Genomic DNA, 121,896 nt, shown 5'->3' on the forward strand with positions numbered 1-121,896 from the left:
AGCGAGCTAAAATATTTTTCGGAGTTTTGTGATTTGTCAAGAGCGACGGAAGGAGGGGGGGGGGAGGCATGGGAAAACGGTGAAAAAGCGCGTTATGTAATGGCTGAGTACCCTTGCATAGTCACGGGTAGGCGAGAGCGATGTCGGAAGGTAGAGAGGTTAGGCGGTGTAGGCAGGAGGGAAGCAGTGGAGGCGTCGGTGGAGGGAGGAGGAGGAACGCTTGTCGGCAAGGGGGCGTGCCCTGACTTGAAGGTGGATGAGTCGGAGAGGGTTAAGAGGGGTCAGGGGCTTCTCGAATTCTGGCATGACTACGCATTCAGTGCATGCCTACGCGCTCCCTTCATCATTCTACGTGCGTGGAATAGAGAGCCACCCCTAAGGTTATGTGATGGTCGGAAAGCAGTTCAAATGGAGCAGTTGGTTGCCTGCTCGAGGCTAGACGTTTAAGAGAGACTGAGCTCCGAATCTGGTGCGTATAACATGACGATAAATCCTTAAACGATACGGGATCGAGCGATGCTGAACTGAACAGGGATCGGGGAGAGGTATCGTTGTTTGTAGATGCTTTTAAGATGTGCTTTTCACGGTTGTATTTATCGATCCGCACCAGAAAAATGGTTCAAAGGTTATTGACTGCATCTTAAAATTCCTGAAACGTGATTCAGATCGCCAATAATATATCTCGGTTATTTTAACAATTTTAGTTTTTATCACAAGATACATTTTAAATAGTTTTATTAGTTTAAATGGAAACTTTTATCGTGAACACGACGTACTTTTGTTTCCGAACAGTGCCGTCTTCACGTCGAAGATAACGGCGATTCCGAAACCGTCACCGAGTTCTTCTCTTCCTATGCGGGCCTTTTCGTCGGGGTACTGGATTGCCTCGGCGGAGGTTTCCGTGATTCAAGGGTCTAGTTCTCTTTTGTCACTAAGGGCCCGACTATTTGTTGAATCTTCTCCCCTTCCGGGTATTTTCTCACGTATTTCAATCATGCAGCGGTCTCTCACGAACCGGGAACATAAGCTCTCGGGAAAGAAAGAAATACTTGGTTGTTCCACATATATTTTATTAACACGACCTAGGTTTCGACTTACAAAGTCATCACCTGATGATGACTTTGTAAGTCGAAACCTAGGTCGTGTTAATAAAATATATGTGGAACAACCAAGTATTTCTTTCTTTTCCGATATGAATCGCTTCCACAAAGTGACGCCTCAGACAATTTTATTCATAAGCTCTCGGTTCGCAGTTTAGAGGTCGAACGAAAGGGGTTTACATTTGTACATACTATAACTCAATAGTTTCACTTTTCCTCTTTGTTCACATTCGAAAGGACATTCATGTGTTTATACGTATACCAATTGCGCGTTGAAAGTTTTTAATGTTTTGTAAACAAAAATTCGACCCAACGACGACTTCGCAATGGTAGTCCTTAAAATGGAGATGAAACAACGATGTGTCTAATTTTACTTTCTAAGAAGCCGGCCTGGATAATTCTGTAGCCCATGTGACATCTTTTATGGCATCCATAAACTTCAATTCATATTCTTCTCCGCTTCGAAATTTTATAAAGACGTATGATGACGTCAACGAACTTCCGAATTTATAGCGGCCGTAAACATCGCTATTTCGGCCAAAGCAAACGGTTCACCTCTGAATGTGGAGTTAACAAAGGAATTATCCGGCATGACAAAAGAAAAAGAAATTCCTTTCACATTTACGTTTGGACCGACAGCTAGCAGTGCGGTGAGCGTAATTCATACTGCTGTGGAGTCATCTAATTGTAATTTAAAATAGGTCTTTAAAAAAAAATGTGTAGCCTGAGATTGAAGAAAGTGGACGTGCGGGGAAAATTATGGAAAGGGGTGCGTGGGGTGGTCTTGTATGTAGGGAACAATGGGGAGAGGACCATAGGTGTATTAACGAAGGCGAGGCATGGAAAATCAAAGGCGTCGAACGAAAGGACGACGGAGGTACGGGTTCGTTTCTTAGCGATAAGGATAAGATGCACATGAGAAGCACGGGTTTAATGTGGATATAGTAAGAGAGTTAGAATCGTTTTTTAATACGATTTAAATTTTGAAAACTTGAACTTAAAACGTTTTATTAGTCACAGTGGTCACCCGCGCTTTTGGGTGCGATGCTCATCGCCGTTATAGACGCGCTCTTTGGAAAGGTGTTTCAAAACTATTTTGTCTTCAAGAGCTATTGTAACAATTTACGCTAATTTTTTTAACTTTAAACATTTTTTTCAATTTGTAATACCATCATAAGTTCATAGTGAGTGAATATACATGAATGTAGTATCACTCAAACATTGATAAATGCTTACTTTTATCTGTTTCTCAGATCGCGAAATTGTTGCACCTCTAATTCTTATCCGCGAATAAAAGTTGAACGTCAGTGCTTCCCTTCCCTGTTCGTTATCAATTGGATTTCATGCGAGTTGAGACGGCATAACCCTGATGGAAATAAGATGGCACTAATTTCGGATATCTTGTAAATCAATCTCCATGAGTTATCGGTTACGTATTTATTTAAATCCGTATTGCTACCAGTGATTCACCGGTTAGTAATTAGTTGACATAGCACGTTATTGCCCAAGGCCCTTCAATTACGTCATACATATTTCGAAAATGGATCTCTTTGAGGTAATAGAATTGTCCTTAAAATGACGCCTCCGTTCCTGTTAAAAATTTTGTGGGCCATTGGGATACAGTTGAAGAAACCATCTGATAAAGCCGGTTGCTCTGAACAGTGGCATGAATGCCTGGGAATCTGAATCAGACAGGCAATGGAGTACATTGTTTTGGGATACCCAATATTTGATGAAAAAAAAACTGTCACAGTTTTTGCCAGTGGGGGTAACGAAGATTAATATCAGCGGTTGCATAAGTAGCGAGGTGCTTGGAGACTCAATTCCGGAAGTCAGTCCCTCGTCCAGGATATCAAGTTAGGACTGTTAGAGTCCGAGACGAATAACGAGAGGTGGGTATGTTGGGAAAGACGAGTGTTGATATTATTTTTTTCTCGAAGAAACTCGCGGTAGGTATCGATTATTTTGAAACTCCCTTTCGCGATGAAAGGCGTGCTGGAGTTCTCAAGAAAGTGTTTAATGCACCTCTCCTTAACAAAAATCAACACCGGTACAGAAAAGTCCCAACTTTAGGAGTGTCACAAGTGGCCGTTTGAAAGGCCACATCGACTACTCCGAGTCAGATATTTCATAAATGAAGGCAGGAAGATGAGGAAATAACCTCATCCAGTAAAGTGAAAGTATTTTCCCAAAAATCCAAGAAATTTCGCACGGTTGTACTCGAGAGAGAAACCGCAAGATGGAGGGATCTGTGTCGCTTAAAACATCAATTTACGTTCCCATCACATCATGTTGCAAGCCATCACCACGTCTGTAAGTCGGAAGAGGTTTGAAGGGAATAAATGCAGAAGTGTAATTTATACGTTTTTTTATGTGCATTATTTTTATTCGACACCTTAAATTATTTATTTTAAAGAAGGACTGGTTGAGCAGGAAAACTTTCGGGCTTCGACGAAAAGTCCTGAAGAGGTCGATGAATTCAAAACGGAAGTGTCGAAGCGGAAGAAGAGATCCTATTCTTCCTCTTGTGCATACGCTTGTTGCTTCGTTTCTGGAATGCTGGAACGGGAATGACGGTCGGAAGTAGTCGCCTCCAGGGATTGAGCCGAGTCATTCCTTTAAGCCCATCCACCCACCCCACAGAAATCGTGAACGATTGTTACGCTGAGCACGTGATGGTTCCAGGTATCACAAAACAATGAACATCGCTACTTGCCTGATAACTGTCGGGGTGGGTCCTTGAGGGAAAATTTGTTCGCTTAAAACATGTTTTCCCCCTTCCAGTCAGATATGACCGTTCCACTCCCAGAAGAGGGCGCTTGCCCCCTCTCCTCCTCAGATTCGTGCCGAAAGAACTTGTGTTCACGTACCGAAGTGGGTGGACGCTGGAGACGGTTATCATTCCGACATGCCATCGAGTAGGGCCGTGAGATCTATCCTTTTTCGATCATCGATATAAATAGATGGTAAGGTGGTGATGTGTCAGCAATAAGGCAATAACTTTCGGGTTGCGTCGAATATCGACATATCACCTATACAGTCAGATCGACCATACTATCGACATGAAGACTTAATTACCTACTCTCGACATATAGTATGTTTCACTAAATTACTCGTATTGTATTCATCGATGTATCGCCAAGCTTCCTGGAAGGTCTAATGATCAAATGATACCTCAGGTACCTCCATCAAAAATCCAAGCGGTTTTATTTTTTCATATCCCTGAACTTCGTAGTAAACTGAATGCCGACACAGGGAAATAATCTGGCGACCACCTACACCGAGTGTTTGCTTGAATTTCACATACTCAAGGGCTTATTGAGAGTTACGGTTATTGAGGTTATGGCAGGGATGACAGCAACTGGGAAAAGTCAATCGATTGATTGCATTCTGTTCTTTGATTCAGAGCCCTTAGGGTGAAATAAAATCACATTCATTTGGGGTCACCTATTAATCTTGACGCTATCCAAGGTCAGAGAACCAATTCTTGACCGATTTCCGTGACCATTTTCTTACCTCAGCTTTTAGCCATATCTAACGAGCAAGAGAACCTTTGACTTTCAAATTTCATCGAGAAAGTGGTGAACTTTGGCCAAAGCATGGAATGATGTCGGTGGATGGAACAACACGAAAACGCCAAGCAATGATTCACCTAAATTGTCTGGATTGTATTGTGCAGCGCATATTTCGTAGAGCGAAGCTAGCAATTAATTCCGTGAACAATTAACTTTCGTCGGGAGAAATGGGGTCGGGGAGGGGGGAGAAAGGAGGTGAGTAGGGTTGGGGGTGGGGGGGAGAGATCGAAGAAATCGAATTTCGCCCGTGCATTCGGCGGGAGGGCGTCATTCGAGGCGTGGCTAGAACTAATAAACTAGATTAGACTGTTTGAATCCAAACTGCGGAAGGAACGAAGAAGGCGAAAGGTGTCGGGGAGGAGGAGAGGAGATCGGGGCTCCACTCCCAAATGGGGTAATCGGGAAAGCTGTCCTATGCCCACTTCCCGTCTCAAAGACCCCATACCCCGAAAGAAACCTGTCCCGTTTTGTCTGTGGAGAGGCGGTCATGGGTAGGGCACTAAGGGTCCTTCCATTCATTTAACTCTCCCCACGCTGCAACCCCTCCCGCCAGATGCTCAAGAGACCTCCTCTCCCGAAATCCACGCGCGCCCATCGACGCCATTTAAACCGCCTAATCAACTCGCTCCTTTCCGTCACTCATGCATCTGCCGCGGATTCCGTTCTACTCTTTCCCTATTCGCCTTCCTACGTCTTCCACGATAGCGACATCTTCAAAACGAGAAGAAAAGGTTTTTCAAGGTCGAGCAATACATTTCATGGGTGAAGGGTGATGTTTGAATCTCGAATGCTGCTGTATACCGTCGCGGCAATTTCAGAAGTGCCTCATCATTCGGTATTAGAAATTTTAGGCAAGGTACCTTTAATTTATTTTTTTAAGGTTGACGGCATTTTAATATACCACATTTTTATAAGGTCAGTACTCAACTCGGACATCAATCAAACGCCCCTAACTAGCTGGCTTTGTGGGTGAGCATCCTTCTCATCAAGATATCCGATACAAGCAGATTTTTACCCCCCCAACCAAACTGCGTATCTAATCAATTATCTCACCCTCTCGTGGTCTAACGTGAAATGAATATATTTCCCATGTTAATCCGGGTATGAACCGGGCAAACCCCATCGTCTAACTGATCGAACTACCAACGTACACAGACACCATTGGGAGGATTTTAATGTTTTCTGACGCAGCGTTTCTCGTGTAAATTTAAAAAATTCAAATTGTTAAAGTTTGTGGAAGAGTTATAAAAATAATAATCATGTTCCAGCAGGTAATATTAGTGACTTGACTTAAATTAAGAAGCGAGTGTAAAATTATAAAAACTAACTTTTAAATCTATTAAAATTAGATGAATAACATGGGAGAAATTAAATGTGATCATTAAAACACTTGAGAAGAGGTCACTGAAACTAAGGGAAACCAGATGGTATTTTAATGCCAATATTACTTAGTTTGTATCAACTCATATTTGGTTATGAGTGGCTGATGCCCCGTGGGGATAAGTGGGTAATCTAGTGCTAGGTAACAATTTTAGGGAGTGAAGGAAGGATGGAAAGAAACCTTATGTCGATACTTTATGGAGTATAAACCAAAGGCGATGTATTTACGTGCTCTTCGCATGATGCAGGGGACAGACCTAAAATCCGCCAGGGTAGGGATTCAAACCAGGACTATCACTGTGGGGGTCCAGGACACTCTCCACCGGAACAATCAGAATGGGAAAGTATAGGGGCAGTAATATGAGTAATTTGAGAATTTGAAATCTATTGAAAGGGAAAAAGTAAACCAAGTAAAATCAAAGACCGTCTCATTATTAAGAATCGTAGCCCACGGACGACTTGAGGTTGGATGATAGAGCTGCAAGGGAAAGTCGAGAATAAAATATGTGAAACAATTAGGCAAATACTTGAGCCAAACCAATTTCTAAAAAATTTATAACTGAACAGAGGGTGAAACGTGAAGGTTCTTGTGGAGGTTTTTCGGTCGACATGAAATAATGAGTTGACAGTACTTGAACGTATGGCTTCGTAGGCAAAATATGTTGGGACGATTCTATTATTTTTACTTATTTCCGTTATCTTCGTCACCGCACAAGTGCTTTCGATTCAAGGTCTCCATCGGTTCAGTCATATAATTTATTAGAAATCACCGATGGGCCAGCCTGAAGAAATTATACGTAAAAATATATGGCGCCTTTTAATACTCAAATATTTAGTATTTATGTTCATGTTTTTGGCTTCAAAATTATCAGTTCGTCTTTTGAGGGAGCGGAAATACTTCCAGGACTATGCTCGTATTCATACATAATTTCAAACTTGCTCGATTTTAGGTTTATATAATAAAATTTTAATTCAGCATCTCGAACAAATTTAATTAAGAGAAAAAATTTTGAAATACCATAAAAAAATTTCTCTACAGGTCTCTGAATGACCAACGGAGAAACATCTGCGGGATGGAATTATTCTGATGACGGTGAATAACTGTTGAAACGAGTTAACCTTGCAGAATACATTTTCCACCTATTTCTGTTACTTCGTGCCTCCGATAGTGGCACATATCGTAACTTCAATGTATATTCTTAAATTTCTTATTTGATTCACACTATTATTCTTAATGCTTGTTGTGACAGCGTGTGCTTCAGGATCTTCTCTGCACGCCTACATCCCGACCCGTTATCAGGAGCGGAGGAGGGATGAAAAAAAACCTTATGAAGTATAAACCGCTTTATGGAGTGTAAACCAAAGGCGAAGTATTTACGTACCCTTCGCATGATGCAGGGATCAGAATCTTTCAGTATATATATGACCTATGATAATATATATGGCCTATGACCGGGACAGGTCACCGGCGGAGTCGCTTCCTCATTAGACAGTGCCAGAGACTGTCCGCTTGGCGACAGAACGTCGTGTCTCTCAAGTAAGTCTGAGTGCAAGGGAAATTAATTAAGTATTAATTAATAATTAATTAATTAAGGTCGTGTTAATTGAGGATTCCAGTAAGTGGCCAACGATGAATATTCTTCATTTATAATGTGTTGAGTCAGTTTTACTTATTGTGAGGGAAGTGAAAACAGACCATTTTTACGTGTGACCCTAAAAGACCACGATGTGACAGAATTAGGACAATTGTCATTATTAAAGAGACGATCGAAGAAGGTGAAAGGAAATATTGCCAATGGCGTACTCCTAAACAAGATAAATTACATAATAATAGTATTATATTCTTATTTCATTATGAGCAGTTGTCTGACGGGTTAGATCAGGGTTTTTTGTACCCTGGTACTACTTTTATCCTAAACCCCAACTTATATGGCAAAAAATATTCTTAAACCAAAGAATTCATACTACAATCACTAATTCTTTAGATTTTATTATAATAATATGTAATGTTAACATTAGTATAAAATAATAATTATTTCCTGATGTAAAATTGATGGATCCAATTTGATCGATTATGTCGGATAATATATTTCAATCGCGAAAAGGACCAACACATCTTAGACCTATGTGGGATAAAACTCCACTACGCCGAATTTAGAACTCCACGCCTGCCGCTTCGAGCAGCGGTAGGCGTGGACGTTTCCCCGCAGCTACCGAAGCAGGGCTTAAAAGTATAGCCCTGTGTCTTCATGCACTGTACGCATTCCTCCTTAAAGTGTCTGCAAAAGGTGGAACCTGTTTAGTTTCACCGCCGAGAATAATCCGGAGGGAAAAAACCATTCTCCGCGGTCGTTTGCACGAAAATTCCTTCGTTTTCAGACACGGTCTCTGACCTGCATTTAACATAAATAAAAAAACCAAATAAAGGACGACGCGCGGGCATTTTCCTCGTTTGATTGAATCCTCTCATCAATTACTACCCTTCTGAGAATTCTTTTCCACGGTCTTCCCATCGGAACCTCGTCTTTTCTGGAAAGAAAATTTCCATAAATTTCAGGTACTTACGAAAAACTTGAACAAATTTCGGGAGATTATTCCCCTCATTAAATCAAGCGAAAAATTCAAATGAATGTGTTCGAGATAACTTGTCAAATTTCAGTCCCATGAGAAATTGCCAAAAACATTAATCCGAAGAGAACAAAGAATGAAATCGACTTGCTTTCTTAAATTTAATGACATTCGAGTTCTTGTTGATTTAAAAAAAGTCAAAATAAAGGATTAAGCCAATTGAAATTCACAGGACATATCTCAATTTAATAAATGTAAAGTTCCTGTTGATCACAAAAAAATGCATCGATGCCCTCCGTTTGAATCTACACGAATGGGTACGTCTGATCAGGAACTACCGAAACACTTTCAAATGGCGCTTTCAAATGATTTCACTGCGTCAAAAAATATTGGTTGAGTGGCTCCACGTCGTGAATTGTAAATGAATAAAACAGAGGACTTATAAGCGTCTGCCTCAGTTAAAAATCTAAAAGGATTGGGGTCGGGCGAAAGTGGGGTCACGCGGTCTTATCCCACCATAGAATTCTTCTCGTTAGACACTTGTTAAGAGCATTGTCACATTTTGTCCGAACGATTCTCAAAAACAGTTGGGGAACGCATAGGCTAAAGCCTTTTTTCCTCGATTCGATTTGGCGACTTCACTGCCGAAGTATTTCTGCAGCACCTTTTTTTTCCTCTCGTATATTTCACACAATCACTCCCCTTTAAGGCTCTTAACTCCCACCCCTCGGATCTCGCTTCCCCTCGGGCCACTTATGGACCACGTGCCCTCCGCATTCCGGCCCCGCACTTCCGGGGACTTTCTTTCTCTCCCTCACAGACAGATACACACACATACACACACACAAGCGGGCGCACATTCACACGCGCCCATAACACGGTCGCTCTCACTCTCTTGCACACCACTCCCCTCTCTCTCTCTTTCTTCCCCCCTCCCGCCACCTGCCTGGGCGGGTCAGGTGGCGGTGGGGGAAGGAGAGGCGCGCAATACGGATGCGGGCAATGCCGATTCAATCCATTCGAAAATCGATAGTTCCATTGCTTCACACTAGTACTTATGAGATGAAAAATTTACATCCGATTTCGATTCGGGTGTTTCAGGTTCGTTTTTAATCAGATTTCGATATCACTCCGATTCTTTTCTGACTGGTATCGATTTTTAAATCAGCGTTTAACCTACAAATCGGTTGGGAAAACCGACCGATTTTTCCCTATCGTCGTCAACTTGATTTCTCACAGTTTATCGATTCAATCAGCCAGATTCAAATCAGTGGTTTACTTTTAATCGTCTAGGTACACCGATGTGATAGTTTGTTAAACGCATAAGTTACGCCTTTATTTTTTTTAATGACTTATTTTTTGAAGGTCTAGGATCAGCCTTAGTAGGAATTTAGATGTCAGATAGAATGATGGCGGAATGCCGATGTCTGGGATGAGATTTTAAAATGTACATTTCAGGTTACTGCACTGATACTTAAGATTGTGACCGATTTTTTCTAACGTAGATTTTTAAGGATATTTCCATAAAAAATGGATTAACAGGCTAATACAAAGACATCTCAGGTTCTCATCACCCGTCAACCAATTACAGGATCATTTTTTTCAGCTAGTAGTTTTTCTCAGTGATTAAATTGTTTAAGTTTACATTTTTTTTAATTGAAGCCACTTATTGAAGCACTGCTTGGGAAAATCGCGGTGTGCTTGTCCAATGAGCCAAATTTTACGTGCGAACAGCGAAGAATAAAAGGAGAATTCCACTTCCGGAGTAGGAATGGAAACCATTGTCACCTCTGCCGTTATTTATAGTTCCCCTTTCGCACGGAAAATTTTAAAGCTGGAGTGTCTTAGCCTGTACGATGCTCATCGTGTGACGTTCACTCTGCACTATCTAAGTTTTCATACTCTCGTATCGTGAGCGTTTAACTACCACAATTTGACCTCCACATACAGCTTATTACAGATGTGAGAATGTTTAAGAAAGGCGTCAAAATTGAAAATAAAAGATTTACTCTGCAAAAAGTGTCCAAAGAAGATGCCATCGGCATGGAACATTTATGAGTAGTGGCAGGTATTCTTCTGAAAGTCGTTACAAAACTATTCCATTTACTGGAACAATGTTAATTGTTACCAAAATAAGTACTTAGAACGCTCTAAATTTTTGCCACCGTCCAATAAATTCATGGTACGAATTATTTTCCCTAGTCATTCATTACTCTATCTACCTATGGAATGTATAAACATTGTAAACAATAAGTTTTTATTTACTAAATAGTTAAAAATACTTTCCGAGTTGTCGATGCTATTTTTCAAAGTGCCCGGAGGAGTAAATATGATGGGTTGCTTTCTTTCGTGTAGTAGTACCACGCTCTCCAACTCCACTAATATCGCATGCCACTGCGTTCCTATAATGTCTGTGCTTATTTTACCACCAAATACTATATTTATCCGGTTCTTACCAGACGTGCAGGAGTATTTTTTCAAACTAAATAAGCATATCAGATCCGACGATTTCATTTCATTATCGATGAAAATGTATGTTGGTGAATTACTTAGTACCCCCCTCAACGTTATGGAAGTGCATAATGAAATTTGATAAATAAAAACTTTGCTAAGATTCACTGAATTAAATTGAAATGACCGGTTTTGTCTAACAGTTGACATCATCAAGTCAGTCCTGATGATTTCGTATGTTCGACGAAACCGGTTGTTTCGGATAACATTCATTGGATCTCAAAAAGTTTTTGTTTATCAAATTTCATTCATTTGGGTGTTCTCATTGACATAAAAGATGCTCTCATAACTTACAATCAGTATAACTCCTGAAATGACTCGTGCGTTAAAAAATTCATCACCTCCAAGAGTCCCGTCATGCATAGGTAGTTCTCGTAGGGCATATACATTTGATGCTGGTAGTCGCGGGTATTAAGGCACACCGAGATATGAGAAATGAGACGATCGTTCTTGAAGAAACTTGTCGACCGCAGGAGTGGCTGGAAGAGCGCGGGGAAGAGCTTATCCAGAGTCGAGACGGGGCGAGGGGGGAAAAGTTCCCTCTTCAGATTTCGTAATCGCTTCCAACAGATTGGTCAGCGTCCGAGTCGGTGAAAATCTCTCCTACCGCGAATATTTTTTTGGAGCTAAAATAAAAGCCATTCCATCACCGATTTCGAATCATTTCTGATGACTAAAAGGTCAAAGGAAAAATCCTCCTTACTACTAACATTCTCTATCATGGACGGCGGACATAAAATCAGAGATTCCTCAATGGAGGACCCGTCAGCAATCCGAAGTGATGAAAACAGTAATTAAGGTCTTAAGTAAGGCGCATTTAAGGGGCGATGATCCAAAAAAATAGAATAAGGTTTCACAAGTCCAATATGAATTCTTTAGTAACCATCTCCTCTTATTGATGGCGAAAATGGTCTGCTTTATTAGTTTGGACGTTCAGTGCACCAAACTGAATAATATGAAACCATTATGGATTGGAAATAACAGGTTATAGTTGGCTTGCAATGATGTTAAGGCAACGTTTACAAATTCGAAGGTCTCCTGGGGTCGTTCTCGGAGTCACGGAAGATGAATGGAACCCCTTCAGATCCTCGGTCTTTGAGAGAAATTCGAGAAGTATTTCTGATCCAGGAGAAAGTTTTAAAAATATTAATGAGTTCTATGTAAGACGAATCAAATGCTTTGGAACTTTGCAACGTCAAATTATAATTTTTATGGCCAAGATTTCTCAATGTTTTTTTCAAATTCTTGGTTATCTTAGCCCATTAATGACTGACACCCCTCCAGCATTCATCCCCTCACGAATGGTGCCTGGCTATGTCTCCATCTGAGGTACAATGAATATATTCTCATCACGATTTAAGCTAATTAAGAAAGGAATGCCGTCTTAAATGTTGAGGGACAGGGGACATTGTTTTCTGCTGTCGCGAATAAGAATCTTGGTGAGAGCATGGACACTGAGTTATACATATGTTTTGGGCTTTCACCATCGTGCATGCCCTTCGATTAAAGCTACCTGAAGTCATGACGTATGCAACTTCCTCGACTATTTGGCAGTATTCACCTATCTTTGTGACATTCAATGTGTACAGGAAAAACAGTAGTACTAGGGTAATGAACGCTATAATCGTTGAAAATGGTCTTGAAATCCTAGTGGCAGTGAGATTTGGCGAATTCCATTCGAGAGGATTTTTAATAAATTAAATAGCGAACAATTAGAGAATTCAAAACAATAGGAAGAAAATATTCTAAATTAAATGTTTTCCAATTATAAATCCGGATAACTCTATTGATATGAATCTCAAATCTCAGTGCAAATTCTGGCTAGGGTATGGAGTGGTTAGTGATTTTCTTGAAGTGATATCAAGCAGTGAATCAGTTGAAAAGTGACTTTGTCGTCGACTATTCAGATTTGGATACTCATGTGGTGGCAAAATCCCTATCCCTCTTTCTGCATGGTGTATTTTAAATAGGTTTCAGAACCACCGCTATCGCAGACGTTTTGTTATCAAGCGATGATTTTTGGTGAAGTGAGTCAAAGGTGGGGAAATGGTCCCGGCCGTACACGACCTAAACAGACTGAGACCATCGCTTCTTTCACCAGTATACCCTTGAAAGCGACCCCAATGCAGTGCTTCTTATGCTTTCATGACTTAAAAAAATTTTAAAAGTGACAGCGTCTTTCCACCCTATTGCTGTATTTCGTAGCAGGCAGATCGGGTTCGAAAGGAGGATATTTTCCTGGCTTCCCAAACCTTACCCCTGGTTCATATCTCTTTTCAGTGGGTGAAGGGGGACCAATGCAACTTGTCCGCATAAATAGAAAATACTCCTAAACCAATGCGTAGAGAGAGACAGTATACCGACGGAAATTTCTACTTGTATGCATATGATTATTTCTTCAGGAGGGTCTACCATTAATGGCAACATTGGCCAAAAGCTCATCTATGCCTTTTTTTTAGTATATTCACATATTTCAGTATTCCCTTCGTGAGAACGGTTACTGTACGAAACATGCTTTAAGCATAGTCATTATAATGATTTTACCGTCAACGGGTGAACACTCTCTCTCCCTCTCTCCACACTCTTCTTCCTACACTCTCTAAATTCTACTTCCTCCACTCCCTAAATTCCTCTTCCTTCCTGAATTTTCCACTTATCCATGATCGGCACAGCACGGGCTGGCTTCCAGAAATTCCTTCGGTCCGTCATGGCGGGAGGGCCCCTCCTCCGTCCTGACTCTTTCAGTCGCCGATCGTATGCATTATTTGTTGAATGCGTCAGCCTTCAATTAAAATATCCGGTCAAGTCAGTTTTAGCGCTGCACTGAATTCTCTCGGAGCTGCGCCGCAATGAATTATTTCGGCCCGCCATGTGACGAGGAGAGGGAGAGGTTTTTTCTGTGTATTCACCACGGGGGCACGGCACAGCCATTAGCTTTTTCGTCGGAAAGAGAACTTTTCCTGCTCTCCGGGTTCCCAGCAGAAACTCGCCCCGACTCAAGTTGGAAGTAAAAATGTTCCCTCGCGCAGCATATTCCGGAACAGACTTTCGTTAACTTTCTTTGCACCATTAAGGCATGTTCAAGGGATGAATGCACTTCTCCTTGAGGATTAAAGCCGAGAGTAGAAAAAAAATACAATCGTCCCTTATCTGTAGTTAAAACCGGAATTTGTTGAGCTCACGTCCTTCGGTAAATTGGAGTTCATTAGTAGTTCCATAAGGAAGTATTTCCATAAGGAAGTACTTCCTGTCACTAATTGATTTTGAGGAGGTGCAGGAATTGGACGAAGAAAAATCGAAAAGGTGAACACGTCTTCCCCTGGCGAAAGATATGCCAAAGAAAAGTTTATAAAAGTGCCCTTGAGACACTATCAGCCAAGTATCATAAGAAAGAAACCTTTTAAGAAATGACCGCAGAATGTAAAAAAAAAGTACGGCCGCACTCTGCCAATTAGGGGGAAACATTATTCGAATCATCAACCTGGATTAAGAGACTCATTTCATCTTCTCAAACCTTACAGTAAAGGAAATGGAGAAACATAACCGTGCTTCAAATTCAACACCACTGTGACTCCTGCATGTAAAATATTTCTTTTTTTCCAGAATTTTTGGAAAGTTTAGTCCCGCTCCCAATCCTATTATTAGAAAACATGACAATATAATATGCCATTTATGCACCAGTGTTATAGGTCTTTCCAACACCCAAGAGAAAACCACATTATAATTCCTTGGAACAGGTAACTGGGATTTATTTGGCCTTCATCAATAATATTACGTCAGTTCAGAAGAAATTCATCCTACATTCTCAATCGAAATGCTATGAAATTTGATAATTTATCATTCAGTGGAGGATGTTCTACATAATTTTCCGAAGGGAAATATATTCTTCTGCAGACTTCATGGCTAATAAATTAACCAAAAAAGCACTTTCTTTGTGATGGACACAGCCGCCGCACCTCAATTCAATCCGAAACGAAATTATGGCTTTAAGCCTTGACGATGACGGCTGCCGATTCAAAAAATGGGAGTCGCAAATTATTCCACCGAGGCGCATCTTCCTTCGTCCGGCGTCAAGAGTGGCCTTCACGCTCTATCACCCGGCGATAAACCGAGGTCAAAGGGATAACCATCCCGAATTTTCATTTTAATAACGAAATCCTTTTGGGGAAACACCTCCAGGGAAAACGTATATTGACGTTCTTTCATGCAAATTCCGATCGAAAGTTTTTAAGACGAGGAAAGGTTTGGTGTTATTCTGGGACATCTTTTTCGAGTATTGCACTTAAAATTACGAGTACGCAATGAAAGAGTCAGGGTCATCATTACAAGTTATCAATTCTATATATTTTTGCTCTCTTACAGTTCTCCAAGACATCCAGTTGCCCCTCAATATCCTCGTTCATTCTTTGTTCTTTGCGCTGATGCGTAATTAGACCATTATTTGTTGCTCGTAAGTCATACAAGCCTGTCCTCGTACTTTGTCTGTCTCTTTAATTCTTTATTTACCATTTTTCATTTCATTATGGTCTTCAGGAACCCGTTTTGATTCAGAATGAATTTAACCCTGTTATTTTATTAATCAATGTTTATTATTCAATCATTTTACTTTATCACAGTTCGCTAATATTACCTATAAAAATGTTATTGGTGAAAAATACTGAAATTTATTTCAGTCTTGATTATATGGCAGAAATCTGTGGCAATTCAAAATTATCTGTTTATGTAAGTAGCATTTCCAAAATTCAGTAATGGGCTTTCGAGAGATAAATGTTATTATCCGATGAGGGGAATATTTTTCTAATTCGGTGAAGAGCATAGCAAAAGCTTGTGAAAATTCATGTACATTAAATGTTTCGATAGCGAAAATGATAATACGTAACTCTTACTTTATTATTATGTTGTTTGAACTTGAACTTTTAAATTTTGGTTTCTCATTTTCGAGGTGGAAATACCAGTCGGATCTCTGGAACATTGAAAACGGATTAAATAATCAGGAATCAGGTTTGAATGAGAAAGTTGACATGAGATATAAATGTTTTGATCCGGCATTAAAGTATTCCAATTAGTATTAACTCAGGAGAATTAAGTGTTTTAATACGTCTAAAATGTGTTCAGATGTGCGCCTGCATCTTTCAAATTTGATATAAGAAAATGAAAAATTTAATATGTTTCAGACCCACCTTATTTCTATAAGATTAATTGGTGGATCAATCTTGCTTCTCTAAGCTGATTACATGATATCAACAAAAATTAAGAACAACAAGGAATAATTTTAAAATTTCCCAGACGACAAATGCTATCGCAATTCTTTTCACGAAAGTTTCTCTTGCGATGAGAATTTCCGGGAAAGTATAGGAAATTTCGAGCATTTATTTTCACTTTCAATTTTAAATTGCTACTTTTGACTTTAAGTCTTGAAAGGCCATGAACCCCGTGCTGATGTACTACTTACTAAAATCAAGCAACATTTTATAGACGTACAATATTCAATAGTACCCATTCGTCGACGATATTTTTTATCTGTTCTATAGTGTACCTCTTGTTTTGTCGATAAAATTAGCCTTGAAACTTACATTATTTTTTGCTAATATATATATATATATATATATATATGCACTGATAATAATATGATGTAAATACAACGCGACTGTTATCTCACTTGCTAAATGCTAGCGCCAATTACTATATATATATATATATATATATATATATATATATATATACACATTCAAACACGAAATCCCGCCAAACGGCGAATAAATACTCATATATACAGAAACATATATAAGGAAAAGGGATAGGAACACGTATAAAGGAAGGATAAAGGATATATATTTTTACTCTTGTGATCCGTTCGATTCCGCCTTCCCCACCTCTATTGTGTTCGTCCTTTATACGTGTTCCTATCCCTTTTCCTTATATATGTTTCTGTGTATATATATATATATATATATATATAATCAATGGCTTGATAAAATATCTATATAGATTCTGCGAGCCTCCGTTACGATCTTTTACCAATTATTTCATTCGTTAAAATATCACACACATAGGTAGGCTCTGAGTTCAATTTAAATATTTCAAGGTAGCGAAAGTTTTTTTCATAGGTGTCGGACTACAAAACTAAACAAACAATCCGCGAAATCATGTACATAATGTTTTTTTGCTAAACTCTTGGTAAGCCCGTCTGAAGGCCAATTAGAAGGGCGGCGAATGTTCAACTGCAAGCCAGCGGTAACAAGGCGCAAACTAAAGGGAGCGTGTCTACCAAGTGGGGGGCCATTTTTAATTTTAGATTAATTTGCTTTCGCTTTGAATTTTCTCTCTCATATTTTGGCTCATGGGTTTTCCGGTCCGTTTGTTATTTCTCCACGGTGAATTTTATCATAGACGTCTTTAGGGAAAGTATTCAAAGGAACTTCAGTCCTTAATTCATTGTTAGTACCGGAGTTAGTATGTTGATAATTATTTTCGTGTATTCAAAAAAATGATATCAACATAGAATTTTGGACGTCAAAGGAGAACACCTTCGAAATATCTCTCAGAGCAAGAGATATTACTGTTCTCACATTTGTTAGAAACTTAAAATTTCAAACGTGATTCATCAAATTTTTGCTAAGCTTGATATTTACTTAAGTTGTTATAAAACAGAAAATCGGCTTATTCTAAATAATCAAAATAGCAAAGTGAACTGTGAGGAGATAACAACATATTTTTTTGTGATTGAACAATTGTTTTATTCCAACTTATTCAAATACGGGATCCATTCAGCATGCAATCATTAAGTGAGGGTTATCTCCAAGCTGGAATACGATTACAATGAGTGATCATGTTATAGTTTCCAATTTAACGATTAGATAGTTTATTTTGAGAAATTAATTCATTTTTTGGGTGTTTCCCGCAAAAAAATTTAACTCGCGTTTCATTTGGTTTCATTCATCCTTATAATTGTTTATTTATTGAATGTTAAAGGTTGGACCTCAAAAGCGTTGCTGTTTAATAATTTGTAGTCCGTGATGCAGTTATAATTGCATTCCATTGCTAATCAATAGAATATAAATACTATATCAAGGAATACTATAATTATCATATATGATAACTTATAGTACTCCATCATTTATCATTGGAATATTGTTATTATGCAAAAACTCTATTTATGCACGTAGTCCGTGCATAAATATTTTTGTATGATTTGAGTTTAGAGCTTAGCGGTCATCATTAACGAATGAATGCTTTTCTGCACTAATAGTTGAGATTGACTATCACCACGCATTTGACTATCCCTGCACCACGCATGATTTGAGACTGAATATCACACAAAAGACGTGGCTTCTGGGAATAGATACTTTTTCCTAGCTATTCGGAACAGAGGAATTTTTCAAAAAGCGTCGGGAAACCTATGAGTGTGTGTGTGTATGTAAAAGATGAAGATACGTAAAACTGCTCACGGTCGATTCGAGAGAAGTTTTGAAACAGTTGATAAAAAGAGCATAAAAGAAGAAATGCAGTTTCGGTCCGCCCTAAATATCTGCTATATTTCCCCAAGGGAGGGCGGATTTTGGGGGGGGGTAGGGTAGGGGAAGATGAAATGACAGCTCCTCAAGAGGGAGAGTGGAACGCTCTGCTGGACGTTCAATGCCACGACATTGCGTCCCGAATCACTTTTCGAAACCGCAGTGAACACACGACATACTTGGCACGAAACACAACCACCCCTTTCCCCCCACCAACTCCACTTATACTCGGGCGCTCGAAATAACCGTCTCCCGCTTGCACAAACGTGCAAACAAACCTCTGGGGAGAGTGCGGGTGGGCACGGAGCACGAAGTTGGGAGGGCGAAGGCGTCGATGGGTGAACAACGGAGGAGAAACGGGCCGGACTTCCACTTTTTCCTTCGGCCGGGACGAGAGAGCCCCAAAGAAATGTGAAAGTGGTGGCAACAATGGAGTCTCTCTCCCTCCCTCCCTCTCCCATTCCTCCTCCCCACCAGAAGGCGACAAGCGCTTTCTACGTCAAAGTTGCCGCCCACGCTTATACACTTCGCCTTCGTCTCCCCCACCCCCGGGCTCAAATCACCGCATTGACTCCTGTAGCGATTCCGTCCCCCTTTCGAGGCGCACCCTCCCATCCCACTTCCACTAATGCCCGCGGCCGCTCTTTCAGCGCCAAGCGGATTCAGCTGTAGTCCCAAGGCCGTAGTCCCTGGACGTCGCTGCAGGAGTTGGGACGTCGGGATCTCAGAGACGAATCACGTACCGCGCCCTCGATCTCAAGGTCGTTCACCACCGCTGAATCGAGCAAAAAAAAACTTTCCGGTATTCCATTCCACTATTTTTTTAATCGGTGAAACGACGAAATTAAAAGGAGTCGAGGAGCATGCAAAATTTCTATCGTCTGATGATCCATCCTTCATATCGGGTGGTGAGAGAGCTTTAGGTAATCCGCGCACGCCCATTCACGCAATTTCCACCCGAGATTCGAGAGAGTGGTCATTGTTTTTGCTAGATGGGAGGGGAAAAAAGAGGGCGCTTTTGTCTAACCGGCGATAACAATCCGGTGGGCGAATCTCGCCATTGTTACGCGTTTCTCAATTTTGCGTGAGCTTTTATGCGTCATCGAGCACAATAAAAGCGGGGGTAGTAGTCGTTATACAGCGTTGCCACCGCACCAATAGAGTTCAATCGAATCATAAAATGGCAATTAAAACTTTGCTAGGAGGAAGTCAAAACAATCAGTGAGGCGAAGGTAAAATTTTTGCGAACTTATAATACCAACGTAGTGGTTTGCTCCGTTTTTAATTATGTTTTTGTATGATATTTTCAAAATGAAACCGATGAATATTCAAATTACGAGAGAAATTCGTGGCATTAATTATGAATTCCTCAGAAATGATAGCTGCGTGAGTTTTTGTACCGTGAAATGATGTTTAATGTGTTTTATATACAATTGTCCCCATTATGAGACGAAGCAAGTTATTTGCCCCATATGAGTGAATTGTATTTTGATTAAAAAGTTGTTAAAAATATGATCCCTACTGCATGAATAAACAGAGTTTTTTTAGGGTTTGTTAATCGTGTCAAAGAATTGATGTTTTTAATTAATTGTCTAATTTAGATCCATGGCCCGAAATTTCGTGCCCTTTAAATATCATTAATGCCACAAAAGGAAAAATTGCGTGTTCTATGTCTAACATTATCACTTTCATAAGCACTTTCTTTGACCATAGCAAATAAAATGACCAAGTCAATTCTTTTTTGAATCGAACCAGAAATCATGTTTCCCGATATGGAGAACCTGACCCTGCAAAGCAGACGGTCATAAAATTTCTTAATTTTTTCCGCTTGTGTCGAGAGGAATGTGGAACGAGTCTTACTGGGCACATTACGAAATCAAGTTCCACGCCCTTAAATATTTCCTCTGGCCTAAAGAGCTGACAGGACTGTGCAATTGGTCGATAATTTTTTCTTGGCTACATCTTGACCTAGATACTTTTTCTTTGATTAAATATTTACAAGAAAGAGCGAGACGAGTTGATTTTATGGAAGGAGACTCATTTAATATTTGATGGAATGGAAAATTTGATATTCATTACGATTTAATTGAAACGAATATATGGAATTAATTCCTGCCCAATATTTGTTGGTATTGAGATCCTTTTTGTGGAACGCATCATTATTCATCATTGAATAGAAATCGTTTAAGAATTTTGTGGATTCAGTTATATGCTATCTTTCTATGGAAACTCGTCTGCTGATACTTAAATGAATTTAAGAAATAGTGCCTTTCTTGGGGAGTCATTCATTATTTATGGACGAAATTCCGTCTGGGTTAGCCAAATGTGATCGTATAAATCAACAGTGATATTTTCAGAAGCAACAGCTGATTTCTCCTTACCGAAAAATTCTACGTTGCACCATATCGACCGCTATATCTCATAACCAGGCTTCACGCCAATGTAATATACATTTCATATAAGTTAGGGGAAATAATTAAATGATACCATCATACTTCCGGCTAAGGAGTAAAGACTTCGTGGGATTGTGTAAAACATTGATATGTGTGAAATCTGGTTTTGAGTTTTGCTTGTACTTTAATCATGGAAATGTATCTCTTGTCTGTATCTCTACATTCAGTGGAGAAGTCGCCGGTTATCAGAGAACGTGATACTTTTCAGGAATATCGGGTATTAAGAGAAAAACTTGTTTTCCAAAAATTCTAATAATTATCCTTCCACATATTTAACGCGTACTTTTGAATGCTCTTTCTGATAAAATGGCTAAGAGAAATTATTTAGGAAAATCTTTTATGCAAAAAGAAAATTAAAGGTATGACTTAAATTGGCATATTTAATTTAGAACGAGAATTAAATGAAGGTTAATAGTGCTGGATCATTTGAGAAGAAGTCTTGTCCAAATGAAACAATCGAAAAGGGAATTTATGGATGTCACAAAACCACATCAATTATCCCCTCTACTGTGGCAAAGGGGAAAAAATTAGTGAACTTTAAATTTGCTGCACAATATGTTTTCTTTCGAATCATCACCATTGATGAACTTCTGCTAGTTTTACACATTCTAAATGGCTTCGGGATTATAGATCGAACTAATCATCAAACTTGCGATTTGTTTATTTTAGGGTGATTGTTTCTGCACCGAGTATATTCAGCTTAATATTTCTCCTCCACAATCGCCTACCATACATGTATATTGTGGCAATTGGTATGGTGAATAAAGTCGAGGTTTTCTGTAGGCTGACGTGTCCTGGTTCTTGCGAATTGCAACAAAGAAGCCACTCCCAAACGAAGCATACAATTAAAGTATCTCAATAAATGTCCATTCTCTCCCTTCCACCTGATAAATCATCAATCCTTCAAAATCGACGCCGGTGTTCAATGCTAAAAGTAAAACCCACCGCTTCATTAAGCAGTTTAGAATGGCGATGCTTCTTTGGGAAGAGAAAGCTCTCACGTGCCTCGAAATCCATTGCATTTTTCCCGTGCGTATATGAAAAAGTAAAAGTATTTAAAAACGGACGCTTTTGGATCAAATATATTCAACGGATTCAGGCGAGATGTAGTGGAAGTTCGTCATTATGAGAAACAAATTTGCAATTTTCTACAGATTGCAAATGAAAGTTTACAGAAAGCGTAAGTTAGACATTTATAGAAGAACGTACGTTAAATCGTGTACACAACAAGAATAAACTGAACATTAGCGACAGCGTCTGCCATTACAAGAGCAACCGAGTCTCATAAAAATCAAGAGAGAGAATGTATGTGAAATTCCTCGAGAGATTTGAACGCTAGTGGTCCAGAATTATCCATTAACATTAAGAAGAAACGAGTTTAAAGATCACTGAGATCAGTGAGCGTCTTGAAAGCATGTTTCACGTTTAAGCGTCGACGAATACACCGTTTCAAAATTTCAGCTCTCGTTTACGAAACGGGGTTGAAAATTAAGGAATATCACAAGGTGTAACTGCGAGAAAGATTCCAGGCGTCCTTGTGAGGAACGAGTGTGGCTCTTTTTTGCATGCCCAGAATATTTACGTTCTTTATTTTTAAAATTTACATTTTTGCTGTGGCTTAAAAATTTCTACTCCGATTTAAATGTTTTTTAGTTGCAGCTAAGGTATCCGCAACCTTAATGTGAAGAAAAGTTCGTTTTATGTTTAGCTATTCATAAATGATGTAAGAAATACAGGAGGAGACCAAGCAATACGCAGGGCATAATACCCATTAAGGACTGTCGAAACCTCAGCTTTAATACTCGTAGATAGATTATCTGGAACAATATCTTGAAATAAAACGGTACGAAAGACATCCTTACGTAAGACATGGAAACAGTTAAAGGATTGGATTCCATGAATCAGACCACAATAAACATGCACGATGGGACACAATCATGAAAATTTTGCAAAATCGATGGCAGGTTTTCTAAATGATCTATTTTTCAGACAACTTTTCAGTTTCCATGCCCTTTTCCGCCAAAAAACAACGGAATCGTCACTTCGCTTCGCAAAACTTTGTGCTAAACTATATATATATATATATATATATATATATATATATATATATATATATATATATATATATATATATATATATATATATATATATATATATATATATATATATATTATATATACCTGTTTTGCGTGCTATTCTAACTTTCATCACGTAGCATTGACTTAGTATTTAATTTATCGGATATTTTCCTTTTAACCATAAATTTCCTATTTTTGACAAAGAAATATCGCTGAGCTTAATTCGTATCATTTCTACGCTTCGATCCTCATGTTGCCAATCGTATCGATATTTCCGTGACTGAAGCTGAAATCATAGTATATATATATATATATATATATAGATATATATATATATATATATATATATATATATATATATATATATAGTATAAATGTTTAGGAACAAATAAATTAGAAATAGTTTTCAAACGTCTCACTGAAAGGCAGTTTATGTTTTTTGGAAGATTTTGAATGACACTTATGTTTACATTTTCACAGATAATGTAATTGTAGATTTTCTCTAGCGGTGCAGGTTGTCGACCCTTGGTCTAGAACGTGCCGGGCGCCAGTGAAAAGTCAATTTGCTCCCGTGGTACCACAGGTAGTTGACCATGGAATCATTGTTAGTTTTGGTTAAAAGTGTCTCCACCCTTCGCCTAACCAAGGACGGCCGACTTTATACAGCTTCAGAAGAAAAACAAGTTTCCAACCCAGCTGTATCACTCCACCGTTCTTGCTTGTACGCCAATATAGCGTGATTGTCTCTTGTAAACTCGTCACAAAACTTCACTTTATGGGAACAATGAGATTTATTCACTCTTTGCTTAAAGGAGCACCTGGCTCAATCTTGTAAGAACTTAAGAGGACTTAAGCGTTTCATTAGTTTCCTCAAATTTGTTTTTATAATTGATAACATTTCCGTAAGTAAGCAATGAAATTTGCAATCTTTATGACGACTTTGCCATTTCTTTGACACCCTGCTGTTTGTAGTCATAACGACAACGATCAATAGTGTACAGGTGAAATTGATGATGAATAAGAGGTAAAAAAAAGTTGGAATTTCCTCGAAATAAACGATAAAAAGTATTTCGCTTACAATATATTTTATTGTACTGAATTTCATATTTACCATTTGATCACACATCATTTTTGCCATAGTTTTTTTCCTGGGAAATTTCTGCGACTCTTCACGTTATCCGTCCATAAAAACAGAAGGAACAACGCAAAAGTTTCTTCCACCAATCATGAACATCATTCCCTCGATATACTAGATTATTATCACGGCGATTTCACCTTATTCATATAGTTTTGATGCAAAATTGCCTTTCAAACCTTCCCATTACGTTCAAAATCGCTACGTGGGCAATGGTTCTTCTAAATGAGTTATTATATAACCATTTTGTGAAAAAAATTCGCTGAATTCTGTGGTCTCTAAGATTTTCCACACTTTACCGAAAATCGGCGCGTCGAATCGTGTTTTCGCTTTTTGTTCCGCCTGTAATTTACGCACAGCCGTGAACATTAAAGCATAGACTAGAACTAAGTTGACAGAAGTGTTTTCAGATGACTTTGAATATTTTTAGAATTTTCCACGTCTTCCTGGTATACTACAGGCTGCACAGCGCAAATCCTTATCCATTTCATTTCATTATTGGATGGATACGCGCTATATTAATGGATCATTTCAAATCATCCATTAATATAGCACGTATCATTACTGAATACCATCAGTTGAAAAGGAAATGGTTAACTGACGTCAAAGGAATGACTGATTGTATTATAAATGCAAGAACTCAGTTAAGGGATTATCTCAAAAAAGAAAGCTCAAGCAAGAATTGGCAGCATATCGCTGATCAGATAGGAATGTTCTGGTTTACTGAAATGATTGAAGAACATGAGGAAAGTCCAACTAAAGAATTTATCATATATCTTACAAAGGATGACGGCATATTCATGGCTGGCGTGAAGTCGGAGAATGTGGAATGCCTTGCACATTCTAAGCATCAAATAACCAAGTGAATTAAAGGGTTGCGAAGAATAGTGGGGCTTGCCAGTGTAAATGAGACAATGACTGCGAACTAAAATAAGCATTTTTCGATTGGTATAGGGGTAAGCGTTTACTGAAACATAATTATGTTGTTAGATTTGTTAAAATTGGATGAATTGTAATATCTTGATTTTTTTTTAAGTTTATCTTTAAAAAAATTGGCTCCCTAACTCGATGTGTCAATTTCACGGGCCTTATGGTTTCAGGTGGGCTCGATTTCTAAAATTCCACATCTTTGAATCTTACAAAATGTTTCTTAGAATCAGTAAATATTACTTCCATTGTGCTGAAAAAATCTCCCATAGGAATCATATTTAAGGCGTAAAAAAGTATTCATCTTTAATTTTTTGCTTTACACTCATTGCTGAGAATTTTAAATATATGATACCAAATATAATATAAAGGATAAAATGGATTTTTTGATACTTTTAATCTTTGAATCTGGATTCCCATAGGAGATTTATTCGGCATAATGTGAACAAATATGTATTAGTTCAAGAAACATTTTTCAATGATTCTAAGATGGAGTATTTGAGAAATGATGTTAAACAAAAATGTAATTTGTTGATTTAAGAAAAAATCTAAATTAGTTCATAGCCGTATAAAAATGCATCTGCCAACTTAAGAGTCTCTGTTCTAATATGATCACAATCCATGCAGACGAAAACAGACGAAAACAATATTTGACTCACCAATTTTCGAAAAAATGGAGAATTTCTAAAGACCGCAAGAATCGGTAGAAATCTTTTTGACCAAAACGGCTCCAAGATATCTGTTTAGAGGTGAACTATTTAGTAACTTTATAAAGATTTGTAGCGTAATGGGAAGGGGTTAAGGAAAACATATTCGTCGAACTGCTGTGGCTATCCATGAGACGTTTCTTCCGATACAGTGTCAATAGCTGGAATCGATTATGTGCTAATTTTTTCGCATTGACTAATTTCTCTATGATATTGATTTGTCCTTGGCATGATATCAACTCTGAAAGTAATATGCGATAGAAAAAAAAGCATGTAAAAGGTATTGTTAATTCAATTATATCTACCGAGAAAATCATAAAAAACATCCAAAGGCGAGACGCTTGTAAATTAACTCTATTATATGCTTGAAAGTTTACCATAACTCAACAAATTAAATAATTAAAATGAAAATCATTAAAATGATTCGATTCATATAGCATATTACATGGAAGGCTGCAGTTTATATCGCGCCTAAAATGCGCTACAAATATCCTTTATTTGATAATTGATGAATAATTCAATACTAATTAATTTGCTGTCCTCAACAATTTATCATAAAATTATCGAATCACATAAATAAAATCGTATGCCAAAATCGGAATCAAATATCACTTACACACCTTTAGAGAAGATGAACTGTACCTTTAATTTCGTTAAATTTGACTCAAATTTCCTTTTGGCAATGTAATCACGGCCATGCACAATCCGGAATTTTTGACATTATCCCATACCTTTACGCAGTCAAATTATTTAAGCTTATCTATAAAACCTTCCATTGATTTCAAGACGTGTGAGGGTTTTAAATTTCACTCCGATCGAAACACAAGTTTCCCTGATCTTGGCGTTTTTCACAGTGGTCATTCATTCTTGGAGCCTTGAAAATTATCCTTGAATGGTGTCTCCCAAGGCAAATCATCAAAATTTTTATCAGATGAAGATCTATATGAAGTCATAAAGTTGGCTCGAGTTTCTCCAGTATTCCACTGGAGAAACTAGAGCCAACATTGTATTCAACACTCAGCTTACATGACCTCGGCTACAACCCCAGAATATGTGAGGGTTGTCATATGAAAGTGAAAGAAGGGGTCAAGTGAAATATAATGTAAAATATCTATTTATCTGATATTTTAATGAATTTTTCTTAAACAAATCAAAAAATCTACCAAGACATTATTTTTTGTGAGAATGTTAGAAAGACGATATAGAAATGATAATGTGTGTGTGAATAGAATTTAAAAAGGCTGAATTTCAGTGATTTCAAATACTATTCGATACATTATCGCTTGATATTAACTCCCATATATATTTCAAGCAATGTTTAATTAGAGATCCAAACTAAATCTTATTTACCCTGGGGTGCAGTTTTTTGTTGGTTTGCGGTATATGCGTTTGCATGAGTGTTGGATGAAGGGATTGTTGCATGAGTGTGTGCACTGCTGTGGGTGTAATTTTCCACGTTGTTGTTTTGCATGTGGTATTGTTCCTTTTTACGGTTGGTGACCTAACACCCCCCGCCACACGCCCTTGCGGCGGCTTGCGGGGTATTATGTAGATGTAGATGAAATCTAGACTAAATGATTCATTAGGGCACGATGGCGAAGTGATTATGTGCGTTATTACATGGAACTTAATTAGAATGCTCCAAATATTTTTTTCTAGTGTCTGGATTTTTCTGCTCGGATCGGCAAGGATCAGAAAACCATTTTTTAAACGATACTGAGTTAGAACAGGTGGAACACTAAAAATTTTTGGTCGGTACTTTGGAGGAAAATGGGAGTAGTGGTGGAAATACATTAGAAGCAAGTTAAGAATATAATCAATGACAATAGGGAGAGATTTGAGAGTGGCACTTTCAAGTAAACAGTTAAACCAAAGGCTAACAAAGGCTTCAACATTATGGGTGAAAATAAAAGTTCCCGTAATTTCGCATTTTAGGAAAAAGAATGAGGGTATAATAAAAGCTCTGGAGTTGTGTTTGTTAATGAATGGTGGATGAAAATTGAATGAGGGGAGTGAGTGCCGTGGGATAGAATTGGGCTGAGGCTGGAGTTTTACGCGTGGTGGGGGAGAAACTAGTCCGTTACGTGAAATCTGAAGAAGGAAGAAAAAGGAAATGGAGAAGACACTGAGATTTAGTGGTATGGTTGGGCTTGAATCGGGAAAGTGCCATATTTGTGATAACTTTCCATTTTAAAAAAATGAAAATTTACTGAATAATATTATTATTTCGGTGTTAATAACACCAATACAATTCCGTAAGTCCGCAAATCATAGCGGAGTGGTGAAGGCTGTGATAGAAAGGCAAGTATTGAATAAGTGGGGAAGAGGAAGGAGAGTTCTACGACATAGTACGCCTCTTGAGCTTTTGCAGATAGGGAGGGGAGATGGAAAAAAAGGAAGAACTGGAGGGGGATATGATACGGAGAAATTAGAATTTCCGAAAAGAGGTGTTTAGAAGTTCATGTCTCCATGTAATAGTTTTTACTGACCGTTCAAAGCATAATCTTATCAAGTAATCAACCTAAGACATTCATATCTTACGGCTGATTCTTTTATCACTCTATACTTCATTAGTAATAGTTTTACATAGAAAATATTCAAATAATCAATTTAAAATATGCAAATTTATTAAATAATATGTTTCTACACAAATACAAACCCGTGATCATGCGATGTGAATCAAAATTATGAAACAGATCCGGTAATTGCTCATCCCGAACAGCCTCGATTCAAAGGTTCCAAGTCCATCCTCTAGGCTATGTAAAACGCAATGTATTTTTTCTGTCCCTGACTTCGCGTAAGAACACAAAAAAGTATATAAATGAGCTTGTATTGCTTGTATGAGATGGTATTAGGGATCATCTTCCATTACTGCTCACTTAATAAGTCGTCATTTTGAAAAAAAGAGGAAGTTATTGCCAATAGCTATTTCGATTCTAGACGAAACAGGTTGATGGCACTTCTCCTGATTGATCCTCTGCAGGTTTTACGAAAGCAAAAATGTATTTAGAAGGGTAAAATGTTTTCATATCATTAATATATAAAGTCAAAAACTTCCGGAATGGGTTCTTTATATATATATATATATATATATATATATATATATATATATATATATATATAAATACACACACACACATTAAAACACGAAATCCCGCCAAACGGTGAACAAATACTCATTTATATAGAAACAGATATGTGAAAGCCTCTTTGCCTAGCGCAATTCTTCTCCTTACGTCCCTACTACTTTGACCGTGTTTGACCGTGCTCAGAACCTTGACTTGACCGTCGGAATGTCAACCACAGTCAGGAGTGACTTTTGTTTGTGCCTCTATGTTTATTTTTGTTTTTAGTCAGGTTTTACAGTTAATGTTTAATTTCACTGGATGCAACGTATATTTGTTCCGTCACTAAAGAGCGTTCGTTTCGGAAGCCCGTGTGTGTATATATATATATATATATATATATATATATATATATATATATATATATATATATATATATAATCTTTCGTTTTTGGGTCCGGAGTCAGCTCTTCTGTGAGCAAAAGGCTGCCATGTATACAAAGATAGATATATGGGTATAATAAATATTATAATTCTCTGCATGCATTTGTCCTTAATGGCTCAGATTTTCACAAGGTCTATTATTTTTTTATTCTGCCTACATTCATTTCTCATCAAGTTCTCCTAATGCGTTGACTTCCTTCGTCATCACATCCATAAATTCGGTTGATTCTCTTTAATATTTTTACATTTGCTATGCAGGTTTTGAATTCCAGTCTATTTAGCATTTTTTAGTCGAAATCACTCGAAAGAATGCATATAGGGCGTTGGGTGCCTCGATGGTCACGCTCCACACATCTCCCTGCGTAATCTTCCACCCACGTCGGATAGCGAAAATAACCTCAGCGTTGCTCGCTTACCGCAACCACAGCTACTTTCATTCAGTCATTTTACGAATCAAGGCTCGATGCTACATGTAAGCTTATGACCTTGGTGTTATCTAGTCCTTCTATGCATTCATAGACAGAGCTACGAAAACATGCATTCTGCGGTAATTTTCCGAATATTGCTTCTTACATAATAATTAACTTGATATTCATTACTGTCATAAAAAATGGCAACGTTTCTAAGTTGCCAGGCATGGTAAGTCTAATGGATGTTTCGCCTGAGTTGATCCAATGGCCAAAGACAATTGCCTGATAACCTATGAATTGCGGTTTCGATTTCCAACTCGGGCACGGACGTTATGCCCTGCCAGCCTTTCTCCTTGGGAACGTGATGGCAACTGAAAACTTATCGTGACCACAACAAGCAAGCGACACGCCAGTTTAAGAAAGCCCACTCAATGAATTCCAGCGCGTGAATAAATTTCATTTCACAGAGACCTTCGACAGTCCTATTTTTTTTCAATGGTCGAGTGAAGGAATTCTGTACAATCACCAGTTTAACTGGTGATTATTAAGTCGTGGAAAGAAACCCAGCGCCGAGAATAAGAAAATGTAAAGAATACTTTCTGTCACATCCTCGCACAAACGCATTTAAATGTTCCCTGATGTGTCCACGTTACACTGTACACCTTTCATATCACCGAAATAATTCAGCGTGAAATTCTCCGTCACTGGGAACTGCGAACAATTCGGGAGCAACTTAAAAAAACGGTATATACGCCACCACCCCTCTGTTCCTCAAAAAAAATAATCTCGGCTCTTAGTGGAATTTCAAGAGCGTGAGTGATGTTTTTTATGACAGGAAACGACACACGGATTCGAATTGAGAAAGCCGAGGTTGGAACACTTTGAGTCAGACGGACATTCAAATCCGATGATCTTGGAGTAAGAGCTCAGTTCAGGCCTTTAAGTTGCGCTCTAGTGAGGGCAACTGTTTCTCATATCCGTTTACATGCTCGATCGTGACTCGCGTGCGTGCGTTTCGTAATACCAGTCGACCGGACAATTACGGAGGAGAAATTGAATATTTCCGTCGCGATGCTCCGGAAGGGTAAGTGCTGTCCCATGCGCAGCCTCCCGAAAGGTCGGGACGGGGGTTGACGACTGGGGGAAGATGGATGGGGAGGGATAGTGAAGTCTGCAATGGAGGAGTGAGGAGCCGTGTGAAGCAATGTTGGCCTGGGAGAGGGTAAGGACGCGCATTATTTCATGAATATGTTGGCGCCATTTCTCTCCGCGGAGGGGGATTACATTATGAAGAGCTTGAGAACTGATTACGTATCTCCCGTGTGATTTTTTGGCCAATTAATTTCTCCCTATTTTCGTAACTCCAGGTTATTTCTTATGCTGCCGAACCTGCTTGCCCACCTTGCCGGAGCGGCTTCCCTTCTCTATTTTACCAGTTTTAGAGCACGCATATCATTAGGGTATTATACTCCACAGACATCCATTGTTCTCCTTCAGCCTGACCTAGATTACCCGCATTTAAACTTGGGATGGGTTGAATCTGCGAAGATAATAACTAATCAACATGAAGGGAATGGGAAATATTTAAATGACCCAGAAGCGAAATGAAATGTACGGCAATTATTATACGTAAAATTATTATACGCATCATCCATTTTATAATGAGATTCGACGTTCCCTTGATCAATCACATTTATAAAAGAATTTGGATGAATAATAGTTCGAACAAATTAACACTCGTATAATTTAAATGCATTCTGATTATTATCTCATGCCTTGCTTGTCCGTGTATGTATACAAGGGAATGCATTCGTCATACATTCTCTCGTGTGCGTCATTCATGGAAGTTATTTTTCTTTCTGCACCAGCACTATTGTGCTACGTAGTCATCCAGCTTGTCGCATAATTAAGAAGTCAAAAGAACGCGAGGAGAACGTGAATTAGTTATTTTTTTCATTTTTATCATGAAACTAAAAATAAATGAAATTTATCTGACATTAGATCCTTACATTAATTATTTTATCTTTACGCTGAAAACTCACTTCTTTCAATGGATTAAGAGATATTATTACCCATTCATACGGGTGAATTAGTAGAGAAACAAATTCCATGGAGACAATTCAAAAAGCCAGAATAATCGTAGATAATTGTAGAATTTTTCAAATTAAAAATGAACGGTAAAATTTAAAAAAAAAAATCTTTCATTTTTATTAATTTTCAAATCTCACATGTGTAACCTATATATTTCATATTAAAATGAGTAAAAGGAAATGTAAGTATTGTTTAATAGTTCACTTATCTCCCAATTTTTAACGAATTTCTTAGGAGCCACAGTCGACATTATGAATGATCAAAATGTATGTATTTTCCGTGTGTTATCTTGTAATGAAATAACTTTCTCCATTCTCTCCTCGATAGTTTCCATTCAGAAAGATGTTTAGATCCCCATGTTTAGACCGTAGCCAAAGATTTGAAGATTATTTTGAAATGGACATATCATATTTATCCAATACAGCATTGTACAATCTTACTTCTTTGTCTGAGAACGTCAATTCCACGTAAAAAATCGACCGAAAATCCCACTTGAATATTTACAGCTGTAGGTTAGATTTTCAGTTGCAGATTTGCATTTTATCTGTTTATTTCTTAAAACTAACCTACACATTTTATAAATATTCATAATTAATATTAATGTGTTGATTCTAGATTTCTTCCCGGCCATTTTAATTTGAGATTATTTTTTAATCTACTGGAACTATGCGCCATCCATAACGTAAAACTTGGTTAAATTGGAGGTAACTAACCATGTCCAATTAAAATTTTTATTCCAAACCCTTAAAATCGCCCTTTTGATTATTTTCATTATTTTTTCATAGTCATTATCACGGGTTATCAATCCGAGGATTGATTTTTAACAATATTGAAGTCTACCTGTTGCCTTCAGTTCTCCATTCCCTTTAATCTCCTTGTCTTCACATCTTCCGTCATCCGCTGCTCGTAACTCAATTTATGTCACCACTAGATGCAATAGATATCTACCATCGAAAGAAAGGCCTGGAATAAAATCAGTCAACATGTCATATGATTAACATTCCAAGGACTGCTTAATGTTGCAGAAATTGTTTTTTCTCCTCACCTCACAATTACCGCATTGCAGACTAAAAATTCCGTTCTCTTGAAGCAGAAATTTAATGTTCTCATCGGAAGTAAATATTGCCCTCTAGCTCTCTATCTTTGTCGCGTCAGACACAAACCTCGAGGTTAAAAAGTGAAACCATTAAAAGCGAAAGTTCTCTCGAGATTCCTCCCGTTAATGCTTCAACTGCGGATTTCCATTTTTCCCGCGAGATTGAAGGAATTTTTTTTTTATTCGAGACTGCGCAAATGAGAGTCCGCTGTCTTGTGACGCGTTAACTCTGCTGCGTTCCCACACTGCGGCGAAAAGCGGGGGAGAAAGGACGAAATATCATATCCCTTTGGTGGATTTTTAATTTATGTAAACACCGGAGGTAAACGGAAAGCTCTCTGTGGCGGTGGGAATGCGGGGGAAAATGGAAGGAGGCCCCCGCAAGGAGAGTGTGTGAAAAGGCAGGCATCACCCTCTCCTTCCGTCTGCTCGCAAGGGGAAGCGCTGCTGACGTCTCTAGGACAAGGGACTGTGCCTACCTCTCCCTCCCACCCCTTCCCTGTATATTGTGCTCTCTTCATCTCGCCCACGCACGCCCTTCCCGAATCGTAATTGCGTTTAATCGTTTCAAATTCTCCACTCCGCGCCACAGGTTTCTTCCCAGGCTCTTTGCCACCTTGGGCTGATAGTATAAGACATGCATACAAATGATCATGCCGAAAGACAAAAGGTTTCTTCTTTTCTTATCTTTCTCGATTACCCTTTTCTCTCCATAATGGTGCTTTCTCCATTCTAGCTCACCTAAGGTAAACAAAGAAAAACAAAAACCTCTCGGATGAGCGCAGAAAGAAAGCCTTAAGGGAGAGAAGGAGAAAAGTCACTCGATGTGAAATTCGATAAGGGTGCGATTCATTGTCCCAGGGTATTTAGTTTTCAGCACGGAGAGCGCGTAGCCTTTAAATAAAGGAAAGAAAGCCACGGGTTCCGAGCAAGCATAAGGGAAGAATAAACTTACCCATGGAACCCACTTAAAGCACTTAAATGCCGTAATTATTGAGTGTGGTGAAGTAGATCAAATGTGACTTTCATCGTGGAGGTTAAAATAAATACGGGAAAGTTGTTTCCAATCCTGAATTGGCTCATAATGCAATAAAATAGAAACTTAGAACTAATTATGACATATAACACTCACAATAAATGTTTACAGATCCCTTTACTTTGAATGAAATTGGCGTGTCCGTTACTTACTTTCTCTTTATGGAGTGTGGGGAAAGTACTGTTTTCGTGGGAAATTATGAAATCGTAATTTTCCACATCATTATCAGGTGCATAATATTCCTTGTGAAAATTCGACTTTGAATTCTAACGTGTTTCATTAGATTTGGAATGCTTTTTATGCAACGAAACGCGTACGAACCAATTATAAAATGTTGTGCACGTGCGGATTTGTCGTGTTTTTGGTAACCGTTTTGAATCTGGCCATCATAGAAACCCCATTTTCACCGCCCATTCTCTCCCCACTGCGTGAAATCCGAATCCCGGGTTGAAATTAGATTTTCAAATAGATAAATTACTACCTATTAATAAATAAACTGTACCAAGGGATGATTTATTAACTATTCCTTCCTTTCCCCTCGCAGAGGAACAAAGGAAATTTTGAAATAGACCTGAGTGACGCATTATATTGCCGTCAATCATTACCTGATCCCCTTATCTTTCATTGTGAAAAAGATACTGATATGGGGAACGCAATGTGCTGGCCGCATCAGATTTTTTTTTAAATCGCCTCCGAGCACTTATCGTTTCCCTAGGATTTCCATGGAAAAATTCGTAACTACCATTCACTTCCATTTTTTTATGCTATTGCTTCCATAATCATTTAATATTCCCACACCTTACAATCGCACCAATTACCGGCTAATAAAGGTCATTTCACGCTTGCTTATTTAATGTTCAAACAAAATTATCCAAAAAAATTATCCTCAAGTCACAATTATTAATACGGTGAGATAACGCCTTTCGAGTAATTTTATTCTATTTAGTACCTAATTTATGCTACAATTATGAAGTTTTCATTAGGGTATTTAATTATATTAGTTTTTGTCCCATAGTTAATCAAGATATATATATATATATATATATATATATATATATATATATATATATATATATATATATATATATATATATATGTTATATATATAATATATATATAATATATATTATATATAATATATATATATATATATATATATATATTTTATATATATATTTATTTGTGATATTTCAGTGGTTGTCCAGTTATCATATTTTTCAAGAGTGCAAATTTAGCCTCTATTGAAGCCAAAATGCTTAATCAAACTCAATTAGGGTAAAGGTCTTCAATACACTGAATGGAAAACATACTTAATGGTAAACTTTTTAAGCTTTATTATATATCCTTGGGATTTTATTATTTCAATAAAAATTCATCTCTTTCTGTTGTTAAGCCTATTAGAATGATCAATTTATTTTGTAGACTTGTGATACACCATTTTGATAGCAGATTCTCACATATTGTTAGAAAATAATTATTTTTTGTGGCGGGTATAGTATAGTATATTGACAGTATTTTCTCTCCTCCAGATGGCGTCCCCCTCGGGGATATCGACGCCTAACGGACTTCCAGTTTGCCTCTTGGCCCTCTTCCTACTCGCAGTGGTCCAAGTGCAACCGAGTGCGGCCGCTTCCAGAAAGAACTCCACATCGCGTGAGTAATAAATATGCGTCAAATCAAATTTAAAATTTTAAGTTGATCCTCTAGTTAATTCAACAAAAATATGTTTAATTTGCGCACAAACTTGTGTAAAACGTTTTTTTCCATTTCTACAAAAAGAAACACTTTATAGAATCTGAGGAACATTTAAATTTCTCTAAATAAGGTTATAAATGCCTCCTTGAATTTGAGGGTTTCTTGCTCTCTCTCTTCTTGCCTCGAATTGGTGCCCACCTCAATATTAACCACAGAAGTATTCTCTTTTGTCTAACGAATCGAATCATAGCGCGTACATTTTCACGTTAGGTTTTTTTAAATAATAAAATAAAAGTGTGAACTTGAAGCGTTGACAGAAAAATAAATTACTTAACGTACTCAGCGTTACTCGAAAAATTACCTCTTGACTTGAAGCGTTGACAGAAAAATAAATTACTTAACGTAATTCAGCGTTACTCGAAAAATTACCTCTTCAAAATATTGCATTGACCTGTAACGCGTTACCGCTCAAGTCTGACGGCATTTCTGCACTATTAAAATGCTAGTTTTCAAATAATCATAGCGGAAGATAAAACTTCAAGTTTGAATTATTTGTTTAATATCCCTGTATAATATTTTAACGACGTTATTTCTGACATTTAAACCATTATTCAACTCTGCACAGTCTTTATCTCCTTTGATGTCATTATAGATGTGTAACCCTTCCCTTCATATCGCTTAAACACCCTCCCCTCAGTTATAGTCCCAACATCTAATTACTTCTCAATACAAATATCTGAATCCTCCTCTGAATGAATCCTCTTTTCCTGCCTCCTTCGAATTCCTCCCATTAAACTTAATACCTTTCGTGCCATGTTCCGTAAAAAATTCGCACAATAATTTATTCGGTGATTTTTGCCGAGGAAATATTAACTTTCCATGTTTTAAATAATGCGATAAATATTTTTATACATAGGACATACATTAACATCAGTTAAACTCATGCATGTACAATGTATATTACGAGCTCTTGTTTTAAATAAGGAAAAAAATGGTTTAAATAAAAACGGAGATGCTCAATAGATTCATATTTAAATCTATTTACAGTTGATGCTAGTCATACGATACCGGGCACGGCGTTGCAAAAATAATTGTAGTTAAAGTAAATGATTTTTGATACGTTATGGTTCAATGAGAGAGATGTTAGAAATTACCATAAAAGTTCTTGTTTTTGGACGATAGTCATATGAAGTTGTCAGTAGATTAAACGGATTTTCATTTGTAAGATTTATGTGCAAAAACGTACTGCCAAAAATATCATGGCTTTACTAAATAAATAGCATAACGTCATAATTTATCATTAAAAGTAATTATTTTCACTTTGCGATGTAGATGTGACAAATGTAATCTGAGCACAAAACTACTATTTTACGGATTCGCAACGCGTAAAAATTAACATAATAACACAAACAGGGTATCTTTCTTTAGTACCAAAACCAGACTAATTCCACCGTAGACTCTGGGTGGGAGGAGGGTTCGCCAATTGAAAGAAAGGGAACGATAATGAATCTGGTAATAATTAATGGTCTTTAATGGGACAAGATTGGGATTAAACAGTTCTTTGTTCCACTTTCACCAGTGAAAATTGCCTAAAGTGCATTGACTTACATACTTAATATAGTGTGGATTAAACTTACACATATAATGTATTGATTATACTATTATAATACTAAATAAGGGGATTCAACTATGCCCAAACTCTAAATGAATGTGTAAAATAGTTATACCCATCCATAGTAAGGTTGGTTTGTTCGATATTTGTTAACAACTGCATAAAACGAACAATTTCACAGAATAAATTCGATCTTCTCCCGAGTTCTGCTCTATCTCCAGGCAATGTGCCTGACGGTCTCTGAATTTCAGTATTTAAATTTGGTGGAGACACGGGGGCAGTATTTCACGGTCCCTTCCCCCCCTCGTGTGCTCGACTGACCGGAATTACGCTCTGTTGCACGCAATCTCGTAAATAGAAAGGTTGAATATGACGAAGAACTAACAAGACCATTAAAACTATAAAAATAACAATTTTTATCCAAAGGATTGTCTCTGGTTTTACCTTGCGGAAACATTCCATGATAAAATGAACCAATCACTTCACATAGTATTTGTTTGTTAACGACCATGGTTTCTAGATAACTTCCATTTTTAAAATAATAAATAACTGCTTGTCCACCCATAACAACCAGTTATTTATTCCTCCGACTCAGTACCTTGAGAAGTGGTGAGGTGGGGGAAAGAAAACAAATGTAGGAATTGGTTTGAAGGGGAAGAGGGGACGAGGAAATGGGAAAACAACTCTCCATCAGGGAAAACTGATGTGATTTATGTAAATGGGCGTCCATTCATTCATGGCTCATCTCTACTCTTCGATAGGAAGAAAAATGGAAAATAATGGGAAAAAGAGCTGATATGGCATGGTCGCTAAATGGTCATATGAATTTGTAACAATTTAGAAAACACTCGTAAACAAAATATCAAAACAAATTTTGGTAATCATTCGTAATTTTCTAAATTTCCCACGAATCTGATCAACATATATTGCGACAAACATTTTGACAAATTTTGGTATCCATTCGTAATTTTCTAAATTTCCCACGAATCTGATCAACATAGATTGCGACAAACATATTGCAATTTATAGTACATAATGTTTTAGATGTAAACGTAACGTTTATCCAAAGGATAAAACTCCTCTCGCCTCTTTAACAAAATATTATCCTTGATTAACAGAAGACGATGGGACATATACTTTGTTTTTACAAAAATCTATTGGGACATAAACAATATTTTAAAACCTGATGCTTCCGTGCCGGGCTGTGGCGTTGTCAGACTGCAGGCTGGTACACGTCCCCTCGTTCGTGTCTACAAACTATTGACTTGGAACTCATTGCTACGTCACTTGGAAACTTGAAAAGCGGTAAGGGGACAGCGTTGCAAGTTTTTGGTAGCGTAATTAAAACTCTCTATGATAATAAAAAAATTGTAACAATATTTGTAACTCTCTAAATTTGAAATAGTTTTGTAAATGGTTTGTTTATGTAATACGTAGACATTCCCTCTGGTATTGATGAGAAATCCTACTAGGGTATCCTTGGATTCACGTATATTGCGAATAAAATATGCTTGAAAAGTGTCCTTATGTCCTGATTTTGAACATTCTTCTAGTAATATGACCTTTGACCTGAAGTTACTTTTCAGTCGATCGACGATGAAGGCATCGTAAATCTCGCTGCTGCTGCCATTCTGAGAACCAATCTCGATCCAAATGTAGACCACTGATACTGTTCGAGTTAGTAATTTAGTGAAATGTTTTAGTCGGCCGATCCATTTCACCAAAGCCGACCAGTTGGTGGCCATCTTTTTGTAATATTGACCAATTCAAGGTTAATCGAAATCAAAGCAATAATGAAACCGTTTTAACAGAACAAATACTCTTCTTTTTGCGTAGAAATATAATTCAGTACCATCCATAATTTTCATCTCATGGTAGCATTTTCACGCAAAGATAAGTTTAACTTGGTGTATTAGTATGTGCTCACTACCCTCGTAAGTCGGGGAAATGAGAGGTACAGGAATAATTAGGTGGAAATCGGGCTATTTAAGAATAAATAAAAATTTCCACCATCGCTATTTGGATTATTTAACAAAAATTTCCTATGCTTATTTGTCTGAGCGGAATGAGAGTCCAGTTAGATGGGAGTCAACCATCCGGAAGCTGCAAGATTCGAATCTGGATGATGGCTATCCCCAGATAAACTCAGAGCTGTGTAATTTTCAGGTTACCGTTACTTTTTTTGAGTCCCCAGTCTGCATCCATAGAAAAAATCAGCGTCTTATGACCTGAATGTCTGACTGTCACACGCAATAAGGCTTAAGAGTCAGTACTAGTCGTCATTAGAGCATCTGCCCTAACTTGTAAAACTGGATATCGAGTTGAAGACGAGGACGAAATTGCATTATTTTGTTATGGGCTTTGAAAAATCCTGACTTTGTGTTCGCTATGTCCTGCGTCGCGTCGTTAATTAGATAGGCATCGTGCTCGAGATATCGAGATCTGCGATCATCAAATAAATCATAAAACTCCGTGAATTTCTGCATAAATTTTACTTAGTTTCATTTAACAGAATTAATGCCCATTGATAACAAAGCGCAGTTAAAACCGACTTTTCCATGAATTTTTGTGTGGAGAAGAACTAAGTACGTTCCGTTTTATGACCAGTTTCCACAAAGTTAAGCAAACTACCTATTATTAAATCACTCAGCCCTCATTAGCTGTTTTGTGAATGTAACAGTCACCATGAAAGGAGAGCTTAGAGTGCTGTCTGGAACCGTAAATCACAAAGGTATAATTTGCATCGATATTTCAAGAGACTTCCATGAACCTCGTGGGAGTAATGCTGTCTCACATTTTCAAATGTAATCTCCTCTCGAGTTTACGTCGGTCTCGCAGTTAGGCACGTCTTTCACTTTTGGGACGAGAAAGTATCGAAAGGCACGAGTGTCCTCACCCATCGCCCTAATCTCATGGTTATAAGTCGTAATAGGTCATTATTGCTGAAGAATATATATATATATATATATATATATATATATATTTATATATATATATATTTGCTGATATTGTGCGATACAAAAAAATTATGAGCACTGGTAGGGGAGGATAAAGACGTATGAAGGGGTGACTCCTTTTTGGGGATTTTTCATTAAATTCATCATGCACTATGATTTTTTTTGTTGAAAATGTCGAAGGGAAATCAACCGGAATAATATTTCAATTAGTTAGGGTTAGGATCTCACCTGATGATGAGCACAATGACGTGTGAAATTTATACATTTACAGATTAAGGAGGCCAGTTCCTTTCCCTTTGCAGCTTGTGGTTTCCCAGGGAGATCTGTTGGACCAGAGAATTCACAAAGCTTGGGTGAAACTGAGGTTGTACAGAGGTGTAACCCAGAAACGAACCCGGGCCCTCGGGTCAGTAGGCCCAGTGCTCTATCGATTCCACTGACACGCCCCCGTTATTTTTTAAGCCAGCTTATTCAACAAACCTACCAAAGAATATGTGTTGGAAAGGAATTTGGAAAAGTTGTGTGAGGAGGAAATCTGAATTAAATGATTGATGGGGAACCTTCTTTGATCTTGAGGGAGATTCCCCTCGATCTCCGGGCTGTGGTATTAAGGAGCATACACTTCGCGCATCACCAGTATTGCGGGCGAATCGTTAATCAGCTGCTCTCTCAGTGAGGAGTGGATGTCCCGCGCACGCCTGTCCCGTGTGGGTGTTGCGAGCGTGGGATGATCGCCATGGGATATCGACCCCTTGCCTTGTGCAAAGGTCAATGGCGTGGAACACACCCGTGGGTGTGTCCGCGGCTTTTTTTTCTTCAGTTCCTGAATGCTTGAAACTGTGGAATGACATGTTTAAAAGGCGAAGAGAGACGCGCGATGCTCAATTGACAGCCAGTCACTAGATTTATATATCTAAGTTACCAGGACTTATTATTACATAGCATTGCATTTAATGTATTTCATTCTACATGTCGTTTATTTGACCCCGTAATAGGTTTTACTTTTTGAATGAATATGTATTAAGTCGATGACTAAATCACACATGTGCTTAATATTCCTCCTTCGATCAGGATAGCGTCACTTTTTCGGAATTTTCTACTCATGTAACCTTCATGAAGCGTCAAGGACGTGATATTTCATGAAAATGTCACGAAGATTATAAGAGAGGGAATAATTTCTGAACTCTGTTCTTCCACGAAATGTTCACCCCAACCCTCAAATGTATTAAGATTCCTTGGCGAATGCACGAAGGGAGACGGATTATTCCTGGGAAAGGTTTTGGGTTGAAGAAAAATCTACTTGGAATTTTTTTATGAATCATGGTTGCTATCGTGGGAATTTTTGGAAGTGAGTTTCAAATATTATGTCTTATTATTCTACATTTTTTATTCTATTTTTTTGAGGGCTCACTTTCAAGAAGGACTTCGATATCTGTGTTTTAATGAGTGGCATCCAGCGTCTAAAATGTAAGCTCCAGGCTCAATTTCATCCTCGGGGACGAAGACTGAATCAAAATCTGAAACCGGCTTATGTAAAAAATTAATTGCGTCATCTTCAACTTGATTGATTCTCTTTTCCAAATTAGAGACTGGTGTATAAAAACACGTTAAAGCGATTGACTTTTTATCTGTATATTTAATCGTAATGTAATATTAAATAATTAATTTGAATTTATAAAATAGATTAGAAATTAAATTTATAATACAGATTAGAAATTTAATTGAATTTATAACATAAATTTATTAGCGGATGATTTTCGTAGATGTATATAATTTCAATAAAAATCTTTTAAAAAATATTGAGAAGATCGGTAATCACATAATAAAAATAATAATAAGTGTCTCCAAGGGTAATCAAATTTTAATTTTATTCCGTTTTAAAATTGTCTTTAAATTTCTTTGTCACACGTAGACATTCGAATGATGCTCTAAGTTGAATACAAGTATGTGCAGATTAGAATCTCATTTCGTCCCAGTTTTCAGAATTAGTTCGAGTAGTTAAACCCATGATTCGGGATGTTATTTCAGAGCTTCCATGAATGACTAGAAAAGGGTGATCAAGAATGTACACACCTGAATGTCAAATCTAGTCGAGAATTTCCTTTTGAATTCATGAGAACTCTGGAAACAATGTCTGCGCTCACTGCACGGCGGAGATTTCGCCGCCGATATTTTCATTCGGAGTGCCTCTTTTCTCGAAGTCGAGGCCGTGTCTGCTCTTTTGGAATGTGCTTTCCCTTCCTCCCTCACATGAATACATTTCCATTCGGTTTCTGCTTTTTGTCGCCCCGTCAAGAACATTGACAATTCGATTATTTTAAGGAAGCTAAATAATGTGCTTTGTCATCTATAGACATTGACTTAAGACACTGATCAAATATTCATTTCAATTTGAAGAAGTTCTCAAGAATTATCGACATTTAAATGAATTTAGACATTCTTAACGGAATTAACTATTTACTTTTGCCCGAAAACTGCATGGTTTCAGGAGAAAGAACATACTAATGGACTAATAGGTTGATAGTGCTATACTAAAAGCAATATAAAGTAAAGAGGAAAGAGATATGTGAACGCAAGGGGACTCTCATTGAGTATATTGAGTATAGTAAAATGGAGGGCTGCCGTAAAGGCTTCGGATTGAACTATTTACCGATAGTTATGTACTACATCTTTATCTAGAAAATGTTTTTAATATAAATGCTTAATATTCTTATAAAATGGATGAAATATCCTGCATATAAATGTGATTGAATATGATTCCAGCAATGTAATATGGGGTAGTTGGTTACATGAATTACCTCATAATTAATGAGTCCTCATTGTTTCCTGTGTAAAAATACATAAATCAAGAATTCGTCTTAACCCTACCAGGAAGGCTGTTCGCGGAATTTCCGCCAGCGCTGAATTACGCACTACCAACGGCATTAGGTCATCGTTTTCTCTTTATCCTTTTGGCGATCTGAAATTCTCAGCCATTCACTCTCACACATCTGATAAATCTAACCTTCAAAATATAACCGCATTTTCTCATTATCTTATCCGCCTGAATCATACCTTAAGTTCTTCGCCAGGTAAAGGTTTCCGTTTTTTAATCATGCTATTCACTTTGCTTTTTCCTCGCGTCTTACATTTTTCCCGTGACTAATTGTGTTATCTAGCTTGTTTCATTGAAGCCAATGAGGGATATTTCCAAAACGTCATAGAATTATCTAATAAAGTGGAAAAAGTAAAAAATCTTGGATTAAATTTAAGGAATAATATTTTAAGTTTCATTAGGATTCTCATAACTAAGAATCCTGAATACCATAGCCGTAGTCCAGTTAGGCCTGGTTTTATAATGCTTCGTTAAATCCAATTGCTATAAAATGTGAACGTTACCTTAACGTGGAGATTATCGAAAAATCCGATTTTATAAACAAATATGGTTGCTTATTAGTTGATGTGAAAATGTAACCGCAGTAACATCGTCTGTTTGTAATTGAGCTGTTTTATGTTCTTATCAAGTTAACTAGCGGCCATAAAACTGAGTTTGGCCTTTACCGAAAGTTTAAGTTAACCTTCAGTTCAACGAGACATTATAAAACCTTATGATCTCAGGCCAGGTTTTAGTGTATTCAATGTAATTTAATGTGAGAAATTATGCTATTTTTACATAAGAAAACATTTTACGTCATGTCAAGTTCATGTTATTTTTGGTTCAGAATAATTAAGATTTTTTTCTTTCCAAGCAGTATGAACTCCTGTATATGGCAGTATAGGTTTATAGCAGATCTCCAAACTATTCTGTTCCAATCTGCCAATCTATTTCATTCCCTTATAGCTCCTTGAACCGACATTTTCCATCGCCTGTTTCACGTTGGTCATCCTAGACCGTCCTCTATAAGTCTCCCCTTCCATATTTCCTTCAGTTATGATCTTCAGTGGACCAACATGCCATCGGATGTGTTCCAAAAAATTCCCTTGTCTCCTTGCTAGTGTACGTAGGCGTTATTCTTACACCATTCAAACCTTCTTCGCCATTCGTATTCTACTTTCTATATCCATCTTGCTTCCTTCACCAATAGTGATTCGACTTCCTCAATGGCAAAACTTCCACTTCTTCCAGTATGCCTTCTCCTAGTCTTACTTGGATATTTTCTTACGTACCTAGACTGAAGACCTATGTTTTGAACTTGTTTATATTTAGGGTTGTACTTTATCACCCGCATCTCTAAATTTGATAGTATCCATCTTAGATCTTCTTTCGTTTCTGCCTCACTATGTTGTCCGCAAATTGCAGCATAATTTAGCTGAAGTCATACACTGCCTCTTGTCTCTTCCTTGATCTCGTTTATCACCTCCTCATTATGCATATTAAATGATCAATCCTCAATTTCATGAGTACCTTCGGAATTCGGAGCATGTTGTTATAATACACATACTATAAATACGATCATTTATTTCCCTTCACAAATTTGCAGATAGCAAAACAAATAATAAGGCATCTAAGGGAACAAGCCATACCTTCGATTTAATTTATTCTATTGATTCGGGAGAGAATAATGGCCTACTTGAAAGAAAAAGAATGTGTGAATGGCAATCGTCTCTTTATATTTATACCACTAACTTCTTGGAATGAAATGCGGATTTTAGTCTATCAATTTTGACCGTAACATATAACTGCATATCCAATAAGTGTTTTGGCTTATCTGAGATCTATTTTGGCGAAATTCTAATGGTATTATTCTACATGGTTTAATTTAATGGAATCATGTAATAAAACTAGTTTTTCCCATTTATAATCAATGCTTCAGGTGGTGTGTCGGCGTCATCTTCATCCGGAGGACCTCTAGTCGTATGCTACTACACAAACTGGTCCGTGTATCGTCCGGGACGGGCCAAATATACCCCTCCCAATGTGAACCCATACCTTTGCACGCATCTCATCTACGCGTTCGGTGGCCTCTCGTCGGAAGATGGTCTTCGGCCGTACGACAAGTACCAGGATATTGAGCAAGGTGAGCATCACTCCACGTATCAACGCGAATTTCTTTACTTTAATAATAAAACAGTTGTCATGTGTAAGTCAGCCATAGGTATTTCACATGGTAACCATTTGATAGATTGAATCAATTTTCTCTTTCTTATATTTTGCTTATCATCACTTTTATTAATATTTAATTTGAAATTTTCATTTAGTTGTGCATTAAAATTTCACATTACATATCTTAAATGTTAATCCTTTAATTTTTTTTAGGTTTTTAATTTTGATTATTTTATTTAACACACGTATTATATTTTAAATTTTTATTTTGACAACTGTTCTGTTTTTTTGTAATTGAACGTAAACTTTCAAGTTTTAACATGGTATCGTACGTCAAATCAAAAATGACTTAAGGGAATAGCCAGGTGTCACTAGGTCGGTGCGATATTCCCATTAGGGTATTCAGCCTTCGCTTCAGCAATTTCAATGCAGGTAAACCCGCTGGTAGCAACTGAAGCTTACATGTTGATCCTACTCAAGCTGGCAGTTAGATCGTTTGTATGGATTCGAAATAGGTAATAGCTAAAACTTCGCTTATAAACCTATTTTATTTTATATTTCGAAGAGGAGAGTTAAATGATGAACAGAATAATGAAATTTAACCTTTTAACCACATTTCTTGGGTGATCTTGGGACAGTCGCTCATTTTTATCGCAATTCAAGGAGTGGCATTCAGAATCCGTGACACTTGAATAGTTTCCTGGTTTCTGGAGCTTGTCTTACGGTTTCTTTAAGAAAAAAACCATTGTTGGTTGTTTCGTTTCATATGTTTGGGCGTTTCTGAAATATGTGGTCATATTTAAGATGAGTAATTTATGAAAAAGAGGGAAAAAACTAAAATCATAAAACACAGAACTCTCTCTTTTCAACAAAACGGAATTATTTCTCCAACTCTCAACTTCTGTTATGCATATCTGAAAGAAAGAGAACGTATAATGTTACAAAATTCTTGAAGTTAACCTATGATATTCTTTTTCTACAGTTAATGTCAAGTTTCATGTCGTAACAAAGGCATTCGAGGAATATACGTATATAACCATAAACAGAGTAATCAACCCGAAGGTCGGTTTAGTAGGTGATGGTAGAGTTCACCCAGTACTAAGCCCGACGGCGTGTGAAATTCACACATGAGGGTAGGGGGGCCAGTTCCTTTCCCTGTGCCGGTTATGATTTCCCAGGAAGACCTGGTACCCGAAAAATCACATAGCTTTGGAGCTGCAGGCCCAGAGTGTCTAGCTCGGGAATCGAACCCGGGACCTCCGGTCATCAGTCCAACGCTCTACCCACTGGACTACCGCGACCCACCTATATGCATATATATTTTTCTATATAAATAATATATATATATACATATATTATATTATTCGTATTATATATATATAATATAGAAATATATGTATTATATATATATATATATATATATTCCCTTAATTATGTATGTATACAAATATATAATGAAGGGAAGTAATCAAGACTTTCAAATGATCCATACAGTTTTTGCTTTGGAGTGCAGTCAAGAGCTAGGATATTTATATTCTAAATGTTGATGTTCTTTGTGAGGGCAATCTTTTTGAACAACATCACTCCGAAGTTTCTTCATTATTTTTTTATCTAGAAGAGCTAGCACCCAGGGACGTATACGCACAATACCTTTTTACATTCCTTTTAGTCATATATTATGCCCCTGAAATTTCGATTTGTCTGCAGAAACTCGTGGTTTGCAATATTCATACGTGCACACAGAAATCTGAGTTAAAAAGCTTCATTTCGATGGTTCATAAATTTCAATAACAACAAAACTACGCATGTGTGTACAAATGAATATTCATAAAAGCTCTGATGATCTCATGTTTATTGATTTCGGAAAACGTATTATTTTGCTCTTATTGCTGCAGCAATTTTGCGTAAAAATATTCATCGTACGTTGGAGGCTTTCTTTAAATTTTGAATATTTTTTACCTTTTCAGTTGACTTAGCCTGGTGTTAAGGGGAGTCCCCTTCACAGTTGGCTTAGTATGGTTTTAATTTTCATATCACGAGAAAGCCGTGCTCCCATTTCGTAACCGCCACCTCTTCCCAATCACGCTTATTTTTAAATTTATTGTTTATCTGATATCCCCTTCCCTGGAGATTGAGGAATTGGATGTTGAAAATGCAAACACTTCATTTTTGTCAGGGGGTTATGCCAAATTCAACGGCCTCAAGTCATACAACCGCGCCTTGAAGACCCTCCTCGCCGTCGGCGGTTGGAACGAGGGATCGGCGAGGTTTTCGGCCCTGGCCGCGGATCCCGAGCGCCGCACCAAGTTCGCCAAGGGAGCCGTCCGCTTCCTCCGCACGCACCGATTCGACGGCCTCGATCTCGACTGGGAATTCCCCGCGTTCCGGGATGGAGGAAGGCCTCAGGACAAGGAAAACTACGCCAAGCTGGCAGAGGTGAGCCACGAAAATAATATCTGCCCTGAAAAACAAGCCCTTTTGATCACTCGGAAACGAGCGCGCGCGTTTATGCAGAAATGCCACCAAAATTGACCAATGTGCATCGGTAAAAGGTGGCTTCGGTAGAGATAACTGCTCGTTGAAATACTAACCGTGTGTCGGGAAGCATTGAATCATGCCAGGGAAAAAGCCATTAAATATTGAAATTTGAAGTGCAAAATGTTATCATTCTTTTTATAATTTTTATAAACTTTTCATATCGAACTGTCCATTTGCTAGGAGACTTTTCTGGACCATTCGGTTTAAGTTGTGTGATTTTATTTAACTAATTATATGTACCAATGAATGAGGTTTTCTTATTTTTGTTTTTATCTTTTCTCTTGTTTACTTGCATATTACGGTAGTTACGAAAATTGTATAGTTTTTAAGACATAATTTTGTAGTTATCAAAATCTAAGGGTTTTTACGTCATATAACAGCGCTTTGGATTTGACGGTTGAGGGCACAATCAAAAGAGTTTTACAGCACTTGTCCTAGGCTCATATCCTCGTTAACGGCACAGGCGATAATCACGGCCATCATTACTGAAGTTGGTTTTGAAAGACGAAGTTATGTATCTCACTTCAAACTAATTCTTTGGGTACATACTGCACAAAATTCACACAATCAGGGTAGGGAAAAAATTGCTTCTTCCCCTACGCCGAAGGGCGTTAGTTTCCAGGGTAGTTCTTGTTCCCAGTTAGAAACGCAGCTTGGGTTCAACCTAGAGGACACTCGGAGACATTTACCGGATTTGAACCTGGAACCCTCCGGGCAGTGACTCGACGCTCTGCCCACAATGCGAGGACGAACGCCCATCGCCCAACGCCATTATTGAATCAAGATCTACAAACAGCCCGAAGGTTGGGCTTGATTGATGAGTATAAAGCTCAACTCGAATTAAGCTCCCTCAACGTGTGAAAATCACGCACTTACTAGAATGAGGGCAGTTTCCTTCCCTGGCCCATTTGCGGTTTCCCACAAAGTTTTGCTGTGCGGAAAATTCTCTCCGATGGAATTTTATTTTTATAGTATAAACCTTGCCCCTGGGATTCTCTTATTAGAAGCCAAATGCTCCGGGCCATCCAGAATATTGAGCCCAACCAATTCAATTAATAAGATTGAATTAGGATGTGAATTGAAGTCTTAGTCTGCCCTATCAATCAGTATTTTATTTTTTCTCATCTTACATAACATTTCACAGAGGGAAGTATCTGGCCACGAGGTACTATTTAAGTAGTTGTGGATACATTTTGAATTATTTCACTAATTGAGTTTGAAATATTTTACCATAGCGGTTAATTTAACTTACATGCATTTCCAAATAATGAAGAATTACTCGTTGCCTGGGAATGTTTTAGGGATTACGATGTTGAATATCAGTTTTAAGTAATTTTACTATGAACGACCATTTTTTAAAAGTTGATTAGCATAGAGAACGGAGGTATTTTGCGAGGGAGAGTTCATTAGGTGAATCGTCTCGGTAGTTCTATTTTGAAGATACTCCAATGACTGTTGCTATATCGAGCCATAAGTACAATACTGACCGTAAAATTCTTATGTTCCCTGTTGCCTTTCGGAGCAAGGTAATTAAAAAGAGCAGGATATTCATTTACATCACGAAAAACGTACTTCCTTTCACGAAATCCTTCCGTACTATTTCATCCTTCAGCATGTTTTACAACTCAGGGTGTCATCATATTCGCGCGTGATTTCACACGTGTTCCTTTGTCCTTGAGACTTCAAATATTCCTCCTCTTGAGAGTCTCTTCGATGACATTAACCCATTATTTTTTCGGTCTATCCATCCTTTCTTTCAATTGATTTACCATTTTCTTTAATATTTGTTTGGTAATTCGACTTTCATTTATTCTCTCAACGCAGACCGAATAGCGTGGTACACTTCTTTCGTACTTTTCCATTACCGATGCATCCAATCCTCATTCTTCATAACCCACTCATTACTCGCCTATACATCTATTATGGATATGAAACACAAGCACTACTCAATAACCTAACCAATATTTATTATTGTTCCGACATCGTTAAGTTTTATTTCCATGTAGTAATATGGGGAAGGTAATTCTTTTACCAACATCAATTTTCTCTGCCATAGGTGTCTGGTGTATCAAGCTTTATTTTATATATTTTTATTGCATTTATACAGTATGGGAACCCATATCTGTGCAAATATAAATCGATAGTAAAAGAACTGAATAGGGAAAAGAGGGTAGCAAAAGAAGAATACTTAGTGAACATTCTCACTAAAAACGATACAAATAAATTTTACAAATACTTAAGAAGACGAAAAAACAGCCAGGTGAAGGTAGGCGTGATCCAAACCCAAGGGGGCGACATTATAACAGATGATGAAGGGAAAGCAAATGAGCTCAACAAGTGGTATGGAAGTGTGTTTAGCAAGGATTTCAGTGGAAACCTCCCCCCACGTGTTTTTCATGTTTGTGAAGGGGAGAACGTATTATGTCCGGGTGAACTAGTCATCACACCTTCAAAGAGTAATATTGTTATTCCTAAGTATATGAAGATCTGTGACCGCGAAGTTATGGACAAAGTAAAAAAGCTTAAAGTCAACAAATCGATTGGCCCTGACAACATCTCTGGAGACGCACTCAAATTAGGGTCAGAGGCAATGATACCGTATCTGCGCACCATTTTTAACATTACGTTAAATAATCATCAAATCCCCGATGGAGGAAGGCTTATGTAATACCAATTTTTAAGGGTGGGACCAATAGCAGTGTAGAGAACTATCGCCCGATTAGCCTAACGTCTGTAACCTGTAAACTAATGGAGAAGAAGGTCGCAAAATATCTACGTGACTTCTGGGAGGATAAGGACTGGCTATTTAAATACCAACATGGCTTTCGCAAAGGGTACTCATGCGAAACCCAACTACTTGGACTCTGCCAGGAAATATCAGACTGCTTAGACAAAGGTAAAGAAATAGATGCAGTTATACTCGACTTCTCAAAAGCCTTCGACAGGGTTCCCCATGACAGATTGTTAGATAAAATTGGAAAACTAAATATTGATAAAAGAGTACTACTATGGACGAAGGCCTTCCTACAAGATAGAACCCAGCAGGTTCGTGTTGGGCACAAAATCTCAGAAGAAACCCGCGTCACATCCGGAGTACCTCAGGGTAGCGTGCTTGGTCCTCCTCTGTTTCTTTGTTACGTGAATGACCTTGCGGAATGTGTCAATTCCAAAATACGATTGTTCGCTGATGACTGTATACTCTATAGGGAAATCAGCAGCAGCAGTGATCGCGACGTTCTGCAGGGTGACATAGATAACGTGGCTAATTGGATCAAAATCAACAAAATGGAGATAAACATTGCAAAAACTATCCACATCTCATTCTCCAAAAGGAAGGCAGGTGAGGGAAGGGTATATAAAATAATGGGAGAAACGATTGTAACAAAAGATAATTGTAAATATCTAGGGGTACACCTAAGTAAAGACTTAGGGTGGGGACTTCACACAGATTATGTGGTAGGCAAGGCCTTTAAATCGCTCCACTGGGTCATGCGGAGCCTCAAAGGAAGCACTAAATCAACTAAAGAATTGGCCTACAAAACAATTGTAAGGCCTATTGTCGAATATGCGACCACAGTATGGGATCCCTTTGAAATAGGGCATGTGAAAAAATTAGAAGCAGTGCAAAGGAAGGCTGCCAGGTACGTTTTAGGGCGACATAGGCAGACCGACAGTGTAAGTGACATGCTAGGCTCACTAGGATGGGGGTCACTAAAGAACAGACGGAAGCTGAATAGACTGTGTGCCATTTTTAAAATATTGAAAGCTGACGGAGGCTGGAAAGAACTGAACGAGAGTGTAAATAAGCCATGTTATCTCGGCAGGAATGATCACCCGCTTAAAATCAAATACATGCCCCAAAGGACAAACACCGCCAAGTTTTCGTTCCTAAATATGGGAATCAAAGAGTGGAACCAGCTGCCTGATGAACTCTTTAAGCCCTTACCCAAAAGCATTAAATCATTTAGGCGTGAATGCAAAAGGTATACATGATGGGATTGTTAATGACACTATTTAATGGCGACTATTTAATGACACTGTGATATGTTTTAAGAATGACTACTGTTTGTTATATCATGTCATTGCCACCCGGCTTATCGCCTAACAGCAATGTATCCCAAATAAATAAATAAATAATAAATAATGATAGACGACCATCATATCTCTATTAAGTAACTAAGTGATTTGAATACCCTGCAAGCCACCGTCAGGGTTTGTGGCAGGGGGCGAATACACACCAAAATACTTTTACCCAGACATGACCCTATCGCGGTCGAACAATGTTATTATGATCCCCTATCGTTCATGCAAAAAATTACATCATAAATCTATTTGTTCTACACTTAATCCCTCAAATTTAATTGGCATGATCTATCCTACCGTAGTACGATGGGGATAATAATATAGTTTCAAAACCATTGCTAAAGAGACCTCCTTCCAATTTATGCAAGAGCTTCAATCTGTAATTTAACCTTCTCTCTTTGAGTGATCCCCAGCCTAGCTGCTCTAATAATATGGATACGCTGCTAAGTTTATAATAACAACGTTTTACAAATCTAGCTCCTCTACGCTTTGGCTTCGTTTGTGTCATTCTGAGGAGAATATGGAAAAACTGTTCAGTTAGAGTACTGTAACATCAACACGGAATGGCGCACGTGACATGGGTTCTGGAATGGCTGATCGTCTTGCGTAACCTATCTTCTATTACTTCAAAATGTAAAAGAAAACCCTTGGACGGTCGAACCCAAAATGAACGGCGTAATTTTTATAAACAAATTCAATGATTCAAAGGTAGTAAGTGGAAAGATGAAACAATAGTCATCTTTCCACTTACCACCTTTTTATACTCGCACCTCTACGTACAAGAATATATGCAGACCCGACGTGTGTGCCCATGAAATCGTATCGTTTAAACGTAGAAATTTGTTGCTTGGATTCTCCAAGCCTTGCGGTCAAATAAGAGAATTCATAAAAAATAAAGCCGTCGACGATGAACTCGATGATATGGAATAAAAATATGGCAACAGTACAGTAAGAGACTGAGACTGAGTACTAGCATTCTTAATTATTTAACCAGAAATTCTCTAAAAACCGAGATGTTAAAGATGTACCTTCGTCATTTTCGTATTTACCAATAAAAAGAGCCAACGTCAGAGTCAAGGATGGCCCTTTAAATACTATACGCTGAAGAACGGTAAAGCAATACTTTTTCGTTTCCAATACTAAATAATGGGAAAACTAAATTAACTGTGGGATTGGGCGATGATGGATAAACCGGTGACATTGGTTTAGCCTATAATTTAGGAGCACAATCTGATCAGTACCTGCGCCTTCATTCGCAATCGTCTACGCTGTTCCCTCACTGAATAGACGCTAAATCTTATTATCCGGGAGATAAGGCCTCGGTTGCGTCAAAAGAAGAGAACGGAAACCCTATATGAAGAGCAAAATCAATAAATTTATGGTTTCATATTCTCCATGAAAAAATCATTGCACCTGTAGGTAAATCGAGCGTATGATATTTGTGCATGTTTACCAACAAAGAATTATCTTATTGGGCCCCCTTAATCCAAATGAAATGTTGAGTGGAAAATATATTCTTTTGCTTACAATCTGAAATATCTGCCAGAAGTCGTGTTTGAACCGTCAAAACATATTTATCTTCAACTAAAAAAAATTATTTTAATTTATGGAATGCCACTCGGTGTATTGGTATCATTAAGCGTCAACTGTTGCGTTAGTGCATGCGTATTGGCACACTAGACCATGCGTTTATGTGATCATACACATATGTACACGTGTGATCTACATTTTGATCCCGGATATGTTGAAATTTTTTGTTCATAGCGAATGCCCGCAGTTCATGTGTCCTCTCAGTTCCTTACTAATTTATCAACAATGGTGCCGTGTTTCCCTTGGGATTATTGACGCAGTAAGGATGCTGGCTTAAGCCCTAAAGATTTTGAGCACCCCTCGCCATTTAACACTTTTGTGAACCTTACCGGTTTTATAAGGGTAAGTGAATAAATAACTCCCAAAACTGGATAGAGGCCATACTAATCAAAGTAACTAGATAATTTTCAATACGGCAACTACCCAAATCATTTTTTAGGGACCCAAACAAATGAAAATCGCTGTGGACTAAGTCGATGCACTGTGCGGTGGATGTTCCGCGCGTTCCCAATGAAATGTTCGTAACAGCTCCAGAGCGTTTGTCTTGATGACATTTGCGACTTATTTATTCACTTACCCTTGCATCTTTCAGCAATCTGGAGGAGTTATTTGACCTAATTATTTTCCGCACCAGATTCGAAGGGAATGTTATCACAGCATACTCATCATGTACATGATAGCTGTGACATTCCCCATTGATGCGGAAGTTAATGTATTCGAACTCACTGCTGACAAACGGAAACGTCAAATGACAAACGATGAAATCAAGCAAAACGCGAATGTAATATAAAAAACAAATATTGATGACGTATAATTTCAATTTAATTTGGTTGCGACACTTTCTCCTCTATTCCGCCACTGAAATAGATATTATCAGTGTCAAATCGATTCAGTCGTTGAACTTAAATGGATCCATGCAAACATTCGATAGAAAATAGTGATCGATTTAGAACCACTGCTGGGTTTCCGGCTACGGTTTACTTCCGAGTGATTAGGATCACGTTATTCGTTTAGTATACTCATCTAATATCTATTCCTGTAGTCTGAGAGACGTGATTGCCTAAGTTAAGCACTTTTACTCTTTCGCTTTAATATATTCTGCACAGAACAGACCGCCGTATCATGGAATCGCAAGTGGTCTACGTCATGCTACAACGAGGTTTTGCTCGAGGCAATTAATAAGAAGGAAAGAACTTCGGTTTGATTTGGCGGTCCTCGGAAGCAATGAGTCGTTGGATTGATCCGACATGATTGAAATCCTTTGCGGAAACGTTTTATCTTCCGGGATAAAATGGTTCGTCGCACCTGCTCGCTGAATTCACTGTGATAAAAATCGTATACTTCCTTGAGGATGAACGAGAGCATATCGGCTACAGTTCACGATTAATTTCCAAAATCTAACATTGGAACTTTACTTTCATTTGAAATGTGAGGTAACTAAGGATTCTGTAACTTTTAGACTGCCATAAGAAAGAATGGCCAAATAAAATAAACCGGAAGCAAAATCCGTTGATGTATCACAATTAATATTTTTTTATGCATTAGTATATTGGCATTGGCATATCTTAAAAAATATCAATACTATTGGCTACTCTTGGTCACGTTGCTAGAAATCATTTGTTATAAAACCCCCGAAGAAACGCCGGGTACATAAGCAACAGGACCTGTAGACATCGTCAGACGAGCGCGCGCCAGTCGCCAGGCGGAATTCATGAGTAATTTTATTGCATCTCATTTGTTTGTAAAAATAAAATGTCTCTTCAAAAAGCACTAATGCGCGAAGGTGAATGCAGCATATAATAATTTTTTAGATAAGATAAAAAATCCGTGGTAGTTACTGTTACAATTCTAATACGAAAGAAAAGATAATGTGAAAATATGTGAACGAAGTTTAAAAAATGTTTATTATAATAAATACAGCTCTCATGGGATATACTTCATGAAAATTTGAAAATAAAACATTGGAAGAGTACAATAAATCACCGAAGTATTAAAAAAAAAGACTTGAACACGGTTTCATCAGCAGGTCATACACCAACAAGTGGTCCATCACTCGTGTTAGTCGACCGTGTAAGCAAGCTCACGCAAAGGCATTTTGAGGTATTGAGTTTCACTGCGACTAGACACGGAAAAAAATATTCGCTGAGGGACCAAGAAAATTCCTCCGCAGTTGTCCACCCAATGGTATCACTTATAATACTAAAATCTACATAAATGTGCTGCGATGAGCTTAGTTTCATTAGTATTATCAATGAAATGGTAGTTATTAGGAATGGTTTTAAAATAGTAATTAATTTGATACGGCTTGTAAATGATGTGGTCATCATATTACTTTCTTCGATCGATGACCCTCTTTATGTCCAAATATGAGGATATGAGGACAGTGTCATATTAATTTACGGTAACCAATTGCATTTCACAACTCTTGGTGCATTACATTACTCAGGCCTAAAAAGTTCTTCCTTGTCTCTCTACCCGCCGAAACGTCGGGATGGTCTTAAAAACATTTCCTATTACATTTTATTCTTCAACATGTAGTTGTTTTAGAAATATATTTTCTCCTGGGATGTTAATGGTTCGGTATTCGCCAAGTTAAAAATCATGAGACGGTGGCAACATTGGAGTTTCTATAGTTATCACCTTTTAGAGGTGAAAAAACATTTAAAATTCACATATGAAGGAGAAGTTTTATAAATTGTTCGTGCGAGATACTCTAAATAGTGAGAGAATAATAAAATGTCTTCATCTCCGTGAATTTACTGTAATAAATTAAGAGTATTCTTTCAGTAATGTTGAATTCCTTTCACCAATTTATCTTAAATAATTTATCCTAACATACTACCGTATCATAATACCATACTGTACTGAGAAGTACTGAATCATTTAATCATCTACCAAATTCATGTCATTCCAAGACACTAACTTGCCGATTAACGATTGAATAAGTTCGAATTCAGTGCCGGTTTTGTAATATTCCTGCGAGTAAGGAAATTGCTACCGAATATCAAAGCTCCCTTTTCTCACCTGAGCCCTTCAATTGAATCCTATGCTCCCTTCCCCTTGAGTCCTTGAGCTTTATGATGAATTTCATCTTAGCTGGTTCAAAGGAAGCAATTTGATTGATGTAAAGTTTGAAGGCAAAAAATGTCGTTTGCTTTACAATATCGTAGGTACTTAAAACTTGTTTATGATTGAATAACTTTCTTCTGAAGGATATGTTTTAGATAACATATAGGTGAATTCTTTCGGGATAGCTTTTATAAATATTTAATTATTATAAATAACAGTAAAAGAGAGTAGGTGTCTTTCCCAAACCTAAAATCCGATTTTTCTTGACTGCATCCCCCGTAAGAGTGAGGCGGGAAGGCATGTATGCTTTTGATCAATTTTCTTGGTAAAAAAATCCTAATATATAATAAAAGAATAAGAATCCTGTTGAATTTTCGAATAAATCAATTTCAAAGAACTTTTCAGACAGTATTAGTATAATAATATATTAGTTATACCACTCAATTAGCATTAGATCCATATGGCCTGCAGAAAATCTTCTGCCATTACTCTATAATAGTAATGGTAAGGCCTTGATATTGCCAGATATGGCCTATCGCCATGCCTGGCGATAGCAAAACATCGTGTTTGCCTTCTTGCAGAATTTACAACTTCAAGGCCAAATTTTAGGACAATCGCGCAAAATATTTTACGCTTAAATATAGTCTAATTGCCACAACTTCCCGATGACGCTGCCGTAATTTAAAATAACGTACTCTTTACACTGACTTCCATGCGTATACTCTTACAATGTTTCTGAATACTTTTTTAAACTTTCTAAATCTATTTATATTTTTTCATTGAATTTCCTCTTTGAAACGTACTGATTTCCTATTTGATCTGATGATTTCTCTGTCTTTTAATCGTGGTGGGTATACCATGAGAGGCCACTAACACAAACTTCGCGTCTAAAATTAAGAACAAGATCCTCGACCGGAAAAGTCACGCAATCATATATCACATCACTGTCGCTGCTTGCCTATGTCACAGGATAATTATTGATCGGCATAATTGTGTCACTGCACTGATGGGTTATGAATTGAGAGAAATGATACATTATCTGACGGAAATAAACCTCTTTGTAATGATGCTCATCACCAGCAAAGTTGTAACGAAAATTATTCGAAATTTCAGCACCAAAACAAACTATGCAGTTATCTTCGGGAAGCATAATTATTCGATAACCATAATAAGAAATTCAAAATGCAATCTAATAGAAATTGATTGATTTTAAATTGAATTATTAATAGTAATAAATAATCTTGGCATCTTAGTACTTTCACAAACTGCAAAGACTCAAGGAACAACTGCGGTGTAAAATTAAGGGTGGCCTTTCAACTGGAAACGAGAAAAAACATTAAGTACTCAGAAAGTTCGAACAACGTTGAATATTTTGTGGAAATTGATAAATTTGGATTTTATTTATTAGTCTACTGAAATAACCTCTATTTTTTCTGAGACCTATAAACATGAGTTTTCAAACCTTTACCTATTGTATTTTTACTTAACTATTTCAGTAATTTATGGGCACATACTCTGCAATCTTTTCCATTAATTTACAACTTTAAAATATTTTGCTTTTATAGCTTCATTTGGTAAAATTATGGATGGAAATTGAGGATGGCGGAAAATTCTGATATATAAAAGTGGGTAATGTTAAGATTTTCAGTTTAAAATCCTAGGGACAAATCAAAATAAAGACGATAGAGTTGGCCTTTGTTCTGAAGAAAATAAATTATTTTTGTGAATTATGCTATAATCTGTGGTAACTCCCAAACACGGTAAGCACAGTAAGACCTTTGGATTTTTTTAACTAATCGACCGTTTGTTTCCCTTGACTTCTTTAGGATCTGCGCGCAGAGTTCGACAAGGAGTCTTCACAAACTGGTCGCCCACGGCTGCTGCTCACGATGGCAGTGCCAGCCGGCAAAGAGTACATTGACCGAGGCTTCGACATGACTAGATTATCTCCGTAAGTGCCTCGATATTTTTTTTTATACTTCACGCCCATTGAGAAAACGTTGAACTGTTCACGTTGGTTTTTATTCTCCTCTTACTCACTTCCCATTTATACTTTCCCGAATATATTGCCTTTTTCAGCACATCCTCGTCTTTCATTATCTCCGCAACTCAACTTCTGCGTCGGCGCCATATTTCACTCACCCACCAGCATCCTTTCCTCCGCAGCAAAATCAAACGCCTCTTCACCTTCTTCTGTATTGGAATGAACCTCGACTCCTCCCTCTAGTTCCGCATCTATAAGTGTCGGCCCCCTTTAAGTCCTTCCTTTCTGCGTCTAATTGATTGAGTACGCGTGGAACTTAGTTATTATTGCTATCTAAATTATTAATCCACTGTTGGGAAAATATTTTTCAAAAATGCTCATCAAACAATTCGCGGATTATGTACTTCTGCGTCGTTTGTAAAAGATACCACACTGGTTTGGAAGGTTTCAAAGCCTCTTATCACCACCCTGTTTCACCTTAGAGCGAAACTCTTCCCCGTAAAATGAAGTCACGTCGCAACGGACCTCCCTTTTAATGATTTTGCCGGAGATCCATGCCTCCTTATTCTGATGATTCGATTTCCCAAAGTCTGGTATTCAGTTTGCTTTGGCGAGCTGACCATTTTGCAGAACAAGATCAAAGAGTGCAGAAAATTCTCAGGGAGCTAAACTGGTAGAATTTAAAGAGAAATAAATCCATTCTGTCTCTGCCGTACAGAAATTTTTGCCATTACTCATGTTGAGTGTCATCTTCCCTACATATTCAGAGAGAAAGAAGGATAAAAAAGTAATTTAATATATTTGTATCTCTCATGACGTCCAGGATAGCTAAACCTGGCTGGGCTCCCTCATCATGAAGTGTAAGGGCAAACCACACCTCTCTCCCTCCACCCACATGCATGTATCATTTGTGGATGGTATCTTACTCTGTGTGGTCTAGTATAGTAACACACATACATTATGGATGAATGGATATGTTGGGGGTATTAATGTGTTTGTTTCCACCCTGAGGACCCTTTCTCTATTCTTATATGAGGAAGGCATTTGCATTGGTGATCCCGTTCTCAACAGGAAAACACCTCAGAGGAAATACATCATCCCCAGGGTTATATGACTTTATTTTCCCTCTTACTACTTAACCTAAAATTCTCACAGACTCCTAAGTAATGCACCTCTTGTGATAATTATTAAATAATTTGGACATTCATGATTGTGTTGCAGCTCTTGCGTCAAAGTAAATGCATAATTTAAACTATTATGTTGAAATTCTTAACATCAGGAATACTATAATGTAAGCAAGTAATTATTCAAATATTACAGGATGACAATATTGGAAAAATTAACCACTTTCTGAGAAGTCAGTTGTGGAATCGACCGCCAGAGAATAGGTTAAGTTTCTCATGCTTGCAATGTATTCCTAGAATTAATTAAAATATTATTTTTTTAGGCAATTGGACTTCCTTAATATTCTGAGCTACGACTACCATTCAGCTTTTGAGCCAGTAGTGAATCATCACTCTCCCCTTTATCCACTCAACAGAGTGGAAGGAGGATCAGAGTATGACTATGATGGAGAACTGTGCATTGTAAGTCCCAGAAATTACCAACCCATAACATTCAGCTTATTGTGCATAATCATAAGCAAAAATCTAATGTCTAGATAAATTAAATTATCCATGTTAACTTGTGCGTCTTTAATTTTTATTGGAAAATATTTTGTTGAAAATTTCAAATTAAGGTAAGTAATTCATTACTTTTAGTGTACGAAATTTCAAGTAATTTACATGTGCTAATATTGATATACCTGTAGATGGGGTAGAAGAATTTGGCATTGCAACGTAGCCAAAAGAAATTCATGTCCTTACTTGTCTTGTACATCGTTTTGAAGTTAAAGCCAATGATTGGAATATTTTTTTAATATGTTAACAAAACTTTGTTATGAGAAATAACTAATTTAGAATACACTGCCACTATATCACCTATTGGACATGTAAATTTCCAGCATATATATTGTCTATTAAAAAAATACGTAACACTACCATGCTTCTTGCCATTGTTAGATGCACTGAATTTTAGAAATATGTAGCATTTGAATAAAGACACCATACACATTTATTTAAATGAAAACTAACTCATTATCTTTAAAATGAGTGTCATAAAATTCTCATTTCAGACTACATGACTTTTTATTCTGCAAAGAGCTTCACAGGCAAATAGATCCTACACACCAAAATTTTTGACTAACTAAAGCTCACCTAAAAAGAAGTAATTTGTAAGTTCACCTTCCAGTCCATATACCATTCTCTTGAAAAGAATAAATTTATAACCAATGGCAAACTTTGAAGTGATAACTTTGAACTTTTTTGAGTTAATAAATAGCATTTTGTCAGTTGTTAGCAATTTTGAATAAGTAACCCCTTTCCCTTAAGTCAAGAGAGGTTTCATTAATCAACTTTTATTCCCTAGGATTTCACTGTGAGGCACTATTTGAAGGCAGGAGTCCCCCCATCACAACTTATTCTGGGGATACCCACTTATGGCCGCTCCTACACACTCTTGAACCCTGAGTCAACAGAACCAGGATCGCCAGCTGATGGACCAGGAGCACAAGGAGATGCCACTAGAGAAAAAGGATACTTGTCCTATTATGAGGTAACTTAAAGAGAATGACAAAAATATAGAGCAAAAAATCACCAACAAAATTGAAAAAGTTAAGCATTCAGCTGTTTGCATGTGTTGAGTGTGCCACTAAGGGAGTAATATTTCCATTTATAGAATAACATTCCATTTTTCATTAAGTATGGACCAGACAAAACATCTCATCATTAGTTCATTTAAAACATCTTACATTTAGCAAATGAGAATGAAAATTTCCACAAACTTAACTTGCTTAAAACTTGAGTGTAAAAATATGGAAATTAAAAAGTTATTGCTTTAATTATATATATCCATTATATCCATTATTTCTATTTGATTGATTTAATTAGGTAAATTTCTTTGTGGATGCATTTTTCCAAGTGTCTAGTTCCTTCCCGAGAACTCTTTAGTATTCCGTGTGGACCTCAGCTCTTCTAGAGGGTTTTCAGATACTGGAGCCCTCTACAGGATGCATTTGTCAGGGGGTCCAGGGCTTCACTTTGCCTGGAAATCAAGATACAAGCTTCATGCTTATGTCATTCTTCTTACTTTATCATTGCAGAAATTTGAGAAGGAATTTGGAGATCTAACAAATTCATTACTTATCCCAAGAATAGTTTTAAAAATTACATTAAAACTCAATTTGAAAAAATCCTCCTTCACCCATATTTTCAGGTACTACAATATTCAGTTTCTGATCTTTCCTTCTCCCTTTTTTTGCGGCAGGATGTCATTATCTCTTGTTAAACATAGTGATTAAACTCCATCTTAACCTTCCAATGCACAACCCTGGCTGGATGAACGAATGGCTGGTTATTCAGAAGACACATTCAATATTTCAGGGCTATGAATTGAGTAAAAATATTAATTATACTTGGCAATCTTTATCATGAAATGGAAATATACCCTTGTATATTTGTTTACTTGATTTGACATGAACATGGTTTCTGATTTGTGTTCACCATAAGAAGAGACCATGACTGGATAAAGCTGCGGGTAGTTAAAACAAGCCTGGATAAGAAGGATTATACTGTATAAAAATATTGATTTGCCTTATGTGAATCCTGATCCATATTTGAGGTGCTCTGGGGAGAGCACTTTGAATGAGTATGCCATCTGTTGGAAAGGACATTAAGCTATGGACCCCCTGTTGCCTTTCTTCAAGAGTCGGCTAATGCTGGCGCTAACTTCTGTCCACCCTTTCTCCATTCCCATCCATCCCCAATGATGCCAATTACTGCAGTTGTCTGTTGCTTCTCCTATTACTACCTTATGCATATGAAATTCTATCCAAATTAATGTTATTTTGGCTATAATATTTCCTCAGTTTTATCCCAAGTCCTGTTATATTGCCTATGTATTCTAAAAATGGAATGCATTAATTGTTGGCCAGCAAAACATCATGACTGCATAACAGTTTCAGGTTTAACTTTGTGGAATTCCTTCCTGATGAGGGTAAAGAAAGAAACTTTGCACTTCCACATAAAGTTTTAATATTTCACGACCATGGTATCAATGATGTGCAGTATCAAAACCATGGTTTTGAAATATTAAATCTTTATGTGGAAGTGCAAATTTTCTTTCTTTACCCTCATCATCATGACTGCAATTTAAAAGTGATCAAACTAAATATGAAACCATTCTTGTAACATAATATTGGAATCATAAACTTTTACCCAAACATTTATAAGTGATTTTTCCTTTAATGGCAATTAGATCTGCAAAGCTGTAAAGAGTGAAGACTGGATTGTGGAGCAACCAGACGCAGGTGCCATGGGACCATATGCTTTCAAAGGTGACCAGTGGGTTGGATATGATGACCCTGACACCATACGAAAGAAGGCAAGTCCATTCCCCCATAATGTTGTGTAGTATTTTGATTACAAGCACTGTGACCATGATTTAAGTTGAGGGCCATACAAGACAGGTAATAAGGTGGTAAATGCATACACCTGTTCAACCCAATGATTATGATTTTGAATCATACTTAAGGTGAGTGTTGGGCAAAATTTGCTTTTCTAAGCATGATAAAACTGATTTAAAGATGATGATGGTTAATTAGAATCCCAGGGATATATTGGAAGCCTTCAAAAAAGCCAATTTTGATGTCGATGGAGTTTTCAGTACCTGAGCAGTCATTTGGGTAGCATATGGAGGGCACTTAAAGTCTATTCTCTATCCAAGAAAAGGAACCTTTAACTTTGAAGACTTTGATCAAGAGACCACAATATTTTCATTTTTTATGCAATCTACACTAATCTTTCACTGATGAAGGCAATGACTTTCTCCTCATACTACCCATCCTCAAAACTCTTAAGTCCAGCTAAACAGAAAGGTGACATTGAATGACAGGATAACACTCTGAGGACTCTACCTTAAGGCATAAAACCTGTTTGGTGATGGTTGAGATACTTCTCAATATATTTTTTACTGTAGCTTTGATTTATTTTTTATTTTCCTTAAACATTCTCTCTAAATAATTTCTAAGGCAATAAACAGACATATTTTACTAAAGAATACTTTAAAAGAACTTTTTTATAATTATCTGAAAAGCAGCCTATTATATGTGAATAATTATTTGTCCATCCCATTCTTACCAAAAAATTCTTCCATTTAACAAAGTTATTGGAGGACACATTTATTTGATATATATTATATATATTTATATGAACTATATTTATATGAACATACCTTCAAACGCAGTTGTATTAAAATTGTTTAAGATCAAATTTCATCATTCGCTAAATATGTGACATTCAAAAACCTTTTTGTCCTTAAGGTCAGTGGTGTTCCATGATAGGTAAAGCTGGTGATGAAATAATTAGTAGTGAAACAGCTGGGTTATGTGGGAGGGAGGTTCAGGGTTAAATCCTATACAAGTCTTTGTTGGAGTAAAAAGTGAAAATTGGGAAGAACCATTGCTACATATCTAGAAAGAATCAAAAGCTTAGAGGAGAAAAGAGTGGAAGAAGGTTTCTCACTATATTTTATTGTCAGCATGCCACCTGACTTCCCATACTACATCTACTCCAAGGGTTGTGCCATACCAACTTACAATCAACCTGGGAGTAACAGTGAAAGCTGAAAAACTATGGCATAGACTATATTTAATCACGGTAGAAGACCATCTCCTTCACAATCTTCAAATGGCAGGGAGTGTAAAAATTGAACTGGCAGAAACATAATAGTGGAAGTAATATGGGCTAGGCAGGAAAGCCATGCTATGAAAGTGTTTAGGATATTTCAGGACAACCTGTTTAATGCTATAGGTTGGAATTGTCCCAATGATAAACATTCCATTTGGTTGAAATCTCAGGGGGACTTACTTGTAAAGATAAAAAACCCCAATATATGAAGATTATTCAGTGTCCATTGATGGATCTTATAATTGTTTCCATTACTTAAATCTGTAGCAATGATAAACATTACATTTCTTACAAGCATTCTGCAATTTATTTAGGCATGGTTAAACAACAAATCCAGCATATTTTCCAAAATTACAGCTAGATAAGTCTCTTTATTCAATTTAACTTTTCTTTTACTCCAAGATGTGTATACATCTTCAATATGAAACTGAATATGAAAAAAGAAATCCTTCCTTTCTCATTGTACATCCCAAGCTTTGGCTAATGACATTTGTGTTATATTTAAATTGGCATCATGATTGATAAATTGGGCTGTATGATTATATGATGTGATTATTAATTTCAAAAAATTCAGTTGGTGGTAGAACATATTGTCTCTTTCCCGGGAAGAGAACAATGAGTCAATTATCAAGGAAGGTAATACTCATGAAGGACTCTGATTAGTATTAGGCATTTAGTTGAGGAGAAAATAGAATGGAATTCTAGAGTGTTTAATGGAAAAGAGAAGAGGTCTCCCACTTTTGGCAGGGGGTTGAATAAAAAAGGACATAAGTACTAAGTTAGAGGCATATATTGAGGTTCCATTTTTTTCAAACTCTTAAGAAAGTTTTGTTTTTCCTTCCATCACCTTCCTAATAATCATTATTTATTTCTGATGATTAGGTGACACATTCTCTTACCACATCTGCTGGTTTCTCACTGCCCTAACACCCAAAATGATAATGCAATCAGCAGAGTGTGCAAGTTACTATAATCTAATGTTAGGGAGTCCAGACCAGACCATTGGAAGTAATCCTATTACTACTCCTTCGGATTTGCATCCTTTAGAGGCAGGGTTGGTACTTATGGGGTGGTAATTGGTTAATTAGGTTGGTAGATTGACTGGAGAATTCAGCTGTCTTGCTGTTTTTGATTTAACCTTTTTTTATTTTTTTTTTATTATGGTTATCTTTTTAAAGGGTTTTTTTTTAATATAAATGGTGATTGTTGGTTTGCTTGGTAGTAAAGATAGGGTGAGAAATACAATTCTCAGGTAGGATCAGGTGGGAGCAGGTTAGGGATATCAGGAGAGCCAGGACCTTGTTTCTTTTTAATATTTTCCTGCAGAGGAGTTTCCTTTGGTGGGGGAAAATCACGAGGAGGTTGGTTTAGGCTTGGATGAAAGGTTATGTTTGCCGGTAAGTTCAGGCTTTTCTTCTTTCTAGGGATGCATGTTGCAGATTTTAGTTGGTGTGGGTAGCGGTAGATTCCGGAAGGTAGTGATGAGGACCAAAGGTTTGAGATGAGGGGATTTTTCGACTGTACAAGCGACCTCCTGTAACTTATTAGGGCGGCAGAAATGGCTTCATTTATTGTTGGAATGTTAAGCTCTCTGAAAACATTCACCGTCGGGATAAACCAGCGTGCTCCTCCAAGCCGGCGAGCAATCTTATTTTGCCAAACCTGTATTTTTTTTAGCGCAAAAGCAGGTGCTGTGGCCCATATTGGCGACGCATATAGAATTTGCAGAAGCAATACCGATTTGAGTATATTCAATTTATTAGAGAGGGAGGTTTTGGAGGTTTGGGTAAGAAGGGGATGTAAGGCAAATGCGGTGGAGCGGATTTTGGAAATTTTATGGTCAATATGAGGAGCGAAGGATAATTTTGAGTCCATTACTACACCTAAAAATGTGTGGGTTGATTTCTGTGGGAGAATTTGTTGATTTAAGGTAAGGTAGGTATTGTTATATTTTGTCGGGTGACGGGTAAAGCATACTTTGGTGCATTTAGAGAGATTCACAGATAACCTCCACTCAGCAAGCCAGGACTCGATTAGATCGAGGTGTGCTTGCAGAGCGTCAGTGGTTTTGTAAGGCCACCAGCTCTGGGCTGCAATGGCTGTGTCATCGACGTAGAGGAATAGGTGGGTATCCGGGTGAATGGGGATGTCATCTATGTATATGTTAAACAGAAGGGGGCTTAGGACGGCTCCTTGGAACATTTATTGGGAAATGATGCAATAGCATTAGAGACCTCCCTAGAAGAGCAAGTTATGGGTTCGGGTGAGGGGGAATAGAGAATGGAGGAAGAAAAGGTGATGATGTCAGTGTTTTTGGTTTGCGTAGCATGAGGTGCAAAGGTATTAGTCATTCTATTGAGGAAAGCTTTTCCACGTTCCTCGTCTGAGTTTAATATGCAACCATTGTTTTTAAAGGAGGTGAAGTTTTAGTTGGGTTTCTGAGTGTTCGTGCCATTTTCCATAACGAGTTGTCGTTTCTGGAAAGGTTGGATATTTTCTCATTCCACTCCTTCGATCTGTGGTTTTGAAGTTCAAGTTTAACAATGTTGGATATTGTGTTGGATTGTGTTTTTAGGTGAGGTGATCTGGTCTTCTGATATAACTTTCTGAGTCTGTTTTTGTCTTTAATCAGGGAGAGGATGTGTTGAGGTAGGGCATGTGAAAGTAGGGGTTTGATAGGAGTTTGTTTTAGAGAGCGCTCAAGGGACGTGTTTATGTTGGAGGTAAGAAACTGTATACTAGAGTCTATAGATGCGTGAGTTAAGTTTACAACCGGGGGCTCTGATGGAAAGGCTTCAGATATACTATTTGAGAATTTTTTCCAGTTATGACCTTTAGCTGGCATAGGAAGGGATAGTACTGGTGCTGTTTCGACGGAGTAGATGATTGGAAGATGGTCGGAACAATAATGGTGAATGACTTTAGAGGAGATAATGTAAGGGTAATTGTTTGAGATAGCAATGTCTAAGATGTCTGAGGTGTCTACGTTGTTATGTTCAGAAATGTGGGTTGGTTCTGAAGGCGCATGAATTGTGTAGTCTGAATCAGTAGCGAGTTCAAGTAGGGCCGAGCCTTTCGGATTAGACTTTTTACAGCCCCAGGAGGTGTGTTTACTGTTGAGATCGCCAAAAATGATAGTAGGGATAGGAGAGTCAAGAATGTGATTGATTGAGTCTATATCAGTCGATTTGGGTGGAATGTATAAGCTGTATATATTAATTTGTCCAAGTAACGTGTGCAGGGAAAGGCCAATAATTTCAAGGTTACTCATGGGAGAAGGAAGGTGTGTATGATTAAGAGAGGACTTAATTAGAATGGCAACTCCACCACCTAGTTTGTATTTGCTGGCATTCGATGTTCGGTCAAGGCGATAAACGGAGTAACCAGGTGTGAAGAGGTGATGATTTGAAGCCAGTTGAGTCTCTGATAACGTTATGATGTCCGGTTTATGTGTAGATATGAGAAGATGGAGTTGCACCAGTTTATTGCGAATTCCATTGCAATTCCAGGCCAGTAACTTAAGATGGGCAATTTGGGCAGCATTAACCTTACTTGCAGCCATATTGTGACAATTGCCGAGCTATGGAAGTGAAAGCCTTGAGAAAGACTGTACAGCGTTTGTGGGGGGGTGCTTTCATGATATCGGCTAAGAGTGACACGGATTGCTTAACAAGCTGAGGCCAATCAAGGTTGGGGGAGGACTGTAAGGATGGTATCAGGTTATGGGGAATATTCCTAGTTTCTTGGCAGAGAGGCGGTGTATGTGGATCGTTAAGAGAGGTTGTAGGAAGAAGAGGGGAAGAAAGATAAGAGGTGGTTGGTTCAGGGATGTCGTTGCGGTCGTTATCTTGGAATGCAGGGGGAGGGGGGATGATGAGGGTTGTAAGTAGTGTGCCGTTCGGGTTAAGATCAGGATATGGTGGGAGGGTCACATCTAGAGGCGGAGGTGGCGGACAGATGGGAGGTGTAGCTATCAAGGCGGAGGTTGTGGAGGAAGGTATCGGTACTATTAAGTTATCGATTGAGCATGAAGCTTGTCTTTTGTCCCAGTAATTCTCAGGGGGGGAGCGGGGTGAATTGTAGACGATTGAGTCAGAGTTGAAGTAGAGATACCCAATTTGCTGGCTTTCACCTCCAGGAATGTAGGGCAGCCTCTGTACGTTGCGGTATGAGCACCGCCGCAGTTGCAGCAGTAGAATGGACTCGAGGGAGGTAGCGGGCAATTGCTTCTAGAGTGATTACTACCACATTTTCTGCATCGCAAGGGAAGGCGGCAATAATTCCTCGTATGTCCAAATCTTTGACATTGCACACATTGCGCAGGATCAGAGGAGGGAATGAATTCAGAGATCGTAATATCTATGCCACAGTACGTTTTTAAAGCCAGGAAGTCGCTTTCTTGCGAATTATCCTCCAAGGTGACTTAAACAAAGAAGAAAGGTTTGGGATGTTCATGGCCTGATTGCATTCGTATTAGGCCTTTAGTTATGAAACCATCAGATTCAAGGTCTCTGGCTATTTGGTCTAAGGGAGTTACGGGCGGGATTCCTTTGATGACGAAGGATTTCATTTTCTCGGAGGGAGTTGGATTGGTAAAATAGGGAAGTTTGTTGGTATCTAGGAAGGAACGTATTTTACGATGATCATTAGGGCATTGAGGATGGATGAGGATAAAGGAATTATTGTAGATCTTGGGTTGGTAGCTGGTGATAGTTTGGAGCTTAAGGAGGTATTGTTGGTATGCGGTGGAGGCGGCTAGGCGAATAGGTGGTAATTTTTTGGCTGGTCGGTCTTCCATTGGAAGTGAGGTATCAGTGCAAGGGCTGGTATGAGCAAGGTTGGAGAATTTACATTTTTTGACAACTGTTATCCAGTCATTAGGGGGAGAGGTGGGTAAGGATTGAGCATTAGCCGGAGGAGTAGTTCGGAGACACTGAGGATTAACCTGGCTGTTAACTTTTGATGCGGGTTGATTCTCTTGGGTAGGCGGATCATCAGTCACCAGCGTAGTATTGCTGTGTTCACTCGGGTTGGTAGGTTGTCTCTTTGCCTTTCCTTTTTTGCTGGCAGGTGGAGCAGGTTGTCGTAGTCTTTTCGCCAATCTAGTTATGATGGTCGAGGAATGTTGAGCAAGGATTGGTCACTCAGGGGAGGCAGGACGAGGTGAGAGTGAAGATTTCTCGGAGTTGGAAGACAATGAAGGAGACGGGAATTCTTGCAGTGAGGATGAGGAGGTAGAGCTAGGTGATATTGGTTCTGGTTCGCCACGGTCCAAGGGATCCGGATTGTCGGGGTCCATTGTTCTAACAGGGATTTGTTAAAACAATGTTAAGAATAGGGTATATATTGTGACTGTATAGTGTAGTCCTAATAAGTGGACCCTCCGGTTCAACCAGACGTGCAGTGGAGGTGCAAGCCCTCTGTCTGGTCTCCCCGGACAAGACGACCAAAAATGTGTAAACGTGCGTGAGCACCACCTGGAAGTGAGAAGAGGGGACAAGTTAGCCCTCCCCACCGGGAGCCTCAGCAACGTAGTGTTTACACTAGGAGAATACTTATTCATGATGTAAGAGCAATTTAGTCAGCATGGATGATCCCGCTTGGCGACTGGAAATATGGTCCCTAAAAGGACCGTCCGCTTCCGACAATTAGAGTGTATCCGTGAGGTCCAGAGGTCATTTCCAGGAGATATAAGTTGTCCAACGGGTCCAGGTCAGTGTGCAGAACGATGAGAAAAGTCCAGGAGTGCGATGTCAGCCAGGAGAGTAAATCCAATATTCTGGTCCAGTCGTTACGGGAGAATGTAGACAAATCCCAGTAGTCAGAAGTCGTAGAGTTCTCGACAATATCCAGGAGCGGCAGCAATCTCTGCATTCCTCCAGTGTCTAATAGTATTTTGATTTCCTTTTCCCTGTCAATGTTAGGGAGTGAATAGCAGGTGATTTTTAATGCTGAAAGCATTTAGTATAATGAGGGCTGGCAAGAAAGTGACTAACATTTTGGCTTAGCATGGTGATGGGTAGGACTAGAGCCACCCTCTTGGTATCTAAACGTCCCTGTATTTATTGCACATCCTGCTGTAGTAGTGTGCAGACTATGTTCTTCTACTTTGCTCACTGCAAACTGTTAAAATGTGCGCTGTAATAGAAAATCTCACAAGTTGTGAAGTGCAATCTGTGATTAGGCTTTTACTGGCAAAAAACCACAAGCTGATAGAAATTTATGGGTAACTTTGTGCAGCTTATGGAGATTATTCAGTTACAAATGACCACACCAATATTCATGACGAGTGGTCAGCCTAGCCTCGTGACAGATGAATTGATGGATGTTCAGTGCTTGGACATTTTCCATTCACTCTTAAACCAAAAACACCATTGATGCACAACACTGTCACTCATCACTTAGTCATTGGACAGCACAAATTTCCTGAGAATGTCAGTAGCTTTGAAGTTTATTGCCGGTAAAAATCTTATCATTAAACAAATTTTACATTTGGTGGGATTTCCAAATTTCATTTAGGCATGCTACTGTAAACAAACAAGCAGTGCGGCCTTCCAAACACTGCAGCTCAAGGCGTGTGTGTCAATACAGCAAACATTTAGCTCCTCCCACTACTTTGCTCACTACGTGCAAATGGAAGATATGGTCAGTCCTCGTATTATTTTGAATGTTCATGCTGGAAAACAAATATATATCAACATCATCCACTCAATTAAATGAAGCTTTAATACGACAAACCTTTTGCCTCAATGTAATATCATCAGATACAAAGGGTTCAAGCTGTGAACCTTGCTCATATTTTGGCAATCTATCCTCTCAAGTTTAGTGAAGTATTGCTTCCCATGCTTTATTGCAGTGCACACCACTAGTAAAAGCTAAAAAAAATAGTGGAAAAATCATGGAATTAGCAATAGTAGACACGGTCGGGATGCATGGTACTAATTTAGAGGGCATATCACCACAGATTTTTTGTGATTTTTGTATTCTCACAGCTATAAAAGAGTGAAAATTATAGCCATGGGCCATAAAGCATTTTTGTGAGTCAACCTGGATTCCCAGACATCTATCCAAAAGGTTAACATTGAATAAGTAACAGGCAACAGCCATATAAATTCAAGGTTAGGCTGAAAACTAATGCACACATGCTTGTAGACCACAAACGAAATGACCTTCAGAAGTGCTCCTGGGGGCATGTGGAAGTAAAATTCCCCCTCAACATGCAAGTGCAGGTTTGAGGTTGTTTCATTCATCTAGTGTATTTTGAGAAGCAGAAGTATGGAGACGTGTTCTAGTGCTATGTCAATGCAAATTAAACAGCATGCTATTCTCGAGTTTTTAACCTGTAAATCGATGGGTAATAAAATTTCGTGGTTGCAAGCAAGAAAAATTTTGAAAGACAACCATCAAACTTCTTTTAACGGTGTTTTGGGATGCTCACTGAGTGTATGTGACCGATTTTCTGGAGCGAGGGGCAACGATAAACTCTTCTCAGTATGTACAGACTCTAAAACACCCCTGATGTCGAATTTGTCGTGTTAAAGGCAGCCTGACGCCAATAATTTTGCAACATGACTACGCTCGTCCATACACCTCGCACACACAACTGGAGAGGCTCTGCGAAACCTAAAATTTGAACCAATTCCACACCCTCCTTATTGCCCCGATCTTGCACCTTGTGATTTTTATTTTTTCCCTCAATTCAAGAGACACCTCAAGGGTAATCATTACACCTCGGGCGATGAGGTGAAAGCCGCTGTCAAGTCCTGGATTTCAGAAACGTTAGAAGAGTTATTTAGTGACAGAATGAAAAATCTTTATACATGTTGGGAGAAATGTGTTAGCCTTAACGGTGACTATGTTTAAAAATTAATATATGATTTTGAAACTTAAGAATTGTACTTTAATGTACTTCTTGCCCAATCTTGCTATTTGTTTTTATTCGCGCTCTACAAGCATGTGTGCATTACTTTTCAGCCTACCCTTGTATCAGACTCCACACATATGCCATGTGTTCATGAGTTAGCCAGTAATTATTGCACTATAAAAGTACATTCCTTAGAAAAATTGGCGTTTGGATTCTTCTTATAATCTGTGTCTAATTGTACTTTGGATAGATGGGTATACCATTATTTTCCCACAGTTCAATTATCAATCTCATTTCTTCCTTCAACTTCAAGGCTCACTATGTGCATGAAATGTCTCTTGGAGGCCTTATGTTTTGGTCAGTGGACAATGATGACTTCCGTGGAGACTGCCACGGAAAACCTTATCCATTAGTGGAAGCAGGAAAAGAAGAGCTGTTGCGTCTTGCGGGACCGCCATCCAAGGGAACTAATAAAGGGTAAGGATTGTACACTGAAGTTGCTGAGTACCCACATTTAACTCTTATTAGGCATTATTTTTTGCATTTATTTTTTATTGGTTTAAGTGATGGTCAACATTGGGTAACATAGATGGCTTGGCCCTCAGCAAATTGTTTAATAGTTATTGCCACAGCCCATTTTAACCAGAATACTAGACAGAGACCATTTGATGGAAAACCTCCTAAAATCCAATCCTTCTGGATAATATTGGAAAAAATTGGATTTTATGTGTTCTGATGATATTCTGTAAATTCATTTCATGGATATACTATCATGTACATGATAGCACAGGATCCATTCCCTAAATCATTATGAGGATGATGTACTTCTTGGCTACAGGGTATTTAAAGAAATTACTATAATGACCTAACTTAGAATGGATAGCTCCTTATGAATCATATCTCAGGTATTAAAAATGCTCTTTAAATCTTTATGAATCATCACAACAAGTAAGGGAACCTACGGAATGATATAAAGAACTTAAAACAAAAATTAATTGGCTCAACAATAGAAATAGAGTTGAAATTCTGGCTTATAATCCATCTGTTGTGGAAAGAATTGAATGTTTTTATGTTTTATTTAGCTAATCTTACATGCTCTATATTCTCAAATATTATTTCCCCAGCATTTAATATCTTTGTGGCTCTTTAAAAATTCATTTCTATGCCCAAAGGGAAAACTTCAAGCCTTGTAATCTTATTCCACTGTGCATTAATTTGATCTGCATAAAATATAACCCAGTGTCAAACAGAAAACAATTTTCAATACTAAAATGTCAGATTCTATAGGTCTCCAATATTATGATGATATCTTAATTTTTAAGCAAAATTAAATCGAGAATTTCATATTACCTAAGTTATGGAAAAGGAGCTAAGACCTCACCTTAATTGGCATTTTGCACTTTTGCACTATTATCTCTTTGAGTTATCTCCCTGATCATACACCTACTTCCCAAGAATTCATGTCTTAGTTTAACATTAAAATATGCTTTGCACTCTGGTGCATTTTTGTGGTCGTATTTGAGGTCACCTGTTCATAAATTCAAAAAAAATCACAGTAAGATTTTTAATTAACCCTGTTATGAATGAAGGGAGCATAATACACTACACATTCTTTCAATTCTCAAAGCAAGAAATTATTTCAATTTATAATTTGTAGTTCAAATCGTGTGAGTGGCAGCACTGGTGGGAACAGAAGGCGTCCCACAAGTGGGGGAGGAGGCAGGAAGAGGAGGCCAAGCACCACAAGCACCACCACATCAACCACAACAACGACCACGCCCTCTTATGGCTCTCTCACAACTCCTGAGCCACCAACAACGCCTGACCCAGGAAGTGGTGAGTGACGCAAATATCAAAGTGAGAGCTCATCGCTGCACTCTATTTCCCTTCCCTCAGTATTACTCAAAGCTACCAAAAAGTATGGCAGTGGGACTTGTGTATAAGAGCCATTTCTTGTCTCGGCTTTATCTATTACTTTACATTTCTACAATGAAATAATTCGAAGTATTCTCATTACTTCTGTGGTTTTAGTGTTTATTTTATTGATTATTATTATTTATTACATGTGCTACTCTTCCCCATTGGTGATCTATGTGTATGAAAAAAAAAAATTTCCTTTGATTAATACCAGAATTTTGTTCAAAAATTTTGGATTGGTTATTGAGCATGAAACTCATTTGACCCATAAAATGTGCTTTTATGGTAAAAAAATTATGAACTTTTGCTGAAACATTCATTTATATGAATTTGTTTTACTATACATATTTAACGTCATTGGCTAATTTGGAAAATGGATTTAAGGATTTGGTAATATTACAAAATATTATTACCCCATGCTATTTTATAATTGTTGAGATTAAAGCAAAACCTAACAAGATTCATTTAATAGCATACTGTTCACTATCATACACATTGTTACAACATTTAGCCTACCTTAAGTTGACTTATTATTATAAGGTAATCTCCCGGTTAAGGTAGGTTTTTGGATGGACACAACTACCAAATAAATATTTTGTGAATCCTAACAAAACAAAACACAATCCAGCAACCTACTTTACATAAAGTCCCTCTTCATCTTTGTGTATTTCCTTCCTCCCTTCATCCCGTCCAACATCCTCTCCTGTTCCTGTCCTTACCTCATTTGACTAACATTCTCCCCTCTATTACAGTTTTCACCATCCCACTGCCGATCAATATACCCCTCATCCATTTTTCTAGCCTCCTTAGGATTTCTCCCAACAAACCCCTCTCCTCACACACCATACCTAGTACTTCCTCATTTGTTTTCCTTTTGATACATTTCACTATCTCCATTCTTCTCCACACCCACATTTCAAAAGCCTCCAATCTACTTCTATCCTCCTGCTTCAGTGCCCACATTTCCACACTGTGCATAGCTACACTCCATATCAAAGTTTTTATGAGTCTTTTCTTAACATCCTTACTCAACATTCCTGTCATCAACTCCCTCCTCCTTGTGAAAGTCTCTTTGCCAAGCGCAATTCTTCTCCTTACGTCCCTACTACTTTGAATATGTTGGTCCAAAAGACTTCCAAGATACATGAACTGTTCTACCTGCTCTATTTTTTCCCTCCTATTTTAATGTTTAGCTTAGCCTTTTTCTTTCTAGATAATCGCATAACCTTTATTTTATTAATATTGATTCTCATCCCATATCTATCACACTGAATTCCCAATTTGCTCAGCAATGCTTGCAATCCCTTGACTGACTGACAAACTAAAACTTGGTCATCAGCAAACCTAACTGATTTTACGAAATCCCCTCTGACTTTCATTCCTACCTCCAGTTCTTCCCATGCCTCCTTAATCATTTCCTCTGCATACAGGTTAAACAGCAACGGTGATAATGGGCAACCCAGCCTTACACCTCCACTTGACTTATATAGTTGTATAATTTTTTCCTCAGATTTTGTGTGCAAAGATGAAGGTTTCTTCCCTCATCCCAGAGACTGCAAGAAATATTTCTGGTGCCTGGACTCTGGTCCTTCTAGTCTTGGAATAGTTGCTCATCAATTTACATGCCCATCTGGTAAGTTTTGCTAACCCTACAGCCAAATTATGTTGGGTCATCATGTCACAGTATTGGCAAACAATTGATGTTAAATGGGTTGGTTAACTTTGTCAACCAAAATGTTATCTAGTGCCAGGTAATACCAGTGTAAAACTTTGTGGTGAAAAACTATTGTAAAATTACTCTTTAGGGGTTGTGAAAGCTTTGTCTATCCTTATATCATATACATACTAATATCAATTGTAGAAGAAATATTATGTGATAAATGAGCTCCTTGAACATCATTAAAATCTAATTATAATCCCAGAGAATAACATTTTTTAATTTTGAATACCTAATCAAAATAATTGTTTGAGATTTTGCCCAAGATACTTTTGTGATGATGTTACCTTGGGTGGTTGTCTCAAGAAGAGATAGTTGGTAACATGGAGGGTAAAATAAAAAAGATCAAGGCGTATTTAATCATAATGTAAAAACTAATATGAAGTATATCATAGAGCCGATTTAATGCATTATGAGTCCATCACAAACAAGGTTTTAATGTATTAAAATTAAAATTTTGAAAACAATATTGATCAGTAGAGAAAAAGGAAGTCTGGCCTCTTGTCTACAATCTATAACTCCACATGCCATATGGCTTAATTTATAGTGTGATTGAACCTCCTGCAATTTCTAACCATATTAATGTTTTTATCTTATTTTATAACTGAACTCAATCGAATGTGATCTCGCAGGTTTGTTCTTCAACAAAGCTGCAGATTCATGTGATTATTCTCGCAATGTACTGTGCAAGAAGAAGTTGGTGGATAGTGCTTCAACAACCACCAAAGCACCAGCAACAAGTGCAGGGACAACAACCACTCGCAGGACCACAGCAAGGTTGGTGAATGATTCAATCACACAGCATATGCTTATCCTTCATTTTGTTTCTTTTTCTGTGAAAAACAAAGTAAATAAAAAGTATTATTTTAAGGCATTACCAGGAAACTTATCCCCTTTTTTTAATTTCCCCCATGTTGCCCTATTCATGCATGCTTCTTTCACTTCTGTCAAATTCATACCTTGTTTCATTCAGCTCTTCTGTTCATTAGACTTTTAAAATTTCTCTTCTTTAGAGTGTTTTCAACCACATTTATCCATGACTTTCTCAATCTGCCCCTCCTTTGCCTAAAACTATTTACCCTTATATCTCTCTTTCCCTCTCTTATTTATTGATAGGCAGATTTCATTTATGAATGTGCACAATATACATCCATTTATACTTTAGTATATACCTTTCGATGAACTAGAGCCATGGTGTGATGGAAGGGCTTGGCATTTCCAATGAAGATCTGTGTTTGCTTGTAACAGTTGTTTCTTTTTTTAGGGCCACTCATGAAAGGTGTCGACCTGTTGTCTGTTCCTCAATTAGATGGCTAGAGGGGCATCTGACTCCAGTGATGTGACCATTTAACTGATGGTGTTGCATTAAAAAATTTTGATAAAGTCAACAGGAAACCATCTTTCTCTCATGACAATGATGAATTCAAACATGTGGACAATGAATTCTGACAACTGTGGAACAGGCTTGCAACCTGACCCAGATGGATGGGTGTCATGCCTAACAATGGGTTTAGGAACAACTTCTATAGTCACCATCATATGATCCTTGCATAGATTTTCAATTAGCCACCTTGATAATTACCTCTATCCATTATGCACTGATAATGCCAATCATGGCCCATACATATACTGGAATATAAAAGGTCATACTATTCGAAAATAATTCACTCATATACAATCGTTAAAAAGGGATACTTGATGAAAAAAATTGAAGAATACTTAAATGAAAGGTTGTATGCAAAGTATAGGTGATAACATAAACTCTATTGCTTCACAATATTAATTATCACTTTTTTTGTGGTACAGTTATAACTTATCCAGAATATTTTAATGTCTAATTTTTAATAATTCAATCTATTAGGACAACCACCACAACCACAACTACCACCACAGAAGCACCAGAGTATGATTACGAGGAAGAAGAGGAGGAAGATGGTTCCTTGGAAGAAGATCCAAGTGCTCTGAAAGAGTTGATAGGTCTCATTAAGAAACTGGGTAAGAAATTTTCATTCATGAGAAATACAGTTTTTTAAGCTCCTCTATTTATCAATCTATGAATGGTTATTAGTGCCATTCATGAAACCATGTACTTTTACTCTGCATATGCCATGGAAAGGATTTATGAAATTATTACCTCCAAAATGTTACTTATTAGTTACAGTTCATGGTATTGTCTTCTTGATATTTGAAGGAATGAGTGAAGGAGTAAAAACAAAATAGGGCAAGTGTAATAATGAGAGTTTTTAAGGCATTAAGACAAAAATTTCAATCAAAAAAAGATAAATAAGTACCAGCTGTTTTTATTATTTTTCTTTGGGAATTTTTTATCATTTCATATGAACCATTTCAGCTCTTTTGGGTGGCCACAGCTTTTTGAGGTTTGAATCTTAAATTTAACTGCAGGGAGAAAATTCCGGAGATTTAAATCTTTCTGACCACTTCAAATTATTTATTCTATGATATTTCCTCAACAATGTAAGTAAAATGTAATATGCTTGATAAATTTTGCATTTGAATGGTAGCCACCAACTGATTTGCTTTAAACCTTTGAAGATATATTCCACATGCAACTTGTTTGAATGTTTGTCAACTTGACATGTTGAAAAATAGACACCTCTACTGCAGAGCACATTCAAGAAAATGTATCCGATTTATAATTGTATCACCACCAGAATGATGGTGATTTACTTGAGATTAATATCAATTTAAATGGTTTCAAAAATGCATTGATCTATAAAATAGGCAATATTAATCAGAAAGTTAAATCCATGTATAGTTTTTGTATACTTCTTTGTTTCTACATTTAAAGTTTTATGATGATAATCTTAATAGGTGGATTAAAGGAACTTGAAAGGCAGCTTGAACCTTCAAATTCTGGATCAAAGGGAACAACTTCAAGTCCTATAAATATAAATAAAGGTAGCAGTAGTCTTTATGAGAGGGTTTTGGGTTCTAGAGGGAAAAGACCTCCTCCTGTGCTAAATGCAAGAAGACCACCTCCACCTGCCACAACCACAGCATCATCAGTTCGTCCTGCTCTCAAGTGAGTTTTAATTGTTTTACTTCATTGACACTGAGAAAAGCTACTTGAATAGCTTAGCTTAGAAAAAGTAGATCTTTTCTTAATATAAATTTACCCAAATTGGTCTTATACTTTCCAACAATTGAATTTGCATGGCATTTATCTAGAAGAAATTGAATGATAACTACAGGTATAATGAACTACAACAATGCTTCATCAATTAAAATGCTAAGTAATATTTTCATCAAAAAATTAATGTGAAAAAATGAACCACCAATTTTTGTTTAAGATTTTTATCTTTTTTGATTTACTTGTCTTAGCCATATCAGTGGTATTTGTGAAAACCTATTTCTGAGAAAGATCTGTGTTATATTATGTTGTTTTTCATGTACCCCTATCAGACATACCTATATTTTCATGAATGCAGGCCGCCAGGGTGCCACCAAGATCAACAAAAAAAGCATAACTAATGGAAATAGAAATAAAAATAGGATTTGATATTGCAAAGAATTGAACTGGTGACTCTTGGCACTTGAGTCTGATATCTTACCCCTCATCCACTCGCCAAGGGGTAATCAGGAAAGAAATTAGGGAAGAGTCAAGGGATTACATAGAAATTCCAGAATTTTATTTCCAGGGAAGAAAAATTGTTTTTCGACTCATTTCATATCTTTCTTTACTATGAACAATGAAAATTTCCAGGTTTTGATTTTTTTAAATGGAGAATGGCAGTGTGTGGCCCATAAACATTTTGCACCAGAATAAATAATAACACTGCATATTGGAAATAGGTACCTTCCCTAGTGAGCAGGGAAGGTACCTTAGCTTTCACTAAGACTATAAATTTATTTCAAAAACTATGTCTTTTGTTACTGTTATTTTAACTTATTTCAAATGCTGGGTAAATAATTTTTAAATGTAGAAGCTGTTTGAATTTTTTGAGTCGTAACCCAAGTTCGTTTGTCATTTGTACTCAAAAACCTTCATTATTGCCTTCAAGTGAGGCATGTCAATGTCAGGCAGCACCTCAAAACGAATATTTACCTATTATGATTCAAAATGAAGAGCGGATTCAAGTCAGCAAATATTTTGGACCAACCTAGAAAAGTTAGTAAGAATCCAAGATAAATTGCCTACTCATATGGCTACAAAGGTCGTATAATCAGTTACCATAGCTTGTGCAGGCACTTCCACAAGAGACCATGTGATTTGATTTCACGAATCACACTAAGTTTTTTCTTCTTAAAAATTAATTTCAACCTTCCCACTCACACAATCTCAGCCCTCTCACTTTCCTCATGCTACCTACTTGTTAGAGAGAATCTCCTCCTTCCTGTCCTCATGCATACCTGTGCATACTTATAAGGAGTAATATAATAACAATAAATTTGTTAATTTTGGCCATGGTACAAGACATCAAAACAAGTCAAATATATACATGAATACAAGAAAATACAAAAAGTGTAAATAAAAAATATGTACATGGGAAAAACTAAATAAATTGTGGACACAATAATTTGATAAAAATAAATTTGCCTTCCTTAGAAGGTATCAGACTAAAGGTGTCTGATTGGGTACCTTGAAATTCATCAGATGCTTGAGGTGAGGGGTGTTATGGGCATACATTTGAATGATTATTATTAATTTAGTTTACTTTATCATTTATTACTTTATTATCATTTATTATGTGAATGTAACTAATAAGGTAAATAATTATTAATGTAACTACAAAGGTCATTTCCTAGAGCTCATGGCCCAAGGAAAAATTATTGAGTGGAGTATGAGGCTGCCAATGACTTGAACATGCAATAGTTTTCAATGCTTAAGAGAAAGATCATCAATTTAATAAATAATAAATTTCTTTGCTGAATAACATTTCAAAAAAAAAACTTGACTAACTTTTCAAATTTAATCCTATTTCTATTGTGATAAAGTTTTAATTGTTTTTATGGTACATTATTGTTTAAATCTCATGAGCAACAATGCATTACGTATGTGTCTTTCTTCATTAATGCTATCCTTTGGCAATCCATTTTTTGGTGGAAAATTTTGGTCTAAAGGCTTTTTGTTTAAAGTTGTGGTTGCTTCTTGTTTTTGCCAAGCTTAGTGCATGTTTTTGAAAGTTCAGTCAAATGGGCTTGAATTAGCAGCTTTCACAAATTGTACATGATCACATACTCTATGTCACAAATTCTCATTTGTTACTGGATGGAAAGTGAAGGATTAATATTTATGATTACCAGTTGGAAAAAAAGGATTTCTCATGCATGCATATATATTTATGCTAATCATTATACTCCCTCGGTAATAATTGTCTACCCTTTTGCTGATGTCTATTGGTTAATCTGTGAACAACCTTTGCCCTAGGTATGTTTCTTTGAGGAGGGAAAGACCTGCAAAGGTGGAACCTGAGGAGCAGGAGGAAGAATTTGATGATGAAGAAGTTGAAGAAGAAGTGGCACCAAAAGAAGAGGGAAACACAAGGAAGCAAAACTTTGGAAACACACGAGTGTTTGCAGGAGAAAGGCCAAAATATGTGACTATCAACAGGCCTAGGCAAGTTTAATTGTGTTTGATATTCTAAATATAAAAAAGATGGTGATTATTTTTCAAAGTGACTCAATGATATTTTGCAATGTGTAGTACCACGCAAGCATATAGCAGATATGTTCATAGAGTAATGAACCAGTTTAACACTAACTTTTACCAATTTAGTATTTTCTTAAGCACCAGTTAAATTTTAATCTCCACTATATTGTATGCAGGCAAGTTCTTATCTTATACATATTTCAAGAAGTGTTTACACTGCTATGTAGGTAACTAGGACCGTATAGGCAGTTGCCCAGATGGCTACAGAAGCTGTGCAGGCACCTCCTCTTGGTGTTGTGTACTCAGTACCTAATTTCCATGTATCACATTATTATAGATGCATATTTAGCTATCACAGGGTTCATTTTTGAATGTGGTGCTGCCATTATTAGTATAATTACCCATCAAGATCAACAGGAAGTCCAAATTGTAGAAATTTGATATTTTCATTACAAAACTAACTTCGATTTTAACTACAAACAGTAAAAGTATTTTAGATAAGTGTCTGTATGCTGGCATCATATTGTTAAATACACTTGATTTTTTCAAATGCCCCTTAAAGAGAATCTGCCCTATTCTTATTATAGTGGACAGGGATATGGATATTTACAGTAGCATTGGATGCAGGCTACAGCTGATTTCTTGTGCCTCCAGGCAGATTTGCAGATGTGATTGTTTATCTTTTTCTATATTTCAAGGATTGGAAAGTCTGGGCTCAAAAAGTTACGGGGATGAAAATTCAATGGGCTAGGAAGACGTGGCTGAGTCATTGGAGCTGAAATGCTTATGGCACTATGCACATGATATAATTTTGTAAGCCTGTATGGATATTAACATCATTTCATTTAATTTATAACACTCAGGCCCATTGAGAGCACTATTATAATTTTGTAGGGACCAGTGCCCACTATAGTCCACCCTTAGTCTCTCCCTGATAAACATACACATTTGTCAAATTTTTAATATCTCTCACGTAAGATATTATAATTTAATAAATATATTTTATAAAATACAATTAGCAATGGCTATGCTGTCCTGAAAGTCATGGAAGCTAGCTGTTGGTTATCTATTTATAAAAAAATCATAGGTAAAATAATGAGCACCTGTTAGATTTTTTAAAGATATTTTTTAGGTTATGTGAACAGTCTTTATATTGATATTCCACTTTACATTCATATTGGTATACAAGTTTATAAATGACACACTTCCATGGAGTATGAAATGTATTTTTGAATTTTTAATGTCTCCTTCCTATAATTTAGACCATCAACCACACCACAACCTCAATTGGAGGAAGAAGAGGAAGAGGTAGTTGGTGAGCTAGAAGAACCTGAGCCGGAAGTTGGAACTCCCCGCTATGTGACAATAAGGAGACCAAGGCCCACTAGAGTTACAGAGCCTGAGTTTTCTACACCAAGGTTTTAACACTTCTAGCAAATCATTAATCAAGATTTAATTCAGATTTATTCAGGAAACATACCTATATCAATCAACTCTTTGTTATTTGCATTGTTAACATGAGGTTTTTGATGTATCCGTGAAATTCCAGAGCATATTTAGTTTTCATGCTTCCCTCCTATTTTATGGAGAAATTCTTTTTAAAAAATTACCACTGGTCATGCCAACTGTCTTAGAAAATTCAGGGTAAATTCATGGATTTTACAGACTGTTCTGTAAAAATCAATTTCTGAGACATTTAAGGAAATAAAAATTCCTTTCCTGTCATTTTGAGTAGCATAATAAGGTCATGACTTTTTCAGGTGGAGAAGAAGGATTTTCATGACAATAGTATTTTATTCTAAACATTTCTTTTTTATTTTCATATTATTAATGATACCTGAATAATATGCTTGTTTTTTATCCATAGGACATTTGCAGTTTTGTCCAAAGCTCTCTAATGACCAAAAAATTATTTTCTTGAGCTGATTATTGATTTTCAGTGTTTTTTCTGGTGATTATTGTTATTAGTAGTATTAGTGGTCCACCAGCTTAGGGTTGGTTTTTGATGGACCATTGCAATACATACTACTGTATTCCTAAGTCCTAACTAGCATGGAACAAAATATTCTTAAACCCCATAATAGAATAACTCATACTTTAGTTCCGGGTACTATCTGCCTTCTTTAATTTAGCCCAAAATGCCTACTCTTTTTCTCCTTTTACCTAGTTTTCTCAGGATCCTTCCCTCTATTACCATCTGAAGTTTTGCTCTCCATTTGCTCTGCCTCCACTCATCTTGCCGTCTTCATATTTCTTCCTAATGAACTCTCCTCCCAGATCCTTAAAACATAATTGTTGGTTTTCCTTTCCATCTATTTTATTAATTGTTTAGCTTTGATGAAAAAAACCATGATTCTAATAAAAGGCCCATTGAAAATGAACTTTGAGTACAATGATAAGGATGAATGATCACCTTAATGTGTTACAGTTGTGAGCATGGTCTAAATCGAGTTAAAAAAATGTTTTCACTAAAAACGGTTGTCTTTCAAATGTTGGTAAACTATCAGAATTAAAAAAAGTGACAAGGCCAAGTGTACAAAATTTTATACAAAAATTACACAATTTCAAATTATCATACTGTTAACTTTTTGGAAGAATCTAAGTTTTGCCTTAAACTTTTTTCACATCCTATTGCATGTCTCATATATAATGAATATGACAGTTTACCATTGGAAACTTGGGTATATTTCATGCATGAAAGTACTTCTCAAAATGATTGAAATGAAATGAAAATACTTTTCAAAATTGAAGCCTATTGGTTGAAAGCTAGCCACAATGGTGTTGATTTTTTTGTAATGGAATCTATTCTATGTACATAAAAAGGATATCTTCTGTATTTTTTTAAATCTTTCAATATTTTCATGAAGGTACCAGATCATTGACAGACGACGCTTTGGGGGTGAATCTACCCAGGAAAAAACTAGTGAAAGTGTGGTGGTAATTATTATTATTTTTGTTATTCCTTATAGCATTTTTCATGAAAATTAATTAAGTTTTATATGAAGTCATCTGGTGGTATTCTCTGCATAGCAATACTGTATTTAATCATATGATTCATAAAATAATCTGAAACATATATATTGTAAACATTTTTTTCCACTCATCAAGGGAGTCATGCTAATTTCTCATCCATTTACTGGAATACAGATCTGTTGAAATACTTCATCAAAATTAAATTATAAGAGTATGAAATTAAAATTTTTGCAAAATGTGTACTTATTATTTAATCCATGTTCATTTGATAACTGAATCCACACCAGCACTCATCATTCTAGTATCTCTATTTTAAACTAAACTAGAAAAGTCTTCTTTAAATATTCAAATAGATTCAAAATAAACCAGTTTACGTTAGTCATTCCAATTTGTGTTTCTGTCACTGAAGTATAACTTTATGCCATTTTCCATTCTGCAATTCAATTTCCAGGAGATAGAGGAAAAGACAACAGCATTCCCATCAACAACCTCAACACCAATCCACTCCTCATCATTCTCTTCCATTGCTGCCTCTGCCTCTCCCTCCCTCCTCTCTTCCCCTGACTCCTCCCCTTCAATTTTTTCCACTACTACTGCTCCAGCCACAGTCACTCGAGTCATCACCTCAGTAACGGAAGCTGCAACAGAGAGGCAGGTCATTGCAGTTGCCCGGGTGCCTTATTCAGTTCTTCTTGGTGCAAGGGCAGCGAGTAATAGAACGACGGTGAGTGACGTCCCAGAAAAAGCCAATGACAGCGCTAAAATAGAGAATACCCCTACAAGAGATGAATATCCCTCATTTGACACAGATGAAAACTTACCACCTCCTAATAAAGGCATTAAAGATTCTATGTTACCAAAGGAGGTCCCACTTCCAGCGGATTCCGTGGAGTTGGCATCAAAAACTTTACCCACATCAACTGAATCTATCAGCTCTCCAGTCTCGTTAGATAATGAAAGTTTTAGTCCCACAGGTAAAACTTTCATAAGCAGTACTACAGAAAATGTTACTCCTCAGATTCGGCCAAGAACTAATCCCTTTGCTCAAAGAGGGTTCCGTAGATACAATTCACAAAGTGAAGGCATCAAAACAACAACTGACCATGAGAACAAGATTGGTTTGACCAGATCAAGGGCTTATGCTGGGATAGGAACTTCTGCAACCCAAGTAAATCGAGGTGGGGCAAGAAGGGAAAGTGGAAAAACGAAGACCTCTACCCCGTCTGCCATTGCAGATCCATTTGATTTGGTTGCAGAAGAAGACACCCCTACAACCCACCGGCCACGTTTGAGGGTGCTGCTAGTGACAACGGATATTTCCTACTCTGAAGGGCCATCCACCTTAAATCCAGTGAATCAAACAGAGGTTTGAAGGGGATTAATGATCTGAGCTTCTGTGCCTGTTCCTGCTCTGTCCTGTCTCTTGGGAATGATGCAAACACTGTTGAATGTTCGCTAATTCACTCTTTCTCTCACTTTCTTCCAGGAAGCCTTGTATAAAAGCCTAATGATTCTCGCTCCATCATTTAACAGATGCTTAATATTTCCATTTTATGTGTGCTTAAAACTATCTTCCTATGTTATGCTTTGAATTTTCTCCTCAGTTCTGAGCTTTTCAGTGTACTGCTATTGCAAAAGAGATCAATGTACAATAATTTCTCTTTTTCATTCTTGTTAACCAATACCTTATTTAACAATTAATGTTGAATTTTCATCTTTTGCATAAACTACAAAAAACAACTAAGTTTTACAGATGGCTATCAAACTTTTGTTCATACATGAAATAACTTAATTTTCATGACCCTTACACCATTTTATATAGAAAGAAGTGCTATAATAAAATTTGATAGTTATTTTTAAATTTAAAAAGAGTACAGGTATGAGCATGATGGAATGAACTAACGAAAATATGTGTAAAATGTATGTCTCTATTTCTCAAAGTTCATAATTCATTGTGAATAGACCATAATTTCTGGAAATTTTCTATCTATGTATTTACATAAACTGTGATGCATGCTGGTATTTATATACCTACATACTACTACAGATATAGTTCAAAATAGCCTTGCCAATGATCCAGGTATCATACAAATGTTGCTGTGAAATTTGTGATTAATATTGTGAGTAAAATGGATAGAATATTATGTTTAATATCATTCTTTTGAGTATGAGGAAACTGATTCATTTGCAAGTAACATGAAGAAATGGTGTACATACAAACCATATTTTGACCCTGAAGAGGAAATCATAATTTTAAAAATATCATTGATAATACCAACACTGTAAATCTAACCTATTGCTAATTATAGATGTAATTTGGTATTGAGTCATCCTACCTTTGTTACCAGATATGATTCTGATGCCCAAACCCAATCATACTATGTGTACAGATATAAAAAATGATTGGTAAAAATGACCGCAGTGTTGCTTCACGAGAGGTTAACTATAATTCTTTACAGCAACTGCATGAAAGCTTGTGTAAGATGCACCTTCCATATACAGACAAGCTATAATGGCTTCCTTTCGCCTGATGAGCAGATTCTAGTATTTTTTGGCATAATTAAATCCCTACTGATAAGAAGTTAACAAGTTCCTATGAATTATTGCTCATGGCTGATTATTTAGGTAAATAGATTTTCTTGGTCATGCCACTGTATCAAAGGTATACTTACATATTGTTATTTTAACTTTTCTAATTGTGAACCGAATTAGGAACTCGTGAAGTAAGGTACATTATTTTCTTTAAAAATATTTAGGTGCTTGTCTTTTTTTCTTTAAAAACTTTTGTACAGATCTGCTTTTACCTGTCTTCATATTGCTTAAGTGAATGTAAAGAGCTAGCATGGCTTTGAAAATTAATTGCAAAAATAATTTAATTTATATTCCTTTAAAAGCTAATTTTTTGTTCTATCTTTTATAATTCCATAAATAGTTATTTTTAAGTGATACTAATAATATCATTTGGACGGCAGGAAACTACAACACCTACAACCACTACCACAGAGAAGGCCATTTCAACTTCAAGACGTCCTCTATTTGCTCCTCGAGGAAATACTTTGGCTCTTGGGCGCAGGAGGGTGACAACAACAAGGAGAAAGATTATTGTCCCAAGTGCAAGATTAGGGGATGAGAAGCCAGAATCCCTTCCCACAACAGTTTTGGCGGCAGCACCTTTGGTATTGATTTGAGATCTTGTAACACTGCTGCATCTCTGCTTGGCTTTGCCTAACTCTTTATATTTATTCCTCTGCAATTCTTGGTGCTGCTCTCTATGTGCCTAACATTTTCTTCTCATCGAGTGTTATACTGTGGACTCTCTAAGTGTGACCTATTATTTTCAACTTTCATCTAATACTTGCATACATAATTCTTCATAATTTGGCCTGGCTACCCTAGTGGGCAATGTACCCACCTGCTAGCCAAGAGGTCATAAAGTTTGCCAACTGCCTGGAGCATGAACATTATGTTAAGTGTGATTGATTATGGGTTTCTTGAATGGAGTGTTAATAGCTGGGGCTAACAATTTCATTTTGATGCAGGCTGGATTATCAAGTTCTGAAGTGTTGACAGGCCAGCCCTGTAATACAGTAATAAAAATAGAATTTTGGTGTAAATCCTAGGGATTACCATCCAAAACTAATTGAATCACATTAAAACTCTTTGAGATGATCTGGCCTGCTGACAAAATGGTTGCCAATGGCTGGTTTGCAATGCAAAATGGTCATGACTATTGCAGTCCCTGGAAACTGCTTCTGCAACTACCAACTAAACAGCAATGCACCCGCTGAAGTACCTATCGGTTATTTTAAAAAAATGGTGTGCACCATTTTTTAATCTACCATAAAAACACCTTGAAGCAAAAGCTTTAAGGATGAACATAAAAAATTATGATGCTTTTAAAAAATTATGAATTGTGAGGGGTGCCTTCCTTATGATTTATGTGATGACTTAAAGGTCTAAAAGCTTGTATTATTTTTAATGATGTTCCTCTAAGACAAAATACAGGAAATGAGCTTTTTTTATTGAAATATTTTAAGCAGTACAGCTGGTCCTTCAGTGGTGTATAAAATAACCTATCATTTATCAGAGCTTCTTATCATATAATCTTCATTTATAAAGCTTTACAGGAAAGTTTTTTCTTCACACTCCATGAATATTTTCAAACTGTCCATGTTCATCTGGAACATGTGCTGATAGTTCCAAATTCATTACCTACTGAATCTTAATATAAGGAATACCTCAAAATAGCAGCATTGTCCAATTTTTCAAATCCTTCTCGGGTGGAAGTTATTATCTTCACTACTTCATACTCATAAATCACATCCCGTCAAAAAGATGAGCATTTGTACATAAATGCATGCAGGATTTAACTTAACACATGACTGTTTCTTTAATCAATTGTCAAATTATATTGAAGTACATAATAAGCATGTTATATTTTTAAGATTAAGGGAATTTCAATTGTTAAGGAACCTGATTGGTATTCAAAGTTCTTGTATTCATGGCAGTTAATCGATGAATCAGTTCCTACTGCTGGACAAGACATACATTGCTCAAATGAGAAGAGTCCATGTCATACTAAGTAACCTATCCATAAAATATATTACTAAAATAAGTTACACCTTGATTTATGTTATACTATGTAAAGTTTTTAATGTTTATTAAAAGCTTTGTGACACTACATTTGCTATTCTTCAACACTTTCCTATCATAGTTTTACATTTCATGTTACTAAAAGTTGTAAATCCCTATTTTTTATGGACTCTTAAGTTCCATCCGCTTATTCTGTCAAGTTTTTTGAAGCATTTTAAAATACTGAAAATTACTCCACAAGGTTGGAGAGGAAAGAAAGGTTCCTGCCATACGTGGCACAGTGCGTCAAAAGGATATCACACCAGATATTGTGATTGGTGGAAAAGGAGTTGATGATGTTGAGGACAAGAGAGATGGAGATATCTTTGAAGAAAGTGAGGAGGTTATTGTGGAAGTCACTTCTAAAAAACCAGCAATAGTCAGAAGACCTTCCACTAGAAGACGTAAGTTTTTTAACATGATTATCAATGTGTATAAAATAAATGCATTACCTCATGCTACCATGCCACTACCCATTTGGATAACAGTCTTTGAATTTGTGCCATAAACCTTTTTAGCAATGAATGACCTCTTGTATAATCTGAAGTGCCATGTTAATCAGATGTTATTACATTTTTTTCTTCCTGCTGTTATATTAGAGGCAATTGATATAATTGAAGTAAGTGCATATATCAATTTAAATGCAGTATTTGACTGAGTATATATTTTGTAATATTACTTCCTGAAATATAAAACTCTTCATCTTGAAAATGATTTAGTGTCATGGAAATGATAAAAAAATATCACCTCTTCAAATTTCTATCATAAGTATTTTTTTAAATTCCTTCATTCATAAAGTAAAAAATCATTAGATTTGTCCAAGTCTAATTTAAAACAGTCAGTAAAACTGTACCTCATTGACCCCTACAGGGGAGGATGCAAGTTGTTGCTGATACAATAGTTTTGAATGACTTACAAAAAAATGGCATGGTCTTTTCACAGCAACATCTTATCGGGCTACCTCATCACCTAACTCACCACGCACAGTGGTAACGAGTTTGCCAAGGCGACTGTCAACCACTAGGCGACCGACAACTCAACAATCAGAAGATGATGATTATTACTTCGATCTGCCATCTGAAGCAACATCTGGGAAAGTTCGTGTTCGTGTGGATGGGACAGTTCAATGCTTGGACAGAGGGAATTTCCCTCACCCACTAGCATTCAGTGATGATAATATTTCTCCATCGTGCAACCGTCGATTTGTGTCCTGTGCTGAAGTAGAGGGAAATATTTTGGGTTGGGAATATGAGTGTCCAAGACACCTAACTTTTGATCCCATTGGTGGCATTTGTAACTGGGCACCAGAAGGGCTGGGATGTGACTGATCACTTCAAAATGGCATAGCCACAATCAGAACTATTCATCATAATCAGAATCATCAAATACCTTGAAAGGACCCAAGTGTAGTCCATTATTAAACCATCAAAAAATAAAGACTCAGAGTGGGTGATAACTGTGCCATATGGCATTTGAGGAAATATTGTCTCATAAAAAGTTTGGGCAATGAATATTTGATTATTTGTTAACAATGGAATAGTGTCAATGGGTTCTGGGGAAGAAGTATATCCTTCAACTGATCATTGCATCAATACAATGAATGGTTTAGGAATTGAATTATAAGGCATGATGTTGACAATTTTCATGAAGTTTGGTTGTTTTGATTTGGTTCCAGTCTGTATGAAGTGCTGAATGAATAGAGCAGTCCAGTAAGCTCTCAAAATCTAAAGCATATTTAAAAAGAGGTAATGGAATAGAAATTTCAAGAATGCTTTGGTGTTATACTAATATAACTGAAGTGAAATGAGGTAAGAAGTGATGCTGATGCCAAATTTCATCTATTACTTCCCTTGTCACAATTATTTTCAGAGTCTAACTGTTCAGAAAGGCAATTGGTGAAACTATAAGGATAAACCCTTGTCTGTTTGCCCTTGTTTTTTCCCTCTGAATATCAAACAACTTCTAGGTGATTCATTTGCTATGAACCATGGTAAAGTACTCAATTGCTCAGTGCATAATACCACTCCACAGCACTGTAAGTGTGGTGGTAATTTCAAGGAGTGTGTTGTTGAACAACAAATGAAGTTGAGACGTATAAATTGGAAGTCTCAAAAAGTTCCCAAAGAATTTTTCAATCAAAATGAAGCTATAATTTCATTATTAGGTAGTAATTTCATTCCTGTTATCCCTAAATGCTTCCCATTGCCATATTGTAGTTTTCAAAATCTCATCACCAGATAAAATTAGATAGATTATAAAATGAGAGTAAAGAGTGAAGGGAGGGTGTGAAATGGTCAATTGCTTTCAATCATCAGTGAAATCTAAGGAATTAATACTGTTTAAGCTTCTTGTGATTGTTCTGCTATGAAGTATCATTATGGAAAATGAGTTGTGCAGTAAAAGAAAAGAAATTTTATTGCATAAGTCAAATATATTTATGGATCATAATGAACATAAAAATGTTTATAACAATGAAACCTCTATATATGCCACTGATATAATTGCTGAAGAGACTTCTACTCTTGGTGATATGCCTTAAAATGTTCTCATGTGCCTGTAGTGAAATTTAAAAATAAGTTCCTATATTTTTAGTGGAATTGTTTTTAGTGAGTCTAAGTTATGCAAACAGCAAATAACCTTATCAAAACAGATGTGATCAAAATAGACACATTGTTGCATAGTAGTAATTTATTAACTATGCTTTTGGGACCAGAAAGTTAACTAGACTACATATATGTTTCAAAAATGCTTTCTTCTTGGATATATCTGTAATGTATGAGAAACATGGTCACCTTGAGATATATCTATGAGATTGAACAGTCTCCACACTCTTCACTACTTTCATCTGGCTGGTGATGGCTTTGACATAATCACCCAAAATCATTAACAAATAAGTACTCTCTTTTTCTCTCCTTCAATGAGCACTGCCTCATGCAATCAGAAATGTGAGATGAATCATGCAGTAATTATTTTGCCTAATTCATTTTATATTTATTGCAGGGTTCATCTGTATGGAAGTAAACAATTACGCATATACAACAAATTTATTTTGGTCAAATTGTGACACATCTATGATTTTTATAAAGTTTAAAATGCTAATGCATTATTTACTGCATGCACAACATAAATGTGAATGCCGTTGACATCATTATCATTAATTACCCTTCCATGTACCTATGCTACAAAAATATCACCCACATCCATGTGAACTTTTCTATTGTAAAATATGATTTCAAGCACTCTCATTCAGATCATACTCCACTTATTTATTCAGTCAATCTCCAGTGCACCATTCTTTTGATATAGGTACAAACATTTACCCTTGATGAATAATTATAATTTTAAAAACATTTTCACTGTTTATAAATACAGGTTTTCCCAAGAGTCAGAATACCTTCCTACTATTGAAGACATTCAGTCATAAACGAACCTCAAAGAGTACCTTGATTTTTGGTCCCCCTTAGCTTAAGATGTTTTTGCAATAACTGGAGGGAAAGTATCTACAATATGAGTGTCATAAAATACTTGGAATGGCCTGGTCAATATCTTTTCAATAGATCATTTCAATAGGTACCTAGATAACTTGTAAAATCATGTTATCAGTTATTATAATTTCATTGTAGTATTTACTGTCTGGTGGTATTGTTTTGAAGCTATTTTTAAACAATGGTATTACTAGCTCTAAATGCTTGATGCATCATAGAGTTGAAATATTCAATCACAAAATTAATATTATGGTAACCTCATTATAACCTTCATCTTTAAAGTAAATATCTGAATGAAATTAATTATCCTGAGTGAAATACTTAATTCTATATGAAGTCATGAGTGAGGTGAAACTGTTGTATTGAGTTTGTACATAAAAGTTGACTGTAAATTTTAAACATATTTCTACCTGAATAAAAACAGTATTTTTACAAAAATTGATTTTTCTAAACATCTTAGGTCAGCATCAAGTCTTTAAATAAAAGTAATATTTCAAGTCTTTTAATTCTGCAGTCTTTACCAGGAATGTTAAGTTAGTGGCTTATAGCATAAAATTGTCATCAGCCTCATCCCCATATAGCAAACTCCACTTAAAGTTGCATGCCTTGTTGGCATGTCGATAAACCACTATATTATAAGTGGCCCACAAGCAGTTCACGCTTTGCCATGAGCTCAGAACCCCTTCTGCGCTGCCTCTGTAAAGGTGGTAATGGGCCAATTGTGAATGTACTAGATCCTGCGTCCCGGCCAAGCTGCTTGATCTTCTGGCAAGGGAACTCGGGGTGGCTGATATCGCCCACGTGCAAAGGGACTCTAAGAATGCACAAAGCAACCAATTGTTCCCTACTTCTCAAATATTCGAGAAATTCTCGTCGCACAGATCTACCTCATCTTTGAAATTACTTTCAGCGGTTTATATTAACAAAGTTAGCCTTGTAACCGTTAGCATACGGTTTCAACACCAGATAAAATTAAAGGAAGCCTAATTGATTCATTGCAATCGCATGAAATCCTCGAATTGACTGACCCAAATGTTTCCAGATCACAGAAGTATCGCCCAATACGAACATCTTATGGAGTTAACTGTAATGTATTTTAAATTGCAAGACTGCTGTATGTTTGAAATGATTACTACGGATGTAGTAATACAATCGTGATGGTTTCAACATGGCACTGCTCCTAGGTAAGAGAATCTCATAATATCCTCATTAAATTGAGTAAGGTTACAAAGCCACCTCTAATTGCTTTACTAGCGTAGATCCTTTTTGGGATTAATCCCCTATCTGCCGTGCCACTGTAAGTCGCCGTGAGGTCAGGCGGGTGATTTCACTTCTGAGCGCATAAGAATTTCCAAAATATTTATTACAAAAGATGGCATGGGATTCATGGCATAACCACACTGTACTCAACGTGAAGACCACAGCCGTCTATTAACCAAATCTCAAGACCAATATTAAGAAAGTTCAGTAATGTGAACTTGAATTCCCCGGCATTACTTCTTAGTCATTTCCTTTGCCACAGAGTAATATGCGACGGGCAAGTTGACTCACCTCTCACTCATTTCGGTACCCTAGTATGTGAATATTTAAATGCACGTCTCATATACAGGTATATTCAACAGACTTAGGTGAGATGTAGTGGAAGTTTGTTGGAAAATCTGAGGAAAAGTGAAAATTTGTTTCTCATAACATGTCTCATACTCTAATACATTAAAAAGGAGGGCTTCTGATAGTTGAAAGTATTAGTACTAAATGTCTTCTTTATTACTACACAATATTGAAATTCAGGTGATCAAAGATCTAAGTTTCTAGCACTACTTGAGCATTGTAATTATTTTGCTCATCTCTTGCAGCCTTCGATGATGAAAAACCTAAAGATTAAAAGCACTCAGAGATATCAATATTTATTTTCAGCTACTGTTACACAAATTGAGTTAATTATTCCACATACAAATAACTGTACCCGAAGTTTCAACTGGCATAACAAATATCCTTTATATAAACTAACAATGCATAAACACAGATACATTAGATATACATTCCATGAGAATTAAAACCAAGTATTTATTCTACTTACATCTGTGCATCACACAAAGTAACACTTGAAAAATATGGTGAATCCTGTGGAATTTAATCCAAAAATACAGAAGAAAACATCATCCAGAATTTGGAATATCACATGGCCACAGAAAACTAGAATGTTTTCTTTAGCAATAAAAAAAATATTTTCTTCACACCATTGCAGATTAGAATTACTGACAAAATAAAACCAACCTTTTATTATAGGAACTATTACAATCATCTGAGAAAAAATAAACAAGATACTGATGAGAGGTATCATGCAAACACCACATATGCTTCATGTTCTTCGTCAATTTACCTGCAGAGTTAAGAATTAGGTCAAAACTTGGGAAAAAAATATGCAAAGTATCATGACAGTATTCCATTACATCTCATGTACATACTTAAAAAGGTAAAGGAATAGCAGACCATATCACTCTGCTTAATCATTGCAATGGATTTTGATAAATAAAACTTGTAAGAGATGAACAACAAAATTAAAAACATTGTAATCATAACTGCATTGCCATCCCATAACTGTTTTGCGAATAGAGATTTAAGACTAGACATCATTGCATGATGATTTTTCATTATCATTGTAATACACATCAAGTTAATCAGCACCTAAGATATGGAATAATATAATTTTACAAAGAATGAAATAAATGAATACAGAACAAGAAACATTGAACAATAAGGGAGAAAATTTAAAAACAAGGCTGAGTGCCAGGGTACACATCTGGTGACATGTGAAAGAACTGATCAAAAAACTCAGTTAACTTAACTCTGGTTGCAAATTTCATAAAGTACATTATTCAGCCCATACTCAACATTCATTGAATATTGATTTTAAGTATAAATTCAAACATCTGTGACAATATTTCTCATTTAAGCACTCATTCATTCATTCAGCACATATTCATTAGACTATTATGGCGACCATCAGACTAAACAACAAAATCAACAATTAAGGGGGCATCAATGGCAAAACTACACACAATATAAACAATCTATGGCACTGAACCGCAAGAGACGCCATTAATGTTGACCAAAATTAGTTCAGTGATATGAACTGAAATTGGTGGCTATTCTTCATAAGCATTATACACTTATTATTCAGTACTGAAGTTAAATTCTCATAAACTTTAGTATTACAACCCAAGAAAAACAAAAATGATACAGAAAATATGTACTGCCCATTCTTCATTACCGGTACCTCACAGGTAAATGACAAGTCATACACAGCATATGTGGCTAATTTTTACACAGCATTCTCCATGGTTAACTTAAAAATGCTCCAGTGATGATAGAGTACAAATAATGCAAAATACATGAATTCTTAGCATACAATGAAAAAAATAGAATAGTCTTAGGTATGCTTCAAATGACTATACAACTACAGTATAACAGAAAAAGACAATGTATAAAATTCAGGATGAATGTTTCAAGACCACCATCAAATGCTACTCTCAACATATGCGGTAGTTTCCTTTGTGTATTAAGTAAAAATGGAAAGTTTTCCATAAGTCTGGTAAATATTTAAGGTTAAACTCCAATTTAAAATGCAACTTAAATACTAAGCATAACATCCTCCACAAACAGCAGCTGACTTAGATTTTTCCGTTTTATACTAATAAACCAGTTTATAATTGAATGTATGCCTTCAAACATTTCTAACCAGCATTTAAATTATTTTATAAAATATGCACATGAAAATGGTATCAACACACTAGAGTTAATCATGGATGAATGTAGACTATCACTTGTAAATGTCTCTAGAAAAAATATTACCTCCCATGCTTGACTTTCAACAAAGTAATTTACAGGGAAAATGCAAAAAAAGCACAACAATTCACTGCTATCTTTTACATGTCATGCTTACAGTCCACATTCTTTCCTCTGAATTACTTGAGCAGAAAATCCTGGGATTATATACAAGATGCCAAAGTAATTCAAAGAATAATGCAATAAATATATACACACATATTTATTTATTCTGAAAAGGCAGAGGCACCTATTACTTACATATTAACTTTGGGAAACATAAATATTAACTGTGAAAACGAATGGCAGGATAACCAAATTAGTGCCATCATTTTCAAAAGACAAAAAGAGCAAAGATCTTGCTCCAGTATTAATAAGGCACGCAGATAGGTCATACAGATTCTTTAGTCAATGTTATTCTGACAAATACCCATTACTGTAGCAAGACTTAGGTAAAGAGGTTAAACATTTCCAAACCTAGAGGTAAAATGTACAACATAGTAGGATATAATAGCCACTTGAGCCAGTTATACTATAATAATGCAAAAGAGGAAAATAAATAGAGATGAGTACATCTACAACTATCTTGGCAAAGTAAAAATTATTAAAATGATCATAAATTGTTGTACATGAAAATCTTATCACAATTCAACTGTTTCCTTTTTCTTTATTTAAACAAATCAAGAGAGCAAGAGAATCCTTTTATGGTCTCATGAGTTCTCACATCACAGGCGTGCAAATCTAAGTATTAAAGTAAAAAATAATTAGGTTATCAGTTGTTACTTATACATTCATTAATTGCGGCAGAATATTTAGAGATAGCACATCTCTTACCTTTTTGTTCTAAAGAAATTCAAACTTTCTCTTCACACTGCAAAGAGTATGTGCATAAATACTGAAAATGTTGTGCTTTGCGACATATTCACAGAATATAGAACAAAAAGCTCAATATATCTTTTTCTGGGTTCACCCTTGGAGTGTCAATGCAATAAGAAGAACCATCATCGACAATCAAGACGGAAATTCCTAATTTAAGTCTTTAAATCACACTATGAAATCATTTGACACCTCACTCATAGCAGTAACTTTGTGTAAGAACAACAAATGCCTTACACAAAGCAATGAACAACCAAAGTTCTATGTAAATGCATAGAACAGCGTTTGTTTTTATTACAAGTAAGAGATATGTCATGAGAGTAAAAAGTTATACTACCATACACTTGAACACATGAGAATGTTAAAAATATATATATATATAATTCCCACCATGGTGCACATACAGTATGCACTGGACATTATAACGGTTTAGAAATTGCTACCAGCACATACACAAGTGTGGAAACCATATAGTCCTTCAGTCAGAATGAGTTGTTTTTCAGTCTTAAATTAAAAATTATTTTTCCCAGTGAAGTAACAAATTGGCCGTTTTAATTCTGAGTGAAAATGTCTTCCAACCTTATCAAATACCCAATCATCTTCCACTAGAAGGATTGTGTCTGAAATTTAGCATCACTTTTAGACACACATTCATAGTCTCAAAATCTGCCTTGAGCGAAGTGCTGAATGATGAAAGGAAGGTTGGAGTCAAATCCATGCACCATCAGGGTGTCATCATGGAAATAGCTGCATTCCGGGAGATTTTTACTAACAAGAGAGACTATTACCAACCTGCAAAAGTAACGGTGCATGAGTAAATAATTAAATAAGAATATCAGACAATATGAAATAATACTTAACATTAGCTTCATAACAGCGCAGTTTCCTACATTTAAGAACATTTTACTCGGATTACTTTAATTTGCTGCACAGAAAAATTTAAACACTCAACGAAAATAATGAATGAGGGGGAAGCTTCCATACTGAGAGATTGGAGCATTTGTTTAACCAAAAGTTTTAAAATGACAATCATTGCTGTAGGAACATGCAGTGATGTTGGTACCATGCCAGGGACCAATATTCTGTTGCTTAGCATTGTATTTCTGATGAGGGTAAAAAGAAACTTTACACTACCACAATAAAGATTTAACATTTCATGACCATGGTTTCGATACTGTGCATCATCATCAGGTAACATACATCAACATTTATAGTCTGGCTCCAAGAGGGGAGTAAGGTAGGGGGAGTAAGGGAGAGGGGGTAATTTAAGTACAGGAGCAGCAACCTATTAGTGGGCTGGAGGAGGGGGAGGGTATGTATTGGAAGGTTTCTGGCTAAAATTTGTGAAAGTTTATGTTAAATAAATGGCCATTAAATGAAGACCACAATGTAACACTTCACCATTCTTACCTTACAGTCTCCACCTTACTCACCCTACCTGACTCCCCTCTAGGAGCCAGGCTACATAAGTTGAAAAATTTTGATGTATGTTACCTGATGATGATGCACAGTATCAAAACCATGGTCGTGAAATATTAAATCTTTACTGTGGAAGTGTAAAGTTTCTTTTTTTACCCTCATCATGAAGGTATTCCACAAAGCTGAAACTGTTATATTCATTGTATTTCTGCTTCATATTTTCATATTTACCAAACGATTCCAATAAAAAACTTTAATATCTTTAGTTCATGACTGTCAGAGGTACCTCACACAATCTCCCAAATGCTATAGTGACAACATTGGTTGAGTTTTTTTATGCAGTAAAAATTTTCAGAATCATCATTATTAGGCAAGGTAAAATGAATATCACATAAATATTATTGTAACTGGTAGCATAAAAATGACATGTGCTGTTTCATGTCGCCTTATAACACATCCATGAGCATTCTATGACACTGAGGTTAACATGGTTGAACAGCAGAGGAAACATGTCCACCTTCTGATTGACTGATGAGATCTTCTATTAGCTTGAAAATCACAATTTCATTTGTTTATAATTTATTGGTGGGTATACTTTTCATGGTTCACTAAGGTTTTCATGGGTCATTTCAGAACAAAACAGAATCAACAAACTAGACATCATCTTCCCTGTCATAAGTGTCTAGTCTCATAAAGATTATATTACAGCAGAAGACCATATGGGGCAAAGGAAACACTAGGCCACAAGGCTTGCTGACAGGGGTCAACCTTGGTGGTTGCTTGTGTTTACTTTACACAGCAGTATGGTCTGCTTTAAAATTCTAATAACTACAAGATAGGGTAAGGTGTACACTTCGATGGAGGGTATTCTCCACCACTACGAGGTGTTTATTCCCCTACAGGGTCGCACCCAAAAGTGGTAGGACTGATTTTCTCTGGTGCGAACCAAGAGGTGGAGGGGGGTCTGCCTGGCTGGGTAAGGTGGAGGGGGCTCTTAGCAACAGACCAACACCAACCTCAGTTGCCTGCGGGCTGTCGTTGAGTGAGGACAGTGTTTAGTGAAGCAAGTTTTTTGTCCGCGTCGAAAAACAAAATGAATCTGAATTTAGAGCAACGTTATTCCGTGAAGTTTTGTGCGAAACTCGGGAAGACGGCAACTGAGACCCTCGATATGATCAAGCAAGCTTATGGGGACACTACCTTAAGCCGTTCAACAGTATTTGAGTGGCACAAGTTGTTTAAAGAGGGTAGGGAGCTCGTTGAAGACGACCATCGTTCCAACCAACCATCAACCAACTTTATACTAAGTGTGTAGCAGCTCAAGGAGCATACTTTGAAGATTATTAAGTCGATGTAAGTATATCGTCAATAAAATTCTTGTAAAAAAATCAGTCCTACCACTTTTGGGGGCGACCCTGTATTAATCACACATTTTGTCCTCATTTCATTAGTTCTACCCATATTTTTTTCAATGAGAATAGCATTAGATCAAATAAAAAGTTTTTATGATGCAAAAGACTAATATCAAAGAAAGTCTTTATACATGGGCTGGTATGTCACTCCAGAACTATTGAAAATGGTTCTCACTAAGTACAGTATTTATCATAAAATATGAGAAAATAATTATTTTTCCTTCTCCCTTTAAAGTATTTTTTTAAGAGTAAAATTACTATCAATTTGTTGCTACTTGTTGTTGAAGTCTGCTCTGAATGGCTTGACAAACACTTTCCTATTTACTTTCTATGAAGTCAATGAAGAAGTCTTATTTATAATTCATTAAAAATGTAACAACATGTTTTATTTGAATAGAAGCTAAATAATTCCTTACTTGGCTTCAGGCAGCATGAGGGTTTTCTTGTAATTAATAAATGAAGTTTTCAATCTTTCAGCACTTCTATTGTCCGCAAGCACTTCATCGGCCACCAAGACAATTACATCAGCACTACACTTTTCATTGCTAAGCCAATCCAACCAGCCATCCACATTGATTGGGTCCGTGCTCATTTCCTGTAAATAAAAACAAAGTGACAATCACATATAGAAGAAGAAACAAAACTTCAGGATACCCAAAAAAAAAAACTCACAAGCTAAATGTTAAATAATACAAGGGTAAATGTTAAGACTAAACATCGAGAATAGTCCTTGAAATATATTCATTGAACAATGGATTATTTCCATCAATTATTATGACTGATCAAGTTGAGTTTATTTTTCACTAACCATTTTATTAGAAATTCAACTAACTCTTAGTTTTTTCTACTCATTTTTACGGTAAATTTTACTCAAATGTGATAGATTAGAGAACACCAAATACAAGGCATATTCATAAAGTAAGGGCCGTTTGCTTATATTTAAATATTGGCGGTTCAGAACAAAGTTTTACTCCTGCAGCACCATCTATTGAATCATTGAGAAGTTTTAGCAGCATTTGTTTTGTTTCAGAAGTCGTTTGCTTGTCCATGCATGCAAACAACAATGTCCGCGACAATCGTTCATCCTGCCAGCTGTGAAGTGTGTTCTGTTGTACGATTCTTGTATGCAAAAGGATTGTCGGCTGCTGAAATTCATCGGGAGTTATGCTTAGTTTATGGACCTACAGTTATAAGTGAAGGAAAGGTTAGACAATGGTGCCGTGATTTGAAAAATGGACGAACAAGTGTCCATGACAAAGAGCAAAGTGGCAGGCCCAGTATTCTGACCGATGAAATTGTCTCGCAATTGTAACAAAAACTGCGATGTGATCGTCGATTGACGATTAATGGCCTGGCTGAACAATTTCATCAACTTGGACGCACTACTGTCTACAATATTGCCACAGAAAATCTCGGATACCATAAAAATTGTGTGCAAGGTGGGTACCGAAACACTGCTGCCAAAACCAATATGAAAATTCAAGATTTTCATTGGGAACTCTTGGACCACAGTAGTCCTGACCTTGCACCTAGCGACTACTTCCTCTTCTTGCACTTGATACAGTGGCTCAGTGGACGTTTTGAAACCAAAGAGGAACGCAGGAATGGCGTTGTCAATTGGTTCAACTCTCAGGCGGCAAGCTTCTATGCAGATGGGTTAAAGAAGCTGGTGCAGCAATAAGAAAAATGCTCAGAAATGAACAGCGATTACGTAGAGAAGTGAAGTAGGTTTGTAGCAAACTAAAAGTGCCAATAAAATGTGTTTCATATGAGTGTATTTTTTCCAAACGGCCCTTACTTTATGAGCATGCCTCGTATCATGAAGAAATACACTTCAAAAAAATAAAGACTTTAAATTCACTAAAAAGCTTGGAAATCATTTAAAATCAGGTAATTAGCCATTAAGAACATCAAAGACATTTTTAGATTTTGGAGAAAATAAACAATTTCATGATGTGGTGTGGATATATATTTTAAAAGCAAATGTAATAATAAATACCTGCATTATTTCACGAACACAATTTGAAAGGGAAGATCCAGCATTGCGAAATTTTCTGCAAGCTTTTCCATCAACGGGAACTGCATAACCTTTTACTGATCCATCAGCTTCAGCTGCCTCAAGGCACATGTAAATGAGGGCAGCTGCTTCAAAGCTTACAACATACGGATTGATCAAACTAACTTTATCTCGAATATTACCAACACCAAAGATAAAACGCTTCTGAGTGGGCTTCATTTGCTAAAAAAAATTTAGAGAGAGAACATTTAAGAATTAAAAAAAACCTTTTTCTAGCATAGAAGACCTAGTATTAAAAAATTTAACATTAAAGATCTCATTATGACCGAAAGAAAACTGATTATCACTGATATGTTACTGGAATAAAACTTACCTTGATGCTGGCAACCAAGATCTTGCCCATCAATTCCAATATTTTCGAATTTGGTTTAGACATATCTTTAGGGGGTCGGGGATGTTTCGGTTCACCATGTGATTTGTTCTAGAATAATGAGAAGCATATTTTGATAACTCAAATAATACTAATTTATTTATCATTAAATTACTACATCAAAGCTAAAAGTTAAAAACAACACAGGTGAAACAATACCACACACACTGAGAATTTATGACTTGCACATTCTCATCACCCCAGGCTTTGGCATTTCCAGCATCATTTTTAAAGTGGGAGGGGATTATGGGAGGGTGACCACGAATATGGAAATTGAGTTAATAGAAATCCAATGGGATAGGGAAAATGGAACACGGCATCAACAAGATAATGCCACAGCACCATCTATGACACAATAATCACTTATCTCACTTCATTTCACTTGCCTCACACACAACGTTTTGTCCATACAGAACAAGATGTTGCGAGCAAGACATTTCACTTAAAACTATAAGTGGTTACTCCAATTAAAATGTTGTTAACATATCACCACAACGTTGAACCTAAGCCTATAAAATGCATACACAGAGTGGCCACTCAAAGATATCAAATTAATGTAAAATATTAGACAGGTAATAAATAAAATGTATGGGAAAATAGGAATTTTAAGAAGGAAGTATTTCTAACATCAATATGTTAGTAACTATCAGAATCTTAAGAACAAAGTGGGAAGTGTAATAAAGGAAGTCTTTGTCTAGACTACATTTTAGTTTTCAGAAATAATTCATCATCTTTCATCATACTTCAACATAGTGGGTAACCTATTATAACCATATTAATTCATAACAACTGAATTAATTTACCATGCAGATTCATTTGAACAAATCTTCAGCCACAAAAATTATAACCAACTATCAAAAAAGAACACATACTTGGTTGTCTTTCGCAACTGTAGCTACAGCTTCAGATTTTGAAGCTACAATTTCTCCCATCAAGGCATGAGTTTTGAACCAAAGTTTTGTTGGCACAACTTCAGAGTGTTTCCTGAAAATTAGAAACACTTTGGATAATGATACAAAAAAATAACCTTTAATCTTTTGAAACTCAATTCACAAAGAAACATCCAGAACAAACAAATGGCAACATGGGAAAACATCTTCAAAAATTACATAACATTAAGGTTATGGACCTTTACTTAAACGTTAAAAAAATCAGGACTTCCAGCTTTTGCCCTTATCCTAAAAAATGAAATTTTACCTAAGAAATAACCACAATTTATAAAGATCCTGTAATGAGTAACTATGAATGAAATTACTATATGATATTCTCCACGCAAATAGATGCCATTGGACCATATGCCTGTAGTTTATATGGGTGCAGTGAAACAACTCAGCACCAATCACTCCTAAGGCTTATGGGCACAACTTTTCATAACTTTTAACACTCTTCACAAAAGGATAATGCCTACTTGTTCTAATGAATAGCAATATGGTGCAGAAATATTGAAGAAAGTTAAGGTAAGCTTTCAAGTATATATCTCGTGCTCATCCTGAGGAGATACTTGGTCAAAGGACTACCGAGCACTTTGTTTTCTGCTTTGCCACCCACATTGATGTCAATTATTGTCATTATGAGGAGTCCCCCTAAAGGGGGCTTATGTCCTCACATCAATCACAATAAGCAATTAACTCAAAAGGATTAAGTGGCTGACACAAAATCGAATTTTTTAAAGTGAGAATTTATCTTAAGTATGGGTAGAAAGGAATGTAAAAATTAAGGTGGATCAAAAAAAATGAAAATTAGAAATCTTTGAAGATTCCTCCTTAATTTTTTTACCTCATAATATCAGAATTATTCATGGATAATTATAATCCATTAATAATTATAATCCATAAATAATTATAATCCATTAATAATTATAATCCATGAATATAATCCATAATAATTATAATATACTTGATAGTAGGTCTAAGCTGAAAAAATGTATAAATTTAGTAAAATATTTTGAATTATTCCAAAGTATTCATATTTTTACAACAAAGAATGCTTAAAGATTCGCTTCATGCTTTACAGTCATTTATAGCCTTATCTATAAGCATACAAATTTTTGCAATGACAATTTGCCTTCTAACTTCACTCTGGAGGTCACTCTGGTAACTAATAGCAAGATAAAAAGAAAACAGGCAGTCCCTCAATTACATAAACCTTGAATTTTATAAATCTGCACTCATATAAGTATCAACTGTTCAAGAAGATGCCATATTGCTTTAGTAGTTTCCGAAAACCACCACAATAAAATAAAATATGAATATATTTGTTACCAAATACAGTATGTAAATTCAATTAAAACATTACAGCATTCTATTAAGAAGTTAAAAAACAAACACTTTCAGAAACAACTCTCTCTCAAGTTAGTGGGTTCAATGAGATTTTCAACATATGATGACGACAAAGTCCAATAAAAAAAGCATAATCATACCCTTGACCTTGAAGGGAAAGTAGAGAAGATGTAGAGAAACTTTAATTGTATAAACCCTAATATGAGGCACACTTTTTTTTCATTTTGCAACCAATGTCATTCATGCATAAAATCTCTCCCTTCCATCTCTTGGCATTTCTCCCATGCCCCAGGTGTGGACCAGTCATACCCTTCTCTGCTTCTATTTGGGCCTTATAGCACAGTGCAAGATTCAATGGGGTAGAATGTTGTTTGCTTTCCATTCAGCACCTAGCACTCACTCTCTGACACCCTCTCACCAATACATCATGCTGTCTTCATGTGCACAAATTTTTCAGAGACTTTATAGACAGTATATTTGCTCCATGATCAATTGTGCATAGTTCCCAAAAGAGTGTATGTAAATGTTACAGGTTCTTATGGAAAGCGAAAAAAAGTAAATAAAATCAAAGACACTGAAGAAAATAGGAAATCAGACTGTAGGACAAAGGCACAAGATAAGTACTATTAGTAATTGAAGGAAGAACATAGTTGCACACCTTAGGGACAAAGAGCCTTAAGGGAAATATCCACCAGTAATCCCACATTGAGCCACCACTAGCAGAGTGCATATGGTACCAACAACAATTTGATTACGAAGCATCAACATAAAGCCGAAAGTTTACAAAATATTCTACTTCTTCAGCAACTACTGCCGAGGGTAGGAGGCCATTTTACCATTCACATCCCAGCAAGAATAAATCCTAAGTATGAGTGTGTTAAAGGAGATGTGTACAAGTCTGTGACTGAATAGGGGCCCATATTATACACCATTCTGTGAGAGTGGAAGTGTGATATTAACTAGATATTTCCCATGACGTTAGAAATACTATTCTGACAGGACTAGAAATACTATTCAGGCAAGACTAGAAATACTATTCTTATGCACGCTCAAAATCTTGAATTAAAATTAATACATGGCAATTATCAGGGATATTTGTGTGTTTACATATATCAGTAAATAAACACACCTGATTTCTTGAATTTCGCAGCATACTGCGTGAACTTCATCATGATCAGTTATTCACCTTATTTCTTCACCTCCACCATCATAGCTGGACAAATTTACAATTTATTCTAATTTCGACTTACACACATGTAACTTAAGGGTCGCCTGTACACAAGCACCGAAAGTTTTGAGTCTGTGATAAAGACATGGCACAAATTGCAGAGAGCAGTCTAATGCCTCTTTTTCTTGCCAAACAATCATTACATCAGCATTTATTACCATTTAATAATACCATCAAACCAGCAAGAATAATTAAACATACCGGCGGTAAGTCTGCATGGAGATGAGCACTAGTGCAGGGCTCACAGGGGGATGTATTTTTGAATCAGATGAATGGGTGAGAGCATCAAGGGTACTTTTCAGATTATTCACAATAATCTTGGTGAGCTCACACCCAGCCTTTGTCACTCGATTGAATCTCAAAATGGGGAGATAAACAAGGAGCTGCCAAAACGTCATATGCTCTAATGCTGCCTCCCAGATCTGAAATAAAAGTTAAAAAAAAAAAAAACAAACTCTAAGCTTTAGAACAAAGTTTCTCTTATTACTCACATGACATGATGGCATACATAATGATAAATCATAAACTAGCAAAGATATTTAAAAAATATCGCAAATAATTACAAATTAATACCTTGGGTGCTAACAGCATGGTGTCATCACAGTGCTCAACAGTGAACTTATGGGTTTTAATCAGATCCACAGCCTCCAGCACCTGATTACAGTCCTCATTGCTTCCTTTCGGTATGCGAAGTTTCCGTAACTGATCAGCTGCTTCCAAATATTTCATCACAAAATTTGCTTCCATTTGCAATGGTTCAGTATCAGGCACTTTCTTGAAATGTTCATGAAGTTTTTGGAGATCAAACATAACATAGCCAAATACCATCGCTTGTACTGAAAAACAAAGAGTGCACACATCACATACACAAACTTACACCAATGAGCCATTATAAAAAGCTATATACATTTCACTTAATATATCAGAGATGATGATGGCAATCACGTTCAAGCAAGTAGCAGAAAATGGCCCCTATTATAAACCTCAAACCTTTGCTCAGCTAATGAGTTCTGGAAATAAATTTAATTATTTTATTATATCAAAATAAAAAGTAGTACACAGAGTAAAAATTCAAGAAAATCATATTTATCTTCAAAAAATAATTTTAATACCATATATTCTTGAGCATTACTTGACCCTCAGGTAAGGTTCACACTCAAAGTTAGGGTTGATATTGGGAACAATATATACTTGGAAATATCATCAAAATACAATGCTTTCTCCAGCACATTCCAAAAATATTAGAATGGCTATTGACAATATAGGACAGAATAGCAACACATTAACATTTTCAAATTTTACCTAAGGAAAGTGATGTTAATATTTCCAACTGAAATTTGTAAACATAGGTATCATTCATGTAAAATAATTGATCTGATACAGACTTTTATTCATTTGTTTTCAATCTTAATGGTTTTCAAAATAATTATCATATGCTTTATAACCAAACTCGGCTGATATGTCAAAAAATTAAGGGTAGCGCAGCAGGGAACTGTTAAGAGTCTGCAAGATGTCTTTACTCTAAGCGGAATAGAAATATTCAGAGAAGAATAATAACGGCCTCTTTCTTAGAAAGGGTGTTGAATTCTACCCCTGTGGATGAAGTCAGCTTGTATGTACTTAAATTCTAGCAAAAACATCAAAATTCACAATGTAAAATACAGTACAACAATATGCCATCATCATCTAGGCATTATGACTGGCTGTTTAGTTGTAGCGGTCAAATCTTGCCAGGTACAGTGGGGAAAATATCATGTGGAAAACTTTTCATTGCAAAATGTTGAAAGTAAATAAATATTTTCTTCATAAACATATTTTGTGGATTAGCCCTGACCTCTTTCCTTAGAATTAAACTTGCAAAACTCTCCCACAGTAGAAAATGTAAAATTATTACTGATCTCATTACAGAATACCAGTTTTTTCAATAATTTAAGAATTATAACACTTCTATTGGTAGAAAAAGCAGAAGTATTTCAAATCTCATTCTAACTGCAGATTTAGCACCATTAAGAACTTAAATATAATTTTGAACTCTGATAAATTTTTCTATTAGCTTAACATAAATGTATTGCTCTTTCATATGTTATCAAAAGAGTATAACATTACTGAAATCTGTACAGCATTAGGTATTACCCTTTCCTTCTTATACATATACAGTGTATGTTTACTCTGATAAATACTACACTATATTGCATTCCATTCAGAATTGTTTATTCCTTCACTTGGAATGCTGCAATATAGAGATCAGAGAGAATGAAGAGACGCTAACTAGTAAACTTTGTAATGAGGCTACAGCAAGAAATGGAAAACATTATATGGATGGAGAGAGTGAAAAATTAAAAATAGGTGGTGAGTTTTTGAAAGAATAAGTTTTATGAGAGCAATTAGAAAGCATAGAGAGACCAGATTGGGTTTCTATAAAGATAGGACTGTTCTCACGGAAGTATGGAGGAAGTGTTGAGAAGAAGAGAGGTAAACGTGGAAAAAGATATAATTTGATGACAGTTAAAATGATAAAGAGGGATTGCAAAGAATTAAAATGAAGCATCAACAACATGGAAAGAACATTTAAGATGAAACCTGTCCAGAGAACAGATTCACCAGGATGAGGCTTGCATGACTGATCAATTATTTCAAAAAATGAGACCTTTACCTAAGAATTAAAAGCTACAAATGGGTTAATTCTTGGAACTAAATCAAAAACTAGTCTGGACCCACAAGTCAGGTTAAAATAATGAGTAACTATCCCAATGAGCAAAAATATTAACTTGGAGAAATTAGTCATATAATGTATTCCAGGAGATAACATGCTAAAACAATCCATTCTCAATGCCTCCTATTAAACAGCAGTAGGCTTTGTCACATCAAAAAGATTTTAATGCAGAAAATAATACAAGCCGTGAAAATTTTCTACTATTGGACTGAGTGTTTGAATGGAACTTATTACGCATTATCAAGTCCGTAGCCGTCCAAAATACATTTGCTAAACTATTCGAAAAAGCCATGCATATGCAAATAGCATCTTATCTCAAAAAAAACTTCCTACTTTCAAATTCTCAGCATGGATTTAGATCTGAAAGGTCTACCACAACCGCCATATGTCAGGCAATCGACAGCATACTTAATTCATTAGATGCTAAACGCAAAACTCTTGGAATGTTTTTTGAATTGTCAAAGGCTTTTGATAATGTAAACCACAATAGACTACTAATTAAACTCAATAGAATAGGAATTAGAGGAATTCCTTTAAACTGGATGAAGTCCTATATTCACTATCGCACTCAGAAAGTAGTGTTATCAGTTGATGGGTCAAAATATTCATCCCAAGCATACCAAGTTAACAAAGGTGTTCCACAAGGCTCAACCCTTGGGCCACTCCTCTTTCTGATTTACATCAATGACCTACCTAACTGCTTACCAAATAATGATGGAATAATACCAGTGTTGTACGCTGACGACACTAATGTAATAATATCAACACAAACATATCCCAGCCTTGTGGAAAAATCTAAGTCTGTCACACTTGCAATAAACAAGTGGTGTACAGACAACCTTCTAGATTTAAATGTAAATAAAAGTAAAATAGTATACTTTACACGCAATAAGAACATGTCAGATGATCTGCTGGTAAAAATCAATGACCTATCAATTGAGCGTGTGACAGAATGCAAATTTCTAGGTATTTCTCTATGTGCAAATATTTCTTGGGATACTCATGTAAAAGCCCTTCAACACAAGCTCAGTTCAACTTGCTACTTATTAAGACACCTGTATGAAACTACAAGTAAAACTGTACTACTCAATTTGTACTATGGGGAAATTTATTCAAATATAACCTACAGTATAATATTATGGGGATCAGCTGCTATTTCTCAAACCATCTTTAAAATGCAGAAGAAAGCTATTAGAATCATCACCAGGAAACCTCACAATGCTCCATCAAGGCCTATTTTCCGTGAATTAAATTTGCTACCACTCCCATGCATCTACATTATGTTTTTAATTCTATATATAAAAAATAACATCGGCAACTATTCTCTTAACTCTGCCTATCATCATCATTACACCAGAGGCAGGAATGACTTCCATTATGGGAATATAAGAACTAAAGCATTGAAATTAAGACCCAATGAAATGGGCATCAGATTATATAACAAACTACCCAAAAGTATCAAGGATACAAAGGGAACTGCTGCATTCAGGCATAAATTAAAAAGATATCTACAGCGCAATATGTTTTACTCGGTTGATGAATATCTCAACAATATTCCCAAACAGTAAGTTCATACTTTTAGTTTCTAGCAATGGTCATGGTCTGATTCATGTTGGTGATCAATGATTTTTCTGAATTTGATATTTTATGTGCCTGTAACAGCCAATGTTCATGGGTTTGTACCAAACATTTATGTAACTATGAGCATCATTTCTTTTATGTATCTTAACTGAGCCTGTGTCTTTGCTCCTCATTGACGTGCCTTATATCATGTACATACACCACCCACCTGGTATTTTTGTATTGTGATCTCTGGGCAAATAAAAAGTAATAATAATAATAATAAAGTCTCACTGAACACAACACTTGTAGTGCTTGGGGAGAACTACTGATACAATTAAAACTAACCTGGATCCTTGGGCTTGAGATGAACAAGTTTTAATACATCCTTGTGAGACCACGAATGACGCTGCCTGATACGAGTGACTTTCTCTGCTAGTTCCATTGACCCACACTGATCCACATACCACCCTTTGATTGCTCGACGGATGCCAGCACCCCATCCTGAGGAAAGAGGAAAATTCATTTAGGAAACACCTTATAAATGTTCACTCATTAATGCTGATTTGGGAACCCAAAATAACTAGCTTCAGAGGTGATATTATGATGCCTCATTACCCTTGGGGACACCAACTCTATATATGAGGAAAATGCTTATGGCCACTGATAAGTGAGGACAAGAAACCATGATCAGTGGCTGCAGTTTTTTACTTTGGCTTTAGTGAGAAGGGAAAGCCAGAGTATCCCACCTCGGCCTCCCTTAATGCACAGGCTGGAAAGGAAAGGGAGGCCTTGTAAGAGGAGATCTCTACTCCACCCTTGGACACATTTTGAATATGGGACGACAGGTATTAAGTGTCCCTTGCGATACCAGGACACCAAAATTGCCTAAAATTCCACACAAAATGGAAAATATTCTGTTATCTTACACAAAAAGACCACATTCAATGTCTACTTAGTACAGATTTAAGTATCGATAACAATTTTTGCCTGATGTGACTGTCTGTGGCACCATTCAGGCTCGGTGATGGCGGGTCTGACTTTCAACACGTGCCAAGGGCCAATCGCCTGTGAGAGTTTGTTCAGGCTAGATTGTGTTTTTCGTGGACCCCTGTTGAGTGACTCAGCACAAGCACAAAATGCAGCTACAGTTAAACAGTGGTACACCATCAAATGTTGTGTTGGACTGGAAGGTGGGTTTGGTAACAATTTGTATCTTAGTTTACCTATTTTTGTCATGGCAATGACACTTGTGTGTGGGCGTGGATTGTCTTGATGAAAGATGACTTTTTTCCTTGTCAAACAGGGCCTTTTTCTGGTGTACCTTTTGCTGTGGTTGGTCCAGGAGGTTAGCACAGTATTTTCCAGTAATTGTTTGACTAGTGTGAAGATAATCTATCAGCAGAATCCCTTTCACATCCGAGAAAACAAACTGGCCTCACCTCACCTTTCCGGCCGACCGTATTGCCTTTGATTTCTTTGCTGGTGGTGAATCAACATGTTTCCTCTGCTTTGAATGCTGTTTAGTCTCTGGGTTTATAGAAGTGGACAAAAGTTTCATCTGTGGTCACAAACCAGCACAGAAAATCCTGTTGGTTGCTCGCTCTTAAAATGGGACAAACATTGCTTGGAAAATTCTATTCTGATGCGTTTGTGTCCTGTATCAAGAGTCGTGGCACGCATTTAGCAGATTATTCTCATATCCAATTCCGCCATTAAAATGTGATACACCCATTTAGATGACATCCCTAGAGCTTCAGCAATTTCTTGCACTTTCAGTTGGTGATCCCCATTTACCATTTTATTCACTTTTGCAAATATTTCTAGGGTAGTGGCAAATTTTGGCCAATCACTATGTGGATCCATCATCTAAGCTGTCGAAACCAAACAAACCCGTTTGTCCAATTGGCAACAGTTGAATATTAAGGATCATAATCCCCCAAAGTGTCCTGAAAATCTGCATTTATTTCCTTTGCTTTCATACCTTTCTTTACGAAGTATTTCATCGCTGCTTGAATTTCAATTTTTTCCATCTTCACAAATTGCTTAACGGGAACAACAACAGAGAGGTGTCTGCACCAGATATCTCTTCCCAGAGCACTGACACATTATGTGTTTACTCATAAAGAATTAACTATTACTACACGGAAAACTTGGGCTAGCGCTGACATCTGGTGGAGGTTCTGAAAACCTTTTAAACTACCCTTGTTGCTCAATACTTGGAACTCAAAGAAAGTTAAAGTCCATCCTTGAGTAAGGTGGCCTAAAATTACTATGATACCCTAAGAAAGTGCAGCAACTTGGAGAATGGATGCCACCAATAACAGGTTCCTTATAACCTGGAGGTGGAGGCAGGTATGTTAGGAGGACACCACAAGTGGTTTGTTATGTTTGGTACAATAATCTCTTACTTCATTGCAGGCAAGGTAAGCTTACTTAAATTTTGCAGCACTATAGCATAGAGAGCAAAAGGTATACCACTAAATTACCAGCCCATGGAGCTATTCACCAATTTTTATTGATCACTTTTACACTATCATTTAATAAATGTGATAGAACCCCCATGAAAAAAATACTCCAAAGGGACACTAACCCTTTACATTTGGATCTACAGGTGGGGATTACCTGAAAGAGTATAAAGTTCAAATCTTTCAAACACTTTTTTCAAGGATTGAGACTTAGAACTCTATGCCACTCCAGGCATGTGGAAGATAGGAGAATGTTAAAGTACAAGATATAACAATTGAGATCAGATAAAGTGGGCAAAAGCAAATGGAATGACCCAAAGAGGAAGATATAAGTAATTTTTTAAAGTTATAATTAACATTGGCTTTGCAAATACCCTCTGCCAAAAAAGTACAAATATGAAACCTTTAAAATTTCATGTTCATGCAGCAAATAGTCTCTATTCATTAAATGCTGGGTGAGATACTTTTCAATGGAAAAGTTTAGTTATTATCAAACACGGCTGCAGAACAATATCACAGTATATTAAAAATTCAAAATGCTATTTGAAAATATGTACAACAGTATTCTCGTCATCCCTTGTTTAATTTCTTATATTCAATTTTTATCATCATCATCATCATATTTCATCTAACCCTCAAAAATATTCTATTTTCATAAATACAGAAGCTCTAATAATGAATAAATAGTGAGTTTTCAGTTCAGCCACCATGATTTTTAATTATGTATAAAAGAGTTGAAAAATTACCTTTATGGTTTGGAGTAAGATCCGTGGCATATTTAATGAAGAGTAAAATATCTTCAGGAGATTGCAATTCTGCCGCTGCAGAGAAAGCCTCTGATCGAGCAGGTCCCTCTGCACGGCTGCAAGCAGCTAAAACAAATATAGCAGCTGGACGACAAGCCCCTTTGTAGCTTTTAAGTACTTCTTTTGCTAAATGGACCACCCCTGGAGAGGGCCATCCATCTCTTGGTGTTGTCTTGTCCTCATTATTTTTTGATAAACTCTTCTCCTGAAACTGATAAACATTTCAACATGACTAACTTGACACATTAACATATTTCATTATTTTTATGCATTTTTACCATATCATGCAGGCACAGTCTTTTAAAAATGCAGGAGAAGAAAACTTGGGGAGTAGAATAAAAATAAAAGTAGCATTAGATATTAGGGGAGCTATGGTTATTTGAACCATTATTGTTGGGGTGGACATGGATAGGATGTTCAGCGAATGGGGGAAGGATGGAGTAAAATAAACAGAACCGAACAACAAAATTCTCAGTTCCTTAATAATTTCCCCATCCAAGGAGATGAAAAAATTATCTCGAGAGCGGTCAAAGAAAAAAATTATCTTAAAACATGCTTTTCATTTGTCTTAAACATTTGAGTGATTGCATCAGTCAAACAAGCTATGAATTTGAATTATATTTCGAGCAGAAAATGGCTTTTATGTTTTTTAAACGCATTGTCTCCTACTAAACATTGGTAATAAGAAGAAAAAATTAAGATGCATGACATATAAAGTAGTTTGAAAGTCCGTGCAAATCCCAGGAAGATGGCACCACCGGTGCATATCATAGTCATTTGCAGTTAGTAGTAACTCTTACGGACGTGCAGGAAGTTTTAGCCAAATCTGTCCATTAATTTGTGTTTCGCGCTTCTTTGAATCAAGCAAGTCAATTGATATGCAAAATATGGATGAGAGAGAAACCCCATGAACATTATAATGAACCAACGCATCCAATTAGAATGGCTCAAAAAGTGGTCTCATAACTATGGGATTGGCCACAGGACCACACAAATGACATGCATTTTGTGTGAATAGCTGCATAATATTTTGCATCAACACTTGAACATGAGAACACCAGCCGCAAAATGGGTGTCAACCTTGCTTCTAGGTGGCCGAAAATGAAATTGTATGACATTCGAAGGCTGGTTTTCAGTTGTTTCAACAAAATGCACAGGATAAGCAGGCATCATTTTGGCAAATGTGGATGCATGGATACAACACTCCATGCCTGAAATTAATGATCAGTCCAAGCCATCGGTGGCCAGCAGGGAGCAGACACCGAAAATGGTGGACACCTTCTTTCAACTGGGAAGGTTATGGTAACTTTTAAGAGATTCTCTGGTATTAATCTTCATTGAGTACTTAGAAATGTGTCAAACTATTACAAAGCTTAATAGGCACTGTCATTAGACTATGAAAATTAAGTTACAATAAAAACGTCCCATTATTGCCCCAAAAAGAATGTTCTTTTCTTTAAGATAACAACAGCAAGGGACACCAGTTCACACACCCATTAGTTTTGGCTGGAAAATTGACAGAGCTACGATTCCAACCTTCATTCACTCGATTCTTCATATTAAGCTTCATCAGACTACTACCAGCTCTCTAAAATGCAGAAATGATTGATCGGAAAGAAGTTTTATTCAAATAAGGAGGTGACTGCGGAAACAAATACCTATTTTGTGGAATTGGAAAAATCAGTTCACTTTCAAGAGATCAAAGAAACTGGACCATGGTTGGATGAATAATAAAAGCTTTAAAACATGACTATATTGAAAAATAAAAATGGTTTTATCCTGTGCAAGTAATTAGTTTTCATTTTTACACAAATTTTCAAATCTCTCTCATAAAATACATTTAACACAGCCCTAGCAGGTTATATTGAGAATGTCTCTACCATAGGCTTAACAATTCACTGTACTGAATACAACTGATTGATTACTTTAATGACATACTATAAATTTGATCAGATGATGCATCCTTATCTGGCATGTAGCACCACACAATCCATAATTGAGATTAGAGCTACAGCATGATGAAGATCGACAAAAATACGACAACTGCAAAATTAGCAAGCATGGTTAAAAAAATGCACTAGACAAGTGTTAGTCAGAGGGGATATGGGTATATCTCAGGGCATGATAAACTGATCAAATAATACAGGAGTCTAAAAAAAGACACCATGATAGATATATAGAGCTACCAACAATTACCTCCACTTGCATGGAGAAAATGGCAACAGCTTATCTAACTACATATGTTGTAACAATTAAACAAATTGAAAGCTTGACAACACATAATATCAAAATATACCATTCTAGGGTCAGATTTTTAAAAATTTGTTTCTTTAGTGGCTATCAAAATTTTTAAGGAAAGCAATTTCTAGAAACTACAGGACAACGATAAAAAGCCTGTAAACCAGACAAAGTGTCTGTAATTACACAGTCTCGACCATGAAGAAGGAAGAATAAGAAAGCCCTTTCTTACTATTGTGTAATTCTAGGATGAACCAGCAAAAATCTTGGTACCATCAAAAAGAAATTTATTTTCACAAATTTTTGATGAAAAGGATGAAAAATGTTCCACCCGGCGACCAGAAAACTATAATAAATAAGAATTCTTCAAAATCTATGACTAAACATCTGATATGTAGTTTTCCTTGCTGAGGTATGTGAAGCATTTTATGCTATACAACATTTTGAAATTTGCATCAAAATGGAATACATTACCGAAAGCAATGCATTGTTATTGTTTTGCTTCTTCAGAGAGTTTTCTACCATCTCATCTGAAAAAAGTCCCAAGTCCCACGCCTTGAGATAGTTGAATCCAAGATGGTCAACACTAGGGTATCCTTTAGGGTGATTAGCTTTCGAATGGTAGACCCCAGATTCAGTGCCAAGATATAAAAATCTTTGAATGTGCCCAGGGACCACCATGTTGATCCGTAGTTGACTCTTCTGAACGTTAACCTCCTTCCCAGTCGACTCTTTTTTGGCTCCGTCCCCCATTGGAGAAAAGACAGTACACTGTAAAGGTATGAAATTATACATACGAGTCCCTCAGGAATGTATCAATAGAATGCTCTTAGATTAATTGGAAATTGCCAAACTAAAATTCATTACCACTGATCCATTTAATAAACTATTAAATTATTTACATAATATTACAAACAACTTACTATGAGCCACTTTTATTAAAAAGGCAACTTCATGCATTAATGGGAATTTATGTCAACAAACACCGAAGAAAGGTATCTCTGGGAATGACGAACTATTCAAACAATATAGATACTTATGAAAATATCATAATCGGTACATACACAATTACCAACAAAAATACCTCCTCTAGCCCATAGGAAAGGGCAACTGTGTTCGAGTGAGTTAAGGAAGTAATCACGGGAGTCTAAGTAGTAAAGCTCATCTAACTAAATAAGTCTCAAGAAGTGTGCAGAGTAAAAGGCCGACAACATGTAATATTAAAGTATTTCGAAATATACTGACCAAATTTCCAGCTAATTTTGTTTCTTTTGTGATTATCCCAATTTTTCAGGAAATTAATGTCTAATAATTACTCGGTAGTGTCAAAAAGCTGATAAAGTATCAGAACTAGTGGCTGCAACTAAACGTAGTTTCAACCATGAAGAGATAAGAATACGAAAGCTCTTTCTTACTATCGAGGCATGTTCGAATTGGTCAACTGTCTTGAAATAAAAACCTTTTCACAAATTTTAGGTGATGAGGATGAAGGAAATAGCGACCAGAAAACTTAAATAAATATTAATTCTTATTTTCCACAACGCTGAAGCAAATTAATACCGCGCAAGAATATCAAAAGTTAAAATTAAGGTAAATCACGTTGGTAATTGATATTCGAAGTTGACAGAAAAGAAACTTTCACCCTATTGTACATAACAGTTCGTACGTGTGAAAGGCAGATAAAAAAAGTACAAACTTCACTGGAATGGTTAATACCTACGAGTCGTGTGAATTAGGTTTACTGGCTATTCCTCAACGTAACGTGATAGGGTACCTTCCATTCTTTCACTCTAGAAAATAAGTCATCCAGCCATCAAGTACAATAACGATAAGTGATCATTATTCAATTAGAATCGTGCACTGACCAATTTGATAGGTCGTTGTAAGCCGTTAAAAACAAAATTCTAAAAATCCTTAATTGTACCATTAACATGACAGGGACATACTAAACGTCAATTCCATGAAATTGGATGCATCCAAGTGTCAATTGGAATCGGCCATGGATAATACAGCACACCAAATTCAAAAATAAATTTATCAAACTGAAAATATTAACATCTTACATGCTCGAGAAAAATTAACTCTTGTTCTTCCCCACTTGTGTATAGGTTGGCCTGGCATGCGCTTTTCTCTCAGCAAGATTCAACCTGAGATGAGCCAATTGCAGCGAACTCTGACGGCCAATGGCACAACTATACTCATGTTAAACTGCCGCAGTTTCGAATGCAATAATATCCGAATCAGCAACAGAGCTAGCGTAAAACTAAGTTAAAATGGATGTAACGCAATTAAAAGTTTGATATCAGTTCATTTGAACGCAACGCAATTGAATTTTGAGTCTATTAACTACTCTTTAATGTCTTTGACACTGTTAAAATCTGTAAGTTGATTTATTTTACATGAGACGGATTGGAGCGTAGATTAATCTTAAAAATCAGCAATTTAACCTTACTCTGTAATATCTCTTACCCCAAAAATCACACAGCTTGGTGAAGCTTAGGATTTTCAGATCAGGCATCGAACACGGGTGAGTCCAGGACGTACTTCAACGGTCTTCCTTCTGGATTGCGACACGTACAAATACCATGAGACGCACAGGAAAAGTGTAATTCACAATAAATTCCTAATTCTAATTTTAAACTCCTGAATCTGCCTTTATATCGTCTAGCAACCTTTGTAATGCGTGAAAAATCACACATATATACAAATTCTATCATGGCATACATTATCACGCCTTATAAGCTAAATTGCAATACATGTATGCAAAATTTGTATGAATGCTATTAAGAAAATTGTTATTCGGCAAATAAGTATAAAGGTGTTAACAATATTTGCTAGCAATGATAATATTTTAAATTTTTTACATTTCCACAGGAGCACATGTACCATTCATTATCACCGAAAGTTCTAAGAGACTTGTTTTTTCTCTTCTTTGGTAAGCTTTTATTTCTCGTAAAAAGCTTCATACTCACCAACTAATATAATTTGTAATATTATTAAACAAATATATACTAGCATTAACGGCTTCCTATCAAAATCCCGAAAAGTTTCGCATAAGATTCCAACAAGCAATTAGAGAGTAAGATGTTGACCAAGTCGAAAATCAACCAGAATGTTGGTATTCTGAGCCATCGCGTAAACCTATATTTTTCATATTTTTTTATCGCTCTTTACTACACTCAACAGTAGAGTAAGGATTACTTTAAGGTACATCGAAAGTCAGGGTATCGTTGCATCTTTGCATAATTCAAATTAGTAACAGAAAGCGTCACTGATTACAGAAGCATCACTCACCTTTTGCCACGGCATTCTCTCACAGGGTACCTTTGTAGCCAGGCAGGTTTGAAAATTCCGACATGATAGCGACTCCTCCTCGTGAGTGAAAAAAGAATAAGTCAGGACTTCGTCCAACCAACTTCCACTCGTCGATTACTCCTAAATGAAAACCTCCAATGTGATGTATCACCTTTTATGTGCCGAAGTCATTATCATTAAGAAGGCTCCAATATACCTAGCCATGATCCATGATCCTTAGCCTATACCATGATCCATGACAAGTTTTAAAGAGTATCTTCTACAACCTGCATCCGAGATCACTGCAGGGTTTTAATTAGAAGTTCATCTCATTTCTGCTAAAAGCTCCTTTTTTCATCAGCATCCGTCGTTGCATTCCCGTGAACTCCACGCGACCACCTAACTGTTCTGTTGAGGGAGATAATGAATGATTCTTGGACAAGCGGATGCTCCCGGAAGCAGCTACAAGTGGCCTCGAGTGCACTACGAGAATTTGAACATACTAGAATTGATTTGCCCTCCTCTTTTATGGATTCAAGTGTAACTTTTATGTATTGAAAAACTTCCTAGGACACATACTAAACGTGGGTTTTGGATAAAAAGCGGTAGTGGGCACAAGGGATGTGAAGACACATCTGCATGGAGACTCAGTTTTTGAGTCGTCAGTCAATGCAAAAGCTGATAAAAAACCGTTGAAATAACTTAGCGCCTGTAAATTTCTAAGTCTTAGCTCGACCAGCTCTTTTACTTCCTCCGCGATTCAAGGAACCTCATATCTGAAGGACCTCCCACTGTGGTTGCTAAAAATTTTTCACAGGGTATGTCTACACTCCTTTAGATTTGAGAAAATAATCCTTTTCCAAGAAGTGTCTACGCGCTTTTGGGATTGCTATATAGATTCCATAATTATTTCTTTATCTCTTATAATTTTTTGGAATTCTGAGAAGGTGATGTAGCTGAGTGGTTCATATAAATAGAAGGTGTAGAACGCTATTGTAGCCTTGGAATCAATGATTGGAATGATTACCTTCGGCCCGCCAATCGCACTTAAGTATATAGGAAAAGGTGAGAAGCGAAAATGGACTAGAAAAGTTTTCTAACAAATGGCCATTAAACAACCGTTAAATTTTAATGAAAAAGAGAAATGATAAAGATAAAACAGAGCATAAATGCACATATTCACATGGAAGTGAAAATAATAGGAAAAACATAATTTGGATGTAGAGTTCAATTACTTGCAACTGCGTTCGTATAGGTTATAACATGAATTATTACAATGTAAAAGTCATCGATTTATGCACATAGACATCCTCAGTTTGCGCTACAAAAATAAACAGCTTATAACTGTTTTTCAGTATCGTCTAGGATTGCGATCAGTTGCTGAGATACGTTACGGTTGATAGGGAGGGCATCCCTCTTGTTTTGATCATGGAAAAATACGACTTCCTCTTCACCGTTCGGATACGTTATACGGGCCAGAGTGTAGAAATTCACTTGAATCTTTCCGATGATGGGTGAATCAGTCGACCCACCACCACAATATTCCGCCGTGAATTGTTCAGACGTACTAGCTGGAATTTCCGTTGATCCATCGATGCTGCTTTCAGTGGAGGTGAGTGAGCTTTCGTTGCCTGCTGTTACATCAGAGGTCATGCTTAATTCTTGAGTGGATAAATCGGTCTCCACGACGATGGAACTCTCCGAGGAAATTGTGGTCCAGTCCACCATGGAGGTTTCATTTTCTGGCGATGTTCCCAGCGTAGTCGTTTGCTCATCTGTCGTGCTTGCCGTGTCTCCTTCTGCTGTGATCGACACCTCGCCTTGCCCCTCAGTTGTCGAAATCCAGATTGTACTGTTTTCCCAAATTGAAGTTTCCGTAGGGTATTTCTCAGTAGCATCGCTGAAGGTGGTGCCCCCGTAGAAGGGACTACTCTCTTCGCTGACATCATTTGTGATTGTACTCTGAAATTCGGTGGTGGTGGTATACTCCTCTGTTACTGTTGGAGGCGTATAGTTAGGCTCTGAGTAAGGAGACTGAGTTGAGCCTGGGTTGACAATTGTTAGAGAATCGTTTTCCTTTTCGGTCGTGACGCCTTCACCTGTGATCGTAGAGAGAGATTTTTTCTGTGTAGTAGTCGTGTTGATTTTTCCAAAGAATCCGTTGTCTCCGGAATTGAAATAAATATCTCCCTCGGCATTTGGGTTTTTAGGGAAGGAAACGGCATCCTCAAGGATCAATGCCAGAGCCAGAAGGTTTATGATCCATGCACTGGTGCCGCGGTGACCCATGAAGATATTGATTATTTCTTCCTGCTAAGTAATGGCGAATGATTAGCTGCTGATATCTTTAAATATTGTTCAGCTGCTGTTGTTTTAGTCACGATAAGATCTTTGGGGAAATAATTTGGTAAAAATGGAAAAAATTCGCTGTGTGCGCATCATTGTGTCACTTAATTTGTCCTAAAATGCCTCCCTGAATTAGCTCGAAAGCCAAAACAATGTGTGCATGTTGGCAAAATTTTAGATGCTTAAATTGTTTTACAATGAGAAAGTAAAATATATACCATAGTATAGTGAAGCCAACTTATTTCAACTCCTGTTTAATACAGGTATGTTATCGTACCTGTATTAAACAGGAGGTTTTGATGAATTGATGGTTTTGTAGATTTTAAATAAATTTAATGGAGATCCTACTGTAAAATGTATC

General features: G+C 36.8%; 2 protein-coding genes across 2 annotated transcripts; one reads left to right on the forward strand and one right to left on the reverse strand.

The window, feature by feature from the left end:
* Positions 1-35,620: 35,620 nt before the first annotated feature.
* Positions 35,621-91,023, forward strand: Cht6 (Chitinase 6). The gene is made up of 20 exons (XM_071595552.1): positions 35,621-35,744; positions 45,149-45,352; positions 47,555-47,814; positions 58,485-58,609; positions 60,090-60,228; positions 61,109-61,294; positions 62,996-63,121; positions 72,603-72,766; positions 73,947-74,125; positions 75,717-75,839; positions 76,556-76,700; positions 77,785-77,918; positions 78,756-78,966; positions 81,313-81,501; positions 82,797-82,952; positions 84,402-84,471; positions 84,959-85,231; positions 87,480-87,683; positions 89,342-89,543; positions 90,082-91,023. The coding sequence occupies exons 1-20, from the start codon at positions 35,621-35,623 to the stop codon at positions 90,465-90,467; spliced, it is 3,600 nt and encodes a 1,199-aa protein (XP_071451653.1). The 3' UTR covers positions 90,468-91,023.
* Positions 91,024-94,535: 3,512 nt separating this feature from the next.
* Positions 94,536-118,009, reverse strand: LOC139688415 (RNA-binding protein Ro60-like). Its single transcript, XM_071585990.1, has 11 exons — positions 117,959-118,009; positions 116,370-116,666; positions 113,598-113,868; positions 110,732-110,887; positions 106,684-106,946; positions 106,312-106,532; positions 103,476-103,587; positions 102,547-102,654; positions 102,156-102,395; positions 100,573-100,751; positions 94,536-98,117 (listed from the first exon to the last, which is right to left on the reverse strand). Exons 2-11 carry the CDS (start codon positions 116,646-116,648, stop codon positions 97,985-97,987), a joined length of 1,962 nt encoding a protein of 653 aa, XP_071442091.1. The 5' UTR covers positions 116,649-116,666; positions 117,959-118,009; the 3' UTR covers positions 94,536-97,984.
* Between the last annotated feature and the right edge of the window lie 3,887 nt (positions 118,010-121,896).

The sequence above is a fragment of the Hetaerina americana genome, unplaced genomic scaffold (genome assembly GCF_022747635.1).
Source record: "Hetaerina americana unplaced genomic scaffold, ioHetAmer1.1.p SCAF_1, whole genome shotgun sequence".
Lineage (NCBI taxonomy): Eukaryota > Metazoa > Arthropoda > Insecta > Odonata > Calopterygidae > Hetaerina > Hetaerina americana.

What these genes read in the sequence shown, in the direction of transcription:
- LOC139688415 (XM_071585990.1), bottom strand. Translation starts at nt 116,648, where the DNA reads ATGGGGGACGGAGCCAAAAAAGAGTCGACTGGGAAGGAGGTTAACGTT. An exon ending in CCATGCTGTTAGCACCCAAG is followed by an intron (nt 106,533 to 106,683) that starts GTATTAATTTGT and finishes CTTTTATTTCAG; the next exon opens with ATCTGGGAGGCAGCATTAGA. An exon ending in CTCATGCTGCCTGAAGCCAA is followed by an intron (nt 98,118 to 100,572) that starts GTAAGGAATTAT and finishes TTACTTTTGCAG; the next exon opens with GTTGGTAATAGTCTCTCTTG.
- Cht6 (XM_071595552.1), top strand. Translation starts at nt 35,621, where the DNA reads ATGGCGTCCCCCTCGGGGATATCGACGCCTAACGGACTTCCAGTTTGC. An exon ending in CAGAAAGAACTCCACATCGC is followed by an intron (nt 35,745 to 45,148) that starts GTGAGTAATAAA and finishes TCAATGCTTCAG; the next exon opens with GTGGTGTGTCGGCGTCATCT. An exon ending in CTGACACCATACGAAAGAAG is followed by an intron (nt 63,122 to 72,602) that starts GCAAGTCCATTC and finishes TTCAACTTCAAG; the next exon opens with GCTCACTATGTGCATGAAAT.